The sequence below is a fragment of the Amblyomma maculatum genome, chromosome 1 (assembly GCF_055883805.1).
Source record: "Amblyomma maculatum isolate TAMU_Amacu chromosome 1, ASM5588380v1, whole genome shotgun sequence".
Taxonomy (NCBI): domain Eukaryota; kingdom Metazoa; phylum Arthropoda; class Arachnida; order Ixodida; family Ixodidae; genus Amblyomma; species Amblyomma maculatum.
Window position 1 is genome coordinate 246,869,587 of NC_139344.1, and position 144,179 is coordinate 247,013,765.

At 48.8% G+C, this 144,179-nt stretch overlaps 1 protein-coding gene across 4 annotated transcripts; it reads left to right on the plus strand.

Moving 5' to 3' along the window:
• The first annotated feature begins 33,608 nt into the window (after nucleotides 1–33,608).
• On the plus strand, nucleotides 33,609–99,413 carry Eip75B (Ecdysone-induced protein 75B). 4 transcript variants are annotated; one of them, XM_084590785.1, is made up of 6 exons: nucleotides 33,609–33,766; nucleotides 94,695–94,783; nucleotides 95,999–96,143; nucleotides 97,124–97,362; nucleotides 97,674–98,073; nucleotides 98,157–99,413. In XM_084590785.1, exons 1-6 carry the CDS (start codon nucleotides 33,709–33,711, stop codon nucleotides 99,062–99,064), a joined length of 1,839 nt encoding a protein of 612 aa, XP_084446911.1. In that variant the 5' UTR covers nucleotides 33,609–33,708; the 3' UTR covers nucleotides 99,065–99,413. The 4 variants fall into 4 exon arrangements, with proteins under 4 accessions (XP_084446911.1, XP_084446910.1, XP_084446912.1 ...); XM_084590784.1 differs by lacking the exon at nucleotides 33,609–33,766 and adding an exon at nucleotides 93,840–94,117; XM_084590786.1 differs by lacking the exons at nucleotides 33,609–33,766; nucleotides 94,695–94,783; nucleotides 95,999–96,143 and adding an exon at nucleotides 96,404–96,686.
• Nucleotides 99,414–144,179: the final 44,766 nt, after the last annotated feature.

A 144,179-nucleotide genomic window follows, 5' to 3' on the forward strand; every position in this document is an offset into this window, starting at 1 on the left:
GGTTGTACAGGTATCATCCTTTTTCCCATGCCCGTATATTAAAATGTTCCGTACTTGCCTCACTATCGAAACTCAGGGAGGACACGCTCCGGCCTGGGGGCACCACGCGATAGCATTAATGGATCCTGTCACTCAGCAGGTTGGGGTCCTTTTTTCGTACAATTACACAGACTTTATTTTTTTATTCACCACAATACGCACAAAGTCGCCTTTAATCAAGCCCATCAAACATGCCTCGGTGGCCGAGGACTAATGTGTATGACTCCAGACCCAAGGGCCCCATGTTGAATTCCCTATTCGCCCTAGTTTTAGTTTCGGTGCAATTATTTTACATTTCATGATCATGTTTGAATCATGATGCGACCTTATACTGAAAGTTTCCTAATAATTCCGAGTGACGTTATGACCTATACGTATAGACTTGTAGAGGAATGAATTGTGTAGTGACGTCATCAATTCTGTACTGTGTAATCGTTGGGGGGTGTCTAGATTAGCCGCCTGAGGTCATGTGGATGGGACGTCGCGACTCTCTCGACCAATGCGGATTTTCCTCACAGACCACAGCTGGATTTGCTCCGAATGTCCGCTCTAGCGCTATCGCGTTAAACGCTGCGTCCAAGGAAGCTGGCTTTGAAAGCCACATTGCGTAGTCCAAGGTTTTCTAGAGAGACGCAGATGTACAGCAAGTTTTTCTGAGGCACCTCAGGGACACCAGTCGAACTGTAAACGGCTTTAGTCAGCTGCACGCTTGCTGCCAGCAACCATATGAGCAGCGTTACTCTATACTGGCGTTTAGGAGGTCCGGGTGTAGGCTGCTGGTCTCATCGCCAAGGCAGTATCGAACTGTGCCGACGCAAAAGAGTTCTGGTGGCTTCCTTCGTAAATGCCGGAAAAAGATTACATGAAGCACTTCTAATTGTCCAATCTGTGCGAAAAATACCCTCCCCCCACCAGTGCCCCCCCAGAAAAAAAAGAAAATAAAGGATAATACAACTTACGCAATCAGCTCAGTAGGAACTGACAGTTTTTAAGCAGCCAAGCGATAAACATCCAGTCAACCAGAGCACTGCCACACTTTCTCATGATGTGGATGGACCTTTGGTCGCAGATAAACTGCCAGTTGTTAGTGCTCCAGTAGTATGCGTCTTGCCTGTTTCTTTGCTGCCTCTAGTTTTCCTATTTGGCGCCTGTTTCTACACAGCGTCTAACGAACCCTGCAAACAGCAATCGCTAATTGTATGAGACAGGATAGGGGCCTCCCTCGAAGTCGCGATGACAGAAAGCAGAGGAAGAAGGTTTGGTTGGTTTATTGGGTTTAACGTCTCAAAGCGACTCAGGTATAAAAAAAAGGGAATAAACAAGTTTACTACTAACATATAAGGGCCTCCAACGTGGGAGCCAACTCCGCTCGTGCTACTGGCCGTTCCTTACCACCAGCGGTGGGGCCAGTTAGCTGCTCTGCCCAGGAGGTTTTAGAGAGATTAGGAACAGCGAAAATAGAGAATGTGCGCACACTTTTAATCCAAGTGGAATTGGGATGGATGGTTCTCGCAGTCGGACACTGATGCATGGGCAACGATAGCGGGGTGCAGGAACAAGTAAAAGAGGGTAGTAGGGGAAATGTCGGTTTGAAACTGCCTAAAGAAATCTGCTTCTCGATGAGAAAGGAGTGAGAGGGGAAAGGAATAGTGCTGCCTTGCAAGTCGCACGTCCGCAAGATATGTGAAATTGGAGGGCGTGGAGATGGTGTAGTCTGAGTCATCCCGCAGACCCAATTGGAGTGTTCTCGGGCCAACGCATGAACGTGCTCTTTACCGGCGATGCTTTCATGGCCAGGGGCCCAAATAAATATGTAAGTATTTACAGCACTGCTGACGAGGGAAGGGTCAAGGATTGTTGCAGTGTGAGAATGTTGCAAAAGAGTTGCGTGTGGTTTCTTCGTGCTGTTACGCTATAGTAGCACTTCCGTTCTAGGGTTGTTTTCGGTCGTTAGAAATGGATTAATCATAAGTTCATAACGCAAAGTGGTTCCGAAATAGCTTTGCACTTCAAGTACATTAGCCCACACAAAATGCTGCTGAGAGCTAAAGTAGCTCCGCAATGAAGCGGCATAGAAGATCAGAGTATGCTGGGAACTCCCTCTGTGTGGAGTATCAGCAGCAGAATGAGGTCACTGCGCGCTAGCGACCTAGAGAGTACTCTTGGCCATCCCGGAAGTTTAACAAGTGACGTACAGATATACGACGGGTAGCCTCTTGGAATGAATTTATTGCATGAAGTTTTGAATGCAAGCTAAGCCATTCAATCTACAGATGTTTTGTTAAAAAAGAAGCATCTGACAAGATGCAAACAGTCTTAATTAAATGCTATCTGTATTTATTAAAATCCCAAGAAGCGCGAGCCTGAAGCTTTAACATGCTCTCGGTGTTCGTAATTTCCCGGCGCGTTCCTCAATTCTTTGTACATTCACGTGGCAGCTCACGACGTCATATTTCATTCACTATACTGAATCACTCAACTAGCAGCCTGTTCATTTCAGGATTTATGCCGGGATAGAGAAGGCGCAAGAAGGCAAGTAGCAGCGCATTTCGAGCTTGCTTCGTGTTGATCGTGCGTAGCGTCCACTGAGCTTGAGAGATCAGCAAACTGTTTCTAGAAATATCTTGCTGACGAACATAAGAAATTATTCTTATCCTATGTGTAACCGGATGTCCCTCTGGCAGTATATAACTTCGGAATAACCTCCTTCTCTAAAGTTTATTTACCATGTGATATGCAATGAAACGTAAATAAACACCTCTGCCCCTAAAATTACCGTCTGTGCTACATCATCCTGCCATATTGACCATGCTATGTGCTATCGTGACAACACACAACCCGACAATCAATCCGCACCTAACTATGTATAATCTTCGGGTGTAGGTAAAAACATCCCCGGAAGAAACGTCCCGGAAGATTCGGGCCCGGAAAAGAGGTCCCCAGAAGAAAAGGCCCCCAATGAAGCGGCTCCCAGGAGAAAAGATCCCCAAGGCGAAATTTCGTTCGGAGAATACAGCCTTCTAAAACTCATTTGGCAAAAAAACAAAGAAGTTTATTACATTCTGTGCTGACTTTGATAATAGATGTAGGTATTCTATAGGGGCTCAGTCCTCTGGATGCCTGATTAGCAAACATGGCAGTAATTGAATTACAGTAATGAAATTACTCTAATTTAATTACTTTTTGCGGTAATTTGTAATGTAATGAATTACGTTTTCGGTTCGGTAATGTAGTAATGTAATGAATTACTTTTTGGTAGTAATTTCGCAGCAAAAGTAATAATTCCTTTCGAAATTACTTTTACTAAAGTGCGCCACTAGTCCTTCAATAGACAACAAAGTAGTGCCGCGAAAGCAGGAACGACGTACGGCAAGCCGAAGCCAGCGTAACGGATCGGCAAAAGGAGACAGAATTGTGCAGAACTGTGCGTCTGAGACCTCGTGTGTAGCAGGGTCACTTAGTGCGGCTATCCCAAGACAACCATTCTCCAAGCAGCAGGATACAAGGCGTCAAGGGAATTCCGAAGGGGCAGATGGTGCAAGAAGGCTGGAGTTGAAAACTAGCTGGGAGCGCGGCGCAGTGGCACTCCCTGTTGCGTCGACTAGGGCACAGCGGTGCCTGGTTACACTCGTCACCACGGAGCGAGGGAGGATTGGGGTGGGGGGAGATAGGTGGAAGGCTCCATGGCGTAAGCCGCCGTGGCTTGAGCAGTGAGTACAAGGTGCCGACGTCGATTCTTGGGACTGCGGAAGCAATAAATAAGCTAGCTTTTTCGGGCCCTCGAAATGGCGGAGACAGGCCAGCAAGACGCTGCGTTTGCCGGTCATATAACGACCGTTCGACCCTGCTTCTGCTTTTTTTTTTTTTTTTTTTTTTTTTTTTTTTTTTTTTTTTTTTTTTTACAGTTGTCTTGTTCTGGTAATGGCAAGTGCTATAGGAAAGAGCGAAGGAATAGGTCCCTGGCACGGAATTTGGCGGGAAGACGAAAGAATGTGTGTGCTTCGCGTCTGGAGAACAAGTCGTTTTGTCCACTTGCTTTACTTAGTTTTTGCATGGATGGAAACTAGAAAGTAATTTAAAATTAATTGAATTACTCAGAAAAAGTAATTGTAATGTAATTTTATTACTTTTTGGGAGCAGTAATGAGTAATGTAATTTAATTACTTTTCTGCAATTTTCAGCAATGTAATTAGTAATGTAATTTAATTCCTTTTGAAAAGTAATTTTGCCATGTATGCTGATTAGTAGCCCTGAGTAAGCGCTGAGGAGAAAGCGCTACTGAAACACCCTCGCAGATCTTTCAGTGACGAGGGTTAACCGTTCCGGGAAATTAGGATGGCCATCCTGAAGCACCGTTCCCAGCGTCCGCCGCTGAAGCCGGTCAGCGCGCAAACATGACAAATACGAGGCCGCTGTCGAGCATACATCGGCACACATCATTTAATGAGCATACATCCTTTCAACTCGCCTTATGGAATTAGTCTATGTCTTTATAGCACCATGGGGAGAGTGCATGGAACGAGAAAACGCGTCGAGAAACAAAAAAAAAAAAATCAGATCAGGTTCAAGCTAAAACCATAAAAGGAGATGCAAGGTCAAATCAGCAAACAAGCGCGACATCGTTAGCGTCCTCTTGCTAATTCGTCGTGTAAGGGCGGCCGTTTTTGACATAGGCTAAACACCTTTTTCGAAGCAATTCCTCCCTGAGAAACCGAGCCCCAGGACAGGCGAAAAACTGGCGTTACAATACATTTGGCTTAACCCGTTTGGGGACATTTTTTTTTACTTCGCAAAAATGGACTTTTTTTTTTGGGGGGGGGGGGGGGGAACGTTTGTTCCGGGGATATTTTTTCCGGGGACATTTCTTCCGGGGACCTTTTTTTCTGGGGACGTTTTACCAGAACTTTGTAATCTGCAAACACATCCGGTGATTTTTCAAAGCTCATGTCGGACTTTATGGAAAACGGGGCCTTTAACTCTGCCGTGTTAAAACTAGCAACGTTTACATTGTGCTGCGTACTTCGGTGAAAAACTCAGAGAAAGCATTATTGCCTGTCGGCGCTTCACCCTTCATCCATTGCGAGCTCTCCCCGGCCACAAACAGTGCGTGTCAGCTTAGAGGGTATAAATACTTACAAGAAAAGCGTTGTAGAAGTCTTACACGCTATAACGTGAAGAAAAACATTCATGACCAGGTAAAAGGGCCAGAGATTCAGTCCTAATATGGCCCACTTCTTTGACAACATGATCTTCATGACATTTCCTGATCCGCCAAGGTCCCCGGTTACATCCGACGGCATATTCGCATTGATTAGTATTCTTGGCCTATAGGCTTCGGCGGCCTTACTCTCATCTCATAGCTCTGCACTACCCTTTAACCGTCCATTTCATCGATTGCCTTCGGAATAAATTTTAATGTGACTGATTGATTGGAAAGTTCTATGATTAAACGGGGTAACTTGGCAACGGGGCGAGTAAAGTTGGCAAGAGATTTGTTAGTTTATTTTATTCACCTGAGACGCGAACTATGTGTGTTTTGAAATTCCAAAGGCGACGCCCACGGCATTCGAGTATTTTATAGTTTGATTTCAGCAGAACACGTACTCTCTGTAATGTAATGCAAGTGCACGCTGGTAAACAATGGATAAGAATGTGACTTTTCCAGAACATGGCGACAGGTTGAGCGCAAACTTGACTTAACGCGACGCTGCTGTGAATCTTCATATACCATAGCTCCTTTTTCTAGGGCGTGCACCCCTGTGAATAGGAATCCCTGATTCGTTAATTTGGGCCTCTCAAATTTCGCACATAGTCATTAGCATGCAGTCCGAAGGTACCACATTATGTGAATGACCACCTCACATAAATAAAAGCCCCGCATGCTGATAAGTTATGTGACATAACGCTTTGTCATGACCTGCAACAAGTTGACAGAGAACCAATACGTGTGCAAGGTGATACTGCGTCTGTGCTTGATATATGTTCTTAAGTCGTTCCGTTCAAAATTTGTCCTTGTCAGTTGATCGCAGTATATAAGTCTACGTTTCATTTCCTGTGCGTGATACGAACAAAAAACCTGTCATTAAAACAATTCCATTCAAAGATATTTCAGCCAAAAACGACGAAGGTACGCTAGACTTCATTGAGTTTTGCCTTGACTTTTTTTTTTTTTTTTCATGGTTCTGACGCTGTTGAATTGTGGGGAACGTTTTAAGAAATGTGGTCCCACTGCATAGACAATTTTGTTCCTACGAAAATGAAGAAAACATGTAAAACAAATCCTTGGTAAATCGAAAAAATAGCGCATCCTACGAGGAAAATTATGTGGTTGAAACAAAGCGGAGCCAGTCGATCCATAATTCACTATCAATTTGAAGCTTACTGAACAAATCGAGAATGAAAAACGGTAATACTACTTTGAGTGGACACCACCAGACTTCCATGACTCATCCCCCAAACCCCTGCCAGAAAATTTTGGAACTATCTTGCAGAAACGATAAAGCCTATAATTATTCGAATTACTGCATGAGGGAGCAACCCTTGTTGATAAAGCTAACACTGCTGAACACTTTAATCGGCACTGCCATAGTGCATCGGGAAGGAACAGCAGTTTATGTTAGGTAGCGAAGCACTGCAAGTAGTAAGCGAATATTTCTACTTAGGACAGGTAGTAACCGCAGATCCGGACCATGAAAGGGAAATAACAAGGAGAATAAGACTGGGATGGAGCGCATTTCGCAAGCACTCGCAGATTAATACTAGCAGCGTACCGGTATCGCTCAAGACGAAAGTATACAATAGTTGCATCTCACTGGTACTCACATATGGGGCTGAAACGTGGAGGCTAACGAAGGGGGTTCTACTTAAGTTGAGAACAACGCAGAGGGCTATGGAACGAAAAATGGTAGGGGTAACGAAGCGTGCAGAGTGGGTCAGAGAATTAAAATAACTCGTTATTGTCATTCTAGTGGGAATCGAGAAGAAGAAATGGGCATGGGCAAGACATGTAGTGCTAAGAGAGGATAACCGATGGCCGCTTAGGGTAACAAACTAGGTTCCAACGGAAGACAGCGTAGCAGGGGGCGGCATAAAGTTAGGTGGGCGGATGAGGTTAAGAAGTTCGCATGGGGTCAAGTAGATGCAGCTAGCACAAAACCGGGTTAAGAGGAGGAATATGGGAGCTAGAGGCCTTCGCCCTGCAGTGGGTATAGTCAGGCTGATGATGATGATGATGATTATTATTATGTCCGGATTATCTTCATTGTTGTTAAATCTCAAAACTAAATCTTCTCCTGGTCCGGACAACACCACCAGCATCTTTTTGCGCGGTTATTCGGAAATTATTTCTGAATTCCCTGAAATAATACTTCGCACCTCGTTTTTCGCAGGAAGTGTACTTCCGATTGGAGGAGAGCTTGCTTTGTGCTGTGCCTAAAAAAGGGTTACTTGACACTTGTTGCTTGCTGTTGTCCAATTTCACTTACTTCTACATGTTGCAAATTAGCACAGCATATTGCGACAGCTTTCAGTCCTTAACCACTCAGGGCGGGCTGATGCCATAATTTTTTAGATTTTCAGAAAGCTTAAGCTGTATCCCATTCTAAATATGTTAAACTATAAAATATGTAAGTTTGAACTAATTGGGCTTCCTAAATTAGTAGTCACGTGGGTTTCGTCATATGTTAGCAGCCGCGTTTAGTTTGTTAGCATTGATGCTTATCATTGAAACTCATTATCAGTTACTTCAGTCGTTACACACGGAAGTATACTCGGTCGGTTCTATTATATATATATATATATATATATATATATATATATATATATATATATATATATATATATATATATATATATATATATATATATATATATATATATATATATATATATATATATATATATATATATATATATATATATATGTAAACGAGATAGCGTTGCTCTTATATATCTTAATCAGTTCAAATTAGTCTCTTTGCCGATGATTGCACATCTGTTCAAGTTCAACGAAATCAGCAGCCCTAGAGACCAAATTATCCTTAACTTTAACCTCCAGAAATTTAAAATATGGTTGAGTAATTCGGGTATGCCGCTTAATGCCGCAAAAGCGGTTTTTATGAAAATTAGCAACAAAAATCTTGTACATACATTTCCATACACTCTTCAATCGGATCCCGTTGTAAAGTAAAAGAATATAAATGCTCGGTGTTACGATAACTAATAATCTAAGTTAGACCAGTCATATTCCCAATACTTTCCGTAGAGCATAAACCATCCGCCCAATATTGGAGGTATATTGACAATAACGGCCATACATAGGACCATTATTTCCAACCCACTCCAATATTGGGCCGATAGGTTGTGCAAAATTTGGTCTTCTTCGCCGAAAAAAAAAAAAAAAAAAAAAAAAAAAAAAGTTCCTTTCAGGGTAAAGCAGGTAGTATACTACAACCTCATCAGACCTAAACAAGATTATGCTTGCACAGTCTTGATCCCTCATACCAGGCATAATACTGAGGCATTGTAGACTATCCAGCGGAAAGCCTTACACGCCCCATTTTTTCAAATTATCGCACATCTGACGCTCTTTCCGTTCCAATGAAAGAAAATTCCATCTCACGTACAGCTAAAAACACGAAGGGAAATCCAGAAACTAAAATTTCTTTTTTGGTGAAAAAATAAACTTTCCACGAATCCTGAACCTAACCTTACGTTCCTTCCAACTGATTCGACAAGATATCACGTCATTATACAGAATCTATAGCTGCATGCCAAGCGGTGCCCCGCCGCAGTGGTGATGCCTGACCATTGTGCCGAAGTACCCAGGTTCGATCCCGACCGCCGGCGACGGCGTTTCGATGGAGGTGATACGAAGAGGCTTCCGAGTGCTGCGCGATGCCAGGACACGTTAAAGATCCCCAGGTGGTCGAAATCACTCCGGAGCCCTCCACTACGGCCCCTCTTTCTCTCTTCCCGCTTTCACTACCACTTTCCTATCTTCCCTTACGGCGCAGTTCAGATGCCCGCAGGGACAAGTGTGACATATACTGGGCCTTCTCCTCCCTGTGAACTTATTATTATTGTTATTATCCTTATTATTATAGCAAGCGGAAACTAATGCGTTTAAGTATTTTCTTTACCCTCGCAATGATTGAAGAATGGAACACGTTCCTTATGATGTGATTGTGTTCACTGATTCTATAAAAAAATGTTGGCGCCTTACCCATAGTCGCGTTTCGTATTTGTGTATGTTGTCTTGTTACTGTTTAACATGTTTCGTTGTAATTTGCTTGTTACTTATGTTTCATACTGTTACTGCGATGAATTAATATCGCGCACTGTATTCTTCTCGCCCTTCCTACTAGGCCCCACCTTAAGGGCTTGCGTGTTTGTTAAATAAACAAAAATGATAATTAAGCAAGACGCATACGAATGTGCTTGTGTGGCCTCGCAAACAAAAAAAAAACAAATACACAAACACACACCCAATACAATACTAGCAGAAATTAATACATGTGAAAACCTCACTCTAAAACATTTCGCCGGTGAGCAGTCGCAAATGTGTCCGTCGATTTTTTTTTTCTTTTACCAGATTAGGGTCTATAGAAATATGATGTGGTTAAGAACTCAAATTGTTCAAAACAAAACAAAAACAAAAAAACCCGGAGTTGCCCTTTAGGTGAGTATCTTCATTTTGGATAATGTTTGCATGACTAGTGGTATATCCTGATCGGCCACAGGAGCACGTTTCCTTCATCTGCGAACCGGAAAGCGTCCTTCAATGGGCGCTTTGGATCCAAATGTTTGGTTTCGGCAAAAAGCTTTTCTACTTGCTCGGTCTGTCAGGGGTCTGGTCCAGAGAGCTCTTTGGAATACGTCATGTACGATATTCCATTTCTTACATTTGATGAAATTTTCCAGTTTTTAAGAGAAGTACAACCGAAAAGAATACGTGAAAGAAGAATTAAAACGTACACATTGATATTGCTATTAGTGCTTAGTCCTGAATTATATCTAAATTCATACGTACAGCGTTGTTGAAGGTAAAGCAGGTATCAGAAAATCAGTCGCCTTACCGGCAAGGATTGTCTCCTTCGAGAACAAGTCGGGATCTACCAGCGCCCGTGCACTAGCCAATCATGCCTTCCCGACAGCATCAACAGCGTGACAACGAAGGTGCCGGGCACGAAGCACTCGTATATGCAAACAACTAGCGATCTGTGTACGTGCCCTCTAGTCAGCTGATGCCAAAGATAGATTCCACAGTGCCACTCGGCTTTACTTACTAAGGCGCAGTGCGGCAAGCTTGTGCATTGCACGAGTTGACCGCACTTCAGCAGTTGACAGACCGCTCGAAGATCGAGGTTATGAACGTGCCTTAAATGATGTAAACTGAGTGGTGAGTGATTTCTGCGTATATAAGTATACCTAGATGGAACATATCATTCAGATACGGTGGTGGCAAAAAGAGTTGGATGCATAGCAGACTCGATTAAGACATGCATAAAATTTATTCTCCATTGTATAAATAAGATCGTATTGCTAGTACCAATATCAAAATTTTTATAAGGTCTACATCGATATTCAAGAACAAAGCACTAAAGCTTAGCTATTTACTATTGACAGAGATTTTACAAATATCATCATGTCTGCACTTCCCAATTGCATCTGCCACAATGCTTCAAGCAGTCCTGGCATTCAACATCTCTTCACCGTGCACGCTGTACCCAACAGGGAAAGAGACGCTGTCCGACCTGGGGAACGTAGCGAACAAGCCCCATGACTGGGGAACGCCAGGGAACATCGGCGTATTATGAGGGAACGAAACGGCCTGACCGGTGAGTACGAAAGCTTGTTCTAGAACACATCGCTGCATACGCAGTGTTTTGGCGTGCGGCATCCTTTCTGATGTGAAGTTAGAGCCAAATTATTCTGCAGACGTACGCGTGTAAGGTACTTCGCGCCTGTGCCCTCTTGTTCGATGTCCTTTCGCATTTAGGCCTAGGCAACTGGAGGCTTCGGCGTCGCTCGGCGACGGACGCACGTTGCCGCCGGAGCCGGTGGTTATATTGCCGCTCTTCTACCGGTTTCACCGAATTTCAGCCCTGAGTGTGCACGCTGGTTTCAGCACTGCTGGTGGCTATCGCTTCAGCAAGCTGTACATATTATTACTGCCAGGTCACGCACAAAGTAAGCGGTACACTCTATAACGATATATAGTGCTGACAGTGCTGCTCTGCACGCTGCCAGAGCACAGGCGAGTGCTCTTGCGAGATTTTCTCGCTGGGGATCCTTTAGCGCTTTTATGGATGAGGAAAACAGCCGCGCTTGCACTGAAGTTCCGGCACCGTTTGACATTCGCCAATTGACCTGTCATATCTCCCTCCACGGGACTTATGGCAGGTTTGGTTTGGTTTAGCGAAAGAGTTCATATGACTGGTCACAGTTTTGTGTTAAAATTCTGTCCGCAGCCTTGTTCACTGTCATCGTTGTCGTCACATTGTTTGCTATGAACAACACACTTCTTAAACTGCGTGAAGGAATATTTGAGAGTTACGTGTTTTCCAGTGTTTTCCAGAGTTACGTGTTTAAGCAAGCACTAACGTAGGAAAAAAAAAAAAAAAAAGCATCGGACTCTGATTTCTCACATACAGCTGCAGTATGTGAGAAATCAGAGTCCGATGCTTTTTTTTTTTTTTTCCTACGTTAGTGCTTGCTTATCTCTTTTTCCTTTTCTGCTTTAGTGGTACGCACTACTGCGCACTCTGGCACATCACATGGGATGAATAAACAGTAGAACTGAAACAGCCCAACAAAATTAACAACAGACGTTGCTTAAATTAATACCCAACAAAAGTAGACGATCGAACAGCCATCTCAGTTGGTAAGAGCACCGGACGCGAAATTCGAAGGTCGTACTAGTTCGGACCCACCAGCGGCGTGTTGTGTTTTCTTCTACTTTGCACCCAGTTAACTATATTTCACCCACGAAATGATTCATTCATATGAACAGTAGAAAAAAAGATCCTTATGCTTTAGTTGGCGTCGCAGGCTGTTGGCTTGTAATGGGAAGACAGCGTCACAGTTTGTTCCCACAGCAAATTTAGTACAGATTGCGTCTTGCACTTTTTGAAAGCATCGGCGGTAGTGTGCGTTTTCTTTACTAAATGGAGAATCAATTTAAAAACATCATTTTTCACTATAATGCACCGCCTTCAGTACTTCGCGCGCAAGCCTTTTTGTGCCGATCACTGCTTGACAAAGCCCAGGCATGGAGGCATGCATACGAGCCATGCGAGCCCACAATCCAAGCGACTTTCAATAGCGCTCAGCTGGCATCGCTAAGCTAGGACGCACTATCTATTTATTTATTTATTTTTAACTTCGTTTGCATTTTGCTGGGACACTCAATATATACGTCATAACATATAAACATCACATGTTCCATCATACAAAATCCGACATCGTCCAGCGTGTGGAAGGATGGGCACAGAAAATATAGGTCAGAAATATGAGAATTTAAGCCACATTTCTCAGGGAGGCTCCTATACCCGAAGTAAAGTGATTGAACTGAAAATAAAATTAGATTAATTCGGTGAGTTAATTCGATAAGGTGAAAATCGAACTTAAGACGTGAAGAAGTCAGCCCAAAAAGTCGGACGAAGAAGAGGAGAGAGGACGCAAGTTGAGTTTTCCCTTCAGGTGGCGATGTGAGGAAACACTTGTTGATGATGAAATCGGGGTTCTTGATTTATTGATGGTTAGGACTCGCAAACATTCACATTACTCGAGGGCAGGAAAGGAAGGTTAACTATTTGTTTGCAACATTAACTAAAACAAGAAAATACAAGCAAGGGGAAAACTATTTACAATATGACTGAGCCGTTTATTCGACGAAGTCAGCCTCTTCTTAACCCAAAGAGCTTACTTTTAAGCCCTCTGTCTCCGCCCTTGGTGGGGATGGTAATCAATAACAAATCAGACGACACTTCTAACCAGTGGCGTAGCCAGAAACTTTTTTCGAGGGGGGCTGACGTTGCTGCTCAGCCTCCTCCGTATCGAGATACCAATCACAAACCTGTCACCTCTCAACTGCGCCATAAATTCTGCTTGCCGGGATGCAAAGATTGCACGGAAGAATAGCATCGTCCGGGACTTGCGTTCCATCGAGTATCCTGCGCATGAATTGTTTCAGACGAAAATCATTCGTTTAACTTAGCAAATGCACAACTGAAAATTCATCATAGCCAGTTTTCCAGCCATATAATTAACATTAGCTGAAATACGTAGTCTTCCTGACGGACCCGCAGTTGGAATGGTTGCCTGCACTCTCTAGTGTGCATATAACTTTTATTATAATGCAGTATCTGCACTCTAACAAACTGAAGTGTTACGAACAGACGAAGACTCTCAGCAGACCACTTCGACATAAAAACACCGAGATTTAGTGCGAACAAGAGGCCCGAGAGGGAGAAGACAGCGCGGCGTCCGAAGATCGAGTTTGGCCTGTGGAGGCTGCGCATGTGACGTCACGCTCCCTCCTAGATATATATATATTTTTTAATTCTCCACGCATTCCATCTCTGCGTGCTTTGTCAGATTGTCTGATAGTATGACTTATCTCATTTGTATGATCCGATGAACGATTTCAGAAAACAAAATGCACCTTTCGCTTTTTTTTATTCATTTTTGAGCGTGAAAAAGACATACTAGAGACAAAGTCCAGATTGATTTCCGGCTCTGGTGGTTGTTTTGGTCTGCGGTGTATGACAGTACAAAAAAATTTCGTGCGGGGCTAAAGTCCCATAAGCCCTCCCCCTGGCTACGCCCCTGGTTCTCACCAATCGATGGTTAGAGAAAGGAAAATAAAGTTTCTGCAGCTAACCAACGACTGGGGAAAGGATATCAACTAATGAAATAGTTAGGAAAGGTTAGGTCCCTAGCAAAGATACAAGCAGCAGTGAAGTCACTGCATTCCGAACCTATGCCTTCCCCTACATATCCTCTTCCGCACACGTGCATACGGGACAAACGTATGCCACAGGAACAATTGCTTAAGGTATTTTCATGTAAAAAAAAAAAAAAAAAAAAAAAAAAAAAGCTGTCGTTGAGGGGTCAAGCCCTCAGTGAAAACTCCAGCTTAACCAGGCGCCTCTTCTGAGCACCCGAAGCTCAAACGACCCTTTGGCGCCGCATCGCGTACTGGTCAGCCCCTGTATACCTGACACGCACGTAGGGAAACTAGGGGACACAAAAAGCACCTACTGACAACAGAAGTGACGACTGCATGCATTCAAACACTGTGATTGCTGTACATAGCTGCGCGCTGGAAAGATATCTGTGGCGGGAAGGCAAGACAGAGACGGAACGAGCGCTCTGGAGGCGTTGCCTCGGGCAACAATATTTATTTATTTATTTATTTATTTATTTATTTATTTATTTATTTATTTATTTATTTATTTATTTATTTATTTATTTATTCAAGGGCGGTAAGCGCAACAGAAAGCAGTGGTGAAATTAATAGTTTATTTGCAGTACAAAACAAAGAATTAATTACAAGGCACTTTGAACGACGATCTTGAATTTAGTAGTGTCACAAATGAAGACTGTGGAGACGGGAAGGTGGTTCCATTCAGTGGCTGTTCTTGGTAAAAATGAGGAATGTGCAAGTTATGCGACAAGATGGCACTTCGTTTTTGAGTTGATGGTCGATGCGAGATGAGATGTAACTGGGTGCGGTGAAAAGATTATCTCTCAGGAAAGGATTGAAGCAGTACATTTTATGAAAAAAACAGAGACGAGAGTACTTGCGACGTAGCGAAAGGTCAGGCAGATCCAGTGTATGTTTTATGGACGTGACGCTAGAATGACGTGAATAATTAGAAAAAATGAGCAGCCACCGAGCCTCCGTCGTGCGTCAGCAGTTCCCTGCATACAGGTGCACACTGAGCAGCTGCCTCGCGTCGTATACACACTGTGCGGGAGACTGAATGGCGCATTAGAAAGTTCAGCGAACTTCACAGCGCTTAAGACGTTCATCAGAGTTACTACCAACTTTTTATTTATGTCGTCGTACAGAGCATATATGAAGGGAAAGGCGAGCACACGCGGAGAGAGCAACAAATCAAGCAACGGCAGTAAAACGAATATTAAAAGGCACATTCAGCAGACTATACGTGTACGATCAGACAACTTTCTGATAGCATAAAGCCTAGCCTTGTTATTTCTGCTCTTTGCCAGATTCGTGGTCTTCTCAAATCCAGTTGTATACACGTGCTGTCAAAGGTGTTTGCTTGTGTCCGTATTTTCTACATTTTTGCTGTGCTCCCCTAGCCGGTCAATAGTGCGGCGGCCAGTTTGGCCAACAAATGACGGCCCGCATGAGAGCGCTATGCAGTATACCGCTCCTGAGGCGTACATAATTCGCGCAGGCCACGTCTCTCGTTGCAGCCGGAACGACCAGTAATGCGAGGGCAAAGCTTTTAAAGCTTATTGGGCGCTGCAAATGTCAGGAGTCCCACATAGTCCCACAACTTTTTTTCAGGCTGTGGGAAGGCTGGCGCACGCAAGAAACCACCATCGGCTCAGTCGAAGAAGGGAGTCAGTTCTTTTTTGAGCGCCTTTCTGACTTTTTAGGAGGGTTTCAGCGACAGCTGATGTAATCGGTCCAGGGAAACCCTGTTGTTAAGAGCCGCAAAACTTGACCGTGCAAACTCTGAAAACATTCAGATTTCGAGACAGGCACGCTACGAAGAGGCCATGAGTGTTTAATTAGGTCAGTAGCAGTGATAGTGATGTCAGGTGGTAGTGGTGTTATGACTGCGGTACTCCTTTCCATCGGCCAAAATGGTGCGCTGAACCGACTTTAGCAGGAATTTTAAATGAGTGCCGCGGAATATTGCACAATGGGCTATCAATATACTTTCGCACTAACAGCAAGTAAGCAGTATAAGTGTCCTCCGTAAGGACGGTAACTTTTCCTGCATAATTGCGGTTGCAGATGGCTGGCTATCAAAGGCCCCTTTCTCCAGAAAATCCGACTCCGATGTTGGGAGCAGAACATCGCGGACATGGCTCTTAGAGAAGGTAGCTGACAGCTGCTACGGGCGGCATGCACTGATTGGCGGTAGGGTTGTGCGACGTCACGATGTCACGTGACATGATCGATTTGGGCGGGAGTTGCCAACTCGGGCACCGACGGGAGAGTGAGGGGAACCGAACCTTCCGGAACCCTTGCATTTAGGGTCGGGCATCATATATACCCCTAGGCCACGCAGTTTCGTACAGCTTGATATTAAGGCGAAAGCCTTCTAGGCTCATGGTGGACATTTCGCGTCTGCGAGATGTGTCGGCGATATATTCTGCGATATTCCGCAAGATGCGTCAGCGAGACGTCGCAATATATTCTGACGTCAGCATAATTCCCCCGGTAAGGACGTCGCAATAAATTCTGACAACGAAGCCAAAGAAAAGAAAGTAATGAAATTATAACGGGTATACAAACATGCAAGACAGAGAAAGAAGAGAAGACGTAGACAGAAGAGGAAGAAAAGAAGAAGGATGAAAGGATTTCGCCATTAAGGTCTTAAGCGAAGCTAAGTGCGATCCTGTAATTTTTACACATAATAGTATAATTTTTATAATAGGGCGACAGAGACCGTATTGGTTAGGGGCCCCGCCGCGGTGGTGCAGCGGTTAGAGCGCTCGTCTGCTGTGCCCAAGGATGCGGGATCGAATCCCGGCCGCGGTGGCCGCTTTTCGGTGGAAGCGAAAGGTCGAAATTTACGGAGCCCTCCGCTATGGCGTCTCTCGTGGCTTGAGTCTCTTTGAGGAGTTGAACTCCAGAAACCGAACAAAGCCTATCCGTTATGGGGATAGGGAATAGCGCGGCGCGAGTGCACATGCCAAGAACTAAAGGCGCACCCTTCGCCCTTTCAGTGCAGCATTAATTGCTAGTCAGTTCATTCGTCTCTTCTTCCCTTTCTTTTTCCGTTTTGGTTCTGCGCTGTTTTCCACTCCAGGTAAACAACCACGTATGTACGTACCTAGCCCGAAATATGTTATTGTACGAACAGCTGCTCAATTCGGCAATCCAGTTGTATGCGATTTTATCCAGTTAATACCGAAAATTCTGCATACTTATGCGCTGAAACACATTTGTAATTTTTCTGCCCTTGCTTCTCCGCTGAAAGTTAAAAGACAGCGGACGCAAGGAAGGTCTCCAATATTTATGATGAAGAAAAGATGGCACCACATAGTTACGCCAATGTAACGCAAAGTTTAGCCACAGCAAGTGACTACAACGATTTCGGCTGGCGGAAACTTCTTTTTCTCCGTCGCGTAAAATGGCACGCATCGTGCCATGCGCACGTTGCGGAACACGGGACAACTGCAACCGAACTTGTTGTCGTTCGTGCACTGTGGCGTCTTTACACTGAAGAGCATCGCAGTGTCTTTGGAGAGCTGTATCTCTACGGCATGATATCTGCGTTCCGCCTCAGGCATCTGTGCGGGAGGCAGACATCGCCCGCAGAGCAAGATCTCACGGTTCAACTGCAGTTATCGCCGTGAAATGTCGTCCAACAGACGCTGTTCAGAGATGGGCGGGATGTGACTCGCGGAAGCCCTCCAGCATACATGGCAAAATTACTTTTGAAAAAGAATTAAATTGCATTACTAATTACTTTGATAAAAACCGCAGAAAAGTAATTAAATTACATTACTCATTACTGCTCCCAAAAGTAATAAAATTACATTACAATTACTTCTACTGGGTAATTAAATTACTTTTAAATTACTTTTTAGCTTCCATCCATTAAAAACCTAAATAAAGCTAGTAAACAAAACAACAACTTCTTCTTCTTCTTCTTCTTCCTTGATATTTGGCACATACCCACGAAGGGGGATTGGCCAGGGTTCAGTGTGGACTGCCAAATGTCCTACACAAACTGAATTCGTGTAATAAAATAATTGACAACTAAACAAAAACAAAAGATTTAAGATCACAAAAGTTATTGAATGAAAAATAAGAAGCAAAAATTTGGAGTTTTGTAAATTTGGAATGCAATTAGCAAGGGAATCTGTCCGTAGCTGTGATGTAGTTATGTAAGTACTGACAAATTTGAGGCAACGCAAATCCTTTCGCACTCGCACCGAAGGAGAGTAGAAGCGGGACCGATAACGTAAATCCTAAGCGTGCAATTGGATTTTCTAAATGCACCCTCCTCTGATGTGAAAACCTTCGGCAAGCGAGAAGGAAGTGATCAATATTTTCAATTTCACCGCAAGCCTCACAGAGGTTTGTGGGGCTGATCCCGCATCTACATAAATAAAGATTTAAGCGAGGAATCCTGCATCTCAGGAGAGTCATCGTAACCTCACGCTGCCGTGATTTACATGCTCGAACTTTCCACGAGTATATGAGATGCTGGTATTCGGCTGTAGATAGCAAAGATTCATTGCATGTAGCGGCTAGGTATTGATATCGCTGGAAACGGGACATTCCAAAAATGATGATATTAGGGATGGTACATGGAACAGGTGCCTCAAGAGCTGATTTAGCCAGGAAATCTGCCGCTTCGTTGTGGAAAATACCGCTGTGTCCGGGGACCCAGATGAAGCGTATTTCTTTCACCCACCCCGGTATGAAATACTTTAGTGAGCGGCTCAACAGAGCATCCCATGCTGACTCCAGTGACAACAAAACAGAAAGAGAGTCTGATAGAAAATTATTTTTGAATGACTGCAGGGAACTTTTAGTAGCGCTAGCCCAATTGCCATAAACTCTGCTAGAAATATCGGTGTGTAATCCGGGACACGCACCGAAAAACTCCAGGAAAGAGACTCCGAAAAAATACCAATCGCAGCTTTGTGCGCAATCACAGACGCATCAGTGGCAATTACAGTGTGATCAGGGAACTTTTCAAGGTGTTCACATAGGAGACTGGATATTAGACTTGAGGGCAAGTGCTTCACATTAGATGGAAATATAGAATCATAATTTATATCCACAAAGGACGTTGAGCAACCAATAGGACATATAGAAGCAAGGTCCACACCAATGTTTGTTAAAATGCTCTGCGTATAAACAACCTGGGGCTTGCAGACCCTTGGCCACTGGTGAGTGAGAAAGAGTGCGGGGTTTGACACAAAAATAGGTATAGCCACACCGGGAGCAGTCTCAAATGATCGCAAGAATGATCTGACAGTTAGAAGGTGGAAACGGGAGTTAAGGTCCGGAATGCGGGCCTCCAAGTACAGAACAGTGGTAGAGACTGACTGTGGAAGGTCTAGGCAGAGGCGCAGCGCCCGTCTTTCTAATAGCAGCAAAGGATGCAGCTTATATTTTGGACACCCAGAAAAAAGAATGCAGCCAAATTCCAGAATCGGTCTCACATAGGATTTGTACAAAAGTAAAAGAATATCTCGACGCATACCAAATTTCCTGTTACTTATCCGTGTCAGTCTACCAAGGGCACGTTCACCTTCCCGAACATTAGACTTGATGTGAAGCCTCCAATCCATACTAGCATCATACGTAATGCCTAAATACCGCACAGATTCCACTTGAGGTATGACATCTGAGCGGTAGTTTAACGAAACATATAAGGGGGTTACGGTTTTAAAAACTGGCACACTACTTTTGGACACATTTAAAACCAATTTAATTTTGTCCAACCAGACCTCAAGTGCATTTAGGTAAGCCTGTAGTGAACGATATAGGTCATGAATATCTTTTGCCGAGGCGAAGAATGCTATGTCATCTGCATATACATATACAGTGACATCAGGATGAACCGGAATATCGCACATTAATATATTAAAAAGGAGTGGGGAGAGCACAGAGCCCTGAGGCACCCCTCTTGTCTGTGCATAGGTGTCTGAGGTTAATGTGCCATGAGTGCAAAAGAATTCTCGTCCTTTCAAAAATTCCCTGATCCACGCATAAATGTAGAACTGAGGACGTAATAATGACAACTTGTTTAGTAGAATGGAATGTTCAATGCTGTCATAGGCCTTAGCAATATCGAGCGTCACTAACGCTGATACCTCCTTGTTGTACATTGCAAGGCGAATCCTGCTTTCTAAATCTACATGTGCAGACCATATTGAGCATCCATTGCGGACACCAATCTGGGAAGAACTCAAAGCATTAACCTCTGAGATATGCTTTGAGAGGCGGCCATGCACAATTCTTTCTATTAATTTTACTAGATTCGAAGTCAAAGCTATCGGCCGAATGTTTTCAACATGAAATCCTTTACCAGGGTCTTTCAAGAGCAATATAATTTTCGCCACTTTCCAGATGTGCGGCAGCCATGCAGATTCTAATGATTCATTAACCAGATCCAGGAGATCCTGAGTGAAATCATTTGCTAAAATTTTGACCATACCTACCGTAACCCCGTCCCAACCTGGAGCCGAGTTTCTCATGGAAGAAATCACAGATAGTAGTTCTGACCTATCAACCTCAACATACTCTGAGCAGGAAATGGGAGCGTGCAAGGGAACTCTGCACTGCTCCTGGAAACGTAATGCTAGTCCTTACGCAATTTGTTCTAACTCATCCTTTGCCTCCTGTGGGGACAACAATACTGAACTTAATGACTGTGAAAGGTGCGAGTTTCTATTTCGTTCCATGAAACGATACAAAGCCTTCCTGTGCTTAGGGTTTGACAAATAAGTATTTAAATTTTCGTTGTACTCGTCCTTTGCCTGCGCTATGGCTCTTTTGAATGACGCAGAACAAAATTTATAGTTTATCCAGTTTAGTGGGCTCTGGTTATAAGAAAGGCTTTTCCATGCTGCTTTTCTACGGCGGAAGGCTTTCTCACACGCGTCATTCCACCATGGGGATGGTGACTTATTGTTTACTGTAGACCGCACAGTGAACTGGGAATCTACAGTAGCATTCGCAATTAAGTAAAATACTTTTTGTGCTTTGTCGGTCCTACATGAACAAAGGTTTGATTTGAGGGAGGAGCATAGCGAAGCTGCATATTTGGCGTTGTTTACTAGTTTACGGTCCAAAGTTCTATCTCGTGTTATGCTCATCATGATGGTAAATGTTATTGGAAAGTGGTCGCTAGACGTACCACTATCTACGGTGGACCATCCTCCTATACCTATCCCACCTGCTGCCAGGGATAAATCGATGACAGATTGCGAATTTCCGCGCATGAAGGTTATAGCCCGAGAATTGCAGCAGCGCACAGCATTTGCCGACATCCACGTCCATAACAGCTGTCCACATGCGTCGGAGTAGTTATCCCAAAGAGTATGATGTGAGTTAAAATCACCTGCAATAACTACCCTATTAGAATTTGTAAGTAATCTGTCAAAATTGTCTGTGCTACGTACACCTGTGGGGCAGTAGACGTTAGCGACTGTGACAGGGCCACAATGCGGCAATGTGATATCTACAGCCAAAATCTCACACTCAGGATTCATTATTGTTTTGCTTATTTTTGCCCGATGACATAATTTTGACGATATCAAAGTTAATAAACCACCGCCCCTACCGTTTACACGATCGGCGCGGAAAACATGATATTTCTTTAAGGTAAATGACTTTGCGGGGGAGAGCCAAGTTTCTTGCAAAAGCACTATGTCTGGCTTATGTGTTGAAAGGAGAAGGTATAAATCTGGAAGTGAAGATGCAATAGAGCGACAATTCCACTGCAGAACTTGTACACCTGCCATGATTATTTATCTAAAATTGAGGCCGCAACAGCCTCTTTTAACACATCGGTTTGCTGTAAAACTTTGGAAGGCCCTTTTTTAGTTTTGGTCTGGGAAATGGAGGACTTAGAGGGTGAGCTAGAAGCACGGCGCTTTTGAGTAGGGCATGCCATTTCAACATCATTAGAGCAAATACCTTTGCGAGAAATGCCTACAGGGACACTGTCGATTGGGTGCACTTGAGGCAGCACTAGAGGAGAATCTGCATTTAAACTTTCAGTACAGGTTTGAGGTGAAATAGATGCTGGAGTCAGCACAGGTTGAGGTGGGCAAAGTGACTGGCTACCAACAATACTAGACAATGCTTCAGTAAAGCTGGTAAGCATACGGTCAACCACGACAGAAAGGGCTTTTTCAACCGTTTTCACAATTGCGGTAGACAACGTGGTCTCAAAGTCTGGAGTAGAAGGGCGCACACAGTTGGCATAAGTGTGCCTTTTCCGATCAAGAAGGGCATAAGCATCTGCTCGAGAGCAACGATTCTCTTGAATTAATTCTAGTAACGCTTGCTCCTGAGATCGTTTCTCACAACTGGGGTCATCAGCCGAGTGCTCGTTCCTACACAGACAACAGCTAGGTCTTGCAGCGGTACAGCTATTAGAAGAGTGTCCTTCCCCACACAGCCTGCATCTTGTCGCAGACTTACACGCTCGTCCACTGTGTCCAAATCGCCAACAGTTGGTACATTGAAGGGGGCGAGGACGTAGCGGGTCAATGCGATAAATAATTGGCCAAATTTTTAACTCAGATGGACACATGAGACCGGCAAAGGTTGTTATAACTGACTCTGTAGCAACACGCACCCCGGCCACTATGCGAGAGCAGCGATACACTGAAAGAACACCAGCTCCTGCGTCCTGAAATTCCTCCAAAATTTCTTGAGCAGCAGATGCAGGATCCACTCCACGCACAATACCCTTAGTGCAAGCCAGCTGTTCAGGAATAAAGGCTTTGACAGGAATCGATGTAAAAGAACTGCAGCGTAGCAGATCTGACACACAATTAATGTTTTGCAGATTTGCAAACTATACCTCTTCTCCCGAAAGGTCGCACCTCAGTGATATCAAGGTAGTGATCCGTCAGACTTTTGAGTTGCTGCTGAATAGTTTTCGGATTTTTCATTTTCAGCATTCCATCGCCTATGGGTATGAGTGCGACAGGAATCACATCGACACCATTTTTTGCAAATGATTCCAGAGGCAAGCTTTCATTCGGCAGGCTGGCGAACCAATCTGCCGAGCCCCCTCCCGGGGAGGTGAAAGACATGCCTGTGCGCAAGGTAATGACACCTTTACATTACCAAATCCTATAAAGCTAGCCTGAACCCTGATCAAAACCACCTTGAACTTGGAAAGGCCTCACCACGAAGAAGCACCAGGCACCGAACACCTTGAGGACTCCCAGGACAGCTTTGCAGATCCGCATGCAGATCCGCATCCAGATCCAGGCGCGAAGCACACACGTGTTTTTTCGTCTTCCCGCCAACTTTCGTCCCAGAGAGCTATTTCTTCCCTCTTTCCTAGAGCGCATGCCGTTATAAAGACAGGACAACGGCAAAAAAAAAAAAAAAAATAAAAAAAATAATAATAATAAATAAATAAAATAAAATAATAATAATAATAATAATAAAAAATTAAAAAAATAAAAAGAAAAAGCAGAAATATGGTCGAACGATCGTGAAATGACCATCGAAACCAGCGTCTTGCTGGCCCGGAGCTGTCTCCGCCATCTGAAGGGCCCGAAGAAGTTAGGTTATTTATTGCTTCCGCAGTCCCAGGAATCGACGTCGTCACCTTGTGGACGTTTCCAACACCACCACCATTGCTCGGTAATGCTCAAGCCACGGTGGCTCACGCCACGGACCCTTCCGCCTATCTCCCCCAATCCTCTCTCGCCCCGTGGTGACGAGTGTAACCAAGCACAACTGTGCCCTAGCCGACGCAACAGGGAGTGCCACTGCGCCGCGCTGCCAACTAGTTTTCAGCTCCGGCCTTGCGCTATCTCTCCCTTCGGCATTCTCTTGACGCTTTGTATCCTGTTGCTTGGAGAATGGTTGCCATGGGATAGCCGCACTAAGTGACCCTGCTACACACGAGGTCTCAGACGCACTGTTCTACTCAATTCTGTCTCCTTTTGCCGATCCGTTACGCTGGCTTCGGGCTTGCCGCACGTCGTTGCTGCTTTCGCGGCACTCTACTTTGTTGTCTATTGAAGTAGTGGCGCACTTTAGTAAAAGTAATTTCGAAAGGAATTAATTACTTTTGCCGCAAAATTACTGCCAATAAGTAATTCATTACATTACTAAATTACCAAACCGAAAAAGTAATTCATTACATTACACATTACCGGGAAAAGTAATTAAATTACAGTAATTTCATTACTGTAATTCAATTACTGCCATGTCTGCCCTCCAGCTTGTACTCAACGGCCTGCAGGAACACTGCGTGGCAACAGGTTTCCCCAGTTGCCCTGCTTCCCTTCGCACGTGGGCGGACGCGAAGGGAAGCGTGTTCTATATTTTCCAAGTCAGCTGCCGTGGGCCGAGCAATGCAAGACGTTCGTGCACGCACAGCAGCGCCGGTAGAAACAATGCGCAGACGTCAAGCTATCGATCGCAGCAGTCGAGCACTGCAGTTTTTCAAGGGCGCGCTATATTGATCCACGCCGTAAGGTCAAGGTTGAACACGTGGCCAAACCGGTGGCGAGCCAGAAGAAACAGCAGCACACGGCAAGGAGTGGCGTTCCCAGAAACAACGCCGTGAATTTCTTCGCAACGCGGCTAGGCAAAAGAAAAAAATAAAAGCGCATTCTGGCGTACTGTGCGCGCCTAGCTGCAATCCGATTTGTTCGTGCCCCGAGGTTCGTGTCATTCGGCCGCAGTAGCTCTGCGAGGAGAACGATTTGGGCAACCCCTCAGGCTGGGATCAGGCAGCGCGGTTGGCCAGCCGGGCGGCACCGAGCTTTAATAGGGCCCAGTGCTCGTTGCGAAAGGGTGCATGGTCGCTGTTGCTAAGGGCACTCCCGTGAGGAAGACCGCATGCGCTAGAGTGGCGGACAGGGAGACGCTTAACTAACGCTCAAGCGTAGACCATATACAAAAGTGCCGCTGAGAAAAAAGAGCGGTTAACAATAAAGACAGACAAAAACAAAAAAATGGCCCCTTGTTTTGATAAATTTGACAATCCTTCAGAAAACATACGGACCATAACATGATAAGTTTTGATAGTCTGTATTTCGCGTTAATCTTATTTTTCAGTCTCAGCTATGCAAATTTCAGGTTCGCTATGTGCTATGTATTTGCCATACAGAACGCCGAGGGGAGTAGCTTACGACGAGGGAGAGAAAGGTTTCGCTTTAAACACTTCCTGACTGTAAACTTGCGTCGATAGACACAACTGTAGGGCAGTGCTGAGAGCAGTTATAGTGAAGAAAGGGGGCCAACGGCAAAAGAAATCCGAGGGCCGTTGGACAAAAGTGCGGTATCGCTCTTTAGAGGACTTATACAGCAGGCTTTCAGGTAGTGATATAAGCGGGCACGACCTGAAAATGAAGCCACTTCCGTGCGAAATGACATGGAAAAAGAAAGAAGGGGCTGGTTCCTTGCCTGTGGCGTCTACGGTCCCTACCACGCAATGGCGCAGGGGGTCTTCTGGTAAAGATGGCGCTGTGCCGAAGGACGTCGGTCGATTCGAGATGGGCCTCGCTTGTCGGCTGCAGACCCTGTGCACGCTTTACGATGCTCTGGCCCGGTTCTCGAAAGCGCGCTGGGCAGCTCGTTGGCAGCTACGTCAGTGGGTGGGCGCAGCCTGTCGCGATGGACGCCTCCACTGTCCACTGGGATACGAGCTCCGAGACGAGGGTAAGCCAGAAGCATCCGGCCGCTACGGATTCGCTCTCCGCGTCACGCCTAAGCGCGTCCATCGAGAAAAAAGATTAATACGCCGGCTCTGACAATATGAAGCGTTTAAAAAAAAGCACGAACTGCTCTATTCTTGTTCGGTCTTCTGCGCCAGTTGTATTAAAACGCGTATACGGCCTGAGCTCGGCATCTGTACACTATATCTACAAAGCAAGCGTTCATACAGGCTCGTTAAGTTCTATGTTTAGCGCACTGACAACAAAGAGCCAGGCACGCGTTTCAAACTCGCATGAGGAGCTTAGTATGAAAATTGGACTGATACACCACTCACCGAACAACAGCGAAAAACAAAGCGCGTAGGTTGTTATGCGATTATTCGAATCGACTTCTCCTCGTAATTGCATATCTTACATAACAATTCTGTCGACTGCCAGGCAGAGGTGGGTTTAAGGAGTTGGGAAGCGGAAATGGTGCTATTTTCTTCCCCCTAGGCGATGAAATTGTACGCCGGAAAACAACACTGAATATATCATACCTTTGGCCGACAATAAAGGTCCCAGAAATGCATGGGCCAAATGTAACCGCACTCCTCACCCGTCCTCTCCACTAGGGAACCCTAAATTCGTCCTTACATCCAAACAGTTATAAAGAGTCAGTGAATCCTCCTTTCTTGTTTCGTGTGTGATACATTTTCTAAGCGCTGCAACTTGTCCAAAGCGTAGAGTGCCAAACGCGTTCCTCCGCGTGTCTCCATTCATGGGCGATGTTTACACAAAGAGCGAAAGAAACAGACGCAGGCAAGAGCGCTTCTGCGAGGAGGGCGACGCAGAGAGAGCGGCGTGCGTCGACGGAACAGCCCCCACGGCGGCGATCCGAGTGCCCTTTCCCTCAGCCTGTCCGCGTATCACCGCAAGGCCAAGCGGAACGACGAGGCGGCAGCAGCGAGGAAGGCAAGCGGGCCTCCTCCCCGGCGGCCTTCAAGGTCACCCACTGCCTCGAGGAGGAAGAACGCTTTTCAGAAAGAAAGCTTTTTGCGGGAAGGAAACTGCCTCGCCCCGGCTCTCAAGCACTTTTCGCACGGGGAGACCCCTACCACCGTTAGGCAAGGGCTGCGGCGGTCTATGCAGCTAGTTGCGTGGCGCGTTGCACCTTCTTTGTCCCGCCCAGCTGAACCGGCACGGTGCACCCGGGAACGTGGCTTCAAAACATCCGTCAAGTCGCTCTGGCGATTCAATTTGCATTAAATGTTAAGGCATGCCTTAAATTTACTAAAGCCTTGATTCAAGATTAAAGAACGAGCATAGCGTAAGCAAGCAGCGAATGTCGGGTATTGAGGGCAGTCGTCCGGATCTGTGCGTTGCGTGCGGTCGCAGCGCTGCCCTCTCAAGATAACCTTGGGGCATGCATTTGTGTGTAGCAACTTTCGGGCACTACAAGTCCTGACTATCTTAAGTTCGATACAAATACGGCTGAACTTAATGTCTGCAGCGTTCCCAGGTTGGAAACCTCCGTTGGTTGCACGTATAACCGCTTGTACTGTCCGCGGAGGAAGAGTGAAACGATCGTTCTAGCACGGGTTGAAATCCAGAGTTCACCACACTTCTGCTCTGAGTGGAATGAAAAAACCAGCGAGGAGTCTGAGTAGAATCGGTGACGCTCAAGCAGTCCGATACCTGCAGTGCGGAGTGGATTCCAAGACCAGTTGCTCAAACTTAGACAGAAGTAGCCCGTAATGAACTGGGCCCGTATTCCGAGTTTGCGTCTGTACCGAAGTGTCACTATCTCACGTGACCTCGATTCATCTGACTGGTCGAAACGCCGGAACCGGGTGCTGTCACTACGGAACCGGAAGAGGTGGCAACATCATTTTTCGGCGTTTCCACATATCTGATGACTCGAAGTCACGTGAGATAGCAACACTTCGATGACGATGCAAACTCGGAATTTGGGCCCTGGAGCTGGATCGCTGAATAGAAAACTAGCTGACGTAGTAATGCACCTTGTTTTTTTTTCTGGCATACTGGCGCCTCGAAGGGTTAAGAATCGCCGTGAGAGGCACTTCTGCTTGCGAAGTCTTGGCTTACGACAGAGAGACTATGATAGGCAAAAAAGGGACAACGCGCAGTGAAAGGACTGACTCAAAACGGATTGTAATACGAGAAGACATACAAGCTGTTTAACGCGAGCACTAGGGTCACCACACTGCGTTCTGAATCTTTGAATCTTTACTGGCCCCAATCTGTATATACTGACACCCCATTTTTGCCATGCACCTTGCTTCCCCATAGGAACCAGGGGTAATACTCATGTAGCCGTTTGTACGTCTCAGTGACCGCTTGTTCATGCCTCAGGGCCCGTGATCTGAGCAACCATTAACTGTCCTTGCGTATAATGATCTGCGAACAGACTAATCGACATGCCAACTCAGCTTTCTTGCGAATATTATTGATGTCTCCGAAAACAGCGCAACACCCGCGGAGTTATGCGCTAAGTATTCAGGGTGGCGCAAAAGAAAGATTATATATCCCGCATTATCTGGAGCAGCACGGGCCTGGGACCAAGCCTGAATTTTCAATTTACTTTAAACCGTGCCTCACACGTACTCCCATTTTCTCCTTTGACATTGCCTTCACTGAGCGCACTGTCGAACCGTTTTTACACCTGCTTAAGACGAAGTTAAGGATTAATTACTTAGTTGTCGCTGCACACGCAAGCTGTCTCCACAACGTTCCTGTAGGTTGAGGTGGATCGCATCTGTTACGGTGGAACTAGCTCTGAAGCATGCTAGATTGATACCATATGTTATTGGTTATTCCTTGTGATGTGCTCATGGAACACCAATCGCATCGTCCTGTCCACGATGAAATATTAACTTGGCTGCACAAGGATGGAGCGTAACTTATCCCTTGGAATACAAGGCAAATCAGATGCTAAATTCAAACGGGGCCCTAACAGACGCTACAATAAGCCACGATCGGTATAGTGTGCCGGCCTTGTCAAGATTGGGAGCCGGCTGCCGTGTGATTTGATGCGATGCCTGATCGTACCAGCGCCGCTTGAGCATCACAGCCGTTGTCGCAGCTACATGCATGCTCAAGTGTAGCCACACAGACGGGGTTTGAGACAGGCGTCTCAAACCCAGCAGCACTTATAAGACATTTTCCTTTGCTTATCGCGTTGAACGCTTCTGTATGAACTCGCGGACGCGGCGAAGCACAATAAACTTCACTGCGTTTCTGGTTTTAAATATCGTGCTTAGGTTCATTTCCTTGCTGCGTTTCGCGAAGAAGACTGTTCAGGTCGCTTCTGCGAAATTTGCCTGGCTGCCTGTTCTAACCGTCGTCAAAGTATAGTCCTGTTACGTCAACTAGTTTCAATGAACATACGCGCGTGGAGCATTTCAGAGAGTTAATTTTTGAATGGCAAGCTACATTCCGATCTTCTTAAAATTCTGGTCGTTATTAAAAGAAACAGGGCACTCAATCGCCGTTTTAAAGACTGCACTGTGCCTGTCCGTCATGCGAATTGCCATTCCCCGAAAATTCCAGCAGCGGAAGTGCAGTGTGCGTCACTAAAAAATAAAACGCAACAAAAAGGAAGTGAATAAAGTCATATGTTTTGCTGAGTATGAAATGCAGTGCATAAAATAGTTTGCTGGATTAAAATTGCTTGCAGTAATCCGCTGATCATGCCAGTTGCGTCCGTCGCGCCATCTTTAGTACTATATTATCAAAACGAATAAAAGTGCATTTAAAGCCTGCAATTCCCACCCCTTATGTGGCGCAATGGGTTAATACTGCTTATTTCAGCACTAAAACATGTGTTCGAATCTTGTGAGTGCATTTTTTTTTTAATTCACAACATTCAAATAAATCCCTAACATCTTCACTAACGCGAAACCAGCGGTGAACACAGCCACGAGGTCGCGGTATGACAACGGTTACACTATGCAATTACATTCGCCGTAATCATTTTCTGCCTTCAGTGAGTGTATGTTGCCAATTTAGGTTGCGTTCAAAGACACCTATCGGCAACAATCGCCGTTTAACTCGCTGAGAGACAACCAGTGAGGAGAAAGAAGTTGCGGAACAGTGTACCGTTGAGAAAACGGAATTACGCCGCGCCGATGGTTAACTGATTAGGCGTACCAAAGATGAAGCGACGGACGCAACTGATGCATTAAGCTCTCTGCTGTAAGTAATTTTAATCCAGAAAACAATTTCAGTAATACTGCATTTTAGTTTGCGTACTGCGTGTACGCCCGAAAAAGAAAAATCATAAAGCTTTATTGACTTGCTTTTCGTTGTGCTTTATTTTTTAGTGACGTACCCGGCACTTCCGTTGCTGGAGTTTTCGGAGAATGGCAGTACGCGTCCGTCATCTCAACAATAATTCGCGGGCATCGGTAGCGGTTATATAAGTTTGGTATTGTTCGCATAGCCAGTATCTAGTCGTCCCCTCCCACTCGCTCTAGTGCAGATGTAATACGTTATTTAATCTACTTTGCTAAATTTACATCATGTGTTCATCTGACGATTATAACTAATAGGGGTCCGATCTACTCCTCACAGTGAACATGTAAGGTAAACTCGACATATGTGTCATTCGTGTCGTGCATGATAAGACGAAATACTCCCCGCTGTCAAAACATATAACCCCTTCCTAAAGGAGCACTAGGGAACGCTCTAACAAGTTTCGTTTCCTTTTCTTTTTGCACACCCACGAATAAATAGCTTTAGTCGCAGACAACACAGCCACAAATTAAGCCCTCGAGGAAAAAGAATGCTCGCACACTGTTTTCTTCTACCTCCTCACTCTGCGTTGACCAATCAAATTGTATAATCTGTGAAGACACTGAAAGTAATTTTTATTGGTATTTTCGGACACTACTGTTAGCTTTTACAGTTGCCAACGCGGAAAGGAATTTACAAAAGGATAAAAGGACGGACTATAAGTTACAGTTACTGAAGTTTAATATATAAATACACACACTGTACAAGGGTAAAATACTAAGCACGGTTTCGCACAAAGAACCGCTCGCACACACGCTCGGACACACACACTGCCCGCTTCGCCCGTTTTCCGCACTCCTCTCTCCGCACAAAGAGGGTGCTCGGCTCTTCGTCAAAGTTGACAGTCTCGCACTAGAAAGTTGAAATAAACACAGCCCCGAAAACACACAGAGAGAAGGGACGCGCACGCGCAAATGTCCTCTTCCAAGAAACGTCGGGGTGGGAGCCGTCCCGCGTCCGAGCCAAGGTCGCTTCCTCGGAATTGGCAACACTGCGTCGGGCCCCTCGCGCGCACGAACTCTCACACAAAGAAGGACCTCACCCCCCTTGGCCGTAAAATAAGAGGAATGGCCATTAGGAAAGTGAACACACAGAAAGAAACGGACGCCCGTTACACTTGCTTACACTACGTATAAATATTTTGATAAAACCACTACATATTTATGGTTCAGAGAGCGTGTCACCGAATCAAGCGGACTACGTTCACAGGATCACTCCGCTTATTAATCCGCCGAAGGTAGCGCGCCGCGCGACTGCGCATTACAGTTGAGAAAAAGAAAAATGCAGGAGCCGTCATGGTATTCGAACCTATTAAAGAAATCGGCCACACGAGACAATTTATAAGATTTCTCGGGGCGTGTAGATCTAATTCCCGCGATAAAACGTCGAGCTCAGATTTCTCTTTCAGTGAATCAGTATTTTGCGTGTTTCTGGGGTACCAGCTCTCCAGGCCTCTGTATTAGAGGGTCAGACGTAATTTAACTGGCCCGCAATACACGTGCGCCAAATTTTCCCGCATGGTAATTAATTTTTAGCTAATTCGCTTGCATTTTTTTTTTTTTGCGACCTCGGTCTTTCAAAAGAAATCATTTCTCTCTACTTAAGGGTGAAGAGACCCGTCGATTGGGTGTCAACAAAAGCAAATCGTAACGTCTGTCTCTGGAAGAACCTGTCTGACTAACCGGACAATGCATGCCTACAGGGGCTGCCGCCAGTTGCGCTGCACAATGATTCATCCCTGAGGCAGGATAAAATCAGTCAGAACGTTGTCGCGGTGTTATTGATCGAACCAACCCTTTTCTTCTGAGCTTCGGGAACAGGCGAGTGATCTGCTGGACGGGGTATAGCAAACCGAGCAGGAAGCGTTGTGCCAAGGTAATTTCTTTTGTCAGCAGCTCCGGAAAGCGCGCTTGTTTTGACGCCCCATGAAGCAGGAATAGTTGCAGTTTTTCTGCCCTAACACAAGACCCTCAGCGCTAATCAAATTATGATTATCATTGCGATGGCTTTTATGTGCACGCTGCACTGCTGGGGCCACTCATTAAAATTTTTTAATGCATTTGTATGTGCCAAACTTGAACCAAGCATATGAAGCAGTGTATAGTGGATGGCTCCTGATTGATTCCAGCATTGTGACCTGCTTCAACGTACACCAAAGTCCGGAGCTCATTTTTTTTAGCTTTTTTTGTAATTTCTCATTTAACTTGTGTATTTCTTGAGTTTTTCATCTACAAAATATGAGACCGCACGTTCGGAGTGCAAAGGGGGAGGGGGGGGGGGGGGGGGAGGTCTAATCCGCTTCTAGAAGCTCCCCCGTAGTTCAATGTGGTTCTTTTTTTTTTTTTGTCGGAAGTTATGTTGTTCACAACGCAGCGCAGCGCGTTTAATTGCCCGGACTATATGAGCATGCGTGTTGGCGAAACTTTGTGAATCAAGCAGATTTTTGAATGTAAGGCGAAGATATCGGATAAAATGCAGGAATAGTAGATATGAAGAGACGGTATCTACTGCATCAAGAAGGCGAAAATATTTTATTTAGACCACTTACTTACCGACACTAATTACCTAGAAGCAGAAGGCCGTGCCTGATATGATCTGTCTCACATTATTTTATATGCCTAAAATTCTGGTCCGGATGTTACTGTGTGCCCGCTGGTAAGCCAGCTTTCCAATGTACGCTACCTAGCTGCAGAAACCACCGTTCATTCTTGTATCTTATGTTCAGTAATGAATGATCTAAAGCAGCAGTGGCCAAGGTGCGGCTCCTCGCAGGTCCAACCAAGTGCGGCGCGCTACTCTCTGACAACGTGCCCAACAGCACTCCCAGTGTAATTAACCGAGGTGCTTCGCACTGCAACCACGTTATTTTAGCCCAATTGCAAGGTGTATGTTTCGCGAACGGGGTAGCAGAGTGCCGAGGCACAATAAGCAAGCGCTGCATAAGTGGCATTCACTGTGATCACCAGCTGCATTGAATGAAATAAGAATTTTAGCACCCCTTCGTTTTCCTGCGGCTCTCTTGATTAAAAAAGGCCATTTTTCCATTGGCTCTTTACATATGCCCGTCAGGCCACCCTCGATCTAAAGCCTGGGATAGATGGAATTTTCTTTGAACACTTTTATTTGGTTATTGAACACATAAATGTGATGCTAAGTGTTATACTTAGAGTAGCGATAGATACTTGGGCACAGGCAGAGTTCGGGCTCTGCACTCCACTTTCTCTGAATTAGTCGCTCACTTACGAGAATAACACCGCAAATCGTGCACATCGGGCTGCCGCTACGTCTCACTCGCACCCTGCGCAGCTCGTAGCCCACCTAGTGCGAAGGAGCGTGCAGCAGCCCGATCAGTCTCAACGCGCGCGCGCGGCGACTGCGCGCAGGGCGAGCGCGCACCCGAGCCCGGCGGCGGGCCCTCCTCCTCCTACAGCGCGCCGGGGCTCCTCCGGAACGCGGGCGCTTCCTCGAGCCCGGGAAACTATGTCAATGGGGCTGGCAGCGCCACCGCGGCCGACGTCAGCGGGTCAACGTCCTGGACTCCCCTCCTCGCGGCCAACCCCCTCTCCATCGCGCCGGCGCGCTGCCTGCGCGAATCTAGGTGGGCCGCTGCCGCCGAAGTTGGTCGAGGCGCCGCCGCAATCCAACTTCCGAGCGGCCGCGAGCAGCTGCCGACTTCCGCGACCGGATTCTTAGCGGCCGCGCTGGATCGCCTGCCTACCGTCCGCGCACATGTGCCGCCGAGACGGGCCCGGGGTCCAACGCGAGTGAGCTGCAGCCATGGTGCAGGGACTCTTACAAGCCAAGCCGGCCGAGCCGCCTCACGAAGGCGCGATTGGTGAGTACCCCTTCCGCCGACAGCGTAACCGCGCGCGCAACAACCGCGCGCTTCCGAGCGCCGGGAACCCGCGCTGGTGTGCGCGTCGTGCGCTTGTCGACTTTCAGCGCGCGCGTGTGTTGCTCGCTTGCGTTGTGCTGGTGGATCGATCTTGTCTTAGCGGCACGTGCAAGAAAAGCATGCTCTCCGAGGTGTTTGTGTCGCATTTCACGGTAGGGTGCTGTGGTTCCGCGGCGATGCCTGACGCATGTAAGCTGGCCAATGCATCTCGTAGAATGGAGGAGCTTGTGGTACTGTACGCCGTATATGCCAGAGTCGTTCGCATGAGTTGCACAGGTGTTCTGAGTTTATGAGAGCAGGTTGCGAGCCACACTGCTCACTTCTTTCAGTTTCGCTTTCGTAGGCATCGACTGGGAGCCTCGGCTTCATGGTAGCTTGCTTTCGTTACTCCCAACCAAGCAGCCAGAAATCTAAAGAGCGAGAAATAAGCCGGAACAAGCACTTTGCTTAGTTGACGGTCCTTTTACTTCCATGAATGGCTGCGGTCTTAAGCTGCAGATACAATGACTGTTATTAAACAGGTCTATCTTCCGCCTAGAGATGAAGCACTGGTTGTGTATGTACGTGAACGAGCGTGTGTTCGTGTCGTCTTGTCTTTCTCCATGCTTTATTTAGGCGCGCTCTTGCTGGGATGTATCCGCTTCTCTGCGTGCTTGAGCTGCATACGGATATAGTGACTTAGTCTTCTACGACCTCCTTTCCCTTTCATATGCCTTGCCGCGCTTATTGTATTTATTCTCTATCCTGGTAGTGCGAGTTCTAATTTTCTAATAATGTGCATTAGTTTTGTAACATAGCAAGTATGGAGCATAAAATGATATCTTGTTTGAATGGCACTCAGTCGTTAGCAGTTTTAAAACAGGTAAAATCGACAGTGGTAGTATTCGTTAACACTTATGAACAGGGATATAGCACGAAGGTTGATATTCAAAATGCTGGTATTTCTGCTCATGGTTTCTCATTCTCAGGGCCTTTCATATGTTAATTGAATAAAAGTTGTTGTCTACGTTTAATAAGACGCACAAATGCGATTGGGTAGAGTGAAGGCTACAGGTGTGCATAAAAACTACTTGAGGCCGTGCTAATCAGCAACAATGCAGTGAAATGAGGCCTCGTTATGAGGCTCATACAAAGGTGCCAACAGCCCCTGAAACTAAGGAAAGCATGTGTCACGTTGGCTAGATTTATTTATATCTTTTTATATTTATTTATTTGTTTGTTTATGAAATATCGAGACTTACAAAATTCGAATCATGAACATCGCAAAATTGCAAGGGAAGCGAGGCAATCACAGTATTTCGGATGAACGGGGTTTTTGCGAGACTTTCTCTTGTCGGCAGGTTTGCAGCATGTAACATTGCTGCCTTCCCAATTCCATGCATGAACTAGCGGATGTTGTAGTTATCCCGCCTCAGTGTGCGAGTGTTCTTTATCCAAAAAAATGAATCGGTGTGGATGAGCTCGCAGTTGCTTTATGCATTTTCCAAAGCACATGCATGCCCGCATGACATTTGTTGCACACAGCAAAGCAAACAATTATTCGAATTATGAATTGTGTTTCATTGAGGCACGTTGTCTGTTGTAGTTCGCCAAACTTTTCACTTGAGTGGGGGAGGAAAGGGTTTGGACGCTGTGCGAGAGCCGTGGGTCGCGCCTCGATCGCTTGGTCGCCCGGCACACACTGTGTGACGGCGGTTGCGCAATGCGGCCACACGCAGCGGTTCCACGCTCGGCGCGCGGAAGTTCCGCCTGGAAGCTCGCGGCTTCGCTTTCTCCAGGAAAAGAAAAGAAGAAAGGGGAAAAGAGCAGGCCCCGCGCCATCTTTGTGGTCCGGAGCAAGGAGGTGTCTCGCCTCCTCGCTCTGCGCCTAACACTTACGCAACGCGGGCGCTTGGCCTCTATTTTGGTAGGCCCCTCTTCTCCGCCCTCATGCGAGCGGAGTGGGCCGCCGCACGGATGCGTACCGCGTGGTGGTGATGCTTGTTTCTGGCTGTGCGCTCCTCTTTTTGTCGCTGCCCTCACGGGGCACCCTTGCGGGCTTTGATCTGCACTTCCGCGATGCATACGAAATGGGGGGGGGGGGGGGGGTGCAACTGACCGACCGGCCTCCTTTTTGGCGCAGTTCGCAGGTGGCTGCTGCGAGAAAGTGGAGGAAGGATTGATAGCTGCGGCTCCGCGCAGGTAGCTTTTTTTTTTTTTTTCTATAAGGGAAATGTAAGCACTGATCTCGAAAGCAAACTTTCGCGCTTTATCTATGATTTTTCCTTTAACTAGCACTCCTCTCGGGGTTCATGTCAGAAAAATAAAAGCTGTAAAACGCGCCTATTGACAAATGACTTTAGTAAATGAACAACAGTGTGAAACCGCATCTCTCGTCAGTGCTTCTCAAACTTTCTTAGATACCTCCATAGCAAGCAGTCACTGACAGCCTAAGTATGCGAAGCATTTGTTGCTGAAATCTTCGAACGTTCGTGTGGAATTTCGAGAACCCGTTAGACGCATTTGAATAGCCTTCGATCCACACACACGATTTTCAAGATAGTTTTGCTTTAACACGTTCTCCATAATTGCCCCTGCGTGACTCCATTCTGCCAAGAGCCGGATAGAAGCGCGCTTCCTTGCGTCTGTATTATAGGCATTAGCGCGTTCGGCGTGGCTTCATCACTAGCGCACAGCAGCGACGAAGTTTCGTTCTATTGGCGGGTCGATAGCTCACGTCCGTGCGATCGATGTGTAAGTAGTAGCAACTTATTCGCTTGTCATTGGGGGCAGGGAGGGCAGCGTTCCTGTTGCCTCGAGGGGGAGGCCAAAACAGCGAGCAAGAAGAAAAAGGACAAGGGGGAGGAAGTCCCGAAAAAAGCAGTGCCGCACAGCGGAGCAAAGAGTGCGGCCCAATCGATGCCCGTATCAACGGCGATGGAGAGGCGCGCTGCCGAGGGCGGCTGCCAGCGGGAGAGGAGGAACAACCTTAGCGCGCGGGAGGAGGGCTGCGCGGCGCGTGACTAGGTTGGCGGGTGAACGACCCGCGCGGCTCATTCTAGGTCACTGGTGACGACATCCCGAGGGAGAACCGCGCTTTTCTTCGCCGCCGCCGCGCGCTCCCCGAAACGAAAGTGAGACCCCCCGCCACCATCCGATCCTTGCGTCACCGCGGCTAGGCTTGGCGGAAGCGTAGGGCGTTGCGACTGCATTCGGGGGTCGTGCACTGGGCCCCGTCGGGTTAGCCAGCTGAACCGGCGGCTGCGTGCCTGAACCCCGAGCGGCTTCCTGTTCGGAGGCCGCCGAGCCGGGGCGGCTGAATGCTGCCAAATTGAGGAGCGTGCAGCTGAAATCCGACTCTGCAGCGAACTCGCGAAAGTTAAACGTTGTACTCAGCCGGCTACCCGCGTCTTTTTCGCGCTTTCTGCTCTTTTTTTTTTTTTTCGTTCAGTGTTTGATCTGGTGACCTGACTGCCGCAGTCAAGCATTGAAAAATTAACTCTGCGTTCGTGCGCCCAAGATACTTGGTTAGCAATTACACGTCCTTTAGGTTTAAAAGGTATGATTTAAACCAACAATTCCCAAACTTCTTTTCCCTAGGTTGCGAAAAGGGAAGGTGGGGGGAGGGGGGGGCATTTTTATATTGCTTTCAGTGGAAAACCGGCATTTCTCTTATTTTTTATTTCCCCCTTATTATCTGATACATAGCACGGACGCTTGAGTGCTGCTGTATTTGATAAGGCAGCGCAGAAGTTTTCTCATTTTCTTGGTACCTTCTCCTGAAGGTCGGTGGAATATTTTTCTTAATTAGGCCCTAACTTAAGATAGCGTCCCGCTCCGTGCTCTGTAAAACAACATTCTGCAACTGAACAAAGAATTCTTGTGCCACACGCACACACACACATTACGAAGTTCATGATAATACTCACTAGCGGATCCCTCTGATGCGCAGCAGACATGCCTCAATGTTCTCAAGTTCGCGCGTACATTCCATTGTGTGACACTACCATGCTCCCGTAGCAGTTCATGCCACTACTGTAATGTACACTCGCTGGCGTGCATGTAAACCTTTCAGAGAATGAAATTTGGTGTTTCTTGTGGTGTATGCGTCGAGTAAAGCTGTTTTAGGAATAGCCTGAACCAGAAACACGCACTTCAATGTTACTACAGCGTCCGAATACTTCGTCAAGTGAGAAATACAAGAGATAAAATAAACACTCAGCGGTCTTTCACAGGAGAGACGGGGGTTTACGGAGACAACATATAATTTTTCTTGGTTGGTAGTCTTGATGATGTTTTCCTTATCACGTATTGGGCGAGAGGAAAGATGCAAAGAGTGCTAAAATCACCAAGTTTCATTTCGCACTTGCGCCCGTGAACAGGCGTTCATGCAAAATGCCCGTTCACATATTGGCAGCGGCGGACCAATCACACGCAAGCCTCGCGAGCGTCGAGGGTGGAGACGAACGGGTGCACTGCTGCGGCAAAACTGTAAGCGAAAGCGGCTGGCACCTCCTCGCCTGCTTCCCCTGGGGCTCTATCTTTAGGGGGAGAGCCTGCTATGGCGGCGGGCGCGCGCGCCTCTTCGCTCTCGCGAACCTGAGTTTCTGGGTAGCGCGTAGAGGCCGGCGGGTTTGCTGCTTTATGTTGCTGCTTCCTCCTCTCCGCGCGGTTTTTTCGCCTTGAACGGTGCGTCACAGCTCCCAGCGTTTCTCCCGCCTCCTTTGTTTCTTTTTACGCCCTCGCGCTTTTCGTCGACGGTAAGGTTGCCGCTTTGCGCCGTCCGTATCTCTTGCACGCGAGCGCGCGCTCGCAGTGCAACCGAAAAGTGGGCGCCGATGATATCACAGCCTGTTGCTGTAGCGCAGAAGAGATATGCCTAAAAATCGAGTTATAGTTTTCGTTGTATAATCACAGAAAGCGCGCGTAGACGTTTCGTGGACATTTGTTGCTCTTTTCAAAAAGCTGAAAGGGGGACGCGAACGGATAAGCTGCCTTGCCTCCCCTATTTTGCTTCACAAGCGCCGCCATATCTGTCATGTTCAAATGACAATGACAGGTAGCGCAACCTAAGTGTGTGACCAGTGTTATGCTAGTATCCCTGCCAGCGTTCGTGCTAACGAATATAACTTGAAAACAGTAGCGCCAAGCAATATTCGCGAACCACGCCTTTCCGGATCGCATTTGGGACTCCTCCGCGCCCCAGCAGAAATGTCTGGCCTCCGACCTTCTTCTGCTGCGGGCGCATGTAGGCTGGACCGTCTGGGTTTGCAGGCCCAAACTGCGGAGACGGATCGCGTGCGTCGGTTGCGTTGTGCCCCACGGCGTGTACATGCGCGGCTGAACTTTACAGCGATCCCGTGCTTTCACAGTGAGTCGAGCTTTTTATGGCTTCATACTATTTCCAGTAAGAAAACGACCCCCGCCCCCTAGCGCCATCCTGTAACATGGGAAATATGGTGGCACAAAGCGCGACACTTCATTGGCAGCCCGTCATGTTGTTCGTGCTTCACATTTAGCTTCCCCTTTTCGCTGCTGGAGCTTTCCCGATCCGAGCTGGCGTTTTCCGCCAGCACGCTAAAGGCGGCGCTCTTCCCTGTCGGGTGGCGCCCGCGTCGACAAGCGCGCTGCAGCTGCAAAACCGCGGTTCGGCAAGCCTGGCTGGCTGCAGTGCCGAAGGAATGGTGCTTCGGCGAGACCTTGCCCCCGCCGTGGAACTGAGATGTGTGTTACGTCAGGCCTTGTCCCCAATGAAAAAGCGCGTGCGGCGGCGCTGCAGGTGAACGCTCGCCGTCACGGCCGTGTGCTAGAAAAAAGCCGCTCGTGGCGCCTGCTCGCCCGCGCAGCCATGGCCGCGCCGATATATCCCCTCTTACAGCCCCCCCCCCCCCCCCCCCCCCCTATCCACAGCTCGTTCGTTGGCAGACCGCGTCTCTCGCGCCTTTCCCCGGCGTCAGAAAGCTGGGGGTCGCGCCCGCGGGATTTGTCGGCACGTCGCTGCTGCCTGCGGTTGTGATCGCTATCTTCGCTCTGGAAGCCTCTGCTTGTGACATGTTACCTGTCGAAGCGATGGCGGGAATATAATTTGAAGAGTGCCGACGCGAGTATAACGAAATAGCAAAGTAGATCATAATAATACGGGACCTCGCTAATAGTCTGGCTACACTCTCGTTAGGCGTGACACTGCAGACTCACGATCGTTCCTCTTGAATCAGTGTTCGCATGTGCTGTTGGAGTATGGCTTTTCTGCAGTGATGTCAGCAGTACGCATATTTAATTTACTCCTTTCGGTTCCTTCTGGTACCCGAGTGACGGTACTTTTTTTGCGTACTCAGTAGGAGGAAAAGAAAAACGCTCCAAAGCTTTTGTCACCGCTTGTGTAGAAGCGACAGCGATCGCTGTTCTGGAACACCTATTCTTCTCATGCGTGTTCCTCTGGTACTCACATGATTGTTGGTAGCGCATTTTAACATGATTGACTGATATTAAGAGACCTTTAGCTAGGTGGAGGGGGATGTACCGCAACCCGCCATTATGCGTGCGCGAATGGTGAGCCTGTCAGCGACTCTACCCGGCATCTAGTGATGCTAGGTGAGCCATAGCTGACCTGCATCTATCGCCACGGTATGATGTGCGAAGGTGTATTGGCTGCTCGCGATCACGGTATATGACCGCAGTGTTCGAGATGCTAAAATCTCTACACGAAAATCCGCCGCGGCAGCAGTAATCTGTAATCCTCCTTTTCCCCGTCATGTCCGTGCTCAGCCGGCCGAACGCACTGCTCGATCAGCTCGCAACAGCCGAACGATACGACAGCCTGCTAAACCCTATAGTCTGAGCGAACAACGGCAAAGGCTGTCATTGCACTCCAGTCAACAGCTTGGCTGACGTCGAACCGCCCTGCAATACTCCCTTTTTCGCTCTTTAAATATCGAACCTTAAGAAAATAGGCGTAAAATGCGGAGTCATTGCATGCTATCATGTTTCTACTGCTCTCGCGGTAACTGCCTTGGCTTAAGTGCCTTCCCTTTGAACAGTAAAGAGCCATAGGTTGTAGCACTGAGTACGAGCTCAGGAGATACTCATTAGAAGGACTCCGGGCTGCCCACAGTGTGCCAGCGAAACAACGAATTCAACAAACTGGTAAGGAGGTCGCATAGTGCCAAAAATGCCAAGCCTCTCAGAGGAAGTCATTATTCGCATTGCCTTGAATTCACCACATCACGTAAAGCAACCTTGCGCCGTTCTTAATCACGGTTCAGCTTCGCGGCCGACTGAACGTCCGAGGATCTCGCGATATGTCGGTCAGCCAATTTCTGTCGCGCGCGGCTTCCGCAAGCAATGCCGTCCGGCGAAGCGATCGGCAAGCTGAGCGCAAGTAAAGGAGTAGAAAATGGCGTGGACATATACCACACACTTGCTGCACAATGAACAAAGTGACAGGCCCCGTGAGTGCGAGGTGCAATGCGTGAGAAGCGTGATGAAGCCCGCCGATAACCGATAGTTAGGGGCCCGCACGTTTCAACCTTGGCCCGCTACCGTCTGTTAGGTTTCTTTTGTCTCGCCTGTTTCCTTTTCTTTCACGTTTTTACGTTTGGTGAGTCACGAGTAATGAAATGCATTCAAGAACGCTGACTCAAAGAAAGTCCACAATATCTGTTGGAAGTTCAGCGTTGGTCCGCTGACTTCTTTTTTTTTTTTTTAAGCAATGTACCAACACACCCATAATCAAAATTAATCGCAGCAAACTATAATACATGCGAAAAAAAAAAATGCAGGACTGGTCATATACACTTGAACCGTTCAACGTTTGTCATGAGCCGCAAGAAATCATCCCCAAGGCGCGTCACTTGTGTCCCTCACCAGTGCATCGCTCCAAAGGCGCTTGCTGATGGAGCGATACACCGCTCCATACGCTTCACAGCAATTCTGGGATCGCTGCCCAAACTAAGGACATTATGTATGTGCTCGAAAGGCTGTTGGCTCTGGGCTGAATTAGCCTTCTGACAAAAAGAAAGGAAGAATGCAAGGACTGAAATTGCTTGCGTTGAACGAACTGCTCGCTCCTGAAAACCTCATGGTTTGCAGTTCATTCTGGCGTGGATGGATATTAAGCAGAAATAGCGGGGTCTTACAGTTTTCTCTGTTGCAGAACTAATACACTGAAGCATTAGACAGGTCGGAAAATGCATCTTGACAGGGGAGTGGGTCACTGATAAGCTACACGAAGGAAACACCGTGCTCCATGATGCGTAAGTACTTGTATAATTTTGATTACAGCCTTAAGTGCGCACGTGGGCTTCTGCGGTAGGGATACGATATCAAAGCCAGTGTGCGAGGCATGCCTCATGATATTACCCCGTCTTTGGTATATGTTTATGGTAGTCCTCTTTCTTGCGCGTCTGTATTTTCCTTGTCGGCTTATATGGTTCACCATTGTTTTAGGATTACTTTTTTATTTTTTCCACTTTCATTTTTTGTTTGGTAAAGGCGAAGGAAAGTCACCCTCGAAGCCGTTCCTACTTCCTAGGACTCTGGAAGGCTCTGTCAACGGCTGATTTATGAGCGTCTTTTGGAAGGGACGCTCCTACGAGTATTTTCTAGTGTCGTAATTGATTTGACCGTGTCATAAATATGTCGGTCATTGAGGTTTCCTTGCTCGTGTAGAGGGGGGGGGGGGGGGGGGGCTTGTTCGGATCCAGTTTGCAGTCGATCAATCTACGTCGCTCAGATAACTTTTCATCGCCATTCAAAGGTCGACAACGACCACTCGCGGAAGGATATTGCCGGCCAATAGGCCTGTGTTATGCAAAGGCCACAGGCGCGCATACGAACGAGCTATTGTTGTTGCGCCAGAACCCCGGTACGTGTCCAACTTCGCAGCAACTGAAACTGGTTGCGCATTGGGGCTGCGAAGTACTCGCCAGAATTGAAATCTATACAACAGTTATATGTTAGTCAAGACATGCCATTCCGATAAATTTACATGCCGTAGCTCTACAGCGCATTCCGAAAATCAAGACAGCTGCGGTGCAGGTCTAGCTGCCGCTCGTGTAATCTACTGGCGTGAGCGTCACTGTGATAATTGCGTACTGACTCGCTAAAACTGCGCTGCGTTGTTAAGCCAGCACCAGAAGCGCAAAGGCAGAAAGCTTAGGGCAACTAATCAGCTCACACTGCCCCCGGCTTTCAAAGTGTTGCACATTACTTTTGAGGCAACATAATGTCCTGTACAGAGCGAAACTGGTACGTAAGGTTTACTATACAAGGCTGAGACTTCTTCGCTGTTAGTTCTACACAGAGGTGAAGTTTGCAATTAATTTCACCTGTTTCTTTCCCCGTTTCTTTTCTCGGTTTACTCTCTCCAGAGTATGTGTTCCATCCACGCCGCTCAGCATTGGTTCTTACTCCGGTTTTCAGCGACATGAAAACCACAGTCACACATTCGCTCTGCCGTTCGCACAGGGTGTGCAGTGTGCTCGCATTAGAAATCATTAATATATTAAAAACTTACACGCTGAAGCCAGATACGGTACAGTTGCGTCCGTCTTTGTCATGCTAAGGAGCTTGATACCTTGTGGTTGCGGGAACTTCCGCATGAATTACATTGCGATGATGATTCTCGCTGAAACTTTTAACGAATGAATGAATGAACGCATCAAGTTCGTATTGGCCCAGCCTTTCTTCATGGGAGAGTTCCTCTCTGAAATTGGTACGCGCCCGCCTGCACAGAAGTAGGCGGAGCGGCGCACTCAGCATCGGTGTGCGCCGGCCTCGTGGGCAGCGCCGGCGAGCACTACAGCCGCGTCGTCCATCACCACAGACAATCGAGCGGTGGCGGTAGCGGCGGCGGCCGAGGAAGGGCGCTCGCGCGCGCTGAGCGGCAGCGGCGGCCTTCCACTTTCGCTCGGCCCGGAATATCCTTGGCGGAGGAAAGTGGGACTGGAGCGGAGGCGAGAGGGGGACAGCCGAAAGTCGGCGAAGGGCACCCGTCGCCCCGGCAACGCGCGCGGAGTCAACGAACCCGTCCTCGTTGGGAGCCGCGCGGCCGCAACTGGGACAGCCGAGCCGAGGACGCGCGGGCCCCTCGCGCCGCCGGAATCGAAAGCGAGAAATGGGTTGAGATTAAGTTTCGCATTTCCGGATGCAGCAGCCTGCCGGCTTTCTAGGGCCGAGCGCCGATGCCGCGGTCGCGTGCTCTTTCTCGGCCGTACTTCGCGTGTTTTGTGTGCTTTCGTTTCTATTTCCTCACTGATCTCGCTGGCGACGGCGGTGCATGAGGTAGCTGGTCGCCGACGTAACAGCAGAAAAGGGGTTCACGGCAGAGTCCAGATGCAGGATCAGAGCCCTAGGGTTAATGGCTCCATGGCAACCTTGTAATGAAATCTGCTTTGTGTTTCAGCGTGGCCTGAGCACTGGAATCACGCCGAGAGTTTCATGTTGCCACTTGCCCACTTTGTACTACGATGCGAAGCAAGGTTCTCGTCCATTCCTTTTCCTTCGTTTGTTAGTTTGAATCACGTTAATTTGTTTACTTCTCTACCTGGATTTGCCTCACATTGCGCTGTGACTATACTATCGATCGGCTTCTTACGATCATCCGAGAAAGTCCGCAGGCCTTGAGTTCATACCTTCAGAAAGGAAGGGCAATGTTATTCCTCTAAGCAAGTGCCCCAAACTTCTAAGCAGCAATTATTGCATTTGGAGTCTCATATTTTTTTTTATGTGATACTATACTTATATCTCATAAAATTCATTAAATCTGCCGTCACATTTTTAAATCATAATAAAGAACGCGGAATACAGTAGTTGAATTTTGGCCTGATTGATTAAAATTATTTTTTTTTTGGGGGGGGGGGGGGGGGGCAAGAGTAGGGCACATTCTACATACGAATACGATACATCTAGTTTACACCGCCAGATGACAGTTTTCGTCCAGCCACAGATATTCGTGGGTGTATTTTCTCTCATTTTAGTGGGCTAGGCTGCCTCTCAAAGATATCTTGGGTTGCAACGCAGTTGACGGGCTTTCATCATTATAGCAGGCAGTGCTTGCAACGCTGACAGTAGATTCAAAGGTTCTTCAATGAGCAAAATGAGCAACGTTAAATAATCCAATATTCTAATCAGTCGTTAATGACCAAGATGCACGTTAACAACACGTGATGAAGGTCTCGGTGCTGACAGAAACAACATACATACTGTCACCACTGTTCGTTCACACTTGGCCACCGGAGCTGCGTTCAGTTTAAAGCGCTTTCGTCTCGAAGTCGTGGAACAACGTGCGAAAAGCACCTGTGTGGGGTGTTCTTTCTCCTTACGAAACCACCATCGTTAAGTTTAATATAGCCTGTGTGCATGCTCATTATGTACGGCCCGGTATATTGATATTACTTCGTTTTTCATCTCATATCAAATTTGCATGTCTGTGTCACGTGCTCCCAGGACGCCAAAGTGAAAAGTTCATGGTCGTAAGCGTGAAATATCTTTATTTATTGAATTCAGTCTCGCATCGAATATTAGTCCTGAGCATTAAAGTGCATGCTGGGACGAAAACAGAAGAGCACACAATCCGGACGTTCGTTCCGTTTTCTACGTCAACTCATTTGCAAGACTCTGTTCAAGTTTTCCACATCAAAAGTACTTAACAAAACAGCAACGTCATTAAACGAGTAGTACGTTTGATAAAAATCGGAAATGAGTTTTTGTTCGGGACAGGCAAATGCGTTCTTTAAGGTTGGTTCGGTAAGGTTACGAGTGGCGTGAACCTGCAGAAGCATGACGTTGCAACCGCCGGCAGTTTATTTCTTCCTGAGAGCCGACCGCCTGCTGCTTCCACCGAAGCAGCCGTGCGTGATCGGTTGTAGGAAGGAGCCCTTCTTTTTTTCGGCTGTGACATAATTGCGGATTTGGCGCCCTCCTCGCGCGTCCGCTGCCGGTGGTGGCCCTCTCCACTTTCAGACCGGGTGACCCAGATCTGCCGGGGGCGACGACCCCGCGCTTCGACGGTGCGCCGCTAGGCGCACTGGCGCTGCGCGCGCCGAAAGTCAGCGACGCCGCTCGCCGCTGGCGCCATCTTTGGAGCAGTGCTGTTTCAACAGCACTAGAGAGCGGATTCTCTGCGGCGGCCCTTCGCCTTTTCTGTTGCACGGAGCTCGGAATGTACACTGAGATGTGCACGGCGCTACGCTAACGCATTAGTGAACAGTAGAATGGTTACCGTTTTCTTATTCATCTGTTGAGATTTTGCCGTAAACTTTTTCACATAAAAGTAAAATAAACTGCAAAATGTGTGCTTCCGGGATACTTGTGGCGCGTCACTCCATGTTTCTCAAGTTTCACACTAGCGAAGCAGTCTGCATGATGTATGCGAAATGTGTCTAATGTATAAAGCGTTACGTTAGATGCGGAGAAAGGAGGGGGGAGTTGGCTGTATATCCGTATTGACTACAAGCAGCGCACTGCACCGAACCTCTCAGCAGGCTGTCTTTTCTGTTAAATGCCCAGATGGCGAGAAATAACTGCCTGAAAAGAACGAATGAGATGGAATAATGGATCGCATTGAAGTATATTGGGGCAACGCGATGGCTCTGACAGCCTGTCAAAATATAACCAACTTGTAATATTTCCGAGTGTCATGTTCAGAGTGACTAAAAACTGTCTCAACATGGCAACGTGTGCCAGCTGCATCAAGAAATATCATCAGATGAATTTACATTATATTAAAAGGAATGAACCACTACTTAATATATTAGGTGCAGCATTGCAGTGACTGTCTCCATGTAGCGCACCTGAGATACGCGGAGGCGTGCTAGTGTAAGTTATTTGCAAGCAGGTGAAATTAAAACCAGAAGTGAGGGCGGGCAAAAATTTTTGCAAAGAGGCAGGAAATCAAGCGCAGATAGGAGAAAGATCTGGAAAGAATACCTGAAGCAAAAGTGCAGAGCCCCTTTAAGCACCACTATTTGCTTCGCTTTCCTATTCTGGTTCGAGAGTTGTATTGAGCGTGGGAATTTAAACAGCTGTATTCCGTGCATCTACTAGACAGATTTGATAACCATTAATGCACACAAGCACAGAACGAATATCCTGAAATGCCATGGATTACAATTTTTAGATAATTTGTGTCAGGAAAGAAAGCAGAATGAGACTTAAAAAACTCTGTTCACGGCTTTTTTAGCGATTCCATGAATACCACTCCTGGCACGCACGCTGCATTCCCCGCGCTCTGCACTCTTATGCTGCAACGCAAAGGGAAACCGAGGGAGAGGAAGAAAAGTGGGATTCGGAACTGCACGCCGGAAAGAAAGAGGAAAGCTAAAATCGCTTGCGTAATGGTTGCTCTAAAGCGCGCCACCTTCTTGACCCCGTTGCGCGAGCACGGCGCATGCGCGTGGCGGCGCGGTCAACGACCCAGCCGCCGGGAGCATTGGCGTCGCGACGGGACGTGGCGCCATCTGGCGAAGATGCGCGCCAACTATTGCTGTTCGGTCGCCTTGCTGCCGCAGCTAAACAACGCAAGCGATTCCAGAAACATCGATTTTAGGCACATTTCCCTGTGCGTTCGAGCCTTTAGATGGAGCTTTACTCTTCGTTTTCGTTCCATCTCAGGCGGCAGTGTAAACAAGACTTGCCTTCCTTTTTTATAACTGCGCACTATTTTCGGTCACATTTCAAAGCACATACCAAGTGGTCCGCGTGAACGAGCAGCACTTACCCCGCACACGCTGACGTCGGGCGTCGAGTTGCGCGCATTTCTTTCTTTTTCTTTTTGTTCCTCACTAATGTGCTGCTCTTTTTTTCAAAAATACCGCAGAATTAGAAAGCTGACACCTGGCAAAAAAGAAAAACTAGTTATGTGCGCACAACAGTGAAAGGCTCTAAATTACTTTTCGTTTATGGCGTTTCTGAAAAATACTGTTGTGCTCATCAAAGGCTGGTCTTGCTTCCCTCGGTATTTAAGGCATAAAAAGAACATTCTGGTACAAATGACTGTGAGGCAATATACCTACTTCAAAAGCTGTAGGCGTAGCTTTCCGAGCTCCAAGCGCCTCATTAAGACGCGAATAAGATCACAATTTCACCAAGTGTCTTTGGGGATCGACCTTGACTGCTGTTTGTCTCGCTATCGCAAATATCTGCGAAGCGCAGCGCTTATGACGCAGGTGTTTTCTTGTGATTTCTCGCGGGCAGAAGCGCTAACTCCGAGGTCGAATTCCAGGCATTCCGCGTCAAAGCACTGCATGACGAATTACTTGGCTATGCAAGGCTGTGACGTTGCCCAGGTACATGCAGCCGCGCACTAAATGGAATGGCGTAACCTCGAAGTTCACTTGTGGACTTTTGTATGTACGTGGCATAGCAGCGTAACGCAGTCGCTCTCCTCTCCAGTGGCGAAATATTCGTTTGGTGAAGCAGGTAAACGATCGAGAGCGGTGAGATGCGCAATAAGAAACAAGCTGCGAAATGGTAGCAAAGACAACCTGTTTATTACAAACCATTTCAGAGATAGGATCCGCGCGAGTGGGTGGAGGGCTAATTAAAGACTTTTATATAACCAGGCTTGTCATCTTTGTTCCATACAATTCCACAGCACCTCAAGTTCCCCCTTTCTCTTGCAACCAATGCTATGAGACGTCAAACCAGTAGCTTGCCAATATTTGACGATTCATAATTTCACAGAATTCTGGCTGCATTGAGCATTCTGGACGCTTTTGCATGCAGTCATCATAAGAACGGATATTCTAACCAGAAATGGTTTACCCGTTTCAACTAAGACCGCTTAAACTCCCAATGCAGATCATCTTAAGAGGGCATGAAGTCACGCAACCGCGTACACGCAAACAATCTTCGTTGCTTGCAACACCGCTCAGGGACGCTGGGCTGCACCTGCGTGTTGTGGTGTGGTGTGGCGAAGGTCGCACCGCGGGAGCTCTCGGACCGACCCGTAGAGTAGCGCTGCCCTGGTGGCAGCGCCGCGCACTAGAGCGCGCGGCGTAGAGCTGAACTTGACCCGGTTACGTCTCCATGGTGACGGCGGTCAATAAACGCGCGTGCAGCGGCGGCGGCGGCGCCGGGAAAGCCAAGCGCGCCCTCCTCCTCGCCCTCCGAGGGACGTGTCGTCATCCGAGCGGCCGCCGGATGGGGCTTCGCTTTGTTTTGTCCCTCTCCCCTCCCCGGTGACCGGCGTTTCCTTTGATGCTCTCCTTGCTTGTTTGTCTGCATCGAGGGTCGTATTTTTAGAAGCGGCACGCGTTCATTGTGGCTGTTCGAGCGTCCCGCGTGTCTCCGTGCTTGCGATGCGAACGTGAAGCTGGAGACAGCGCTGTTTGCCATGACGGAAACGCGTTCGGCCTTCTTTACGGGTTCGTCACGTGAGATGCTGCGAAGTACACGATATACGCAGTCTGACCGGACGTCTGCAGCGAGTGGCACTGGGTCCTGATCATTGTTTCCCGGTGATAGGCACGCAGGGGCATCGTTCGATAACGCATCACGTGCGATTAAGAATGTACGGTGGAGTTTCGATTCCACAAGGTCTCGAAATTGTCGATGACGACGCGTCGGGCGCACTGTTGGGCAGCCTATTTTAAAATATTTTTTTTTTTTTTTCAAGTAGCAAGCCATTTCCGTGTGACTATGCTGACGTTTCTCCGCCCGTTAGGAACTCACACGAATTCATTGCAGGTTATGGTGGAAATTATTTCAGCTTGTCTTCATTGTTGACTGACCAACACGCATATGAAGAAACGCTGTGCCTGCTGCGTGAAAACATTGCCATCAAACATCGTCTTCGGCGTTCTCACAAAAGGTACAAAATGCTGCGTTCTCCTTTTAACCCGAGGCAATCAAAAAACAGCTAAACAATGCAGCTACAAAGCCGATTAATCTAACATGGATCAGTTTCACTTCGAGAGTGCACAGGCGTGCAGACAAGTTAATTGGCACGCTAGCTGCACTCACACGTTGGCCTATGAAAACTGCTAGGTACGGTGGGTAGATGGCATCGCTGTGATGCAGTTTCTTTCATGGCAGGCTGTTACAACAGCACAGCATGTTAGTTTGTCCGCGTCATCAACGGGCGCCGAAGAAATGGGCACATGATTGATGCTATGATGTTAACAACAGCCTTGAAAAAGCGGGGGGGGGGGGGGGGGAATGAACGATGAAAGATCTCTTGACTCGCCCACATTAATGAACTGGACATTGGAAGGTGAACTTCCTCTTCGAGTTCACTTAATTCGGAACCAAATGAAGTACTGGGAAAAGGGAATTTGTCTGCCTACAGCATGCGCTGCTGATGTGGGCCAGAGGGAGCCGCTTTTCTGTATTATTGTTTCCGTGATGCTATCTGTTGATGTTTGGTTTCTGTGTTCGTGCGTGCGGCATACACGCATGGACCAAAAGCTGGCGAACTGTTCATTGTGCAGTTCCCCCTATCAATTTGTAATATGAAATAACAAAAAAACACTCGCTAATTCGAGATCGCCCACCAGGTGTTCTTGTTCTCTCCTTCTCGTCCCCTTTATGTCTTGCTAGATTTTTCTTTGCCGTCGGAATTGTTTTTCGATCGATGCTAAACGACACCTTGCCGAGTCGAGCAATGGAACAAATGCCGCTCGGAGACCAAAGCCCGATTTAGTGTCCAGCCGATTGCGGTCGCGTACGCAAGTGAGAAAGCGTAGCCGCGCTCTGCTCGAACTCGTGCTGGCGGCGTCTCCGGTGCGTTGAAGTCCATCGGGCGTTATTTAAAGCGGGCGATTGCTGCGAACGTGACTAATGTGCGCCGCCAGCGAAGGGGTGGCTGCTGTCAATGCACGCGCCTTCCTGTGACGTGTCCGCGAGGCCGAGCGCGCATTTCCCGCGCTGGCTCACTGATCCACTGGCGCGGAGGGAAAATGGAGTCGCGCGATACCGCGAAAACAACCGGCGTTGCCCGAGCAAACCGGAGCGCGCTCCCTCTCGAGCTTTCGGACTATCTATGAAACAAATACTTTGGAGGGGGGGGGGGGGGGGGGGGCCTACGATCTCAAATGCACTGTGTTCACGGTGTAGTTGCTTCCCGAGGTAGTGTCCCCCTCCCCAAGCTTCCGCGGACGCTATACACTGCTTAGTCCGCAGGACGGTAGACCTAGTCCTCAAGCAATCATGCGTCAACACGCTGCATCTTCTTCTCCAGCTGTCTTTCTCCCTAGCTTAACTCTTTCGTTATGTTTCCCATTTAAGGTGCACTGACAGGCATGCTCTTAATTCCCTTGATGCCAAGCAGCTCCGGCGTTTATATTCTTGTAAAGAGAAAACAAGCCAGAAATCACAGCAACCCATTGAAAACGTCAGGAAAATTTTCATGAGGGTCGTTTTGTAGACTATTTAGACGTGTCTGGCGTGGCCTTCAGACTTGGATGATACTTGTGCTAAAAAACATTTTAAGCAAGCAAGACATGACTGAAGCCAGTGGGACATACGCTGGTGAACGTCTCATATACACAACGGTGACAACGGCTTCAAGATAAGCGATGCAGTAATGCATGGGCCTTTCTTTCTTTCTTGTTACATAAGAATGCGCTTGCTTTACTTTGTTTGATCTTACGTTACGGTATACACGGCGCCGTGAAAATTGGAGGACTCGGTAGTTTACAGAATCAAGTTACATCAGGGATGGCAAGAAACAAGCGAGCCGTCGCGAACCACGCATACTTGAGTGCTCGTAACTCCCGCTGTGCGTCGAAAAACTGCAAAGGGTTTCGCTTCTGCGTTCTGGCGAACCGCAGGGGTTCTGAATAGCAACCTCCGCTTTTCAGTCTCGAGGGTGAGGGTAGACAGCAGTGGCTTGGTTGCGCTCTGCTCGGCGCGGAGGCAGATACCGCGGACAAACCGGTGCGGGCAATTGTGCTCTCTTATCAACATGCCTCGCAGTTCAATGACCCTGTGTAGTGGAGGAACTGAATGGTTCCGTTATAGGCCTGTCGCTGAGGCTCTTAGATATCAGCGGCACTGAAGGTTACTTGTTTGTGCTCGGACTAATATGTGCACTGGTGAAAGGCCTTGCGTTTTAGCACCAGTTCCTGCCTTTTCGCTTTCTTAAATGTACGCATATATACAGCTCGTTCGGGTAGTTTCAAGCATTTTGCGTGGCTTACCAATGTTAGTGCGACTGCTTCCCTTATCAGACTCCATTTGATGAATAAGGTCTGCGATTGAGATTATTTATTGCCCCTTTTTATCGATCTTCCGAGATGTTTAAACATTGACTATATGGAGGCAGAAACTGCAGGTGCTACTCGAGATATTTTGTGATGCTGAACGGCAACTGATTAAAATGGAAAGTATGCACAGACCCGTTTAAGCTGAGACAGCTTACCACACTTAGTTCTGCGCAATATTCGGTCGTAGGGTAGGAAAGTTAAAGCCTCGCAAAGAATGAGAAATCAGCCAACCAGCGTAGCTGTGTTCATTAGGCCGTCCAATATTCAGCCGTAGGGCAGAAAAGTTAAAACCTCGGAAAGAATGAGAAATCAGCCAACCAGCGTAGCTGTGTTCATTAGGCCGTCTTTGTCAGCGCTAGCTTATTCATCCACAGTCCTGACATATTTTTCTTTCTCATCTCAATTCGCTAAACGAAAGGGAAATAGTTTTCCCATCTTGAAAAGCCGGACATGACCTGCGAATTTTGAATGTCCGGTCCTGATGACGTGTACTGCAGTTATCTCAGCGTGTTATATGGTGTGGTTAGTCCTTCTTGAAATGTCCCATTCGTTTGCGTTTAGCAGTGAAGAGGGCCTTAACGATGCCACCGCGTTGTATAGTTGAACGCCGGTTTGCGGCTTTCAATCAGGCGCGAAAGTGAAGTAAAGCAAAAGATGTGGATGCCTCCAGCTGGGATTTTGGCTTCAAGGGAGTACCACGCTGATGCAATCCGCACACGCGCGGGTCAAAGCTTGGTCATCACAGGTCAGTGACAGAGAACGGAGAGCTATATGCTGTGGCATAAGAATTTCAGAGCAGTGCAACCTTTACGAAGTGACAGAACTGGTCTCGTTACAGCAACGTGGACGCCCTGGATAAGTGTCAGCCTGCCAACTAGCACTAACTGATTTGTCCATTATTTATGCGGATGTTCTTTTTTGGCTCACCATATTTCTTTTTTTGCTTTTGTATAGTGTTTTTGAGACCCGCAGATCAGTGAGTGATTGACGTGCCAGCGCATTCCTGAAAATAGTGGAGCATCGGGCTTTGTTTGTTGCTTCGCAAACGATGCCTGCAGCCAGGACCTTGTGTTCGCTTTCGTTTTTCGATTACGCGCACGTCACAATCGAACGCGACTCGTTCGTTGTTTTTTTTTTTTTTTTTCTTTTTCGCTTCGTACAGAATGACAAAATCTAGACAAGCGTATGCATACCGCGCTTGGAAAAATAGACGACCGCGCGTGACACAGCAACCGAGTGACCGTTTGTCGTGGGATGGCATCAGGCACACTTGTCAGCGCTCTGTGATCGCCTTACTAGTGCCCCTCGGTCACGGCGGGGACTTTTCCGCGAGACGGTCCCAACGGAAATGCCGCTCGCCGGTGGCCTTAACCATGGCGGCAGATTGGAAATGCATGGAAGCGCGTTCCTGGGAAAAGGTTAAGCGCGCACCCAGCTGGGCTACGTGGATGCCGGCGCGACCTCAGTGGCGCGGCCCCGAAAAGTAGTTCACCTTTATCGGCTGAATGGCTTCCCCGCCGCGGCGGCTCTCAGGACCTCGGCGCGCGCGCGGGCGAACGCCCTTGCCTGCCTTCGCACGCGGCAAGGCTACGCGTGCATATTCATCCCCTTCTTCCAAGGAGGGGGAAGGAAGGGCCGAGTAGAGAGCCAAGAGTGCCCTGCCGCCGCTGCTGTGATTATGCAGGAAGATGGCAATAATCGCCCCCCGTCGGCCCCGCTAGCGGCGTGCCATTGTGAAAGCAAGCGCGCGACTATGCTCCGCTCTGGCACCCCCTCCGCTTCTCTTCTCCTTCATCGCGCCGCTACATTTTCACACTTGCGGGCGACTGCGCTTTCGACCTTTGCTGAGCGTGAAAATGTCACATGATTCACGACCGCGCGCGCGACTACGCATCGAAACGGAATTTCCAGGCGGTCAGACTCTCTCTCTCACCCCGCGTCTGTTGTCTCGTGAGAAATGTTATATAGCTCTGCTCATCGGCGCGTGGCATACATGCAGTGCGTTATTTGCAGCCCACAGCAGCGGCCGTGAACGGAATGACCGCTCGCGGTCGCCTTTAAACAGCGACATTATATCCCAAGTCGCACGAGCTCGCACATGTCCGCGCGAGCTCTTTATAATGCCGGCGCGCCTTTAAGCGTGTGCGTAGAGGTCTGTTTTGGTGGCATATATTTAAGCCATGCCTGTAACTGATGAGGACTACATGCTTCATTCTTCCCTCTTTCGGGCGCCGCCAAGGCGATGACGCACGCCCACAAGGCGAACGATTTACGTCATTGGCCAACTTTTTTTCTTACCGCGCATAAGGAACACGAGTCGCTGGGAAAGCATTGTCGAGCCAGAAGGGAGCGCTCGCAAAGTGTGCGTTATCCCCCGCGGCGTGTATCTCGCCTACAGCAGCGGGGGTATCGCCAAGCGTGTCACAACACATCGGCTCAGCGTTTTGGCGTGCGCAAACACCTTTATGAGAAGGCATCCATCTTGCTGCGCTGTTTGTGCATTTTTTCCCCCTCCGCATTCGATTTAATGTGAGCGATATTGGCCACATTACATGTTGGTGGCGTGCCGCTGTGAAGTGACGTCATTAATGGTATAAACGATTGAACGAGTTTTGCAACGCGGTGCTACACTGTCCTGCACCGCCCTTCGCTTCGCCATATGACCATTGTCTTCACTTTCTGTACCATTATACACGGGAGCAGGGAGGTGTTTGCTGCCATTGTTATCGCGCTCGAGCCGGCCTCTGCGAAAGAAAAAGAGGAAAGCTCGCGATGCCGGAGGGAGGGCGCGTAAACAAGCCCAATTTATTTTTGCGCCTGTTATTTTACTCTGGGTCACGGGGAGTCACTGACAGCAGCGGCCACTATCAGGGGAAACGCGGGTTATCGTGGCTCGCCGCTATACCCTGCGCTTTCTTTCTTCGTCTGAGTGAACCTCGGTCTCAGCCATTTTTTTTTTTTTTTGTTCTTGTTGTTTCGTCTTTGCTGGCGCTCGCCCCTTTTTTTTCTTTTTTTTTTTTCTTTTCTCCGTGCCCCACGTAACATCCGAGCCCCTTTGCGAACCCACGTAGCGCGAATCGGGCGAGTGTACCCCGCTTACACTGCAGCAGTGGGCGATGGAGTTGCCTTCAGCGAAAAGTCGGCCCTTCTCCGTAGAGACTGTTTTAAAAAGAAATGGAGCAAATTAGCTCCGTCGGTCATGTCGCACACCTGCGCAATCATAAATTCGGAACTTAGGCGACGCTTGTAAAAATCCATGGCCTAACTGGAGCAAGGCTTCGGGAACATCACCAGTGTCTTCACTCATGCAAATTAGAATCAGGGAAAGAAGAGTTAGCCTTTGCCTACAACTGGAAAAGAGAAATGGCGTTTCGTTTTAAACACGCCGTGCATCGTCCGGAACGGTTCACCCGGATGTATACGGTTAAAACGCCCAGAAATTAAGCTGGAACCAGCATCTGTCGCGTTTATTCTCTGCGTACATCACATCACTGCTGTCTTTCTCAAAGCGGAGATCAAACACTTCCGTCCTCCGAACATGAACGTTGTTGTGCCACCAGAGATAGCTTCTTTGGCAGTAGGCTAACTGTGGCGGGATTAGTGCTGAATCAGTGTCACATTGACCTTAAAGCGGGGAGTGGTCGATGATTCCAACTCTGCCAGTTCGTTCTTTATTTTCTTGCATGGCAATGGACCGCTTTTGCGTGGAAACATCCGCGGAAATAGGCGTGATCAGCGAAAATCCGGTTGACTCTGCCAATGAACACTTCTCCGCTTGAACTAGATCCAAAAAACTAAACAGACAGGAAGCTGGAATCATGAACAATATTCGTATTCCGGATCGTGATGCAGCTGTGAAGCCCGTTAGCATCCGCGCATTCACTTTCCTTTCAGAAGCGAGCGAAAACGCTTTTAGTTTGGAAAGGGTCGTGAGGGGCTCGCTCCCTCGCTGGGATGGTGGCTGCGGCCGCGTTGCGATGCGCGTGGGGGAGTGGGGCCTCCACTTATCGCGCATCCTACGCGGGGCCGATGCACCCTGACGCAGGGGCAATCTGTCAGCAGAACGTCGTCCTTTCCCCGTCTGTCCCCGAAGCTGTTTTCGCGTTTTTTTTTTCCACCCCCCCCCCCCCCCCTCCCTTCTTGCATCCTTTGCTGCACATGCCATGGTAAACCGGGACTGTGTTTTCCGAGCTGTGCTTCGGCAAAGCCACCTAGACTTTCGGGCGCCCCTTCGTCTCTTGGCTCTAGAGGGTGGGGGGCCGCTTCGTCGATCGTCCGGCCCGTGAATCCCGAAGTAGTGACGCGATAAGGGCCATCAATGGGCCTTCGATGCTTACTTCCCTCGTGCAACCAGTTTACAAGTAGTGGCCCACTTAACGACGGGACCCGGCTGCCCATGTCGATGGCACGCGGTTGTGTTTTCCCTCTTATGAGGCAGACAACCACTCAAACGTTCGATTCTACTTAGACGCGGGATTTCGTCACCAATAAGAGGTGACTATTTGGCTTTCTGTATTTAGTTTTACAGGACACAAGTAAAAGGGGCGGGGGGGGGGGGGGGGGGGGGATCTCAATCCTTACATGTTCCAATAATCCATGCATGCCATACTTAGAGGCTGCTGATTAATTTTTCAGGGTGGCCTCGAGCCACGAATGCGCGAAAAGGGCATAACCAGGCTAAGCCGTCTAATTAAGAACTCAAAATCTAGTATAAACAGTCTGGGTCGGGCGTCAGCATAATGCTCCTACAGATTGCTTTGTTTCGCAACGTTCAAGGAAACCAAGCCTCTGTGATTTCTTTTTTAACATTATCGTCTTAATACGCACGTCAGATGTGACGCCATCGAGCGTCTTAACCACAAAATGTTCCCAACGATTCCGAGAACCAGAGCACGAAACTGTATCATCTATGATGCTTTGTAAGTGAAATTTATTACATAGCATGCACTCTGCTAAAGGCCGCGTAACATATAAATAAAATATAACACACACCCAGCCGAGTTGTTGCCGCTTTTCAGATGGCCGGCGCGCACAAAGGTCACACCTCAGCATAAGGTCGACGTGAAGCATATTGCCGTGCCGCTGGCATAGTTTTCTTCTTGTTTTCGCCCTTTCGCACTCACTTTAAACAAGAATAACTGCGCGTAGCCTTTAAGCTTATTGCAAATAATAGCTCTTCGTATGCCACTAGACAGAGCCGGTAAGATCGGCCTGTTGCAGTGCTGTATAAGCCATCCACCTGTGTCCTGGCGTCACTTCCCACAGTTGCTAATCATTTCCTTACCTAGGCATATTTTTCACGGCATTTGGAGAGACAATAGTCCTTGGGCGCTAACTATCGTTTAGTTTCGCGCTCCTGTCAGGTCTTCTATCTTCGTGCGCATCTTGGTGGCAAAACTGGCAAGGTGCGCCCGCGTGGCAGACATGCACACTGCTGATTTTTTTAAAAAACGGAAACGAAACCAGCAGCAAAACAATATACGGAAAGGTGACGCCAGCGACGCCGGTTTGCAATGCGCGTCCAGGCGCTTCGCGTGGTTCCATCCAGGCGGTATCTTCAGGCGGCAACTGTTTGTCAGAATTCTAAAAGCCACAGTTCGCAGAAGGAAAGACCGAGGAAAACAGAGAGGAGGGAGGGAGCAAGGATTTTGCTTCTTCTATTCCCTTTGGGCAAGGCTAGGAGTGCCCCTGCTAATCTGTTATTTTTCTGACTGATATTCTTTGCACCGACGGTCCTTTTCCACAGCGCTCGGAGAAACGGGCAGGAAACAGCACCGTTGTACGGCATAGCAGCTCGCCCACCTTCTAGTCCTTTCTGTTCTTTCCCTGGCTTAGCCATATCTCTTTATCGCACATTCGCCTTCGTTTGCTTTCAAGGACAAGGTTGTCAGTTCTCTCTTTCTCCGGACTGATACGTGCGCGCCCCGCTGTTTTTCTTTGACTGGGACAGCCTGCTGTCGACCCTGCAGCAACGGTGTTTTTCAGGGTCTGCTCAGGTGCTCAGACAGTTGCGCGCTTTGGCCGCAAGAAGCTTTTCTTTCTCTCTTTTTATTATTTTTACCTACAGGCGGGCGTCCACTGTCTTCACACTAGCATTCCGCGTCGTTCAGGAAGGATCCTCTTCTGGACTTCTGAGCTATTATAGGAGGCATCGCGAAATCTCGTTGCAAAGCACGCTGCTCACAATAGACGAGAGCCAGTTGTAGTTCATCGTTAGTTGCTGCATCCTAGAACACAATGCTGTAAGATACAAAAGCGAAGACTTCATTCATTACTGTTTCGTACGGGCCAGACAGAGATTCTTGATTTGTTCGGTAGATTACGCCCTTGCACGTACTGCTCGCTTGCCCCTGCACCTACTGCTCGCTTGCCCCTCGGACAGACGAGCATCTCTGTGCGCGCGAAAGGACGTTTCGGCGAAGAAACAAATGAAACTCGTCCTCCGTAGCGAGCTTGCGTGGTGATTTTCGAGGTGAACGACTATCGGCATGCGCTGAGCACCACGACTGCGAGGAGCGCTTGACTCACACTGGCTGGTGTACGCGCGGGCTGGGGGTGCGTCTTCGCCGGCAACCGAAGCGGCACTAACGAGAATGGGCGCCGACCGGGGGCCCCGTTGGGCCGCCGGCCTTGGCAGATGGGGTCGACGGCTTCGGCGGTTGCCTCGGCGACCAGCCTCCCTCCGTGCAAGCCGCAGTGACCGCCGGGAGATGTGTGCGCGACTCCACGAAGACGCGAGAGGGAGGGGGCAGGAATGGCGGCGACCACCCACCGGTTTCCGCGGCACTGTTTCGAAAGCGGCCGCTCGGCCAAAAGAGTTCCACACACGAGAGCGGTCACTGGATTCGCGGAGGTGGCCCCTCGCTGGCAACAGCTCCACAGAGGCAGGAGACAACCGACATCGGGCCACGCGCCCATTTTGCACACTGTTCGGTGGCTCATTGAGTAGAAGCCGTTTGTTTTCGTCGAGTTGTGTCATGGCTTACGCGGTCGCTTTGAAAGTCTTTCCTGGAAGTTGGACGGAGCGTGAGAGGGCACATTTTACTAATGGGCTGGGCTGGAGGTGATGGCACGTTAAAGTTTGTTTTTCTTTTTTCTTTGGTAATATACCATACAATAGCACTTAGCGTATGCGTGCGTGTCCGGAGGAGGACGGAAGTGGAAAACGCACTCTTCAAGAAAGGAGGTCTAGATAGCGCGGTGTTAGAGCAAAACCACATGCTTGCTCGAAATTCATCGTAGGAGTGCCTCCCATTTCTTATTCAGGAGCATTCGCCAAGAGATGTATTCAAATAACTTGGGGTAACTCCACAGTTACTGTTCGCACATGTGCTCTGTGAACTCGGTATTTTCTTTTAAACACGACGGTTTTATTCTAGAACAACACTAAGCTGTCGCGTACTTTAGTTCGAGTTTACACTGCCCCATTCGCATCGATACTGTCGCGGTTATGTATCACATTTTATCTTGGGAAAAGAAAAGTCAGGAGGTCTTTAACCCTCCTGTGTTCTTCTGGGCGCTGCTTTTCTTGGCGCAATGTAAAAGAACGATCATGAGTTACTTGGCTGTTTTGAATACACGGCTAAAAAGGGCGAAGGGTCGCGTAAGTATGCGCTCAGCGGAAACTGCGGTTCGGTGAACTGTTTTCTTCCACTTGACGTGTTCCTTTCTTTGTCACTCCAGGCTCCGTTCTGACGAGTTGCTCTTCTTTTTTCCCCTCCTTTTACATTCCGCTTCTCGTTTCCTTCACTCTATTGCTGCAACCTTCGAGGTGCACATTTCTCTCTACAACACGCGTTCGTTAATTCCTTACTAAGGGTGCAGCAATATTTTTCAGAAAGTGAAGTCTCTCGCTGGCGTGGATTAGAATGACTGTTGCATAACTTGTATGGTGCAGCTATATTGTTGTTGTTAACTTTTTATTACTAGTAAACAAAAATCACAGATGTGTGGCATACGGCACGTAATGTTCAAAAGCTACGTACGCAATGAGGGACACCTCAGTTCAAGGCGCCTGGTTAATTTCGACCACCCGAGATCCTTTAATGTGCACTGACATCGCAAGACACACGGAGCAGCAGTCAATCGAACGTCCTACCACTTATAGCCACAGCAATGGGGTGGGGTGCAAAAGAGGCTAGAAAAAAAAAAAAGTGAATGAATTCCACTTGAAGATTTCAATAAACGCCAAAGAATTAAATCTTAAATGCTCAGGCACCGTGCTGAGGATACCTTCTAGCGGTGTGGAAAACCCGTACAGTATACGTCTACACCGGAGCGCTTGACTCTAGCGCTTTCCCGAAGAATGTGTTTCAATCATATGAGCATCTGTATTAATAACCCATGTGTCAAAATTGCTTTCGTTTTGCGGCACGGCAAGGCGTGCCAGAAATATCGTTTTTCATTACGAAACTCCCAGAAAAACTAAATTCTCTCTGTAGAGCTACGAATCGAACGTTCATGCAGCAACTTGAGCGAACGGGCTGCTCCGTCATTCTGCATACCTTCACTTCGTTTTTATTTTTTTTATTTTCGCTACGAGGAGAACTGAATGGAGAAAATACATGTCAGTCCCCTTGGCGAGGAATGAAGCCTGAGTGTAGTGGTGCATAGGCCACGTATTTTCATTGTGGGGGAGGGTTACTCTGTTTCATTCCAAAATCATTACAATTGTCACCTGCTGGTCGAGGCTATAGCGAAGAATGGAAGCATTGATTAATTTTTTTGTTTTTGTTTTCGCCCACATGTAGCTGGAAGAGCCACGCACGTCACTGCCACTTGTTGTTTGTTTCCTAACGCTCAGGAAACAGTGTTCGCTCCTTGGCGAGATAGAGTGGGCGTTTTGAGCGCCCGCTGATAATGAAGTTTCGCTGCGGAATAGTCAATATGCTCATTTTCAGGCCGTGTTAAGTCTTGCTATACCGCAGCCTCTACGCGCTCAAATTCGTGCATGCATAAACATATTTTTTCCTTTTTTTTTTCAATTCTATATTCAAGGAGTTCTGTTCACAGCTTTGCAAAGTCTCCTGAAGGTCTGTTTTCTTTTTTTTTTTTTATTCCTGCTGGTTGTGTTGTCACTGGGGCGGATTGATAGAAGTGGTTGTTTGCTCTATTTTCTAATTTTCGCTTAGCATGCTCAATCGTTCTTAGCATTTCATTTTTTTTTTTTTTTGTATTTTTGACGGTCGCCCACTTTCGTTTTTGTCGTGGTTTTTTGTGTGTGTGTGTTTTTCTGCAATCTATGTCTTACCTCGGGACTGGAACCCGCTGTTTCCCGGCAGCCATCAGAAAAAAGCCGCGTGCGTTCTTCGTTGAAACAGACGCGCACACATCTGTGGGTCGCGTGAAATGGCAGGGAGCAGGGTGTCACTGCTCCACGCAGCTGCGACGGAATTCGATGCAAGGAAGAAATATCAAACTATTGCACTAACGCGTAGCTGTCTACGGGTGCTTCTGACTAGTGGCTTTCATTGTTTGTTTGTATTTTCTCATCCAGCCTAGCCCTGTTTTGTCTATCCGAACACCTTCATTATAGGACTGCCGGATTATGGAAAAAAAAAAAAAAAAACGCGCCGCGTGACTGGTATGTGTTAATAATTTAGTGACGCACGAAAGGGCTTCCGTGGTGCCTTTCAAATGCTACGCTGTAAATAAGAGTCACACAATAGCGGTGGTGACAACATCGGCGACGATCTTTTTGGGTGACATTCGCAACCCTGATCCGCGCTGACATTTAATGCACAATATATTTCCGCTGCTAAAAGTGGTGAACACCGAGGGGAAAAAAAAAAAACAATAAAACTGGGACAAGGAAGACAACAGATACATTCTCACTGCTTGTTTCGACTGCAAGCCGTGTGCTAAAATTGCACCTTGTGTGCCGTGTTTATTGAGCAAAGAGATAGGAGCTGATGCGGCCCCGCCGCGGTGGCTCAGTTGTTAGGAGGCTCGGCTGCTGAGCCGGAGGACGCGGTATAATATTCCGGCCGCTTTTGATGGAGGCAAAAAGCCAGGTGCCGGTTTACAGTGCGATTTAAATGGATGTTAAGTGGGCTAAATTTCCGGAGCCCTCCACTTCCCGCATAGCCCGAGTCGTTAAACCTCTCTAAACCATCAAACCGAGTTCATAAATGCGGATCACACTGACTATAATAATATATCAGTACGCAGAGAGGAACGGTTTGTTTATTTTTCAAAGTAAAATTGTAGGCTTGGTTTGCTTTCAACGACTGAGGTAGGTGAAGCGACAGTCGAAATAGTCATCGCCAGCTGGTCCTCCGCGAATGGCAGTTTCCCCGTGTGTGGACAGAAAATGGAAACACGCCAATTAATTACCCGACCGACCCGAGAGGGCTGAGTGGTTCGTAGTTTGCCGACCTTTCGCGAGCGCTAGGCCATGAGGCCCGGGGCTTAGTGCGTCCGGGAGCGGCACGAAATCCCGAGCCAAGCGAAAGTGGGGGCCACCTCGGCGCGCGCACTCCCTTGGTGCGGGGCCCCTTTTCCAGTGACGAGGTCCTTCTCCTCGGGCGGTCTTTGCCCCGCGCAGCCCCCGTGCACGACTTCGGCTCTCTCGCACCGGGTCGTTGGCACGCATTCCGACGCACGATGCACTACGCGTCCGCTGGCGGCCGCGACTACTCCCCGCGATTGCGCCTCCGCTGTCCGGCGCTCTCGGGGGGGCCTGTCGCTGGTTCTCGGTTTTCACGTGTCACCGGTCCGCAGCGCGTCTTGGGCAGAGCGCATGTCTTGGCGAGGTTTTCTCGCCCGCTATTCAAGGGCTCAACGGCGACGAAGGGAGGCTACGATAGCGAGTAGAACGAGGCTGGCTCACCTTCGCGAGTGGCCCAAGAACGTGTCTGCCTCACTGGGCTAGCTGGCAATATGCACTTTTCTGCTGGGGTCAGACGCCGTTCGCGCGACCCCTGGTGCGAGAAGAAAGGGCTACCAAGGCCGAGCGGGAGCCTTGGCGGTTGAGTCGGAAGCGAGTGCCGTTTCAAGGGCAGCGGCCGCGCGGTCTGCTCATTATGCATAGGCGGCAGCAGGAAGCCCCGCTTCCCTCTCGCCCCGTAATTGTGCACGCGCCGCGAGCGGCCGAAGAAAGTGATTTCCGCGTTCGCTCAGCGCCGGCCGTCGACCCAGCGCAGAACCAGGGCAGGTGTTGGCGGGGTCACACAATGTCGACCTCGCCGCAGACATCTGTGGTCCCTCCCTGGTCGGTCCGTGGCTTACGGTTCAACGGCCGGTAACGCGCCGCCGCCCAGGGGGGAGACACGCATCACTTTGCGCTACGCGGACAGCGCCGGCAGAGGTAATCAGACGCGGGTATGATTCCTGCTGTAAGGAAAATCTCACGTTTGTGTATCGTGTCGCGTAAGCCATCGGTCATAGAAATATCCGAGACGAAAAAAGAAAGAAAAACAGTGCGACAAGCGTAGACTTTCGCAACTCTACAAATACACGATTACATAATCGGACCGCAGCCGCAAGTGGGGTGTTTATATTGTTTATATTATTATTTAATATGATGAACATTTCTAGCTGACGATCTGTTGTACTCCTCACATTTCGTTCATGCAGATAACAATCATTCTACAGTGTTTAAAAATAACTGATGTTCAAAATTTTTCCACCCTGTCCATGTGTTTCATTACCGTGTTTGCTGCTGATAATTTTATCCACCTCATTCCTGCAGTCAAATGGTGGTGGTCAGGAAGGAATCGTAGCTGTAGATTTATAATCGAAATTATTTCTCCGAATCCTTGCCTCTCGCGGTGTGATCACATTTGCAATTACTACGAGACAATAAATACATTTATAAGAGCGACGTCGTGCAGCTTGCGCATGGCTGTAAGATACGGTACCTTGGCAGAAATTAACACCTTTCTGTTAATCGGCCGATTGCAACGCTTGACTTTAAATTCTGCAAACTTTTCAATCGGGAAGTTTCCACACCGCCGTCCAAGAGCCAAAAGTCACGGGCGCATTTCATTACCTGCGAGTGGATGGTGATGAGATGCGCAATCGTATGCCAACGCATGGCCGTTATGAGGTGAAACGGAAGTGTCATCAACGGCCAGGAACTGCGGCCGTCCGTTGAATAATTTCGGGCGGGGCTCCTTTCTTTACCTCAGTCGCATACAGCTAGTCGATCATTGAAGGACTCGGGAGGCTGAATGGGGAGGAGGGTGTTGCGTCTGCAGCGACGCGTGCTGTGACAACGGTGCCGTGATGGTGAACGTCAGTTGAGCCAGGCTCAGGTGACGCAACCGGGAAGGAGGCCTTTGAGCGCGCGCCCTGGCGCCGCGAATGGCGCCGCCGCCTCGCGAGTGACGGCCATGTTTGGGGGGGCCCGGTGTCATTGACTCGACCAGTGGAGCAACGGCCTCCTCCGCTGGAATGGGTCAGCGGTGGAGGCAAAAGAAGAAAGTCCTGTCGGGCCCTCCCTCGGGCGTCGGCGCCTCCTCGCCCTCGGCTCGCCGTTCGCTGCCCTCACGCTGCTGCTTTTTCTTCCTCGCCAAGGGCAGCGGCCGCGCGCTGCCGGCCAGCTTCCACCAGGAAGCAGCAAGAGCCGCACTTCCTTTCACTTTCCGCTTCCTGCGCAGAAAGGAAGGAAGGAAGCGCCGGCTTCCGCGCGTGCGGTGCTTTGTTGCGGCGGCGCGCCCAAGGGCGATGCTCCCCGCTGCATTCGTAGTGGGTGCCTCCATTGTTGCGCGCCACGCAGGCGCCCTTGAAATAGTGCTCCACACCCATGCGCCTGTCTGGCGCGCTCTTGCGCCACCGCGACATTGTAATTACCGTAATCGAACTTCCGTTTCTATTTTCCATGTTGTGGCAGCTTTCCTGCGAGTATGCTGCGCACATGAGAACAATAATAATGCCTTTATTTGCCATCATGATAATGAGGGCGGCCCCCTGAATTATATGATGTGCAAATTGAGTTCTATCCTTTGCCAGCACGCTCAGTGTTAAACACTGGAAATGCGTATTTGAAAGGCATATTTGGACGCGTGGCAAACCGCTCTTATGCAGCTCCGCGTTCTCTCGAAGGGTTATATCTGGGCAAGTTAGCGCTCTTTTTCCCGCAGACGTGCACTCGTCGTGTGAACTGCACCAGCTGTGCGCATTCCTGCGCGGCCGTTCTCGCGTAGGGTGCGCCCGCAGTATTTGCGAGACCAGACGGCGATTGTTTTGCGATGCGCAGCGCTATAAATCACGCGCACTGGCATTCTGCGGCGCACGCCGTCACCCGATGCCTGTCGGGTTTGCCTCCCGCTGGCCGCCAGCCATTCATCCGCAGGTGGACAGATTGGAAGCGCTTCTTGGCGAGCCTGGGCGGCGCGAGCCCCATCCGGCGCCGGCGGCGAGGTTATTGTTGCGGGTGGAACGCGAGGGCGGCCGCCGCTGCTCTGGCGCAGGGGGCCGATGCCCTCCGCGGCGCAGTTCGTCGGCCCCGTCGCTGCGCCACCCGGCCGCCGCCGCCGCACGTGCGTCGCGGCGGATGATGCTCGCGCACTGCGGCACACTGATTGTTGTGGGCCCGGAGGACGTAGCTTGTTCGGGACTACTACTGTACTCGGGGCCAAAGGAGGAGTGACTGCTGGCGTGTTTTACGCCTGCCGTCGGCTCTCTGCGTAAGCTGTACAAGGAATACATAGGTCTTTATGTTAGATTTCTGAAAATACGGAAATGCCGATTATCTCAGTAACCCCCCCCCCCCCCTTGAAATGATGGCACTTGTGAACATCATGATGCAGCACAAAAATAAGCTTTCGGTTTGTACTAGAGTGTGGAGAGCTGCTCGCGGCCGAGCGAGTCGAAATCGTGGAACATGCGCCTGTCATCATCATCATCAGCCTGATTATACTCACTGCAGGGCGAAGGCCTCTCCCACATCTCTCCACTTGACCCGGTTCTGTGCTAGCTGCATCCACTTGACCCCTGCGAACTTCTTAATCTCATCCGCCCACCTAACTTTCTGCCGCCCCTTGCTACGCTACATGCGCCTGTACGTGGAATCAACCGACGAGCATTTGCTGCTTTTCCCCTAACCCTGGTGAGATATGCTATGGTAGGCTGCTGAGGGGGGGAGGTATCCCTGGTTGGGAAAATCTCACCTCCCCAACAAGAACAACAACAAAAAAGGACGCCGGAAACAGACTTTACCATGTCACGCGACTCCAGTCGGTGGAACAATTTGCACGTTGATGCTTCGTCGTAATTGGGACGATAACATTGTAAGCTATCCGGCATCGTCGCACTGCAAATATATGAGGACAGAATTTTTTTTTTCTTTTACCGCTTGAAACTCTCTCTGTCCGCGTTTTCCTTCTGTCTCTCCCCTCAAGCTTTTTTTGCCCTTTATTTTGACGCTGGCATGTGCAGAGTACATGTGACAACGAAGGTGGGAGCGGAAATGATTAGCGTTCACACATGCGTGAAACATATAAAACTGACTGCTTTCTTTATATTGCATAGCGCAGCATACCATGGCGTTTTCTTTGCCGTTTTTACAGCTTCGTCAGTTTTCGGCACGAACAAAAATATCCGCCGCAACATTTTCTCTGTGCACAGACTAAATTTAATAGCAGGTTCCTTTTTTCTTCATTCAACAAATGAATAATGCGAAGTATTTAGGCTCCCTTTCATTCAGAGAGACAAAATGGGGCGGAGTAGTCTAGACTGCAAGGAACTCTCAGTGGTCTATAATTAATAACGGAATCAGACGTAAGCAGAAACGTTATAAAAAAAAAAAAAACCTGATCGCTGATCTCAGCCTCTAACGTGTTTTCTTTTCTATACATAAGGCTTGTGGTACAGAGTTGCGGAAATTTTCACTTTTTTCCGCATGTATATATAAGAGTTGCTGAAATCTTCGTCGCAACAACGGGGTGAACTGTGTCAATTCAAACGCTTGCGATGAAAACACGCATTCATTTGCAGTCCTTGACGGAAGTTCGCTGCGTCTAGTCATTTTATGAATGGCACCGCACAGCACTACATCCAAACCGTTGTTTCTGCGCTTATATTGAACCGCCTTAGTTTTTTGCAGTGATCGCTGTTTGTGATTTATGTTTGCGTTTCCCAACAATGCAGGAGCGCGAATTCGTATTCTGTAACTATTTATGGCAGCTAAACGATGATAACTCGCCGTCGGGGAGAAGCGCTGAGAAAAAACTACGGCAGTGAAGGTAATTTTATTAGTTGCCACACCCTGACATCACGCTGAACTCGTTTACGCGGGAGTCGACAGAGCAACGGTTGGTTCCGGCGCCAGCTATAGTGACAGCACGATTATTGCGCGCGGAGAGAGTATTTAGGACGGCGCGGTTGTCTCGCAGAGAGCTGCCGCGCGGGGACATTGTTTTGGCCTGCTGCGACAGCGGAAGGCGCGCTTGGTCCCCGCGTCGGCCATGTGGACGGCCGCGGCCGTTGACCTCGGGGAGCGCGGCCCAGCGGATCGATAGGGCTGAAACCCCAAACGCCGCCGCGCTCGGAGCGCGGCTGTAATTGGCGCCGCTGCACTTCCCGCAAGATGTATGCGGAGAGGGAAAGAAAAGGAATCGATCGGCGTCGGTGGGTGAACGAACGACCCGTCCAACAGACGCGCCATAGCGAACAGGTTTCCTCTGCGGATATCCCTGTGGATGCGAGGCTTGCTCGGTCAGGGAGTCCGCTCTGTTTACGTCGCAGCATTGTTTACAGTCTGAGAACGAAGTGGGCGGTACAGTTGGAATAGCTTTAACAACAAACGCATAACCTTATGTGGTTGGTTTATATCCCGTAACTAATGTGTCTAAAAAAAAAAAAAGCGTCTAAAGCATAGGCGCAGCTCAACGCTGAGCTGTCCCTAAATCGAAGGGTCTACAGTCGTGTGGCAGATTTAGGGCTTGCAATGGCGCAGATCAATGGATAAGAGCAGACATGTTTCCTGCGTTGTTGCGGGAGGGTTCCGATGTTCGAAATCTCCAGCTGAGCCTTTCTTGAAAAATGGCTCTACGGAGCAGAAGGCATTCCGTCTTTCGGCGCATCCCGTCTGGCCCGACGCCATTGCGGTGGCCTTCGCCAGCGCGTCAACATGGAGGATGAGCAAAATAGCTAGCCGCGTCATCAGTAGGAGCAAACAAACCCATTTCGACAGCAGCACCCGCGAAGTGCAGCGCGTCGGCAAGGTATCAGGGTCGCCAGCAGGCACACGTGCGCCAGCGCAGAGCTGGCCGCTCCGTAAGACTCTGTGACGTCACGGGGGACGCATAGCTGCCCACGGGGCGGCGCGACGCGCTCGCCCATTGCCCCAGTGACGGTCGCCGGAGTATCGACCTCGGGCGGCAGTCGCGCGCCCTCGCGCGTGCGAGAGCCTCCTCCTCTCTGCATCCGCGCCCGTCGCGTCAAGGCCATGCCCGAGTGTGTTGTTGCCTCCTGCTGCTGACAACATGGCGCTGCTGTGTCACCGCTGCTGCCGTGAGCTGCCTCACGTGATTGATCCGATGCAAAACACGGTGGCCAGGGCAGTAGCTTTCCGGGGTAGCTGTCTGGTGCACGGGTGGGACTGGCGCAGGTTTCCCGAGCACGGAGTTTGTTTGCTTTCGATGGCTTGCAAATACCTCGTGCTTTCTGAGATGTCACAAAGGGAAGACAGCGGGCACGTGAAGTTTTAAAACAGACAAGGGACAGCCGAGCCTCCTTTTACACTACGAGGATACACATGCTAGAAATTATACGTCGTGAAGGGTTGAATTCTTTGCTTACAGGGGTTTGCTAGTTATCGCATACATGCTTCTTCAAGATTAAAACAAAAGGCAAAAAAGGTGGCACGATGCTTATGCTATTCGCACTAGTTGCAGGGACGTCTTGACCTTTCAAAACATGCACAGCGCGAAGACTCATACACCCTTTCGTCATCAAAACAATAAACAAAAGAGAATTTTTTTTTTTTTTTTTTTTTTTTGTCTCTCGATAGCCTTAAGTGACGCCAGAAGAGAGTGGAGGAAATCGGCGCCTGAGAGGTGAGTGCGAAGAAGAAAAAAAAACGAAACAGGGTGAACGGCGCATACGCCGCACCATTACACAACGTTCTCCGGAGAAGAGTCTCAAGGTCAAGCTAGGGAGAACAGCGCTGCGCCGTCGTGGCGAAGTCAAACGCCACCTAGGGATGCCAGGTCCTTAGCGCTCCCTAGCTAGTTTCCGACCGCTCGCGTCCGGCGCGCCGCCATGACGTAGTGGGTGCAACAACCGCCCGTGACCTTGATTGGCTCAGGGCACTGCGGCAGCGAGGGCATCAGCGCACCCGTCCCCCTCGGTTACTCGCAAGCCGACAAAACACAATCGGAGGAGCCAACCGCATTCCAGCCATAGAAGTGACTCTCCTCGTTGGTAATCCTCGGCGGCGTCTTGCGATGGACAAGCGCTCTTCGTATTGAGGGTGGGGAAACAAAGAACTAGTTGAAATCACGCATGTTGTGGCTTCGTTCGTTGTTGCGTAAGCCGAGTTCATGGACCGTTAGTTTTATTCTTTTTCTGCCGTTGCAGACGTGATTAGTAGTTCAAGTAGCATGTCCCTGAAGTTCAGCGTGGTACTGAAGAATAATGTTAAAAACAGCCACAACCCTTTTGAGGTCTTTCCAGCTTCGAATATAAGAGGTAATAATGAGTCATTTGACTCTGAAACACATTTGTGACCTCGCTGACGTAGCCATTACCGCTTAGGTGGTTTTTTTTTTCTTTTTTTTTTTTTTTTTTTACAAAACGCTAGAACCCCGCCTAGATGCGACCTGCAAAACTGAGGGGCGCACAAGTGCGCAAGCTACTGCTAACACACTTGCGTGGTTGTGGCAACACCAGTTACTGAGTGCAAATGCGCATAGAGGTAAGGAACAACGTATGCGCGCATTGCAACAGCACCTCGAAACGGAGGCAACAAGGGGGGGCCGCTCGAGAAACAGACGGGGGCAGCGGAGACGGCATATTCCTGGAAAAAGCTCTCTCGAGGGGGGAGGTGGGGGGGGGGGGGGCGCCGGTAGCGAAGTACCGACACACACGTGCTAGTGTACGTGTGGTCCGCGCCGCTGTTTGTCGGCTGCCGTCCGGTCCCTAGGCGCTTCCTGCGCCGAGGCGTGAGCGCCGCCGGCCGCGCGCCGTCGGGAACTCTGGCCACATGACCCATTTCTTGGCAGCGGCGCGAGCACTTTCTCCGGCGGCGTCCCAGGAGCATCGTCCGCTGGGACGGGTCGCTCACCCCGGCGCTGCATTCCTCGTCCGGCCGCTCGGAAGGGGGCGCTTATGCAACGTGCCGCTGCGCTCGCCCAAGCGCGCCCGCCTGCGCCCTCGCTGTTATTTATATAAACACTGTGACGCAACCGTGAGCCGGAAAGGGAGAAAAAATATAAAGCGGGGACAGTGCACCCGACTGCGTCGGCGGTTGCTGCCGTATTTCCTGCGACCGGGACGGCGTGTATTGTTTTCTGGAAAGGTTGCGACCATCTTGCTTTCTGTGTCGACGCAGAGCGGGCGCCGGGTGTCTTCACAAGCGGGATAAGACCGGAAAGCGCGCAAGCAATCTAGGCCCCGGCTGAAAACGTTTTGACAGCTGAAACGTGCCCTTTCGTATATAATGGACGTGTCATCCGCTTAGCCTTTAGCGATATCAATCACTTTCGTGTCTTCCTCTGTCACGGCAGTCCACTTGCCACAGTAACGTATGTATTAACCCCTGAAAGCATACACACGGCATCACCGCTTCTTTACTCATACTCATAGTGCTCATGACTCGACGCGTAATGCTGGTTTGGGCCAAAGTATCATTGCGAAACAAAGGCAAAATGGCTTACTTAAATACAGGCCAAAGGCGCTGGATAACGTAATTATTTTTGTAATATATTGCTGTTTTCCAGATTTTTCTGGAAAAAGTGAAGAATGAATAAATTCGAGCGTCATATGGTCGGCGGGATTGTCATAAGGAAAAAAAAAAGCAATTTGTTCTTTCCAAGGAATCGTGTGACATCGCGCCATATTGTAGTGCAGGATGAGCTGCAAGAATGTAAACCGGAGCAGGTGGCGATAAGCCAATTAGATATGCTGGCAGGCTCTAGCTGTGTACTACGTGCACCACGAAATGGCCGCAAAAAGTGTGACCGGAGTCAGCGTTATTCTCGGTAATGCCTGGAAGAAAAGTTCATCAAGCGGTCTATCACCTGACCCGTAAATGCACCGCCCTCTCGTCCACTGTGCACTTGTTCCGTGTACGGGTGAGGGGCCTCGGCCGGGCGATCGCATTAGACGAAGTAAACGAGATGCCTTGCTGTGCGACCACCTGTGCATGGGCTTCGCTCTCCCTGAGCGCGGTCGACGCCCCCCCTCCCCCCCTTCCACCCCGGCAGTTCTCCCGGATCGATCCCCGCGAAGGCAGCCGCGAGAGCGGCGATGTCGACAGCCACACAAAGCGGCCGCGGAATGCGCCCTCGTATTCAGGCGACACACGTAGTCTCCCGCGCTAGCTACGCGTACAGGCCTGGGCTTCGCGCTTTCGGCACGCCGTGAAGTTGCCCGCGAGAACGACGGGAAGTCGTCGGAGATGGCGTAATGCAGCTTTCTGGGGGTACGATGGTTCCTTGGAAATCAATTGGAGAGAAGACGAAACAATACGGGCTCGACTTAGGGGCAGAGTTGGTGAAGAATGAATAAATTTTGCAGTTAATATTTTTTTTTTTCGACAAAATGTAACTTATTCTTCCACTGCGATTCAGCGGTTGTTAAATGCTGTGGACTTAATATGAACGCACAGTTTCTGACACCACTGATCGTTTCGATAATTTCGATAAAAAAACTCAGTCTTAGTCACATTTGCTTGCCGACCTTTATGAATCACATCCGTTCGAAAAACAGCCTCGGGTCACAAGGTAGCAACAATGTTTCGCGCAAATTTATAATTCGAGTCACTCTCGCTTTATGAGCAATGTCTAACGGCTTGCTTCCCAGCGTAGACGAACTTCGTGAGAGAGGGCAGTTTGTTATGACAGGAACTTTGTTTCAAGCGGATGAATTGCAAAGATCCGAGTGCTGAGAAGAAGGCCTGTTATCGCACTCCTAACAGAGTGACTCTCCTCGAGCAATGACCAAGAAGCTGAAACATTCCGAGGGTCGAATGTCAATCCGCAGAACTTGGGTGTCGGCAAGGTCCCTCATGTTCCTGGTAGTCCTCCCAACAACTGCATAGCGATTCGGAGATATACCTGCGCATAGAAGCCTTAGGGGCGCAGTGTGCGTTCTGGCCATAGCTTTTTATTGGTGTTGATCATTTATTTATTCCATGTAACTTGGCTAACATGGAGCTCGGCAATGTTATGAGATTGTATTGAAAGTTAGACAAAAACAATACGCGGGGAAAACGGCGCTGAACTTTGCGGTGAGGTGCAGTCGCAACTGTCCCATCACGACAGCGTTCCAGAGAAGAACGTCAGTCCTTGGCGTGAGGCACGACGCTGTGAAGGCACATGGCTAATTTCGACTGCCTAGGATTCCTTAACGTGCGTCGATATACAGCCGCCGTGTCCAACGCCGAACCCGTGACCTCGAGCTCAGCAGCCTAGCGCCGCGTGCACTGAGTCCTTGTTTTATTATTTGTAGCGATAGGACATTACTGTACACGGATCAATCACCACGTCACATTCGCCTACGACTGCTGACTAATTTATAATCGAATTTCGATCTTTTCTTCTTTTCTCACCTGTTTCGGTTTCAACATCTGAGTGATGGCTGTGACGTCACAGTCAAGTCTTGGTCACGCGAGGGATAAAAATACAGCGATATAATCATTGCTGTGTCATTTGATTTCATTACAGTGACAAAGCCAGCCTGCCTCGAGGACAAAAACAACTACAAGTGAATAATTTGAGCGATTATATCGCTGCTTTTCATGCCACGCATCAAGACATGATTGTGACGTCACAGCCATCTCTCGGCTGTCGAAACCGAAACTGGTGCAAAAAGATAATTCAATTATAAATTATTTAGCGGTCGTATGCGAAAAGTGCGTGCGGATCGATATACAGGAATGACTTACGCATCATTAAAAAGAAGAAAAATGCCACCAAAATTTGATGTCTGTAGTCCTTTAAGCAATGCTAGTAATTTAAGGACATTATGTTCCATGGTGACGTAACTTTCTGTGTATGATAGAGAAGACATGCTCAGAGCGTTACTGAAATATAAAACTCTGTTCCCTGCACGTGCGTCGCTATATATATATTGCACTGCATAATTATGTGTTCTTTTACACTTCCCTTTGCTTATCATTAAAAAACGGCATCGATATGTGTTTTCCTCGTAATTTCTCCGGACTCGCTAGTTTGCTCCGAATATTAAACGTTTAAGATACCATACGTAGTTGCGTAGTGTTCGCCGCCCTTAGCCAAAAGATGGCGTTAGTTGCTGAATGTCCAGGAAAGCTCGGCATGTAACGATGTGGGCAAATACAGAGGGTGAAAGGCGTACGATAAAAGAATGAAGGACCTATTAAAGAGTGGAATTCCGCTCTTTCTTTTTTTTCTCTCTCTCTCTGTGCAACTTGCGGCGAAACAATAACTGCGGGTAATAAATGCCTGTCCACTATTGCTCCTTGGTTATTTTCCTCTCGTTTGGTCGTTAAACTCTGCAGCTCTTCTAAAAACAGGTCGCATGTTTGTAGTCCTCGAGTGAAGGCCAACGGCGTGTGCGCTCTTACGGCAGCGATCACGCGGCCTGAACTGCGCGTTCGTCGCTACACAGCCTGCAGCGTTGCATCACGGAAAGTTTGGCGCGTGCTGATGCGTATGTTTTGTGCGTGTCTGCGGCGGCAAGGAACGCGACATTGCAAGTGACCCGGGCCGGAACATATAAGCCTCGTATATAGGTGGTGCTTGGTTCGAATCCCGATTTTCTGCTGGTTGCAAACATCCGCTGCGCTGTGTTTCCCTATGAGATGTCTTGGAAAAGGGTAGCGTGGTCTGTACCAGACCAGGGGCCACAGCGGATGTGGTACCACCTCATCGCGCAGGCCGCCAGGTGTCCCGTTCGAGTCCGGCGAGCGGTCCGTTACCGCGTATCCTCGAAAACAGTGTGTGGGAGAGGCAGATGTTTTCCACCGCCGCGTCCCTGACTGCTTACGTGTCGGCCACGGGAGCGGTCATTTACCGACCTGTCGCCGCCGCCGCCTCTGCTGCTACTACTGCGCAAACGGCATGTGCGCTCGCTGCTTTCTGCCCCGACGGGCGCAGACAGTGGGAGATTGGGTTTCGAAAGTGTGTCTCGGCGCGGGGCTCTTGTAAACAAGGCTTGCGTGGAGGCCTTGAGGCCCGCCAAGGCCAGAACGCACGGGGAAAGGGCCGAGCTTTTCCTTTCAGAGCTCCCTCCGCTTTCCGGCTGTCGCTCCGCGAGGCTGCTGCTGGCCGTGCGCAAAGGGGTTCTCACCGTACGCCAAGTTATTTAATGCACCCGATTCTATCTTAGCTCCACCCGCGACGGCCGTGTGCTATGGGTCAAGGCCACTTGTGCCCATCCCTCCGCCACCTGGCTGACGCCGCGGGTCCCTCGTTGTCCATCATCTCAGTGCCCCGAGGCACAGTCATACCTGTTCATTCGAGCGTCGGCTGGCGTCCGCCGATACGGGAGGGCCTGTGTGCAGAGTAAATGTGGGGGAAAATGGACATTTCAACAATATAATGCGTTTATTTCTCATATAACCAATGTACAGTGCAATGGGGGTGGGTATGAGGAAAAAAGCTGCCGAGGGCAGATTCACTTGCCCTGAAACCCGTTTATGGCAGCGGCAGGGCGGGAATCACAGGGCTTAGGAAAACAAGCAAGTTACATGAACTGCAAAAACGGCAGCTAATTATAGTAACAGATACAGCATCCAGACTAATTTCGGGCTATACTAACATGGAATTTGCATAGTAGTAATGCAGCACAACTGTATATTGACCGACCTCTCGAATAATTAAATAACAGAAACATAAAAGTTATTAGCAAAATTTTTTGTATATATCAGATAATGCGAAACGGGAAATATCAATATTCTTAGTACAGTATACAATGGGACAGTCAATATGCAGCCAATCATTTGCTTACCATAATTCGTGCGGTAAGGCTTTACATACCGATATTCCGGAGATCGTGTTTGGTATGTAATACATTTTGCTTTAGACTGGCTATTGAATGAATATATGCAGATCATTCGATTTACCATCCTTATTAAATGCATGTGATAATAAATTCTGATGATAAATTCTGCACGTCGTGTATTGCAAGGTCTTGAAATAAACCGAGGTGTACTTAGAGAATGAAACGGCATATCACATACGGCGCAAAGTTTTCCTGAATTATGAATAAGCTGATTTAAGTTAGTGACTGATGTATCCCAGGCGAGCCAGCAGTATTTCATGTTACTAGTAAAATCAGAGTTGTTTACAAGCAACTTTACATTTCGCGGATACTTAGTAGTGAAGATTAGTCTAACTACATGTGATCATGGACTGGCAAGTGAAAGCGTGTGGCTAAGGATGATCCATTCTTGTCATTCACTGAGACAAGATCCGTTTAATTTGGGCTTCTGTTGCCAAGTAAATGCAAACGCAGCGCAGATCGAAGACAAAGTGGACTCAGGTGAGCCGTTTCGGCAGAACTGTGACGCCTTCTCATGGAAGGCCGGAGCGATACAAAGCACACACCGTTGCAACTGATTAGGAGCCAGCCGAAAAACATGAACGCGAGCAAAAAAAAAAATGCCCAAGCTGATTCAGTTCGAAGCAGCATGCCTAAGGATTAGAGGAAAGGTTGCTGCTTTGTAGGGCGTCATTGTCAGCTATTTTGACTGCTACAGAGTGCCGCATAAATCTGTTTTCTTCCAACGAATTCCATTACTCTTTAAGGTTCTTTCAAAGGGTGCACGCTGGTCAGGTTGTCCTTTAGCGGCCTGTAACATTTGTAACAACCGGGTGCGAAGCCGCGGCATTCTATTTGAGACGTGTCATTTAGAACCGCGGCAGGTTAAGCAATGCATTCGCTTGTGTTTCTTTGCAAGCGCCGGCTCACACGCTTGTTTCCCATTTTGAGGCCCTTTGCATACATAATGTCTGCATTCGCTCCCGCTACCGCTGTAACAAGCTGTTGTTTTCCCGCGAAAGTGATGTAGCGCCGGACAGGCGAACTACCTGGCAAGTTCTGCGTAAACGCCCCTCATAAACGAGCACTACTTTTGGAGATCTGATTAGGTCTTCACATGCCTGCCTGTTGATGACTTCGCCTTCACGGGTTGCGACTTCTGATTGACGGAGGGAGTCAACAAGCAATAAATTGGCATTTAAATGGCTTTATTTTAGCGGACGCATGGCTCGTGACTAAAAGGTTTGAAGGATTTCGAACTGGAGCTCGCCGCTTCCGGTGGCAGAGCAACTGAGGTGGACATCTGTCGCTGACTACAAGCGCAATCGTACGTCGCCGGGCTCAGGCACACCTCGAGCTGCAACCGCAGGGGCCGTGATACGGGCCAGAACAGTTAGGTCGACAGGCATGACCACGCGGTTTGTCCGTTGCTGACCTCCTCGATCAAGCTTCCGCATCGAGTGTCGCGGGCGGATGTTTGGCAGTCGTAAGGCGACGCAGCCCTTGCTCTCCGGCGCGAGCTCGGAACGCGCGGGGTGCCAGCCAGCTGCCAGCTCAGCAATGTACTCGGCCACAATGACCGACAGTTGGGCCGATGCTGAGGAAAGCGAGCGTTCGGGCGATTTTCACCCCGGCATCTCTGTTGTGTTGACTCAGGGCGTTGCGTGCCATGACAGCGGAAGTGGCTGCTGTCCCTTTCGCTTCCTCCTCGTCTGTCTGCGGGGCCCTTTGTGCCCTTCGGTAGCCAGAAGCGCGCACTGACCATATGCCGAAAACAAACCGCACGTGCCGGGCCAGCCACGCGCCGCTCTCCCCCTGACCACGTAGACAAGCCAATCACACACATAAGAAATGGCCCCCACCACTTTGAACCCAAACAACAGCTGCCGTCGGCGCGTGGCAGCCAACAAAAGGCACTCCTCCGATCATCGAGACGGGCGGCGAAAGCGGCCGTAACGGCATTCCTGGGGTCCCCGCCAGCTGCCGTCCGCCGGCTCCGTTAGGACCGAGGCGGAAATAATCAGCACCAAGCGCGGTTTTGTGCTGCAGCACCCGGGTCTTTGAACGCGGTGGGGAAGAACCCGGGGACTTCCGCACGCGCGGTGCACGCGCCGGGGTCCGGTGAAAGTTGCCTGCGCCCCCGCGAGACCAGCTGGCGGTCGGGGCAGCGCGCTTCCGGGTTGATCACTATCGGGGGGAGGGACCGCGTGTTGTGGAAGCCGCCAAGAATCTGGCGGAAGGTCGCGTAGACCGGAAGAAGACCTCGAAAGTGAAAACCTTGGCCCCGGCCAACGACCCCGCATGCAAACAATGCACTGCCGACAGCCCAGACGACGCGTGCTGCTGCCGGGCCGATGAGGCGGGTGGGGGGAAGCGGGAAACCAGTGGGAAGGTCCCGCCCCATTTGTTCTTGGTGCCCGCTGGGTCAGCAGACGCCCGCTCGTGCATGAGACATTTCGAGCGGGTCCTTCCGGGTGCGCCATCACAGTGACGTAGCGCTGACGTCACCCTCCACTCACTAACGGCTGTCATGTCAGGACACACAAGGTTACCGTGGGCTGGAAACCGTCGGCTGCATAACGCGTATGATGCTAGGAGTAAAGTAACGTTACGTATACAGGCGCAGGAGGGCATTGATATTGTGATCGCTGCTGCCCTGTAGACGGTGCAATGCAGAGTCGTCATGTACTGTCGAGCAGCGCTGAAGAATCGGTTGCCTGCTTTGGTGCAGAAAAGCAGGCGGTATGAGCGAACAACGCCCGTCCGGGCGGCTCGAGTGAGCGCGGCTGCTCGCAGCTAGGCGACACTTGTTTGTCGAGCGCGTGTCTCGTGTTTCCAATGGAAGGCCGACAGCTCGCCTCGGCGCGTGGAGGCTCGCGGCGGCGGAGACAGCGGCACTGCGCATCAGAACAGGCTCTGCAAGCCAACATCGGTTTTCCTAGCCTCAGTTTCCGCCATTGTCCATCTCCGCTGTCACTCTCAAGGGCCTTCGCCAGGCGGCTTCTTCGCTGATCCCCGGCAATCGTCTCTCGTCATTTTGTTTTCCTTTCGGGTTGCCTTTCTTAGCGGCGTGCGCCCTCGCCATTCTAATGGCGTTCGAATATTTTAAAGAAAGAAATGAAGCGGGCCCAGTTTTTAAAACTGAGAGTGGCAGAATCTTCCCCTCGAGGTAGGACGCGATAGTTTAGTGGAACCCGTCTGCGGCTCTGCTTGCGGTTCCTCTTTTCGTGTATGTGCTCCTTGCTACTCACTTAGTCACTGATCCCTTAATTTGTGTCTCTATTATCTCACAGATATTCATTGACGTGTAGTTGTTATCTGCTGAGTTATGTGAAAGACCGCCTGACATATTTGCCCATAAAGCGCCGCTTTAACAAATTCTTACGGGCGTGGCGTAGTAGTGTGTGTCGCTCATCGTACGATGGTCCTGGAAGGCACGATTTCTGTCTCGCTAACCCACACCAAAAGGATAAGCCCGAGTAGGGAGAGTTTGAGGAACCAATTACGTCGCGAGTTTCGTGCGCAACCCTTGTTCACAACAAGGCATATTATTAGCAAGATGCCTGTCACTGTATGAGTTAACTGATAATAGTTCGAGCATGCAACAGAAGATAGCAAGTTAATTCCCTCTAAGGCGTTCATTCGTCGCAATACGCTTGCCTTAATTGCCTTCAATCCCCGCGAAACATACTAAAAAACAGGTTTACGAGAATTCACAGAACGGCTGTTTTCATTCGGCTCATTATATTCGTTTGAGGCGCCGAAAGACAAACTCACTATAAAGGCAATGCTAAGCTGGTTTCAGGTTTAAATGTTAGAAACGCCAAGAAAAAAAAATCCAACTCAATCGTTCCTTTCTTTTTATTTATTACTCCGACTAAATCGGGGTTTTTGTTTGCTCCTAGAGCAAATTAAACAAAGATAAAACACATAGATATATTTGGTTCTCTCAGAAATGGTGTGCAACAATAAATTCCAGCAGTGTAGTCAGTCTAAGATCAAGTATTGACGTTATTCTGATATTTCTATTTCCCGCATGTCGTAGACATCTAATTCATTGCCTGGTGATGCACAAACATCACCAACGCAGATGTTCACGGTTTATAAGTCGGATTGACATTTTGTGTCGCTGACGTTTAAATTGATGCTTGAAATGTCAGATTTGCTGGTGCTATATAGCAATGCCTCCCTGTGGCAACTCTCGGTGTAGGGTTAAGGGTTTAAATAAATGAAATAAACAATATGACTGAGTTAAAGTAACTAGAGCTGGTTGAGATTTAAGCTAGTTCGATTGTCTGTATGACTGTGGCCTCAAGAGGAATCCATAACCGCCTAGACAATCAACCTGGCAGGAAACCCCGACTAGATCCTGTCATTACGACATGTTCTAAATGTTCTACAGACCGCCAGAATATGTTTTGTTGTGAACAGAACTCAAAACGTTAGCTGTTACCTCTGACGTTGGTCTGTGATAGGTTATGAAGTATTTGTTGCACGTGACTAGATGGTGCTCCGTTGACTTGACAACACAAAGAGACATTTAGCTTTAGCTTAGCGGAGGCGTACCGGACGCACGAGCATTGGCAGAAAGAAAGGAGGGGGGGGGGGGGGGGGGGGCAAGGTGTGCCCTGTGTATGCGCAGGAGGCACACGGTAAGCTGGTATACGTCTACGCTTGGCCCTCTCTGATATACTAAATATTTCCATTTACTCAAGGGAGAGGGGAGAGTGTTTCGTTTCTAACCTTCCCTCCGAAGTGGTTGTTGCCATGCGGAACATGAGCGAGCCGATGGCCATAAATAAAGCGCTTTGTACGCCAGCTCGTGCACGCGGACCCGCGCGCGCATGCATTGCATTAAGTTCCAAATGGCAAGTGTGCTGCAACAACAGCGCATTTCTATCATTCGGCATGGTGCGGTCGTTGGCACTTGGGACGCAGCGCCTAAATGTCGGTATACCGAGAATTCGCAGAAGCGGGTGACCTTTCCCGTTGTCTTCGGTGGGCTCCTTGTCATGGCCGTGGTGCGCGAGAGCAAGCTAAACGGGTCCCTTAACAGTGTGCGTCATTGCCGAATCCAGCGCGACGCAGCTTAACGACACCTTCGAGTTAATGTATTCTATCACAGAAGAACGTCAACGTTGTGACGTTCAACGAACTGTTTTTGACTGCTACTTTCTTTTTTTTTTTCTTCTTCCATATTTGTACCCATTGCACTTTGTCGCGCGAGCAAGCACAAGTGACATTATTAAAGGAAACGTCGAGGGAGTGTTTAATCTCGCATTAATTCGGATCACCATGCAGATGCCGGCGCCACGTTCCGGGAACGCTTTCACTGGGATTCGATTTGTTTGACATGTCGCTCGAACGTATGACGGCAGCCATCACAACCTGCATGCGAAAATAAATTACTCTTTGCTCGTATTGTGGTGCCGCTTGTTCTGCCTTTGTCTCCGGGAACAAAAGCAGCGAAGGCGTCAGGAAATCTATATTATGCCAAAAACGTTTGCTCACACGAAAGTTTGGACTAAGTCACCAGGCTTCAATGAGGGCGAGAAATAAAATTCCAAACTGTGGCCTTTATAGAGCTTAGCAGACATTTTCGGCGTCATCTCCGCTATAGGTACACTTAGTAGTATATTCGCTATTCTAGAGTAGAGCGCTGCTTGGATTCAACATCGGCATAATAAAAATCTGGGACTTTGTTTTATTCAGTTATCTGGACGGCCAAGGGAGACCTCCACATGGAGAACGGGAAAATACTTGTCACGGCGATCTACCGGGTAATGTAAATTGGGAGACGACGATCTCTGCTAGTGGCCTCTAACACTTTATCGTTTTATTTGTAGGCTGTCTACTGTGCTGTTCCTTATTCGATACATATATAGAAAAACGTCTGCATTCTACTGGACCGACAGTGTTTTATCTCATTTAATAGGCCCTCGGATATTCCGCTGCCGATCTATTCTGCCTCTTACATCTCCTATTAATCCCATTTCGTTCCTCTAGCCAGAATGCTGTAATTCTGCGTTCGTTCTTTATAACTGCTGATTTACATCCCAAAATTTCTTTTACGCGACAGGGTGCGGTATTGGAGAAAACCGGGTGTCGCCGGCGAATGCGTTGTTCGTGACGCAATAATCCGAGTAGCCTTTGGCAAGTCAGAACAATTCAGAGAGAGGTCTAAACCAAGAGAAAATTAGAGAGGAAATTTTTGTAACACAGAGAAAAAAAAAATGAATAGAGCCTGTTTTGTGCTCTTTTTTTTTTTTTATTGTTGCGCTAAAACGTATTCCTCATTGATAACATAAACAAACTAACTCTTAAGTAAACACTGCAGACAAACAAGAAATTGTGGTGAACTAGGCCTGCTATAGGGGTTGCCCTTTGATTGTGAGACGAAAGCGCTACGTTGTGGTCTTTGAATGCATGCCTTGAAGACATACATTGACACTAACTGTAGTGTAGAGTATGCTCAATAGGAATTAGTAATTGCGTATTAACCGGCGTTGCCATTGAAAGCAAGAGCCGTTGTGAACAAAAAAAAAAAAAAAAGAAGAAAGGAATGTATAGACCAAAACCTAGCCGTTGTCTGTGTCAGTCTGACGATAAGCATGCAGGTGGTAGCGAATGACAAGCAGGGAAGTCGACGACGAGTTCCGTTGACGTTGTGGTGTAGCTTAATTTTTTTTTTATCGCTTACTGGGCTATTAACAGCTTTTTTTTACTCTACACATATTTATTGGAGTGTCCAGGACGAAACGGCTATTTCATATTTCATTTCATAGTTGTTTCAATATACGGTGCATTTTTTGTTAAAGGAGGAGACATCAAGGTAACAATAAATGTCGTGGTAGCTACTATTGCCAAAATAGTAAAAGAAAAATCGTTTCCTGCCTTCGAATCTGTGCGGCTGACGCACCTGTAAGTTTTAGTCAGTCATACAACGCAAGGAGTTCAAACTTCTCGGCCTGCTCCATTCACCTCCAAGTGTTCACTACAAAACTGACTGCTTGAGGATTGCAAACATTGCATACTTTCCTGTGAAATATCTCTGCAAGGAAGCTGCTTCTCCTGAGACGGGAAAGAAGGCATGTCTAACGCACTCAAGCCCTGCCCGTATTCCTCATCTGATATAAGATCTATCAATCACCGTCCCGAGTCAGCGACGTGTGGCGAAGCGGGCGCCGCTGCAACAGCAGCAGCCGAGCGGGTTCCGGCGGCCGCGAAGACGGGGGCGCCGCCGCCGGCCGAGGTCGTCGAGCGGCGGTCAGCGCGCACGAGGCATTGACCCCGGCGAACTGGGTCAGGCCTGGCGGCGTCGCCTCGGAAGGGGCCCCCTTCCGCCGGGTCAACCACCGGCCGGACGACGCTCCCTGCGCGGCACGCACTTTCGCTCCTCACTCGGCAGTCCAATGGCCCCCTCCCGGCAACCAGTCCTCGCTATGAGAAACCCATTCCGCCGCACGCCACCTCTGCCGCCAGGAAGCCGGTGCGGGGAATGCTGCACTCCTCCGTTTGTTCGCTCGTCCGCACCACACCCGATCGTGGCGACCGACTCAGTCAACCTAACTGAACATTAACCGTTGTGAATTATGGATCACACTTTACGGTCCAGTTTCTCTTTTATGTATGATGACTCGAAAGACGTCCTGTATTTTGAGTACTAACATCCGGCTTGCAAAGCATAGCCAGTCGCCGCATTTATTCTGCGTTCCTGACAAAAATCAAACGTAGTCAATTTCACCCAGTGTGGTTCCAACCACGCCTTCCTTCGTGCACCGCTCTTCCCACTGCCTAAGCTCACAGTGTGCATCTTGGAATCGCTGCTCTCCCACGGAGTAGCTTTACGGTTGTCACGTAATAGCATTACACATTTTGAGCCCCTCCTAAGCATTGGCGCCAGAAAAACCACTGATTACGTCACGTGACGTCATGGTTGGGCGAAAGTTTGAGGAAGCGGAAAGGGGTCAGTGAGGCCAAACCGGTTGGCTGCCGGTCGATGCTCCGGTCGATTCGTAATCCAGCTCAGTTGCGCAACCGCGCCACGGGGCTGCTGGCGGTTGCCGCGAAAGTGCTGTCTCTTCGGGTAACGTCGCGACAGCGTCGCACTGAAGGCGCGCGCACTCAAATGGCCGCTGTGAAGTTTGGAACTTCAGGCAGAGTCTTGCTTCAACGGTGAAATGTTTTTGGTCACGTTGGTGTACTTTTGTTTCGGAGCGCGGCTGCCGTGGGCGGACAGCCCGCGTTACGTAAAACGCACCCCCTTCAGGAGGTTACTCGGTTCTCTCCGAGCAGCTTTCGTGGCTTGCTGAACCTGGCGAAATCGACAGTGTTCCTCGCGGGGCTAGTGCCTCATGCTCGGGGCGGTGCCAAGCCGCGGTTGACCGGTACCCGATTTGGGTCAGAGGCTTACGCCGTGCCAACGAGCCGGTTCCAAAAGAGAGGCACTTTCCTCGGTCACGCTTCTGGCCATCGCTCCGCAGGTCACTGCCCGTCGTTTTCGGGGGGGGGGGGGGGGGGGGGGGGGCACATGGCTGCCGCGTTCCGGGAAGCACTTCCGATCCGAACCCTTTGGTCTCCCCTTTCACTTCCTGCCTGTCGCGCACGTGCTGGCAGGCAGACAGCGGGCTTGCGAACAGACCGTTCTCCGGTTGCGCGGCAGCAGGCCAGAAAGCTGTCTTCTCCCCAGGAAAAAGTTACTTACCGAGAGACGCGCCTGTCTGGGCCGACGAACAGATTTCTGGCAGCATCTCCTGCCGCGTGTGTGCCATGCGACGGCACGCGCAAACCGACCTTCCCTCGCCCGAAGTTTTCCTTCCTCCCGTGCAGAACTGCGACAGACAGGCTTTCCTTTGAGGGTTAAAGGGGAACGAGAGCAGCGCAGCACTCACCGGAGGTGCCTCAGCTTCCGCGCCCGGAAGTTTGATGACCGTTGGGGAAGCAACCAATCCTTTCATGCATTGTATAAAGAACTGGCGCTTTTTTTTTTTTTTGCCCATTTCTTGTGCCGGCTTTACGTGCCTGCGGGCTCGGTAGAGTGGCCCCGCAGCCTACGTGAAAGGCTGTGGCGATATGAACGTGGAATATCAGTTTCGTGGCCACGAGACGCAAAGCCGGGGACGTCCGAGGCTTTTAAGTGAGCCTTTGCGTGCCACGTTAAAGCACGGCAGGTAGCGTTGAAGGCCAAGTTGGTAACCTTGCGGGATCCTGTTTTTCAGAGTCCGTTTGTGTGCCGTCCGGTCGTCCTTGCACTCTGTGGAATTCGCATACCTTTGTCTGCGTTAGTCAGAGAGATATTTTAATGCCTCTCCTGGCAAAGGGACAGAGCTGGCAAGCCAGTGCTAGGATCGATCGGCCTGGTTGATACTAATATAGTCGCACGCCGTGCAACTGATATAAGCGCTTGTTTGTTTTCCATCTATGCTTTAAGTAGCAGCTTCCCAGTTTGTCATGCGTAGAGGCATTCCTTTCGGAATTCGGCAAACGCATGAAACGTCTCAGTAGAACTCAAATGTATCCATCGCTTCCAATGTCTCCTATCGGCTACAAAGGACAGCGCAGCAGCTAAGCCACACCCGTCTATCCTTTGTTCGTCTCGTGTCTCTAAAGCAGTGACGCATTGTGCGTGGCAGCATCTTAGGCGTGGATGGAAGCCACCTTTGTCAGGCAGAAGACTGTCAACATACATACAAAAGCAGTGCGTTCTTAGAGGCTACCGTTAAAAAAACAAAGAGAAAAAAAAAACATCAGCGTGCGCCTCTGCCGGCCATTGGCGGCGGCGGGGCCGCTGGCATACTGCCAGCCGGCCAAGACTGTCGTCTTGGGGGCCAAGGTCGGCGTTCGTTCACCCCGCCGCCTCCTTGACTTTCTCCGAGGGAAGGCAAACAAGCGTGGGGACCGCAGGCACGCTAGACCCCCGAGCACACAGAGAAACGGTAAGGGGGGGGGGGGGGGGGGCACTGCCTGGAAGGCATCGCTACTGCCGCGTCCTGGGTGCGCCGCCAGCGAAGAAAAGCGCCCCCTTTTTTTCCCCAGAAAAGGAACGCTTTCGCCTTCGCCGCCTCATTTCTCTCTTCTTTTTTCTTTGAAGTCCTGCGCCTGGCGGGAGGGAAACTTGGAGAAAAAGAGGATTTCGGTTTCCCCAGAAGCCCAGTTCGATGCCCTGGAAACCTTGCAGAAAGGCAGCGTCTTCTCTTTTTGTTTCTTTCTGCCTTTCCCTCTCGCTGTTTTCGAGGCCGCCGCTGCGCCCAGGATGGGGCCGAGAGCCACTGGCCTCGTGAGAAACAACCTGCCTGCTCGAAGGCCGTGCCTCTTCGAGGGGTCGAGCTGGTGGTTCGCGCCCAGGCGCACACACAGGGTCACTGCACGGGGTGCGCTGTCCGGCCCGTCTGAGGGTTTCCGGTAACGAGGCAGCCAGGGCCTCCCAACGGTGCTTGGTCTTCTGTTTCCCTCTTTTGCTACTTCTGGGAGCAGCAGATTTGCACTTACTGCGGATAGAGCTCGTGGTTCCTACCGTTCACCTCTCCGTGCTATTCTTAGTATGAGGGCTTCTGCGTGTAGTTAATTTATGAATCGTTTTGGTTTGGTCTGAAAGACAACAGAGAAACAAGGAGTAACAAAAAGAAATACCGGTGAAAAGAGTACGAAATTGCATGACAAAAGCGGGTTGACCACAGCTATGTAAATATTCCTGCGAATACATGACGGCTGCCGAGAAAGCAGATTGTGTCCGGAAATCTCTACTTGAATTTGTTTTCCAGCATGATTAGACAAAACGCATCATAGCCGTAGCACAGACTCGCAACGTAAATATTGAGCTGGAATAGCGAGCCCAGAGAGTTCTCACGACGGATAGGGAAATATGGAGCAGTTTTACGCCGTGGCTCAGTGTCATTCCGGCGAATTGTCTGGCTATTTTTTTGCGTGGTATGGGCAGACAAGTGTGTACTGACGAACTCTTGTTCACAAGGCTCTCTCGTTCCTTTCTCTTGCGAGCCAGCGTTCCTCATTTAATCTGTGACAGTGCTTATGGCATGTGTGACCTCATGGCTGGAACGACTTGCCACGGCGAGCATAAAGAACGATTTGTGATCACCACTTTTCAGCGGCTTTTTCCTGGCGCTCGCTAAGCTACGCAACGGAGAAAGTCTAGGCGAATTCGCTCTCCGTTTCTGTCGCGCTTCCTTCCGTACAGCGTAGCCCACTCGCTACAGGCGAACCCTTGTGAAAACCCAGTGCGCAACGCTAAAGCTGACCGTTGGGAAAAGGATCCGAACCCGCTGGCGACGGTAATTTTGACACGCGCCATGTTCGCGCCCGGGAGGCAAAAATATGGCAAAAACGGGAGGAGGCGGGCGTCGGCGCTGCTTCGCGCGCCGTCAGGGCGTCGAAAATAGCCGCCGGGTCGTGGCCTTTTTAGCGCTGTCATAGCCTCGTTCGGAGAAATCCCGGTGACGGAACGAATGGCCGGCCCGCGACGGGGCGCTATTTCGGAAAGGCTCGGTTCGATGACACCGGGCACGCAAGGTCATGGAGGCGGCTCGCCTGACGCGGGGCGTGTGTGTGTGTACGAGCGCGCGCCCTCGCGCCGGACGCCGGCGATGCGAAAGTGCGCGCCGCCGCCGTGTCGCGGTTGCGTTTTCCCCGCCAGCCCTTGACGCCCTTCCGTTCTTCCTGCTTCCTTGTGAGTGGAAACACGCTGCTGCTGGCCCGGGAGACGCGGTTTCCTCCGGCCCAGAAGGGACGCCCGGAAAGAAAGATGGCTCGCGAAACGTGTCACCGCGGTGGTGACGCTGCGCACCGGAAAGGAGGCTAGCGACACGCACTTTGCTGCGAGCGCTAGGCATCGCCATAACGACAAAGCGAAGGAAAAAAAAAATATAAATAAATAAAATTAAAAAAAAAAAAACAAGGCCCCACAATGCAAGCACACCTCGTGCCTCAGTGATAACAGCTGTGCTGTCTCTCCTCGTCTCTTTTTGTTTGGACAAACTCGACACCCTCAGTTTCAAATTCCGCTTGGGTTCTTTCTTTTTGCAGTTGCACCGATCCCACTCGTTACGCCTGGCCTGATGGGGGGCCCGTGCGGATAACAACAGGCGTCGTGCAGGCGCCTGGTTGGCCTTTGTACTTGCGTCAGTAGCGAGTGCAGTGGAATAGTAAAGAAACCCCCTTATTGCACAACAAGGGCGCCACTTCGACTGCTCCTTTTTTTACTCCTTGTTTTGATGTCGAGGAATGCATTCGTCATCGCTGCCCTTTAGGAAAGGAGCGCTCTTTGAAATTAACGATTGTAACCAGCTGTAATTTTCCGATGCGTCGTTCCCGTCGAAAGCACTGCATAAAGCATGTTCAAATAAAGGCGTATTTGTCATTTCATTTGTTCTTCCGAGCTTGCTTGCGGTCGCGTTCATGCTGATGCCAAACCTTCCTGCTCTTAATGAACAGCAGATAGCGATAACTTTTTTTTTTTAAATTGAATTCATAATGAAATGGTGACAGATGCCATTTATTCCCGTTGCTGGGGGCAGCGCAGGTGTAAAGTGATGGTATTTGCCGAAGAGGTTTTCTGATACCCCTCGATGGAGGATGGGACGCCGAGGGGGGTATACCGTGCGCCTTCTGGATTCGAGAAATAGACGGCATGAGGCCGCGACAACAGCTGTGCGAAGCAATGGATACGAACTTTGTTCCCTCTGAGGACGCCAATTGCTTGTCAAAGAAAGCCTGAGTTGCCACAATAATCGGGATCATTATACATGGGTTCAGTACGGTCTTTCCTGCACACGCGATATTTACCTGGAAATATCCCTGCCAGAATATTTCGGGATAAATCGAATACATAGAGATGTAGATATGCGACCAGAGAGCCATACAAAACGGCGAACACCTTCAGAGTACCCAGATAAGTGCGTTCTGCTTGCAGTGATGCTCGTTACGTGGCGAAATTTCTGGACCGTCTCCAGCTTTGCGAATTTCTTCGCAGAACCACATCTCGGAGCGCTGCACGTCCTCGAGCTTTGCGACGCCGTGCTATGATGTTTTCACGCTCGCGAAGAAGCGTTTTGGCGCGGCGACTTTCGGAAGAACGCGGCGAAAGTTACTCGGCGTCGGCCATTTGTCGCGCAACAGCAGCAGGGCAGGAGAAGCGAGCGCGTTGTGTCGGTCCGCTTCCGGAGACCGTTGCCCCCGCGCGGACCAAACAGGCCGATCGACCGGCCGAGCCCACCGCGGGAGCATTGCCCGCTGCCAAAACACGCCGCTGCCCTCCCCCGCGCCGCGAGGGGGCCTTCCAAGAGCAAGGTTAAGGACCGCGCGCCGCCCCGGGTTCCGTTGAACCCGGGGCCCGCGCTCCTCGGCGCGCGCAACTTTCACGGCCGCGGTCAGCGACCCGAGCCGCTTATCGATCGAGCCGCGCTCAATTGGGAACCTCTCTCGGGCCTCGCTCGCGGTCCGCCTAATTGGAGCAGCAGCCGTGGACGGAAGCGGCCGCGCTCTTCCTGCAGACGCTGTCCGGTCGCGGCTGCTTCCGCGCTGTTGCCGCCACGGAACTCAAAGCCGTTTTCTACGCGGTTATGCCGATGATTCGTAACCGAGAAGTCGGTCGCATGCGTTTTTCGCTTAGCGACAGTTGCATAAGGCTTTCTGCGTGTGAGATGTACGCGCAAAGTTTACAAGCAAAAATGAGTGCGAAGGTTCTTTCTCGAGGCATGTTGCGTAACAGTCCTTCCAAAAAGATTTCCCAAGTATGCGTGCTTTCCCTTTCCGACGCTGGCTGCTCCGCTTTAAAGGCGAGGCTTTTGGGGACGTGACCGGGGGGGCCGTTGTACCTTACGTCCGTGAGCCTCGCATGTGAGTGCCCTTGAAGTGCCTCGCGGTGATGGCTCGTTTTTAGAGCGCTGTTTTCTCGGCCGCATGCAACGCCCACACCTCGAGTGCTCGGGAAGCAGTTGTCGTCGATCCTTGCGATAGCTGTCGTTATTCTCGTCCGCAAACAACCAGGGACAACAGCTACAAGAGCAATGCACTAATCAACTGGTCGCTCAGTCAATAGGGTCGATAGGGCGAAGAGATGCGGCGGCGCAGTCATCGACCGTGCCGGTTGCTTCAATCCTCTCATGAATGGCCCGAGCGGAGGTCCAGTGACAGCGACTGAGAAGGCCCTCGTAAAGCCACGCCGCTCGGTATGAGAGACGTCCCAGTATGACGTCGTGTGAAGGAAAAGTGAGAATGAAAGCATCAAAACACGAACGTGGAATGTGTCCATGCCATAAACAACCCTTCTGATGATTAACATAGGCTGCCCTTGAGTGTATTCCATTTTCCGGGAATAATGACGGTAACCTCATTAAACAAGGAATTTCTGGCAGAAGAAATCCACTTTGCTCTGCAGCTCGCCTCTAATATGAATATGGCGGTTATACCCCCTTGATTCCTTTTCGGTGTGTTTTAGTTTCAAGTATGAGGTATGAGTATCGCATAAGATTTCTTCTTTCGATTGGAGATGTTTGCTTGTAGAAATGTCTCCCATAGATGACGGGAACAGCTTATGGACAATCGCGATAATGCTATCGTCATTTCAAGATGATCACTGCATTCTGACCAAAAGTCGTTCAATGAGCCATCAACGAAGTGTGTACGAATACGGCATCCTTCCAGCACTATGGAGGCGGCAAAGACTCGTGGCTAGGAAGACCGCTTGGCCGACCATTGACCCCGCGATCCTCACTCGTGAGCGAGTGTTTAGCTTCTTTATTTGTTGTTGTTTTCGCGTGTGCTTTCTAATTCTCGGTGTTCTTGTGCGTAGAGAAACCCTTCTGAGTGAAAGTCGGTGACTCTGTAGCAGCCAGTCGGCCTCAGGTCTAAATAAGGAGGGCAGGCGCCTATCTCGCTTGAGTGCCGATAGCACGGCGACAGGCGCGTTGAGGTCACTGAACCACTCGACGCGCGTCCAAACAACGGCAGCTACTCCGGAGAGCTATGGCCGGCGGCAGAGAACGGTAGAAACAATTTGCGCAAAAGGCAAACGGAAGAAGCGCCGTAGTCCTCCGCTAGGTGCCGATGCAGGTTGGGGCACGCAGATGTCTGGGCGGGTACCGCGGGAGGAAGTCCGATCGGCGCTGGGCTCGGACCCCGCTCCGGGAAGTCATCGACCAACGCGCCCAGGAAGAAGTCTACATCCTGGAAGAAGGGGGGTTTGAGGCGCACCCACTCGGCGCTCGCGGACAAAAGCGGCCCTGCCTGTCCGCTTTGGGCACAGAACCGTGTACACTTTTATTTTCTGCCTCGGGGGCGCACAGGGGAGCGCAAGAGGTGATGTCACAAATATTCCGTGCCAAGGGAATAAATACGACAGCGTTCATTACGTGATGCATACCAGTGTTACTGCGACGTGTTGTCCACCTCTTTTATTTAAGACCAAGCTTCTTGCAACGTTTCCTTTTATGATATAGTGGGAAGTCTGTAAACACGTTTTACCATAGAGCTTACGTACTGCGGTAATCTCAGATCTCAAACATGTGCGAGAGCATGGATCGGGGAGCTCAAATTTCTAGCTGTTATTAAAAACAACTCATACCAATCTCCGTGTGGTTCGAGCGTTCCTTCTCTACCAAGACAATGTTTTCCGCCAAGCATCGAGTCGAGACTCTCCATTTTCCTCCGCTACGACGCGCATACCAACGAGCGATGGAAAGCGAGCCCTGGGTCGGAACCACGTGGCGAGGGGACTCAAAGTGCGCCGGCGCGCACTTTCTCCTGCCGGCGGGATCGAGTTCCTCGACCTGCGATTATCTTCGGCCCCTGACAAAAGGCACTCGGAGGGGCGGGAGAGGGCCGGTCAACGGCCGGAAGCGCGAGCGTTGTCCCAGTGACGGGTTCACTTTCCTCAGGACGACGAACCGAGCTGCTCGGTCACCGCGCAGGGCGCCCGCTTCCGCAAGGTCGTCGGCACGTGCTCCGCCGCCCTCCCTCCGCAGATTCGGGGACAGACCGCGGGTCCCAGGCCCTATCGCTGGCGGCTACAGATAGTGTACCGACTTCGCTGGTTAGTTTGGGCCTAGGACTGGTCAGCCGCATTCGCCGGCTATTTGCCCCGCATAGGCAGAGTTGAGTGTCCTTTGAACAGCTCCGATAACCCCGCTACAAGATGGCCTTCATCGCCGAGACTCGGGGGCGGCGCCAAATAATAATAATAATAATAATAATGGTTTATTTGCGCCAAATGAATACATGGCGCGGGAGACCCGCAGTAAAAGCTGTCACAAGCGACAGCTTGACAAAGCCGGAGGCCCCCCTATACACTGTGCTCTTCATTACAGAGTGGATTAAATAAGTTTAGCTGTAAAGGAGGCACTAACTTTCCCTGGATTAAAACAGCGGGGGAAAAGAGGGAACGTGAAGAATGAGAAGTATTAAAGGTTATATTAAGGCCTACCCAAAGTTAAAGGCTTCCGCCAACTTGACTTGGAACGCCAAAATAGCGTATTTTGTCGATGTCAATGGAGCTGCCATTTCGCACATACTATTATACCTTTATTTCAACATCTAGGATGTTAGGGGTGCACCAAAACGTTTATGATTGCTTGACATGACATCTCTTCTCCCGTCGGAAATATTTCTGAGTCGCCTGTCAAAGGTGAGCACATACTTATGCTCGGAAAGCCAGCCAGAATAAAGAAAGTCAGTGCTTTCTTATTTAGAAAACGAAAATGCTAGAATACCGCTGCTATGGTAAAGGAATGATTGTCTCGCATCACCTTTATTTCCCAAGGCTAGAGTCCGGAGGAGTATCTGTATGATAGTGTAATGAAGTGACGTATACTAGCGGAGCGTAAAAAACGGGAACCCCGTGTCCAAGGTGCACCGCTGCTAGTATAAACACGCTATGGTCCGCCTTACATCAGTTGCTGCTGCTAGCCTCGCGATGCCTAGGTGCACGGTGACTTTCGTTACACAAGGAGTTTCAGACTACTCTCATTTAGCAGCTTGAGAAACAGGAGTGCGTCAGAAGTGCACGGGCAGACTGTCCAAGGAAAGCGCCAGGGTTTCCCAGTCAGCCAGGGCCGCATTCCGCTCGCACCTGGGGGCGCGCGCACAACACCGGGCTCTCTGACCGAGTTTCAAGGCTTTCCAGAGGAGCGAGGCAGGCGAGCGGCGTCCAAGGTCAGCCGATGGTAGTGCATCGACCTGCGGCCTTGAACGGGCCCTCCCCGAGGGTCAGCCCCGCTGGAGGGGAACTAGGCCATAGCCCGAGTTCTGGGAAGCCGGAGGGGTGTGGCGACCCGCGTACAAAGCTCCGCAGAGGCGGCACACAAAGGACCCGCAAAAATGCGGCCGCTTTCCGCGAAAAACGCGTCTTTGTCTGACCCCCTCCTGGACACCGGCGGCAAGTCTGCACTTTCGGCGCTCTCCGCGTGCTTGCGCAACCTATGGAGCACGTATTTTCCTGCAGGGTACCGGAGATTGCGCGCTCTTCCTCCGGAAAACAAAACAACCCGTCGGAGGCACTCAGGTGGCAAAAAAGGCGAGGGAAAATAATGCTCCCAAGAAAGGAACAAGTGTCACGAAGCCGCCGGGCTATCAGCTGTGTTAGTACCCGATAAGAGGCCTCTGCTGCGGTTAACTCCCGGTGAATGAACACATGAGCACGCAATCGCACTTCCAGCCTCAGGAAAACAAACAGGCCTCGATGGCTGGTTTTGGAAAAAAAGATGGGCGGGGAACATATAATAAATATCTGGCAGCTACACTTACTTGGGTGACTTAAATCTCCTAGCACTCGTGGTTCGCGCTGAAAACAAATAAAAATGCTCCAAGGCGGAGTCGAAAACTAATGATGTGCGTATAAGTTTTAAACCAAAATATTGCCGAATCGCATTTATGCTACAGCTCAATTTTTTTTTTTTCAACTAAACAGAAAGTGAAGTGCAGGACGGGAACATTTCAATACGCCAGCTCAACGAGTGAGAAAACTGAGCGCCGAAGCGCTGAATAATAAAGGGTTTGCAGCGGCAGCGATGAGTTGCACGCAGCGCGGTCAAATGTCGCGCGCGGCACGCGGCTGAACCGCCGCCTAAAGCGCGGCGACGATTCCGCCGGAGCGCCGCCACAGAAACAGGTGCGTCGCGAAACGCGCCCTAGGCCTAAGACGCGTCACGCAGGGTTCAACCGCGCCGCGCTCACCAAGAAAGGGCAGCTCGGAAAGCCAATGCTTCTTCCTGCTATGCGCCGCGAATCGAGGAAAAACACGGAGCTCCGGGTGCCTGACCTGAGGCGCCGCGTCAACCGGAGAAAACGAAGGGAGGGAGAGTGGAGAGGATAACAACCTCGCAAAGAAACAGACAAAGAAAAAAACGCGCCTCCAAGGGAACCCAGGGCTCAGGCCCCTGGGCGGAGACAAGTCCGTCCACGGCAATGGCTGCCATGTCAGTGACCGAGCCGCTTTTGTGGCAGCGGGAAGTTTGCACCCTTGAAAAAAGTATTTCACGTGGAGCGTTGACACCAAATATTGATCCATAAAACGCGAGGTTAGCGACACACTGGCGTAGTGGCTGGGTCATCGAACTCCTAAGGGGGCGGGCGCAGTTCCGCCGGGCCAATCAGCTTCCGGCGCGGCGCGCTCCTATTGGCCCTCGCCGGCGCTCACGTCAATCAACATGGCGAGGGAAGGAGCGGAGCCTCGCGCACAAAACTAGTAGCGGTGAACTTGAGCTGTACGATTTGGCCTGCTTTCTCCGCGCCGACAAGTCGGGCTGCGTCGTCGGCTGCGCCGAAACCGGTTTGCCGCCCGTCTACTTTCACTGTCACTCGGAGGAGCGGAAGGAAGCGGCAGTTCTCCGGCGGAGCGCTCTCGTGAACGGATGTGCTAGACCGCCGCTCGTCATGATTCTCACCGAGAAGGATCTCCAGCTCCTGGCCACGTTGCCCTTCCAGCAGCAGCAGCTTGAGCGAAAAGACGCTGATCTCAAAATAGGTGTGTGTTCTTCGGGGCTCGTCGTCATCGTCTTTGGCGCACAGGATTACGAACCGACGGCTGTGTGTGGCTCAGCGTGATGTCCCTGCGTGCTGCCCGTAAACCGTAAGGTTTTGTTGCGTCGTCGCGCGAACCGAACCATCGTTGAGGCAGTCGGCTGCCGCAGCGGCTTGACCAGCCGCAGGCAGACGGGCTTCAGCGAGGGTTTCGTCGTGGCCCGAAGTCGTCGGCGAAGCCGCGGCTTCGCCGTGCGGCTCCGAGCGGCGTGCGCCTAGGGACATTTGTTCCCCGCGAGTCGTTGACCCGAATACCCGCGGGTTTCCATGGCGACGAGACGAAAAAATGTTTATCGGAGGAGTTCACTGACCCAGTGTGCAGGCTCGGGAGAGAGAGAAAGCGCGCGCCCCGCGAGTTCGTTGACCGAGTGAGCTAGCGCGCGCGCGCCATCTTGGTTGCTCTTGGCAACGCCGGCGTGGGGAATGGGGAGCAACCGGCTGGGGAGCGTCCACAAAACGTCTTTCTGCGAGCTCGGCTCTGAACCTCTGTCCGTCTTTTTTTTCTTTTCTCCCATGATCAGAATTCGACGGGACCACCGTGTTGTGCCGAGTATGTGGGGACAAGGCAAGTGGCTTCCACTACGGCGTGCACTCCTGCGAAGGATGCAAGGTGAGCGCTTTGTTCTAGCCGTGACACTCGTTTCAATAACATTGCGGAAGGGAGTTGTTTTTTGTGACTGGCAGCAGTAAGCGGCGCACGACCTCAACATGTGCGCCCTTACTCGCGGAACAAAAGAACGCCTTCCGTGTTAAATGTCGATGCTGCAAGCGCGAAGCAGATGTTTCCACGTCGCTGCGAGGTGCAAACATCTGATTCGCTTTAAAGGCGTAAGCATACGTTCACGCAGTGCAAGTTTTCATGCCGTTTATGTCGCGATGAATAACTATTGTGGTATGGCCAAACGGACGAGTTCAGCTTAATTCGCATTCTTGTCATTAAATGACATGCATGATGGTATTTCTAATTATATGTATATATATAAAAGTTAGATTTGGAATGGTGTCAAAACTTTCTCACTCTCCGTGCGCTACCTAAGATTTGACACATTAGTGTCACCTAAATTTTCTGTGGTCCCGCCGCCCCCATGACGATGGGAGTGAACAAAGCGACACGGAAAGCTTTTTTCACTTCTCAGCCTTTCATGTCCCTATTGTTAACTAGTTTTGCGTGCCCGCAGAACTTGTCCCCTGCTCCAGTTCCCCAAAACCGCCACTCGTCACCCTCGCCGTTCCCATGGCGACGGGCAGGTGTGTCCTTGACGCGTTCATTCAACTCTAAGAGGTGAACGCTCCCTCGAGACCCAAAATCACATATTCTAGCTTCGCCATTGGACGTCCGCGGCGCTCTTCTATTGGCTGCCGTCAGCGGAGATGGAAAGTTATTGGCCCTCTCTTCGCGAGGCCGGGTTGAACGCCCTCCAGGTCATCGAACCGAACGACCCCCCCCCCCCCTCGAGGGTCACGGTCAAACCAAACCTCCTCTCCTTAGACCTTCGGAAAAACAAAACGGAGCTATTGGGACGCGGAAAGCTTTGCTCGTCCGGTCACTTCCTGTGTGTGGCCCTTGTTTTGGTGCTTGGCACATGCCCCGGAAAGCGGTGCCGCACTTGGCCTCTGCGAACACGGCTACTCCGGAGCTTTTGTGCCGCTTTCGCGCTGCAGTTGTCGCTGCTAGGACACAGGATGTGAGGCCGCGCGCCTCGCGAATGCATTTTCGCTGGTCTGTGCATGTTGCGTACCGCGTGAAACAATTTAAACAGTATTATTGTTTTCATTCCATTTCATATGTCCGATCTAAAAATATCCCTCTATTTCCCACCTACAGGGCTTTTTCCGGAGGAGCATCCAACAAAAGATCCAGTACCGGCCTTGCACAAAGAATCAACAATGCTCAATCCTGCGTATCAACAGGAACAGATGCCAGTACTGCAGGCTCAAGAAATGCATCGCAGTCGGCATGTCTCGTGATGGTAAGTGTTCTTTGTTTACACCAGCCAACGATTGTTATCTATGCTTAACTTTGGCCTTGTGACCCATTTCGGTGACTTCGCTGTCGTCTGGTGTGTTTATTGAAAGTGCCGGTAACGTCTTCTGCGGTTGCGGCAGTTTCATCCGCGACGCCTTGGCGTGTGTCGCTAAATTCGTTTCCGCCCGCGCGCGCTCTCGTCTCGAGTGTTTACGCACGACTCCGATAGATGGCGACGCTGTTGGCGGCGTCGGAAGCTGGCGGCTTCCTGCGGTAGATGGCGCGCCTTCAAGGTCGGCTTAGAAGTAGGTCGCCGCGCGGGCGTTATTAAACAAGTTCAAGGGCAGGAGGTTGAGAGGGAAAGCGGAAAAGGAGTGACGTTATTTCACCGGCGCTTGGCGCTCTTCCTTGTGGCGGCAGCATCGATGGGTAGCGCCGATACGCAGTAGGCACACGAGCTCGGACCGCGGGCCTGGTGCAACCATGATGATGGCTCCGGATCTTAGGCCGGCCAACGCAGGTTACCTGTACTATGTCGACGGCAAACGTAAGCCTATGTTCGTGGAGTATTCCATCTGTTGATCGCGGAGCGCGGAGACTGCGCCGCACGGCGTCGCGTTCGCTCGAGTCCCGCGTTTGCCGCCGGAGAGCAGTGCGGACGCTGTTCGGCGTGCTCTGCGCGTGCCTGCCCTCGGAAGTGTCGGCGCGCGCGTTCGCCGGAGTCGTCGACGGGACAGTTGCCGGTGGCGCACGTTTCTCGCGTGTCGCGGTAGGATGGCGATGCGAGGTACGTGCGCCGTTCGTTCGGTCCGGCGCTTCGGTGTTTTGACGATCGTGTCCGTGTGGTCATATATTGTGTGATGAGGTCTTCGGTGTCTGTAGGAAGACTATGATGCAGGCTGTTAATTGCCGAAAAGAACACGTCGCTGTGATGGTCGGTAGTATGATTGATCTTGGCTTGTTCTCTTCTTTTTTCGCTTGCAGCCGTGAGGTTTGGTCGTGTGCCGAAGCGTGAAAAGGCGAAGATCCTGGCTGCTATGCAGAAGGTGAACGCCAGTTCGCAAGAAAAGGCGTTGGCTGTGGAATTAGAAGACGAAATGCGGCTCTTCGATACTGTGGTGCGCGCCCACGAGGAGACCTGCGACTTCACTAGCGACAAGGTGTCCCCTCTTCTGGAGCGCGCCCGTGCCCACCCTGTCTACACTCTCTGCCCTCCACAGCTGGTAAGAAAGATTCGCTGTTGCTTGCCATTCATTCACTCGCGTAATGTGAACGCGCAAGCCTACGCTGCCGTCTGGCCAGTGCAGGTATCTCGCGAGTTCATAGTACGTTGGTGACCCGGTTCTGTAATAGTGCGTCAGCATGAGGCGTGAATTTTTCGTGATTGCTCTATTGGAAGTTGTACTGACGCCTGTTGACACACGCTTCAACAAGCGTGCGTCAACTGGCGACACCTTTCTTGTTTTGTTTTCAATGTCGACTAGAGAGCGCTGGAATTGGGGTGAGAAAGTACATTGATTTCCCCTAAACGCAGGCCTGCCCTCTGAACCCCACCACGCAACCAGCCGAAGGGAGTGGAGCCCCGCGGCTCATGGAGGATTTTTCTGAACGTTTCTCCCCTGCGATTCGTGGTGTGGTGGAGTTCGCCAAACGTATTCCTGGCTTCAGTCTCCTGGCTCAGGACGACCAAGTGACGCTGCTCAAGGCTGGCGTGTTTGAAGTACTCTTGGTGCGGTTGGCCTGCATGTTTGACAGTCGTAGCAGCTCCATGGTGTGCCTCAATGGTCAGGTGCTACTCCGCGAATCCCTGCATTCAGCCAGCAACGCTCGGTTCCTGCTCGACTCGATGTTCGACTTCGCCGACCGGCTCAACGCCTTGGGCTTGTCGGACGCCGAGCTGGGCCTCTTCTGCTCCGTCGTGGTCATTGCCCCTGGTGAGTATCGCTGCTGGCGCTTCCGTTATGGCCACTCCTTTGTTGTAGGGCATAAGTGACCTGTCCCTCGCTACTTTTTGCAGATCGGCCTGGACTGCGAAACACAGACCTGGTGCAAAAGATGCAGCGGCGCCTGAGCGAGGTGCTGCAGAAGGCCGTGGCGGCGGGCCACCCGGACCGCCCCCAGCTGTGCTCCGAACTGCTCAAGAAGGTGCCTGACCTGCGCACGCTAAACACGCTGCACTCAGAGAAGCTGTTGGCCTACAAGATGGAGCCAGCGACACCCCCGTACCTAGAGCAGTGGGGTGCCACCGAGGACTGGAGCCCTGCAAGCCCGCACTCGGTGGCCTCGTCGACTAACTCGCTGGACGGCGCCAAGAGCCCTGTCCGCTCGGGTTCCTTCTCGAGCAGCACCGACTACTCGCCGGACAGCCCGGCCAAACCCTTTGCCAAGGTGCGCCGGCTCGACTCGCCCACAGACTCGGGCATCGACAGCGGCAAGGAGCCCGGTTGCTGCACACCCAGCGCTTCGGTGTGCTCCAGCCCGCGCTCGCTGGACGACAAGGTGGCCGACGAGCCGGACCGCGCCGACGAGGACATGCCTGTGCTGAAGCGCGCGCTGCAGGCGCCGCCGCTCGTCAGTCCGCACCAGCTCATGGAGGAGGCGTACCGGCATCACAAGAAGCTGCGCGCCGTGCGCAAGGAAGCCGCCTCGAGCTCGGCCGACCTGGCCTCCAGCCACAGCACGCTCGTGGGCCGGCTGCAGCAGGCGCCGCGCTTCCTCAACGAGCAGCAGATCAAGCGCACCGACCTCATCCACAACATCATCATGCGCAACGAGGGCCCGCAGAATTTCTTCCAGGGCTGGGGCTCGCCGCCGCGCTGCCCGTACAGCCCGCAGCCAAGCCCGCCGCTAGTCCCTCAGGACGGGCCCCAGCCGCTCAACCTGTCCAAGAAGCCCCCCACGCCGCCGCTCAAGACGGAGACGTAGGCACCCCATCCCCCCACCAGTGTACATAGCGCGCACGGACGCATAAGTTATCACGCGAAGACTGTACAGAAGGGTAATATAAGTTATGGTGGACATCCACGATGGCGCTGCTGCGGGAGCCAGTATTATGTGCAATCATTTGTTGTGTCTCGGTGTGCTTTCATTATTTATGGAGCCCGTCTTTAGCAAGGTGTTGTAAATTATCAAACGTGTGTATGTGCGCGTGCATGTGTGTGTGCATGTCCGGTGATGCTGTCTCTAGAGTGTTCCCGTTTCATCATTCTGTACAAAGGCTCCTTTCAAGCCATTTCTTCAAGAATAAAAAAAAAAAAGGAACGGTACAACCTGACGCTGTTGCAGTGTCTCTTCTTCGTCTAAGGAGCCTTGGTAGAACGCGTAAAGCTGCGGGTGGCAGTTGGCCTCTGACCTCGGCCCACTGAAACCCCAGCTGCTCCTGCTCTGCTTCGGGCGGTCGCAGAACCGACGCGGGTCGCCGTGCTGCCTCGCTTTGGGCACCCACGTCGCCTTCGGCCGCCTCACGGCACTGTTGGTTTTCTCTTGCGGTCTCTAATGTACGCGTCTCGCCAACCAGTGACAAGGAAGGAGGGGCAAAGTGAGCAGCAGCGTTTGTTTTTGGCGGCAGTAATGGGAGAATGAAGTTTGTTGTGGTCTAGAGAATATGTAGCATGAAAAGAAACTTTGACAAACGGCAGGTTGCAGCCTGTTTTGTACGTCAGCATTTCTTTTCATATACAACGTTGCCTTGTGATGAAATTATCACTACAGCAAATGCATGCGTATCTCTACAACAAATTTGAGACAGTGCTTTCAAGTTACAGTTCCCCTGCGCCCATGACCGGCAGTCTTAACTATACAATGTTTTGAAGCGACCCGTTCTTTCAAGAGTGCCTTTGCATATTGCAAACACAGGCTTTTTTTTCTTGACGGTAACCGCTTGCTAAATTGGTTTGCGATCTCTTAAGATGTACATGCGCCGGCTAGCAAGACTGCCGCTACATGCCCTGAGGCCTGGGTCGCGTATTAGAAACAGCATACAAATAGTTCAGAAAGGCACGCGACGACATATCTGTTGCAAGACACTAACTGGTTGGATAGTTGTTTGGTTGCAAATAGTACCTTGAAAAAAACTGCAGGCGTTAGCTTCGCGCCAGATGTTTAGACCAATGTAATCTTTGTCAGCGTCCCCACTGCACACGAATAATTGATCCTGATTTGGTGTCTCTGCCTTCTTGTGGGCAAACAATAGAGCGGCTTATCTCTGACGCTATGCGAGTGTTTTTACCGAGGAGGTCACCGCAGCAGATTGGATTTTAGCGAACGACTCGCGGCCAGGGCGCAGCAGTCAAAAAGTAGACGCGGTGACGGATGTATAAACAGTTGAGAAATCTAAAACATCCTACTGCGCCAGCAGTGCAACGGCGGCTGTTGCAACTTCCAGGTAAGTATAGGGCCAGAGTTGGGGACCGCGTTGTAATACACGATGGTCAGGGTGTAACAGTTTGATCGCGACAGCAGTAGCAGGTGATAGTGGTGAATGCTTATTACAGTCGCGGCCAAAACAACGGACCTTCTTGCGTTTGTGCACGAGCAGATCACGCGGCGGTTTCCAGGGGCACCTACTTTTCGTTACGAAGTCGATGTACGGACTCCTATCAGTATTGCTATAGCCACTACTTTACAGCAGGATGGTTAAATGTGCTGCGGTCACTTAAGCTCTCACAGCAAAATGCCACAAGGGGCTCAAAGAAGGTGGGGGGGTGGCACTCTGCTTTAATTTTAATAGAGGGGGAATGCGAAACATTCATGCATGCTTCTCAATTCAAGGGCGCCGAAAGTGGTCTGTAGCTCGCCCGGTGACTATACAGGATCCTCGTAGGCCAGCCTTAACAATTTCGGGCGTAAAGATATGTCTGTTTTTTGGCACTTGTCCAGATCTTGGCTCGAAAAATACAAATCGTGATACGGACCGCTTCTTATATCATTAGGCTTCAGATCATTCCTTTCAGAGAAGTTTTTCATAAGAAAAGGACGTTAGGTCCCAATTTTCGAAGATTAAAGACAAGCGCTGGGGTCTTCCTGTCTACCTAACGACATTCTGCCAAAACTGTCCACAAATCCGCCCTGCTACCACTGAAGCTGCAATCTTGCTATGGAGCCGTAATCTGGCAGGGCGTTAAGACAGACTGAAGTGAAAAGAATGTGAGCGATATAGGTTGAGTGCCTGGACACTTGTGTTACATTTCGTTTGCACAGCCCACTGGTAGCTGTCATTTTCGAATGACCCATTACGAGTGCTCTGCCAGAGTGACCGATGAGCGCCCTCCACCACGTATATGTAACAGTTCAGGGGCGTTTCGGCCTTCGTCGGGCTTGGCCTGACTGCAAGACAGCGTGCAGTGCTCGCGTTAGAAGCCCAGTCACAGTCGCTTATGGGCGAAGGCCTTCAGGGACAGGCAATCCAAGCGGCAAGCCGCTGCCAAATGGGCAGTCTCTTTTCCATGATGCAACGCGCCCTCTTCAAAGGTCCCCGCGATGGGAAACAGGAAGTATAAAAAACAGGGACGGTTCGCTATAACCGAAGGACGCGCTGGCCGCCTGATTCTGGTTTGAGAGCTCCGAGAAGGCGAGCGTGCCTATTACGGCCTTTTGCTGCCCCTGATCCGCAGCCTGGTCAATAGGGTTAGTCGAGTGAGCGCTGAATTGCTGACACTATGCGGCGAGGACATTTAAGCGCACTCTGAGCCTAGGAAACAAGCAACGAGATATTCGTCTCAGTCCATGCGGTGAAGGCTCTGTCATGTGCAATTGTCACATGTTTTGCCATTGCGCAGCGTTCCCGGTATGTGTTTCAAGTGCGGCATAACTTCGTCCATGCTCAAGTTTTGTTTCAAGTGCGGGCCGCGAAATTAAACGGGTCTCAAGGCAAGCAACACGTGCGCAGCCTAACTACAACTATAGTCGACCGTGAAGCAGTCCGCATCGAAGGAGAACGCTGAGCTGTAGGAAATTTCCCCGTGGGCTGAGAGGAGGTGGTAGGGCGAAGGAGAACATGACAGAGGCGTTGTTAACCCTAACGCTCACCCCTCTCAGGGTCGCATGATTCAGGAATTAAATGGTTCCTGCGTTTTGTGAAAACGAGAACGGCATAGCTGCTCCTGTGTCATAAAAGGGTTGACGTGTAAGGTAAATGGGATTTGAGCGGCTTTCTTAAACGCAATGCTTCTTGTTATCCGCGCCTGTAGGAATCTATACTGGGTTGTCTGAAGCGGTGGCTCAGTGCTTATGTGTTCAGATGGTGAGTGCGAAGACGTGGGCTCCACCCTGAGTCGCATCTAGGTTTAAGCCAACCACGTCCTATGCCGCAAACAAAACCCTAATCGTGACCCAAAAATCTCTATATTTCCCCCCTCCTCCCTCTCTCCCCCCCTTTTTTTTTTCTGCGGTAGCAGTCTGAACCGTCACAAGTTTCATAATGAGTTCATAAATTTCGCCATTTAAAATTCTATGAAACTTCTCAAATGCTTCCTTTTCGCCAAACATTAGTCCCCGGAACCACGAAAAAAGGGAAAATTCTCTGAAATAAATGGAACTTATTTTAGGGAAGTTGAAACGGCCAGTATATACACTGCTAAGAATTTCAGTGCGCGTGGAACGTCTCCGAGTGGTATGAACTTCATGGCAAAACTATTACATCTAATGGGTTGCTCAAAGGCAGAACGCGACATTGGTGAAAAGTAACAGAAAGGAACTAAGTTATTTCAAGCCACTAATTAATGCGGGCTTATAGTCTTCTCTGTGACGGGAGGGGATGGGGCATCCGCCCGTGTTCAAATCAACTCCAGTATTGTTCCGACTCCAGGCAGAACATAAATGCTTTGGATGTTCTGGGTGCCTCCAAAAAGGGCTCGGAAAGCATGAAAGCGCGCTTTTCAACAGCCGAAAAAAATTTGAAGGGATGAACTGATTATTTGAAAACATCACTGTGCCAATTCAGGGTCCCATTATTTTTTTTGACAAATTATTAGCAATTGTTTTGAGAGCCTGCATTATAAATTTGTAGCAAATGCACGTGCAGCACCATGTGGCTTTTGATAACATAGTAGAACGGGGGGGGGGGGGGGGGGGTGATAAGGGGGGACGCTCATGCTTCGCCTTTAAAGGCCGAGTCGCACTACTGAAAAAGTTCGCAAACTCTCTCTGTCAAAAGCGTGCTATCTAAATTTTGTCGCCCTGCCACGCCTCGCCAACACGACATAAACTCTTTGAAGACACGCCTCTTTCGTCCGGCAACTCGAAAACTTCTGCGAAAACGGTTGGGAAACTTCTTGTCACACCGCAAAAACAAATCCGATGGCGCTTCCCTGCTTGCAGCTCGCATCCTCTCTTCCGAGCGCGATTTCGGCACGTGCACAGCCACGGAGCTCGCAAGAACAATTAAGGTACTTCCGAGCTACGTTCCTTAGCTGTTGTTGACCATTATAAAGAATGCGAAACGCGAGAGTTGAGCGCTCTTTTCGTCCGTGTTTTCAGATGTGCTATCGTGAGAAACATTAAGAGACCCCTGCGAGCGCGTGAAGTGATCATGCGGATGCATGCAGGCGCCACCGGACGAAGTTCTCCTGGAATCGAGACCGACGCAGTCTACCGTGCCGTTTGACGAACAACTTTAGCGCAGCGCGCTGAGACGCCTCATGGGCCGGGTGTGCAGTCCAAACTGAATGTCGCCCATGCAGACTCTGTGCGGTATATGCAGTTTTGCACACTGTGCTCTGCTAGCGGAATAAAGAGGCTTCGCTTTCGCGGTGGCAATTCTAGTATTGTTTAGTAACACCCGAGAACCTCACTGATGATAATAAGGAAGAAGGTGCATTCACAAAGCTCGACATTATTGCTGAGCTGCCCCCGTCCAGGCACTGTTCCCGCCCTGCCATACGACGTGACGACACCGTCACTGTTGTTTCTGTCACAACGCCACGTTTGTGGAAGTCACAGAAAGTCACGCCATGACCTAAGGTTAACAGGCGAAAGTCATATGTGCACAGGCCCACGGACTTAAAGAAAAAAAAAAAGGTTTGGGTTTGTTTGTGGGGTTTTACGTCTCAATGCGACTCAGGCTATGAGACGCCGTAGTGGAGGACTCCGGAAATTTAGACCGCCTGGGGTTCTTTAACGTGCACTGACATCGCACAGCACACGGGCGCCTCGCTTTTCGCCTCTATCGATAAGCGGCCGGGATTCGATTCCGCATCGCTGGGCACAAGAGTCAAGTGCTCTAATCACTGTACCAAAAAAAAAAAAAAAAAAGGGAGAAAAGGGTTGCATATTTCACCAAAAAGAAGAAACTGGAGACGACGAGCTTATTTCTCCCGATGTAGTCTAGAATCCATTAGGTCATCCAGAGAATGACAAGCTCTCATCTCAAGCATATTCTCCGTTGAAAGCTCTCTCCATTTCGAGAAACGCCATTTTGTTCGTTTGTCCGACAAATAATCAATTAGTTCGTTTACTTTTTCTGGTCAGTAAGAAGGAACGGATCTCCATCTCCGAGAGCGTAATAATGGCGGAAGCTATTCGATCAGCCCTGTCAGCCATTGGCGGCCGAGAAAAATCGCTCAAGCATTGAAGCCGGTGTGCTCAGCAATGCCGCCAAAGGGATGGCGTCATTTCGAGGATAGGCTGCCACGAGTGCTCGTTACCCTTCGGTATTCTTCGCTTTCTTCCAACGTTCGCTCCATTTTCTCCTCTGCCCTCAGTATTTACGCACACTTGCGACATCGATCGCTGTTGCCGAGCGCTCACCATCGCCGCTCTGCATTAGATAGCTCCTTGCGCAATTGACAATTTCGTCATTACTGCGAGGGCGTATCACGGGATCAGCCCTCATATATATATTTTCCCCGCTCATCAAAGGCGTTCGCGTACTACTATACTGAAAGAACATCACACCAGTGTGACCACTTGCCGTAGAAATGCCAAATCGCGTGCTCCTCTAGTTAAATCTCGAAGCAACGCCGCTCTTCGAAGGGACTATGACAGTCGAGAAAAGAGTTCGTGTCTCAACACTGACTCATTGACTTTGCGGGCGCTAAGGAACGTTTTGCGCGTGCATGAAAATCGGCTTGGGCGCAGCAATGTCCACGGCCAAACGCCACGCTTCGACGGCGCCATGTCTATTGGTCCGCACCAACAGGCGCTATGTCTCCGCTCTCGCTAGCCCATTTGAGGCGATGGGGCCCCACGGGCTTGCGACTCTGCCGAGGAAGCGCCGCCGTCGGCTGGCGCTGACAGGCTTCGTGGCGGACGGCGCTAATAGGGATCGCCCCGTCGCCTTTCCACTTACTGGTCGACCCTCTACGACGCAGCTTCTCCGCTCCGAACGGCTCGTTCAGCTCTTCGCGGATGGCTGTGAACCGCTGGAACAACACGCACTGCCCGTGGCCTCAAAAGAGGAGGCGGTGGAGGTCGAATTCGTTCTTGTCCTCGCCTCCCCTTTAATTCTGAACGCCGCTATACAAGAAAAGCTCTTCAAAGGAACGTCGGTCCCAGTTTTCCTGACAGAAAGAAAGCGTCTGAAGAGGAAAATAAAGTCTGCTGAATTATTCCTCTGCTTAATCCTGCTCCAGAGAAAGTGCTCGAAAAAAAAAAATAATAATAAGCTTTGCTTAGTCGAGAGCGGGGATGCTTATTTTCCGGTCAGATTTTTTCCAAGGGCAAGTGAGTCGACGAAAAGCGACGATTACATTGCCTGAGGCTTCTTGAACTTCGGCGTCCGGTTGCTTATTGTCACCTTCAAGGCGTTCGGAATGTCAACTCATTTAAAGGAATGATTTATTTTAGTCTTGTCTTCGTTGTAAAGAAGTTTGCCAAAGATGGTTGGTTGCTTCCTGTCTAGGTTTTAACGTCCCAAAGGGACTCCGGCTATGAGAGACGCCGTAGTGGAGGACTGCGGAAATTTCGACCACCTGGGGTTCTTTAACGTGCACTAACATCGCACAGCACACGGGCGCCTTTTTGCTTTTCGCCTGCATCGAAAAACAGCCTCCGAGGCTGGGATTCAATCCCGCATCCTTAGGCACACTGTAGTCGAGCGCCATAACCACTGCACCACCACGGCGGGGCCAAGTTTGCCGAAGAGTCGAGTGTTAAGCTGCACAGCGAGGAACGAGAGCCCGTCTCCTCATTGAGCCAAGGCGCTTGTTAATCAAACCCAGTGCCTTGCATTTATCACTGCGTCGGTAGCCGTGAAAGGGCGGAAAACGAACGACCGCTACCGTTGTGCTACTACATTATCTAAAAAAGCAAATTCCCTAGCTAAGGTGAAGGTTGACAGACAGCGTACCCAGACACGCGGCCTTAGCTTTTGCCACTCTTTCCTCGTACTTCTGTTTGCCTCTCTTGTATGCGGATACGCCGCCGGTTCACCGCAAGGAATTTGCTTTTTTTTAGATGATGTAGTAGCACAACGGTAGATGTTTGTCTTTCCGCCCTTTCACTGCTTTGGGTCTTTTGCGCGCGCATCTCCGCGCTGCGAGTCTTCTTTTATCGATAATGGTAACTGGTAATGACTCCGCGCTGGTAAGCACTGTCAGCCTCCGACAAGTTTTATTTATTTTTGTCTTTCTCGGCTGAAGTGGACAAACAAGATACGTGGATCAGCGTTAATGACGCTGTTTTCAAACAAACCCAAGCTCCACAGGAAGGGCAAGAATGTGCGCGGACCAGCGTTAACATGAAATGTAATCACAGTTCCGCGGCGGGAAATGCTGCCTGTGCGCCTCGACGGAAATGGACATGCTACGCGACGAAATGGGTTAATGTCGCCCCAAAAACGGACGTTCCGCAGGAAACAGACACATTAGTGTCTATATAATGGCAAAGATAGTGCCACGCTCACCACAAATTATCGGCCTTCGGCATTTTTTCTCTGTGACAGGTCGAGCCCTGCACTTTGATGTACTTTTCCGCCCCAGGGCTATGTCACTGACCTACGAGGCAACACGCGTCTCTGTGTACACTATAAAGTGATGACCTTCGAGCCCAAACACTTCTGTTGTTGACAAGCTGCAACAACCTGTCTGCTATCATACACATGAAGCGAAGGATAATGTAAAGGTGACCGCACGGGGGAAGAGGACCTTCGAGAACAACGAAGGGATTGTGTGTGCGGTTAACCGGAGTTATCAAGGACTTTTCAACGAGACATCTCGGTGACACATTATTCAGTATTTTGTGGACAAAAATGAAGGTAACACAAGTGTGAACAGAAAAAGCAGTCCTATCATACCTCCATCATATTCCTTCTTTTTTTTTTTTTCTGTCGCCACATAGGAGGTGCGACGGAGACTTGTGAGAAATATTCCGTCGGTCGATTTCAGGGCAGGGCAAAGCGAAGTCATTTTCACCGCATATTTTATACCCGAAACACGTTTCAGGTCGTCACTCAAGAGCATAACGATAACTCTTCGTCCTGACAAGGCGCAATATTTGATGCCTGGCACTTGAAACAATTACGAACTTGGCATTTCATTCGTATACCATACCGAGAAAGCATCAGCATCTCTTCGGGATGTAGAGAAGCCAAATGAAAGAAATCTTCCTTAAATTTTCATTTTCTCCGATTCCTTCCCTCTAACAAAAGTGCTTTGGCTCGAAGGTCATTACTTTTCTTATCAGAGCACGATGTGAGGTGCACGGGGTGTTTAAAACGCTAACACATAGAACGGATTGGCTGCTGCGTGCAGACAGGATTTGAGTAACTGACCAACAGTGCACGGTATTTCTAGCATCTTTATCGGAAACCTTAAATCAGAAATAGCTTTTACAACGTTCGCCATCCATGAATGTGACAGGCATAAGTTTTACGGCTCTTTCAATAGATGGCACACTAAAAAAGTTGTCAGCCGCCCAAAGGTTCGCAGTTTGCCGGACAGTGGGACGTGCACATTTCAACTCCGGAAGCTGTGTGCTTAGTCTTCGTCTTCAGTTTTTTTTTTTTCTTTTTTTTTTTTTTTTTTTTTCTTTTTTGAGCGGATCCCCGCGTCACCAATTCCCCGGCCGTCCGACCGTTCTTAAACTATCGGGGCAAACGCTGCTCGCAGAAGGCTGTCCATCCGCAAAGTAAAAACGACAGCACGGACACTGGACGCGTATTGTTCGCGGGCAGTTTATGGCCCTTTTTGGAGAGGTCTGCTCTAGGCCATTTGGAAAGTGTAGCGCACGGAAGGCTACCGGCGTATACCGCCTGCTAGGAACACGTGCGAGCCGCCGCGCTTGGGACGCTGAATTTTTTCTTTTTTTTTTTTTTCTCATCCGCCTACGGGCAGCTGAGCTCAGACGTCGTGCGTATCTCTACTGTTAGCACGGCTCTTGGATGTGGTATTTGAGTATGTTATCGTTGCTTTATTGTTGTTTGGGATATGGTTCTATCTGCCACCTCTTTAAGAAGAGCTGAAACGAATTCGTGGAATGCACACTGCACTCGCGAGCACCAGCGTGCCATTGATCATTTCAAAGTTAAAGAAAACTCTCCGATTGGCTCTATTAAGCGCATTTCCGATTGGTTACTTAACTGGTCCCCACAATGCTAGGCAAACTGTTTTAAGGAAGTTTTTCTGGCGCTAAAAGGGGAGGCGTGGAGAGTCGGAGGAAATAATTCGGACCGGGTTAAGCTTTACCCTGCCTGCGCTATCCGATGAATGAAGTGCCTCTCCGCGTAGCGCGAATTAAGTCGGTCAGGCAGGACAGGGTCTCGTTACGGGCGAGCTCTGTTCTGACGTTCCCAATCGTTCTTGATAGCGACCATCATGGCCGAAGTGTAAAAGGACGTAAATAGTGTAAATAAATTATGCTGTACATTTGAGCCGAGAAGTATGTCCAGCCGTGTCATCCTTCTGCAACGTGTCGCCGACAAACGAATCCCATCTCCACCGATGACTCGATATTTCGAAACTGCAATAACAACACCAAGAGAAGAAGTCTACTTTGCTGCATAGCGATTATTTTGCTCTGGCATATTCTAAAGCCCACGAGGGCGGAACGTGCGTGCGTTTTCGCAACGTAGTAAGGCCATATACGTAGTTCGCTAGCTGTCTCTCTCATAGCAACTGTCAGGTTGATAGTTTTTGTCCTGGCACACTTGCTCGACAAACGACGACGCCCCCGAGGTCTAAGATTCATTTAGTTGTCTAACATGCATTGATAATGTGTGCACAAATGTATTCAGCTTTCCCTAGTCAGACACAATCAAACCTCTCTCCTCGAGCTATAGAGTTATTGCCGTTCCTGTTAGCAGAGGAACATTGGGTTGAACAGTGTGCTGTGCCTGGTTATCATTTCCAAGTAGTTAGAACTGTAAATACGCCATCAAACGATTCTGAGACACTTGAAGTGAAGGGTGGGTTTAAAAGGCGGCATTTAAGATGGCCTTTGCCTAACGCCTTTCCTATAAAGAAATGTGTTAGGCAAGGAGACATGATCCCCCCAGTACTATTCGCAGCCTGCTTACAGGAGGTATTCAGAGACTTGGAATTGGAGCAGTTAGGGATAAGGGTCGATGAAGAATACCTCAGCAATCTGCGATTTCATGATGACATTGCCTTGCTAAGTAACTCAGGGGATGAACTGCAAAGAATGATTGATGACCTAGACAGAAAAAGTAGAAAGGTAGGCTTGAAAATCAATATGCAGAAGACTAAGGTAATGTTCAACAGCCTCGGGAAAGAACAGCAGTTTACATTAGGTAGCGAAGTACTAGAAGTAGTAGGTGATTATGTCTACTTAGGACAGGTAGTAACCGCAGATCCGGACCATGAAAGGGAAATAACAAGGAGAATAAGATTGGGATAGAGCGTATTTGGCAAGCACTCGCATATTATGACTAGCAGCTTACCGGTATCGCTCAAGAGAAAAGTATATAATAGTTTCATTTTACCTGTACTCACCTATGAGGCTGAAACGTGGAGGCTCACGAAGAGGATTCTACTTAAGTTTAGGACAACGCAGAGGGCTATGGAACTAAAAATGGTAGGGGTAACGTTAAGAGATAGGAAGCGTGCAGAGTGGGTCAGAGAAATAACTCAAGTTACTGACATTCTGGTGGAGATCTAGGAGAAGAAATGGGCATGGGCAGGACATGTAGTACGAAGAGAGGATAACCGATGATCGCTTAGGGTAACAAACTGGATTCCAAGGGAAGGAAAGCGGAGAAAGGGGCGGCAGAAAGTTAGGTGGGCGGATGAAGTTAAGAAATTCGCAGGGGTCAAGGGGATGCAGCTAGCACAGGACCGGGTTAATTGGAGGAATATGGGAGAGGCCTTCGCCCTGCAGGGAGTATAGTCAGGCTGTTGCTGCGGCTGCTGCTGATGATATAAGATGGCTGTTCCTTCAAGCTAAAAATCCTTTCCGGAAAAAAACCCCCTTGACCCTTATGTTTTACGCTGCCGGGTGCCTCACCCCGGCATCTTGTGCAGCGCGTCGCGCGCGCGATCAATCTGCGAGAGGACGCTACGTGCGGGCGGCTCCGTAAGTACAGCCTATTATTTTATGCTGTCGCTCACGCGCAGTCTTTTTACGCCTATAGCGTTTGGACACTTACGTGCGAGTGAAGAGAACTTGTTTACCTTTCGTATATTGTAAATAATGTGCAAAACTCCCCCTGTGCTTTCTTGCTACCGCTCTCCTCTGTATTTATCTTCTCTATCCTCTCTCCCTGTCCATTCTCCGTACCGCCGGCCGCAACTCAAGTGCTTCAGGTATTAAATAACAATTGCCGCTGCCGGCAATATTTATCTCGTTCTTTTTTCTTTTTAATTGTATTTAATAAACCACCAGACACGCCAGTTATTCTGATGGTGCTGTGAACGCAAAGGTAAGCATATGCCGCTAACGATAGCAGTGTTAAAAAAAAAAAAAAAAAGAATTGCGGGAGAAATAACGACTATAAGTGGTTGAAAGCTTCATTATGAGATCGAAACGTGTGCAAGCGGAATCCTAATCGTAGATACAGGTCATGTATTATGGTTGTAATACACTGAGCAAGATGAATGTGAGCTAGGTGAGCGTTAAAGCAGTGCTTTCAACAAATTGGTATTTTTGTTTTAAGTAGTTGAGAGTTCACATGGCCAAAGGGCCAGATATGCCACTCGGCCTGCAGCCTGCCGCACATGCAGTGCCTTCGGCTGCTGACACGCAGCTGGGGCTGGGGTCAATATGTGCGAAGAAAAGACGGCGAGACTGTCCGGGACGAAGTTGTCAGTGGCGAAAATCAAGTTCAAGATTCTAGGAGTCTGACACACCTTTCAACTGTGAGGCAACTGTGGGAAACTATAAGATATATTTTCATGACCACGTTGACAGGAAGGGTCTAAGCTTCCGAAGCAAAGCAAAAAAAAAAAAAAAAAGAAAAAAGAAAAGCTCGTTTAATATTTTTTCCCGCACTCGCATCGATTCGTTAAAAGTGCTGTATAGAAACTATCGAAACCAGTGAGTGGTTTGTGAAAATAACTGTGAAGCAGCTGTGGACATCTGTAAGGTACTTTTTGTGAACACATTGATAGTAAGAGCATAAATTCCCGATGTGTAGCAAATGTTTCCTTTTGAAGTTTGTCCTGCTCCAAAAACGAGTAATCAGGACTGCCAGGCTTCCAGCAGACTATGTGGCGCCGCCGTTTCTCGGGATAAATGTTGCTTCCAACCCCCCCTCCCCTCCTCCGCCCCAACACCTCCCCACTCCCGCCCATTTTTCTTCCCTGCGTTAGCGACTTGAGGAGGAAAGCAACCTCGGCGAATGGGAGAGAGGGAAGCGGCGTGCTGTTCTATTGTACGCCTGGCCGAGATGCGCGGCCGACCCGCGGACGCCGGTGGCGGTCGGTTTCAAGCCGCGTTCCGGGAACCGGGGGCCACCGTGCTTGCGGCCTTGAGGGCCTGCAGCTGCAGCTCTGGAGCCTGCTGCTGGACAGTGACAAGTGACTGCGCGCGCGGAGTGGCTTGGGAGGAGGACGCCAACGTTTTTCGGTCACGAGCGTGCTGGTTTTGAGCGGGGCAGTGCGCGAGACTCTCAAAATGAGGCAGGTTGCTGTCCTGCTCTCCAACGTTTTTTGTTCCACTTTACTACGTAAGTAACTGTATAATGTCCTTTCCTGTGCTGTTCTCCTCAACGTCTCTGCTCTCTTCGTTTCTGCTTCAACTCCGATGCCATGCTACCGGTGAATCACGATAACGCATAAATTTAGCGGTATTCCAAAATTCCTTCAGTTATCATCATCAGTTAGCCCCCCCCTCACACACACACATATTCGGGCTTCGTTTCGGGCTTCATCGGTTGCTTCAGTGATCGTTGGCTTTCTTCATATTTTCGTTTAGTCATTGGCGCAACCGTCATTGACTTCACTGACTGTAACTGCAAAAGCACTGGCCTAGTAGTGAGTTCGGTGAACTCACTGCTCTCGACATGCTACACGTGTACAGTCAGCTTTCCTGTGCGCGAAAATTTCTGTACAGTGTCGGCGCGTGATCTCACTTTGGGGCAATAGTTCGGAGCAGTGCTGGCGTCGCCTAGCCAGAGTTGATGTGCATGCGCCGTCTGAGACAAACCGGCCGCCAGTATATTATTTCACCCGCTTAATCGCCGACTCACGCGCGGATATGAACGAGACCGTGTCTCATTTTTGAGGCAGGTTAGAGCGCAAAGCGAGCATTTGCGTGGGCTTAGAAAATAATATAGGATCCCTCAGTTCATCATGTCATGAACTGCGTCTGTCGTCACGACGTGACACTCAATGCGGCGAAATGGACTCGCTGGATGTGACTAAATTTGCCTCTCTTGCACTATGTTTATTCCCCGGAACCAAGCGCGCACTGCTCAGTAGGGGATCAAAAAAAAAAAAAAAAAAAAAAAAATAAGATGTCACTTGGCAAATGTGAGGCAATGAAAAATACAGGTCTGTGAGTGCGGTGCAACGCAACAAAACGCAAGCAAATCACAAAAAAAATAAAAATAAAATAAAGCGATTATGTAGTTGCGTGCCTTGTTTCCCTTCAATCTACTTTTCTTTTCCACGAGGCTGGCCGATTCTACGTATATGTTTTTCTTCAAAACTCGAAACTATAACAGTATATCACTCGTTCATTTGCAGAGGGCGTGCTTTATTCGCCAGTACACCCGCTCTGAAAGTGAACCGACATGGCGTGATGCGTATCCGCGAGCGCCCCCGGCTGGATTGTTGGAGTGACAGTGGCGCCACCTCAAGGTCGATCTTGCAGCAGTTAATTTCTGTACTATGAATTTCGAAATCTGGGCCCCTTTTCTACCTGCCACCTTTATTCTAGAGGTTTTAGCCTATTTACAGGCGTTTCTAGCGTAAAAATCGTGCGAGCTAGCCTGCAGAAGAACTGCACGCATTACAAGCCCGCGTGTTGTTGACCTTACATGGAATGAAATGTTGTGGAGCATATCCATTGTTACGCGGTGCATTTAGCGCGATAGATTTGGTCAGCCTTGCGGGCTCTGCCTTGGCTGTGCTGCCTGTCACAACGTCGCCGAGCTGCTCGTCGATTGCAGTCACCTTGATGCCCGTACCTGAGCCTCGTCGCCGGCGCTCCGTGCGCGCTTTGTGCCGCCGTCACATCGCCTCGCCGAAGGATGAGTCGGCCGGCGGCGGGAAACTGGATCCCGCGCCGAATGGTGAGGTGTGTGCGCGCGGGAACGGCGCGTCAGTCCTCGCATCGGAAGTGTGGCAGACGTGTTTACGCAAGCTGAGAAAACCAAAACGCGGCCGACGGACGGGATGGCGAGCCTGGCTTCGATAAGCGGGCATACCATGCAGACCCGCGTCCCGTACTCAGGCCAACGCTCCGGAGAAGAGGAGAAAAAACGAAAGCATATGAGGGGCCTGCGCACATAGCGCAAACAGGCCAGTGTCAAGCCCGCGTAAAGAGATAAACGCCATGCCTGGCCTGCAACGTTAAGGCCATCCACGCGAAGCGTGAACCTGGCGCTGAGCTCGTCTTGTGTTCTGTACTATTAATACTCACTGGGGTGAGATAAAGAACGGAATCACAGGCACGCACGCAGAGGGAGGCAGGGATAAAATGATTCAAGTGACAGTTCCTCTCCTCATGGGGTTGAAGGCTCCCATCATCCATATTGGTAGGATCAACCTGCAAGACGTGATTAGGAGGAGTTGCTGTGTGGCGCCTTGCAACAGACAACCAATACTACTAAGACTCTTAGCGAATGAAAAGGTTTGGTTTGGTTTGTGGGGTTTAACATCCCAAAGCAACTCAGGCTATGACAGACGCCGTAGGGGAGGGCTCCGAAAATTTCGACCACCTGGGGTTCTGTAACGTGCACTGACATCGCACAGCACACGGACGCCTTGCTTTTCACCTCCATCGAAAAGCTACCGCCGAGGTCGAGATTCGATCCCGCAACCTTGGGAACAGTAGTCGAGCGCCGTAACCACTGCGCCACCCCGGCGGGGGGGTTGAAAGTAATGCTTGTATACGATGAGTTGGCAAACGCCTCAGCACAAATGTATCAATTGTAATTGGATAATTTTAATCGGTTTTGGACGCAATTTTTGCGCAATTTTACGCCAGCATAACACAGATAAAGAAACACATAGAACTCGAACCGCTACAGATAAGTCGCCAGAAGCAAAGGCTCAAACTTCTGCACTCAATATACACCGACACAACCGGCATTGATAAAGAAAAGTACCTCAAAACAGCCCACTATATTTCTAACAGGACAGACCACAGTTTTAAAATACGAGAAATGGCGTGTAAAACTAACTACAAAAAGTACTCTTTTTTTCCACGCACTATTTCTGAATGGAACAAGTTGCCAGCTGATGTGAGTGTAGACCGAGATGTATTTTTACGGCTAATCAATGATTTGTGATTTTACTGTTCCTTCAAACAATTATTGTTGACCGAATGCGCTGTTGTTCCTCTTGTATTTTTTTTTTAATTCATTACTTCTTTGTCTATCCCCCCCCCCCCCCCCCCGCTTTTTTTTGTTCTTTCTCTCGTGTGATTTTTTGTTGTTGTTGTATATCTGCTCGTCACTTTAATGTTGTACCCACTCTCCTGCTATAATGCTTCGGCGCTGCAGGGTGTACTGAAAATAAAAATAAATAAATGTAATGAGTATATAAATTTATGAGGAGCTACGTGGTCCGCATGTGTAATATAGAGGTGGGAATCGAGACGAAAAGGACAGGTTACAACCTGCCAAGCGACACTGCATGAGACGGTAGCACCATTAAGGTGATGGTGTTTTTTGGAACAATACAATAATGACAACGCGTGTGCTCTAACAAAGTGTTCCTGACTCTGCCCCCCCCCCCCCCAAAAAAAAAAAAAAAATGTTATGTGAAAAATTAGGATATGATTGTGTATAAGATCAGACATGAAGACAACGACTAGAACGCACGTTCACTGCGTTTTTACCCTGCTGAAACAATTTACTCTCCAGTACCTTCAAAAAAAAAAAAAAAAAAAGAAACTACGCACAATTAGAGACTACTCAGTATCTGTTTGTAAAAATCGCATGTTTAGCTACGTGCTTTGACTACCTGAAAAGATTGGGTTTCTGCATGCACTATCACGTTCACAAATGTTAAGAGACACGTACGTCTTCTCGAAAAAAAAAATAAAAAAAAAAGAAACTTCATTGCAGCTCCGGCAGGAGCAGGAAACGTGCTATATACAGCCATAGTCCAGCCATGTTCCAACGTCAGCGCGAATTCCTTTCATAGCCGAATCCCTTTCATTCATGGCAGTGGTATCCAGCTAAGAAAAGCTTCACCTTCTGACTTGATTCGAAATATTGTCGCCGAATATTGAGCCGCTGTGTTTCGCAGTGCCTCATACAATCCGGCCACCGCCGCAGCCCAGCTGCGGGTGCGTCGACCGGTAGTGTTCATTTGAAACATCACTCCTCTCCCAGTCTCTAGGTGCGCAGAAGTCGTTGAAACTGAAACTAACGTGCAGTTTCCTATCCTTGGCAGTGCCTCACAACCTAGTTGACGTAGTCACGCTGATAAATGTCAGGCGACTGGGTTAAATGACTTCACATCAATATCTTTTCCCTGCATACTGGCGTCGAGTAAAGTTTAGAATACGACAACCCAATCCCTTGTGTACCGCAGCAGCCTGACTGGTCTGTGCTTATGTCTATAGTCGGATACAACTCAAGTCTGTAAGTAACCGCCACAAAGAATTCCTCCGTGAAAGAAAGTAGTTCGCTGTTAAACCGTTTATGATCACCTATAAATAAAAGGCTAAGCATCAGACCAGACAACCAGCTAAAGGATTTCAATGCCTCCAGATTGTTTGGTATAGTCAAATTTCAAAATCTGTCTTTGTCCTCTATTTAGCGGACTAATACACACGCCGCGTACCATATGGGCCATGTTAGCAACAGTTTTTTTTTCTCCTAAATTGTATCCTAGTATAGTTATATCACTTTGTCAACATAAAGCGCATCTGTCTCTGCTTCTATCTTCTGTTCTCTTGTGCTCAATTGGAACTTTTCTTTGGACATTGTATAAAGAGGAATGCGATTTTATCCAATTATCTGACTCTTTTTGTGTACGTGTGATCCTGTATGTTTTTTTCTTTTTTTTTTTTTGCCTCAGGCACTGCCACAGAAGCCATTGATGTCATTGGCTTGTCTGAACATGAGTGCTGTTTTTATTAACAGCAGTACAAACATTATTATTGCGTGAACAGAGACGGAGAAAACCTTGCGCGGAACGGATTCGCGCGATGCCTCGCGCTGGCCAGTTAGCGTTCAGTGCAGCGGATGGAGTGTGCATGCACTCCTAATTTCCAGGCTTTATGCTTCAGCGATTCGGTTTTATCTGGCTGCGAACAAATATCCCCCCCCCCCCCCCTTTATTTTTTCAGGAGCCCTCGTCCGGCATACTTTTATCCACAACAATGTAGCCCCACTTGAATATAATTGTTTATATACCCATATCTAAACCAATTAAAGCGGGTTCATATTTGAATTTGAATACTTCAAATGAAGGGTTGCCAGTTTGATTTCTTATTTTCATACATGTACGAAAACAAATCGAATAAATTGCGCCTTTATTTGGACTGTTTTCAGACGTGCCGATCTTTTATTTATTCCCAAACGCCCTTTTATCCATGGCAAATGATTTTATCCCTCACTTGAGAGAACATGTTGAGAAACATTTGAGTACTATCTGCCACAAAAAGTCACTAGACTATACGTGTTCTCGGGAAAAAAAAAAAAGAAGAAATTTCTGCACTGCCCCGCGACCCATGTAACGGGTTGCCGGTAATTTCCGGCGGTTGGGTAGCGCGCGTGAATGCTTCAACATAGATTTTTTGCTGCACATCATTATTCTGTCAACGTTCGAATCCGATAACGGATCTTGCGGGTCAGAGAACATAAGTACAGAAAACTTGCAGCATTCACCGTCCACGAAACTTCGGCACTTCAGTGCAGGAAGTGTAAAGCTTAAAGCGCCGGCGCTTTACCATGGAGAACAGCGAAATGCCACATCTGCTGTCGGGCGCAGCACTGCTTAGCGCTGCTAACGAACCTGGCTTCTAGACTCGGCAGTAGCCGCAGGTGTTGGCTAGTGCACCTGCCTTATACAAACGCATTTACAGCTTCACGAGAATTCCAGCCAGAATAACCACTGATACTAGGAGCTTTCGGGGAAGATGCAGACCCTTTTTCCACTCATTATTCGAACCAGAAAAGGTGTCAAAGGCAGAAAACTCGCTCACCTTATGGCGGTGACAGTGTTGCATGCAGAACCTGTGCAGAGATTAATGGCATAATACAGATAAAACACGTTCGAATTATAAATATTTGAGAAAGGCCATTAGAAACAACTACAACGCTTGATATTAACTGCGATTCGTTAAAATCATGACCGCGAATTTCGGACAAGCTCTGGGGAAGAGTTTTTGGGCGTAATTTTTTCACATATTATATAACTGCACCGCAACAATCAGTGCATCCGAAGAACCGCCCTCGGCAGGCTTGTAATTTTTTTGCTATTTATTATTTTTTAAATGCACCCCATTGGTTTTCAATGGCAGACTCAGTTACTCACTGCAAGTGCATGAAAAACTTTAAAAGCGAATTTTCTCCACGCATCAGAAGCCTCTACAATTCCCTAGCATCTACTTGTGCTTATAGGAGTGTCTTACAATATCCCACAGTCGCCTCACAACGGAAAGGTGTCCCCAGAAGGCTGGACTTGTGAACTAGATCTCATCTGAGAAAACTTTCCTTCAAGCGGACATTTTCTCGTTTGCTTGTTTGAAGTGATATTTCACTTCGAATATTTAGAAATCAGTGGGACGAATGTTTCTTTTTTTGGAAGGAGTAATAGATAATTTCCATAGCTCACTAAAACTTTCTTTCGAGCGCGCAGTCGTACAGTATACCAATAGCAAATGAGGGGCTCCTTCGCGTTTCTGAAATGCACGCTCGAGTGCAATGCATTCTGATGATAGTCTTTACCGACAGATGAACGCCGCTCCTTGCATTTGAATGAAAACATCTCTACTGCGACGGCGTGTCGGTCGGCATCTGTAAAACGCGCTAAATCCCAAAGAATGCCACTGTGAATGAAAGCGAGAGCAAAACAGTCGCACATATGTACCACAAAGCATGCCAAATAAAGCAGCTGCTTGCACAAGATCACTGTGACTCCCCGAAGAGTGAAGACATCGGCAACTGTAGCTTAAAATAAAACAGTAACCATGTGCTCTCTGTTGTCACACGGCTGTAGCATGGTATACCAGTACCCAAAGGTGCACATGCATATACGTTTATTTAGATACGGTGGTTTCAAGTTTCAAGTTTATTTCACACATACAAGAAATTGAATACAGCAAAAGTTGTACAGAAGGAGGTCCCGTAGTTTTTCTCCACATTCCCACGCTTTCAGCATAACTCCCTCCTTTCACTGCAGCCATTTTCCATGGCAACCGCCTTCTGGTTGCCTCTTTCAATGGTAGCTATCCTGAAACAGGTAAAGCCGTTAGAAAAGGAAACCTTTCTTCTAAGCGTGTACGTATGGCAATTTTTTGTTTTGCGAACCAAATCGATGTACGAGTAAGGCAGCTGAAATATTAAGGGAATGAAAAACTAACAGTGAATTAACCGAAACTGATAGGGATCGAATATTTGTACTAATGCCCATTACCTGTGTTAATGCTCGCACAAAACGCAAAAAAAAAAAAAAAAAACAACAACAAAAAACTAACATTCAAGCGTCAGCGGCAGTGCTGTGGTATGGTGTTATAAAACATATTGAGCTAAAGTCATAACTGTTAAAAGACCGCGGCACTAAGCGGTCGCAACACAAAGTCAAAACAGTATACCTGTATGACCGCCAAAGGGGCCAATAGTCACTGGTGACTATTGCTTCTTTCATACGTATAACTCAAGAACCCCCATTTCCTTACTCTTGTCTGGTCCATGAGCGTACAGTTAATATATAGGCCAACATTGTCTTTAGAAACGAAGAGCGCGCTCACGGACGCCACAGCAGACTGCGGATGAGAAGTGTAGCTTAGCACCTATAGGAATGCATGGAAGCGAGCGTTTTTAAATGAGTTTTCTGATTTCACAGGGCGGCTATGATGCCGTGCCTTGGTGCAGAACAACGATAAACATCCTAGAACAGGCTGAAAAAGTATGAAATGACATTTCAAATAGAAAGTATTTTTAAAACATCACGAAACGTTTGGGGGTACGAGTCGAGAGCACGATTCGTGGAAATATACACGAAGAAAAGCTTACCCCATATCTTTGCCGTTTTGTAGAGCCCGAATAGAGGTTGCCTACAGTTAAAAGTTCGCGAGCGTTTCGAAAAAGTGAGCGACAAAGTGTGCTATATACGTCACTCGGAAGGCAAAACAGTTTTAAAACGCTGCTATATATATATATGTTGTTATGACGCCATCTGGCAGGCTCGCTATCAACTCGTTATTTCTCCGATACGGAAAAGCTTCCCCTAGTACACTGCCGCATGCACTAAAGTTGTTTATTAATACCGGTCATTCCCGCTATGCAGCCTAGACAAAACTACGTTTAATAGGCACTTCTCAAACATCATGGCAAGGGAACGAAAGAGGACGGCCCACTACAGCAGGCACCGGTGTTCACGAACGCGACTTCAGTGAGCAGACGGGGGTTTTGGTCGTGTGCAGCTAGACGCGGCTCGTTTATCGTGTTCAGCGAAGACTGTCTTCTGCTTAAATGTCCGTATAGTTTGAGCGGTTCTATTTAAGATGGAATGGAGCCTGCGTAGCAGCATGTCGAACTACAGGAGAAGCTGTCGCGATTGCGTGAAACACCCAGCGGAGCTCACCTGTTCAGTTGTATGCCGAGGTTTACAATACACATTTCTAGGGACATTTTAAAAATGAATTCACTTGCTTCAATATGGCCGAGCATACTTTATCACACTTTTTTTCAAAGTATTAGCGAACATTTAACCATCGGCCGCATTTATTGTTGCTCTCGGAAACCGAAAACATATTTTGGTAATTATTTATTATTTATTTTCGGGGGGCGCGCTCCCGATCGACTGGCATCCCTATATGTTTCCCGGAATTTTAAGATTATTCCTCCCTGCCTTACATCCCTTCCTTCCGCCCTCCTTTTCTCCTCCTCTTAGTAAGATTGCTCCGCCTCTGTAATGAAATTTCATACTTTGACAATATGTTTTTGATATTCATTGTTACTCTGCAACGAGTGACGATATCAGGCGCACTGTGAACTGAGAAAACTGGTTTGAAATCTTTTCGTTGCATGTATTTCAATAGGCTACGCCTTCTTTTCACTCCCACTCAGTTGAGCCTGATGTTGTTCTATACACATCGGAAATGTATCTTTTGTTATCGATGACGAAAGAGAACAAATCAAAGCCGCACTTCGACACGATGCGGGTGCTCGCCGCTATTAGCCATTGCCTCCAAAACCAGATCACCAAAGCAGGGCTTGCTCAACTTACCTGAGCTCACTCACATCGTACAGGCATGCACTCTGAACAGCATTAGAGGTCATGTATGAACATTGTAAACTCGTTACAGGGATGAATCGCATCGCAGCGCTGAGTACGTCATCTGCCGCACATTGATCGCGGCACTGTGATATGCCCTGTTTTTGAACATTCGTCGATGAAAAATACGCCGGGCGCTTTTCGAACCTCAGGCCAATGACGAGAAATGTTTAGAATACATAGTTCGGCTCACTTAGAATAATTCTGAAGATTAACTATTTGATTCGTTCTAAAAGCGAATAGCAGAATGTTCGATTTTCTATTCGAGAATTTCCAACAACCATTGACACCGCTTTTTCTTCTTTTCGTGCAGCTGCAAACAGGCGGCCTTATTCGGGCTTTTACCTGCTGTAATCGCGATTGTTCGTGCGCTGACCAAGCTCATCGGAGGCACAGCGACAACACAGTAGGTGTTAATTAGCTTTCGCGAGCTGGGAAAACCCATGATTTGGCGTGGCTCCATTTATCTTGATTTGGCCCAGCCGCAGCCTAGCATTCCGGGCGTAAGGTCGGGTTAAGTCGCTATTTTTGCCTTTTTACGTGTACCTTACGTCATCGCGAAGCCCGAGACTTTTATTCGGCGCGAAATGTCATACCTATATTAATTATATTGGAATAGTCGTGTTCTCTAAACTTTTTGCGACTTACGCAGTTTTCGGAAAGTTGCTGCCCAAGCTTCAATCATAAAGTAAAATTACGAGCAAGCGCCCCATCCCCTTCACCCGTCGAAGTTACCTGCACAGGAGGCGGTTAAAACGGCCTCGAAATTCAAAATGGCGGCGACAAAACTTCCCCGCTAGAAAAAAATATATATAGAGAGAGCGCAGTGCGCATGCACTGTAAATTGCGTTTATGTCAAATAGGACTTCAGGATGTGCGCCACGATGTCGGCGCACCGCTGCGGTTAGCGTGTCTCGATACCTAAGCACTTCGGAGGAGGAGGAGGAAGATGAGGAGGAAAGGCAGGGAGGTTAACCAGCAAAAGCAACCGGTTTGCTACCCTGCACTGGTGGAAGGGGATGAGTGGATATAAAAGTTGTGAGAGAGGGATAGTTGAAGTTAGTACAGTCACATAACAGACACGCCACATCACATCACGTCACTAGCTGCCGTGTTCTCGCACGCTTCCGCCGTCAACGATGCGATGCAAGTTGATCGGCGCGCTGCCGCCGGCGTTCTCTCGTCGAGCCATTGTAATGTGTTAGCGATTGTCTTACTTCATTTCGCCTCCAACTTCCACCTACACAGCGGTCATCTGCTCCATGGCTCGCACGCGTCGGTTGTCTCGCTCGGGATGATCACCCGGGCCAGTCGGCGTTCTTCTGTTTGTGATGTTTTTGAGGGTTGAGATGGTAGAGTATTATTGGACTGGAAGGGACTGGCGAGTGTTGCCTGGGTTGCGATGCGGACAGGGAGCAGGTAGTATACAGCGCGGCATAGAGCGAGGGGGGGGGGGGGGGGGGGGTGGAGCTTGCTTGAAAGTTTACAGATGGACCTTAAATTGCCGATGCATTTTTTAAGCACCCCGTTGTATGGAAGCCTGTGATAGCGAATGGCATGACTGCGTTGTTTAGCATGAAGCTTACATCAAGCTACAAATTGGCTTTCGGCTCTAAGAGAAAACCCTTCAGGACATGATACGGGTGACAGTGATACGGATGATGGCTGCATGGTGGCGTCTGCGTCTGAAGCGCATCAAAGACACCCCAAAACAGGGTAAATATACTCTTCTGCGATCACTTCTGAAAATATTGCGTGTGCTTCGCCCATTAAATGTCAGTAAGGATGGTATCTGAAGAATTAATGCTTCCCAACTTTAACGCTCAGTTAACAGAGACAGTTGTATTAAAACTTTTGGCACAGATTGTGTACCATTCCATCCGTTACTGTACGGGCCAAAATACCGGTTTTACCCCCCTGGCTGCTCAAAACGGTACGGCACGCGTACACGTCAGTAGTATGTACCATGCGTAGCGCCTAGCGTTTTCGATCCGCTCGAAATCAAAATAAAACCTCATGAATAAAAAAAAAAAAAAAGCGTGTTATCGTCACCTCCTTCCTGCTCCATGCTTGAAATTGGATCTTTTTTGCTATTGTATAAATTTAGCGCTGTGAGTTTGTGTGTTAAGGTTTTATTTTTGTACATCTTGTTTTTGGATTTTCTATGCATATAAGTCACTTTGCCATGTGCGTCACTGTGTTTGCACTTCGGTCTTTTTGGTATATTTTGTCATTTATTGTTCGCTGTCTGCCATGCGCTGCCACTCAAGTCCTTTGAGGCTTTGATAGGCCTGATTATTACCGTACATAAATTGACACGAATAAAAGTGCTATGTATAGACAGAAATCTCTCGTGAACACCTCAGACTAATAAAATACTCCGCAAGAAAACCGCCGCAGAATCTCAAGTTTTCAGATTCATAGTGGCAACACGATGGGGCGGCAACTTTCGCCCCATGGCTGTGCTACATAATGTCTATGTTAAAGGAGTATTGCTATACTGCTTACCAGTCCTTAGCAGATTATCTCCATGCATAGTATAGGAGGTCGCGGTAAGCTGCGCGGAACAACTTGGCAGGATCTGTCTTGGCCGCCCAAAGGGATCATCTACATTGGAAGCAGTATATCGAAAGCAGGATGCCTCCCGCTAGATATTATCACCTTTAAAAAAAAAAAAAAAAAAAAAAAAAACAACTATGCGAACTGGTATCCTACATCTGCTTCAAACAAAGGAGCCCTTCTTTATCCGGGTTTCCATGACCCTGAGCTGCTTTAGCTCCATGCCACGTAGTGCAACTCCTTTACACCCCAAATATTCTCAGTCGCAGGCATTAAGACATTACTGGCTCCGACCTTTCCTTACTGACCCGCTCGCCTTTCAAGACCAGGAATGTTATACCAGGGAATAATTCGAAGAGTCGCAGGCTGCGCTCCTGGGAGCTGCTGTGACCTTCTTAGGCGAGCAATACTGGGCGCGAACTCCACCACTGGAGGGAACGACGGTATAGCGTCGTCCTAAAAGAGGAGAAAGTGCGATCATGTGACACCGCGCTTACTGCTGCTCTTACTATACTGTGCTTACTACTGTGCTGCGAACCCGTGGCAGTTGGGCAATTTTTACGGATTCCATATCAGCTTTACAATCCCTATCTAAACCTGTTAATGAAGACCAATCACCAGAGAGTTCCTTTTGATATTGGCTATCTACATCACTTGGCTATTGCCGCAGGCAACTCGCATAAAACACGCCAGTGGATACTAGCTCCCTGTAGCGGACAAAGGAGCCCGCACACCAGTCTTTAGTATCGTAACTGCGTAACTACAAGCGTATTTTCTTCACAAAAGCCGATGCACCTTAGATGAATTGAATATATGCTTACGAGGAAAAGAACCGGCTTTGAAGCTTGCCGACGCATCATTACCCCTTCCTTCATTCCACTGACCCACAACTCAGAACACGACTACCAAGCCGTCTTCGCCATCTGGAAACTGTTTATCGTCGACTTTGTCTCAAAGCGATGTTCACAAATAGCCTTCCGGTCCGTTTAGGAGAAGTGAACAGTCCCTGCTGCGACAACTACGGCGCAGTCGAAACGGTATAGCACTCTCAGCGTATGCCGGAAAACGTTCGCATTACAAACGTCTAATGGTGGGGATCACCTAAGTGCCCCTAACAGTGGATTGTGCATTACAGGCCCTCAGCCTGCCATAGGCAGGACAGACCCACCGTGGGCGTTTTATCATCGTATCTAGATGATATTGGACGAACTTTAAAGCCTCCACGTTCCTTATCACTACGCAATATTTTGCAATATACATTGTCAGCTCATTTGTGCACATAACCTCTAATTATTTTCGAACATACCACTTTAAAGCAGCTCATTCTGCAATCAATGACTTATAATTTTTTCTATTTCATCTTATCCTTTTTTTTTTTTTTTCATTTTCACACCTCTCTCCTCCGATTTTTCTCCCCTCAGTTCCCTTCTCCGCTTCAGAGTAGCTAGTCAGCAGATTTGAAATGCCGGCTAATTATCTGCTTTTTTTTTTTTTTTTTTGCTAACACAGCAGTGAAATGACGCATTGAAATAACTACAAAGGAAGCAAATGCAACAAAGCGAACTGAGTACAAAAATGAGCTTTACGCCCTCAATTTCAAACATATTTCTACAGCGCCGGCGGCTCTGTGGTTGCGGCGTTCTGTAACTTCGCATGGCGAGCTCTAATCCGACTTCGGTGGAGGCGAAAAATGCGATTGTGGAGCGTTGCGTACAACGCCGTGCCTCTAGCCGCGCTTCTTCGGCATTGAGGTGTAAAAATCCACTAATAATTGTTGGCAACTGCGGAAGCTTTGAAATCTTGGCCCGCGCAGTATCGCAATGGCGTTATCGATAAAGAGGAATGTGGTTCCTATGACGGCCACTGGGCGCACTGTGCTAAAGCCTGGGCAAAGAACAAAATTAGGGGTGAGGGGTGAGGGGGGGTCATCGTCACGAGCCTTGTTTACAGTAAACGGGGCCCTATCCGTCCGTGCTAGTCGAGCGGTTATCTGCTTCCATCCTTACATTTGCCCGCCCTTGCCGCGTTGCGTTAGGGGCTGAAAAGAGAGTTCGAAAGGAAATGACAGCAGCACTACGCAGTACAGCCCATTTGCGCAGTGTTTGCAGGCAGATAAGCTGGAATCGGCATCCGCTCGTTTGCACCGAAAACCGCTCAGGCAGCCGAGCGAACGGCCGACAGCTCCGGTATGCGTGCGCCGGTGAAGACCGCTTGCCTGGACGCCGTGAGCGCAGCAGTCGTGGCGCGCTCCGAAAGGACAAGGTCGCTGGTGAGAGTGGCGGCGCAGTTATTCCCCGCTCTCTGCTGCGCGGAAAGGAAGGCAATCGGACACCGCGTCACGGCCGGTCGGTGTACCGGGAACGCGATCGTGCACTTACGAACGGACTGTTGAGTCGCTACGCCCTCGTGTAATCCACGTACGGATGAATTGGGCAACATATGCCGAGAAAACCGCCAACGGCAGGGATACCTGACCGCGTTTACGCGTCACATCTTGGAAAGCCTGAAGCGTATCCTTCCATGCGTAGGACGGAACTCAGTAAATATTCGAGAGATTTAGCCTAGCGCAGACGTACTAGCGTATGCTGGTTGCCGGTGCAGACGGGTGGTTGCTGCGATTGATGCGCATACGCAGTGGCAGGTGCGCGCTGTCGATGTCATACTCTCTATTGCGGAACAACGCACGCGACACTTAAGGTAGTAGTACCCCGCCGGGGTGGCGCAGTGGTTACGGCGCTCGACTACTGTTCCCAAGGACGCGGAATCGAATCCCGGCCTCGGCGGCCGCTTTTCGATGGAGGCGAAAAGCAAGGCGCCCGTGTGCTGTGCGATGTCAGTGCACGTTGAAGAACCCCAGGTGGTCGAAATTTCCGGAGTCTTCCACAACGGCGTTTCTCATAGCCTGAGTTGCTTTGGGTCGTTAAACCCCACAAACCAAACCAAACCAAACTTAAGGTAGTACGCTTTCGCTGTGCTAAAACTATAATTATGACCAATACAACAAAATTGCAAGTTGCGAACAACTTGAAGCATTATTTTTTAAGATCGTGCAGCGCAAGCGAGTTCTTTATTAGCTTACGAATTCATGGCTATTGGACAATATTCAGCCTGAGGTACGTGTTTTTTTTTTTTTTTTGAGCAATCAAAGACGCCCTCGATGTGCCGTCTTCACTACAGCATGCGAGCGGCGACGTACTAGTTGGCGTTAGCCATTTGGGAGCCGATGCTAAAACCTGCTAGCCTGTGAGAAGCATTCGTTACTGCATGGCCGGATTAAGCAAAATGGGGAGCCCTGGACTAAAGCGTCTCTGCTATGGCTTGCTTCTGCCTCGACATGACCTCGCTTAAAGCGGGACACAGCATCTGCGGTGCAAGAGTTTTCTTTTGTTGCGAAACGTTCACGTGAAAAGCTCACGGTGAGCCAGGCGAGCTCACCGAATAATTGACCACAAAACCAACCCTTTCTTTAAGTTCAGAGCTAGAGCACTTTTGGAGAAGCAAACAAGCTGCTTGCCGAAAACTTGCTTTCCTATCAAAGAGTCATTATAGCCACAAGTTGTAGCACCGAAAGAAACTTGACCGCTACCGTCGGGTTCATTATCCAAGAGCGCCGCAAATGCCTCAGTTCAATGCATAACTTGTTGTTTTTTCACAATAAGTTAATTCTGCCTACGTGCTGTGCCTCTACATAAAATTTGCCATTTCAAACACTCAATATTCCAAGATCTTGGATAAAACTTATCCTGAAATTATTATTTATTTTCTTTTTCATAGCTTCAACTGCAATTATAGCATGCCGGTCCGGGCCGGGTCCGGGCATTAAATCTGAGCGCCGGGCTGGGCCGGGCTCAGTCCCTTTCAGAGTCGGGCTGGGCCGGCGCGGCTCTGTAGCGTCGGACCCGGGCCGGCCTCGGGCTCAAAATTTCGGCCCGTGCACACCTCTAGGCTGAACGGCATGGCCTAGTTGGCAAGAGCTGACAACTCGGGTAGCTCTAGTGAGATGGGAATCGAACAGGGGACAACGGCACCCGCACGGCACCGACTCGCCCATGCGCTGACTACTGGTGTCGGTTCACTTCCTGCGATGCGCGCGGTCCACGAGCAGACCGCCGTCTTTTAGGCGGCAACTGGCGCCGAAATGAAACAAGACAATTGCCAATATATTTAAATGGCGAGCCGAGAGAAAACGCCGGGCACACCGGCGTCTCGGCGTAGACTTCTAAACGCGATCAGCCCGATCAGAGATGGATAAAATTTTAAAGCCATGGCACTGCGGTCTTTTCTTTCTGGCGGTAAAATTTTGTCGTCTCCACCTTGAATATCGGTTCCGCTCCGGGATAGCAGCCCGTACCTCCTGAAGGGGATGGGGTGATAAGAAGGCAACAGTCGCCGAGGGCAGGCAAAGCGTAGGTTTTAATTTTATATTCGCTATTTACTTGAATTAGTGCTGTAATCATCTTAGGGAGAAAGATAATTAAGTGGCTGCAGTACAAGTGAATAACAAAAGTAAAATTAAAACTATCAAAACTATAAAACTATCAAATCAGCAAATGGAAAACAAAACAAGCTTTTATTCGACGATTCGAATAGGGTCCTGTCTGATTAAAGAAAAAAAAAGAAAAAATGACCTCCAAAGTATCGCGAGTGGTTTTCCTTTTGTGAAACTCCTATGAAAAAGTATGCAAAGAACCACTCGCTAAACATTGGAGGTATTTTTTTTTATTACAAAAGCTGGACAAGATTGGGTCAGTGAAACTGCTCTTGCTCTCTAAATGGAGAGCTGAAATTTCGCACCTCATCTCTTCACTTGCTGCGTGCTTGTTTCCAGGGTCCCCTGTAACTGCGAACAGATATATGGTGTGATCTCTCCTTCGATAAATCAGTTGTGAGTAGCGTCTGTGTTTCGTCCTGTGTGTTCCTTTCTTTTGTCTGGTGTGCGTTTTGTTTTGCGCTATGAGGGGAAAATTACGAGTGAAATACGACACACTCAAATTGAGAGATTAAAGCGATTATGCGAGTAAAAAAAGTGTCTGTACGCGAACGATTATCTCCAAGGGGAGCTGCAGACAAGGCGCCTAAATGTTCCCCAACGCTCTCATTTCTTTTTTTTTTTTTTTTTTTTTTTTTTGTGAGCATGATGCTTTTGACAACTCGACATCGCCGGCGCCAGCAGCTGTACTTGTTGCCCTTTTAGAGCCAGCCGATATGTCAGCTTGCCAGTGGTTGTCGCTGACTGTTTTTGTGGAGCACCGAAGCTACTGCAGATTTAGTCGAGTGCGACGTGCGATAAGAATGGCTTTGTTCGCATTTCATTCACAAGACAGCGAAACACCTTCCCCATATAAGGGCACTCTTTCTAGATTTCTGTCATTGGCTCCGACTCGGATATGACCTCTGTAACATAAAACAGTAAATTTATCAGTCTCTATAAGGCACATTTTCTTGCATCTAGATAATTCGTTATCATTAACGTATTTTTTCCACTCTCAAAAACAAAGCCAAACAAAAAGAAAGGTTGTACGTGCGCGAAACGACTTCCAGCAGTAGATGAGTGTCATCGTTAAAGTTTTATGAGAATTGCTCACGGTGAACAGCAGGATGCCAAATGAGCACATTAATGATTGGATATGAGAGAGGTAGTCTCCGCCAGTGAACAGAGAAGATGTTAAGACGCTAAACACCGTTGCAGTTAACAAGCCTCGCTTCTCAAGCATGCCCTGCTTCTATGACTCAGGAATATTTTTCGAAAGATCGCATAGCAACAATTTCAACGGATCAAGCACATGACAAGGGAACACTGCCATAAATGTCGACAGCGTCTGAAATATGGCGAGCGCTCCAAGAGTTTTATTGTATGCTTGGTCTTTTGCACAAAGCCTTTCAATGAGAGATGCAATTTCGCCGAGATTGCCGTGCTCCGCTCGGACGAGATGCAGGAATACATTTATTGTTTAAATCCCATGTGCTTCCACTACTGCTGAACGAAATATGTGCTAACACATCAACAGAGAAAAGAAATCGGTACACTGCTGAACACCACCTGAAACGCTGGGAAAAAAAAAAAAAAAAAAAAAAAAAAAAAGCTCGCATGGACAGTAAGTACATGAGGTTTAACCAAAACCTTCTTGCCAAAGGGAAGTGGGCTATGAGCGACGCCGAAGTGCAGGGCTCCACAAATTTCGTCCTCCTGGGGTTCTCAGGCAGGCGCCAAATACACGCCGTCCAGTTCCTTGGCGGATCTGCTTGATAAGCGATACGTGATCAGATGCAGTCAAGGAGATATATGGGCAAAGCCACGAATTCGCGGTACCAGCAGACTCGCCGCCGCACTCAATAAGTCACGTATCACGTCAACCAACACAAGCAACCACATTCAGTCCTGTGTGGCTGTCACTCGGCGTATAAAAGATATACAGGGCCCGACAACCCTGGCTGATATTAATGCGATAGTGTTGAAGGCTCCGTTCACCATAAAATCCGGCCTCGACATTGTGAGCTAAAAATCCCGAGCAGGGCGCTGGCAGGTGACATGGCCGAGCAATGACGTCACGTCTGGCAGAGGCTGCCAATTCGGGCCTCTCCTTCCACATGGGAGGGTGATGTCAGAATCACTCTGTCAGGACACTTGAATTCACGTTACCACTATAGGCCACGCATGCGCAGTCCTACGGATTGGTTGAACCGAGGCTTTATATTTGGGCTGGTTGCCTACACTATCGCTTCATACTCTTAAAGACAGAGCTTAAGTGTCCCCCATATTTCTTCATGTGTGTGCGTGCGTGCGAGCGCGCGCTTGTCTGTGTGTGCGTGCGTGCGTGTGTGTGTGTGTGTGCGTGCGTGTGTGCGTGTGTGCATGTGTGTGTGTGTGTGTGTGTGTGTGTGTGTGTGTGTGTGTGTGTGTGTGTGTGTGTGTGTGTGTGTGTGTGTGTGTGTGTGTGTGTGTGTGTGTGCGTGCGTGTGTGTGTGTGTGTGTGTGTGCGTGCGTGCGTGCGTGTGTGTGCGTGCGTGCGTGCGTGTGTGTGTGTGTGTGTGTGTGTGTGTGTGTGTGTGTGTGTGTGTGTGTGTGTGTGTGTGTGTGTGTGTGTGTGTGTGTGTGTGTGTGTGTGTGTGTGTGTGTGTGTGTGTGTGTGTGTGTGTGTGTGTGTGTGTGTGTGTGTGTGTGTGTGTGTGTGTGTGTGTGTGTGTGTGTGTGTGTGTGTGTGTGTGTGTGTGTGTGTGTGTGTGTGTGTGTGTGTGTGTGTGTGTGTGTGTGTGTGTGTGTGTGTGTTAGGTACTGCTCGGCGAGGTCCACGTGGGTTATAATAATTATCATTTCTTTTTTTCGTATGTTTTTACGAGAAAAGCCACTCCTGGTGTTCTCTGGAGTCGATTACGCGACCGCGATATGCGCGCTGCCCTCAGCGACCTAAGCTGTTCGCTGATGACATCGTGTTTCCCGCACTATGGCCAAGCCAGATGCAGGTCCTCATCAATTAGTGAGTGACGCAGATATGTCGGCTGCTTACTCACAGCATGCATAAGCGTGGCGTTTGACGCTAACCGCTGAGGACATTGCATTCTATAGTGACGCACACAGAAAATTAGAATATCCTACCAGCAGGGTTGGCGCCGGCTAGTATCGCGCTTTTGTATTAATATTTTTTTGCTCTGCTTCGTCGAGATTTCGTATGCATTTCACTTTGCGGTAAACGGATGACGGAAGACTAGAAAAAGAGTAGGCTATGACGCTCCTTCCAAGCACGAGAATGTGCATGCGTCCCATCATGACGCACTTTGAGCAGTGGGGAGGGATGAAGGGGGAATGACAAACGGGAACGTTTGGAAATAGCATTCTCCAGGCAAGTAACAAGCTGTGATGTTCAGTCAAAATGTCAAGGGCGCGGAATCAAAGTACGCCGTGAAACGAATATGTTGCGATAAAATGTCACGAAGCCAAGCAAGAAGGAACAGCGTGACACATGTGTCAACGCAGAGCTCGAAAACCCCAGCATTTTACTTTTTTTTTTTTCGAGCAGCGGGTCACGCGTTTTACATTTTCTTTGACATTCGAGACACCATTGTCCCTTCGGCGTTCGCACACATGTAAGGTGCCTTTATTGGAAAGAAAGGAACAACGGGCATGGTCTCGAAAAGGACAACACAAACGGCGCCTATTGCCAAACGCGTTCGTTAGTTCTAAAGGCCACAAGAGACACATCTGGAGCGTGGCACACATATTTATGCCGGGCTACACTGCGAACGCAGAAACAATACAAATCCAGGGCATCTAAAGTGACAATCAAAAGTCGACGGGAGAGGAATTCTTGTTTAGGGTAATTTCAAAAAGAATGATATTGATTGTCTCATGATCGCTTTGGGTCTGCGGCATAAATAGCGCTTGAAGAACAGTATCGTTGCATTCGGCTCCTCTGCATTCCGCGCATACTTTCTTTCCGCCGTCTTGATTCGTTTCCCGCGTGCACCTGAAGATTTAGCTCTTTTCTATTTTTTTTTTTTTTTTTTTTTACTGGTTACAGGATTTTTCAAAGGGCACAGGAGACGCCAGCGACGATTCATCACTTGACGTGCATCCAAACTTACGCCAAGATCTGGCACATAACTTGACAAGCGTCACAAAAGCATGCCCAAGTCGCAGGAAATCGAAGCCTTCCAAGTTCATAAAACTTCACCGAGTGTAGTTAGAGTATAAAGGCGCACTTAAAAAGTTCCTGTGTTCATTTATGCGCTGTGCGTGAACTATTTAGTAAACTACACATCCTACACGAACACACGACTCACAAGGAGAATACAGACGGGGCGATATAAAAATACCATCAGCAGTTCTAACTGGCGCTGGCCTCTTCAAAGGATGCCCTTAATGCGTGCCGCATGCTCATGTAAATAAGTGCCGGCTATACTTCAAGACCAAAGGTATTCAGCAAAATCAGCAGTATACTTACATAGTGGCGTGTTAAACTATATCTGGCAATGAGTGACACATGATCGACAGTGTAAGAGGAAGAGCTTGAAGGCGTCCGCTGATTCTTCCCAAGATCACAACTTCGCTTTCGAATTTTAGTTAAGGCCAAAAACACATTAATGGGGCGCACTTCGATGTACTACTCCTTCAACAGAGACTGGCCTCGGCCTATATGTTTAACGGGCTCGGAGTTGAGGTACAATAGCAGCAAAGTTGATAGCTTTAAAAGTAAACATGAAAGTTAATGGAGCAAACTAGATACAAGAAAACACACTTACGAAATATTAGCTGCAATCAAAATTGAGGCCCTGAACACACACACACACACACAAAAAAAAACGAAAACTTTATCAAGTAGTGTTAGTAGCCGTTACAATTAATTAGGCGAAATGAATGACCTGAATTTTTCAGTTAGCCTGAATTAACCTAAATTCTTGCGCGATATAACTGAAGAGAACCGGGAATCTGGACACGTGCTTTAGGTAGAACGCAACTTGCACCTTTGTGTGGTGCAAGTCGCTATCGGCGTTGCTTCATATAGCTTTGATGTGCAGCGTACGGCATGGCATGGGGCCGTACTGCACCGCCAGAAACATCAAAAGTGTCCTGCACTGATCCACAGAAATGTGCCGCGATGCCTTTACGTAGCTGCTGTGTAGCCAGTAGGTCGTTTGCCAATGGACCAGTATTGTTGATAGGCAATATCTTACAACGCTCTAATTCATGAGAATTCGTTGCTAGCTTAGTTGCTAATTACCGTTAGGTATATTAATGCGATCGCGTTAAAGGTGCCATTCTCCATAAAACCTGGCTTTGCCGCCGTTATGAGCGAGTAATCACGGGCATGGCATATGACATGACGGGCACTGACTGGTCGTCGAAGGTTGTGACGTCACGGGTAAGCATGACCGGCAGGCGCTGCCAACGCAGGCTTCACCTTCAGATGGGAGGGTGTGATCGGAATCCAGCCTTCCAAGACCCTTGAGTCCCGAGTTAAATACGCTGTCCAAGGCCAGGGAGGCACCTAAGTATGGCTTGGTTAAAGCGGGAATTTATACATCTCGCATGATGCGGTATCTTGCGCTGTATGCTGATGAGTATGTGTGAGATAACAAATTAAAAGATAATGTTCAAGGGAGTAGCAATACGGATGTACGCGAACTAGGATAGGAGCCGGCGAAAGGGAACCATTGAAGCTGTCGCTCCATACCCTTAAAGGTGAAGCTGAAATGGACCAGCCAATCTTCCTTTTCTTTTCTTTTTTCTTTTTTACCGCAACTAAAACGACTGCACACGAACAACACAACGCCACAACGCAGGTGGTCACTTGCAGTAAATTCTTGATTTAAAGGTCAGACACATCTAAGCGTGTGTGCGCTTCCATAATATATTGTTAAACAATAAGGAAAGCAGAGAGACGAGAGGGAAAAAGAGAAGAGCTTGGTTTGTTCCGAGAGCAACTACAGACGCTTTGAAAACGCCGCATAGTTTGCATGTCGACATAGTTTTTTTCCCAACCTCAAGGAGAAAAAAAAAAAAAAAACGACTTTTCCTTGAAGATTTAAAGACTGCAAAATGCTGCGGAAACTAGAAAAACAGGTGGCTCCAATTTAAAAAGGAACATATTGTCCGCATTTAGCCAGTGATTATTCCATAAGTCCACTTTTTATCTGTTGACTGAGTATAATATCTTGTGGACGGTTAACGATCCATGAGACATTTTCAACTTTAGTGAAGGAATAGCAATAAAATTCATTCTTCAGTGCAAACTGACTTACCAAATCGGACTTACCGGAACATATTAAAAGAACTTCGTGGCCCTCCTCAGAGAAGGGTAATAAATTTTCATAGATGCTGACCATCTCTGACTTTATAGTTACAGTCGGATGCTAATCAAGGATGCAGCGGTTAATGCTCCTCAAAGGACGCTTTCCTGCAAATGACGTCGGTCGGTTCAAGTGACGTCACTCTTAACGCTTCTACTACCGGGACATCGCAGGGAGCTGGCAGGAGGAAGAGGTTTCACCGCTACGTTGTGTGAAGCTGAAGGGCCACCTTTTCGTAGCATTTGCCGCAACGTTCTTGAGTTGCGTCCGAATTTAATAAAGGTAGGCATATCAGTAGCAAGTAAGCTATAAATAATGACCTAAACTAATATGCACATATACATATATGAATGGCTCTCACCACTCAAAAACCTACACTACCGGATAATCTAGCAGAAGTCAGAGACACTTGCTGAGCTTACAAGAAACATTCTCAGGATGTGCCAGACAGTGATTGAGTTATCCGGTATATAAGATTTGTTCCATGATCTACAAATAAATGTTCGCAAAACTGCGTGAGCAACAACTTATATGTCCTTCGGATATTTGTAGCGCGGGTATACTTTCAAAACGGCAAAAAATTTGCATGAATAGGACAGAAGCAGACGACAGACAAAGCATTAACCACAGCTTCCCCTCTCTGTGGGCTAAAAAAAAACAAAAAATAAAGCTATGGCTGACCTCAAACAAGCCAGCTCGAACAACAACAACATCTGCCAACACACGAAGTAGAGAGACTAACTCCATGATAATATGGGAATTGAGCTTTCAAAGCTCCTAAGACGATAAAATTGAGCAAGCAGCCTTAAGCGAATTTCACAAAGCCGCGCAAACATCGAACACTCTGAACAAGAAAGGGTCAGAAAAGGTGAACCACAAGGAAAAAGTACTCAGAACATTTTTTTCTTTGCATTAATAAATCATATATTTTACCTCCCTCCTCCACCTTGGTGCTGCATTTCGAGCAAATCTATTCTTCACAAACTTGTGATAGCGCAAACGGTAAATACAACTGCCTTCCTCAAACTGCAAGCCCCTTTTTATCAAACAGCATATTATTTCACAATACAGTCAGTGTCGTGTACGTTCGAATTTGCTGCCGTTAAATAATATAGCGAATGCAGACATATTCTCTGCCCACACCCATCTCTTCACGCTGTATAGCGAAAGTATACATGCTCCAATGCGGACTATCGCTTGGCCGAGCCTGGACCCAGACTGTTGGACCTGGGGCCAAGAGCATCAGACGCTACTTGGCTTCCTCCTGGAATCTGATCGCCACCAACGACTTTATTTTTCTTCACGTCGGTAAGTATGATTTTGCAATAGCAAACGAATAAACGAAGGTTTTGTAATTAAAATAATAAGCTAGCAACGAGAAGTAACAGGCAGTGAAAAGTTGTAATTTATTAGTTACTCTCTATCAAGACCATCGTGAACAATCAATAAAAAGACCATTGTATTCATTGCGATGCCCCACAATAATCCCCACGTTAATATTCTACGGCACTCCGCTGCACTGCAAAGAGAAATTTCGTAATTCGTAAAAAGTTCCCTGTAGAAACAAACAAACAAACAAAAAACCGCCAGGGTACGAAGCTGGAGTTAATAAAATTCTACGCCTTCCCTCGAAAACCGGTTCCGCTTCCACCGTGAAAACGCGAGGTGCACACAATAGCTCGGCGAGCAATATGACAGAGGGAGCCCTCATTGCAAATATGGTTGGTCACTAAATCGAAGGCTAAGTGCCCGAGGTAATTCGCATGTGGTTGATGTCCGTGCGCAGGCATTATCGCAATGGTCGACGATACGACTGTAAATAAGTCGACCGCAAACAAGAGGCTCTGCCGCGAGAAGGGGTCGCGGAATTCGCTCTTTGATTCGATAACGCCAGCATCAGCGTTCATGACGCGAACTTTGAAAATGACGCTACAGGAATGATCTTTCAAGACCATGAAACTTCTGCGCGACGCTACGGGACAGCGTATGCCGCCCGGGGTGGTCGCGCCGCTCTATCACGCCGATCAGGGCTCGCTTAATGAAAGTTTATTTGCATATCTAGAAATGAAACTGGAACACAAATCATGAACTTCATGACTAACCACACGAACAAGGTCTTCTATCGGCAGAGAGATCGGCACCGCATGGCCTCGGAGATCATGTGAATCTTGCTGTACCGCCGGTGCTGTCCCCTACTGGCGACAGCACCGGCTGGCACCTGAAACGCCGAATAAAGGCGCAAAAGCGAGCGCCTGTTGCTGAGCGCGTCGGGTTGCTCGAAACGATGCGCCGGTGACGCAGCCGCCGAGACAATGCTGTGGCTTCGAAGCGGCCCCAAGTGAGCGCCCCACGGCTTCCGCTCGGGCCTGGCTTGGGAACGACGTGTCAGCGCAGGCGTCTACGAGGTGTCAAGTCGACCGGTGCGGGCCGCGTGCAGCTCGCTGTGTACACGTACGCGGTGCACGCGGCACGGAAAACATCTCGGCGACACGGACGCTGGGCTGGCTGACTGTTGCCACACGCTGGTCAACAAATGAAGCCCGGCGTGAGTGTGTTACAAGCCGCGTGACGGCGTCTAGTACACATCGCAGGCACACGGTAGACAACTGTTGCCACGTTGCAAGGGCAAACGCTGGCCGTTATAAAACGAAACCTGTTCTGGTCCTTCAGTATTCACTTAAAACGCTTCGACAGGTTTTATTTGTTTATTTTATTTACTCAGGTTACCCCTAAAGGCCCTCCAAAGGAGGGTATTACATGGGGGGGGGGGGGGGATACAATTGCAACAATTACAATAAGAAACATTAAATATAACATTAAAAGAGGAAAGAAAAACAACAGAAAGTATTCTATACATTTTCGTCACTCCGAAGTAGCTCTTGGAATTTTTATATGTTAGTTTCTGTAGCGATGCGCGATGGCAAGTTATTCCATTTAATGATAGTGCGAGGAGGTATGAATGAATTGGCATAAGATGATAAATGACACTTTGCGCGTTTAACTTTGAAGGCATGATCAAGTCGTGGAAATATGACATCAGGTGACCGAAACAAATCACTGCGCAGTAGTGGATGGTGATAAAGCTTGTGGAAAAGTGTTACCCGAGCGTTTTTACGACGACATGATGTGTTCCAGTTCAGTACGTTGTTTTAATGCTCTGACGATAGTGAAAGGTGAGAAGTCTGAAAAAATAAAACGCACAGCACGGTTCTGCAAGGATTCGATGTTGGTGATAACATAGGCTTGACCAAGGTCCCAAATAGCCGCGGCATATTCAATTTTAGGGTTGGTACACTGTTTTCGATTTCGACGAACCCCTACATGAACCAAAAGTCACTACCTTCTGGAAAAGGAGAGAATAAAATAGGGGAGTCTAGCTCCGCCATTAAAGGCGTGACGCGGTACCCGTATGCGTCTCCCTCGGCGGTTCCTCATTCGTGTATATGCTATTTGGTATACTCGCTTAATCATTGCTACCTTAATTATTGCCTCGACAGATACTGTTTACCATACAGTCGTACGCTATATTCACCCCCCCCCCCCCCTGTCAACCAGAAGGAACCACGAAAATAAGATTCGCGAAATTAAGTGCAAAACCAATTACATGAAAGTCTATTTTTTTCTCTTTTTTTTTTTCGAAAACGATCACTGAATGGAATCCGTTTCCAGCGCCGCTTTTGCTTCTTTACGGAGCGAGATCTAGTTCTGATGTACTTGTTTTTGTAATTCTGTTCACAAGATCTGTTTGCACTTTTTGTTTTGTATAACCTGATGCTATTTGCGAAGCCCCCTGTAATGCCTTGGCGCTACAGAGTACGTTGCAAATAGATAAATAAATAAATAAATAAATAAATAAATAAATAAATAGCACATTATGTGGGAGGCCACCTGACATAGGTATACCCAGCTTTAGCCTAGGCAAACGTATGCGCCTACGTGATGGAAGTAACGCGCCTGTCTCGCCATCAAGGGCCTCGGTGCGTTCCATCTCGCCCTAAAAATCTGAAAGGAAAAGCTGAAGTTGACAGCCCCTGTCTTGTCAAGTATGATCTCGTCACCCCACACAACCCGCCGACCGATTTAACGCTAACCTAACTAATCCTGCCTTATATATAGCCACCTCGTGATTTTTCGCTCACGACGCCAACAATGGCAATGCCGACAAACGCCGTAGCCGACGCTTGATTTTCTGCAGAAAGGGGCTATTAACGGTGACACGTTAAAATCAAGACACCTGCCATCCGTCGGTAACGTTGAAAAACAAAACAAAAACAAAATGACATGGGCAGTACACGAGGTTTAACCAAAGCCTTCTTAAAGTCCCAAAGCGAAGTGGGCTATGAGAGACGCCGTAGAGGAGGGCTTCAAAACTTTCGTCCTCCTGTGGTTCTTTAACGTGCACTGACATCGCACAGCACACGGGCACCTTGCGCCTAACGCTCTACTGAAACCTACGCCCTCGGGCGGGCGCCCTTACCTCAGAGCCACCACGGCAGCGCACACTGAAAACTGAGTCCACACGTGTACTCTAAACAAATCGGACCAGAAAAAAAAAAATATAAGATCACTTAATGTCAAACTTGGAACGTCTCTATGCTGTTTACGATTTTGTTTGAAGATATTTTGTCGCAATATTTATTCTCCACGCAGGTATACTTTTTAATAACTCATGTATACAATCGACAACCGACCTAGATATATATACGACCGCCTATCAGCTCATAGACCGGTCACGTTGCATGCGGACGTTGTCTTGGTGGACGCTGTCGCTAGTTGAGAGTCGCATGAACAGATCACTTTTATTATTTTTGTAAGTCATTCGAGCGACAGGAGATTTTGACGCTGACAAGAGTGCCGGCTGCTCATCATGGAATTGCGTAAATGATAACTTCCACGAAGAGATGGGCGTGACCGTTGTCACAAGAAGATATCTTCTTGTGAAGACAGCAAAAGCATCGCGGTCGGCGCGAGTGTTCGTTTTGTGCAAATGCAACACTAAAACAAATTTCATTATTTCGTTCATTTTGGGCACGCAGAAAACAAGTCAGGGAGAAACCACGCGGGATGGCAAGCAGAGGACACGCTGCCGGAAACACAAGATATATGCAGAGAAATGAGCTATACTAGAATACAAATAAAAAAAAAATAACAGCAGTTGCTAACTTTGGGCAGAGGTACGCAGCTTGCGTATTACTTCGCTGAACAGTAAATAGAATCAGTGTTTAATATTTGACAATATCAAACAAGCCGGAGGCACTGAAATTTATTGCACTTTTAATTTGACCTAATGGTTAGCTTTTTTATTTTGGCAACCAAAAAAGCGAGAGACTATTTTCGGTCGCAGAGCAATTAATTGTGTGTGTCGGTTACTGGAGACTTGAGTTGTATCCGGCTGTAGTAATGACTCATTATCATCCACCCAAGGGTATCCAAACGGCTACAACTGAAAGCTATGCAGCTTCGACAGAATTTTCATAGTTGAAAAATTCCTCCTAGTCCGGGGATCTAGCCCGGGACCCCACCCGCTCGGCAGAGTCGCTCTGCCAACTGGAGCAGGGTGGCTACCAGATGATGAGGAAATGCCGAATTGACCAGCAACCCTGCGTGGAAACGGGGTTGGTCAATTGTGTTTAGGGCCCCGCCGGGGTGCTGCGGTGGTGCGGTGGTTAGGGCACTCAACTACTGCGCCCAAAGATGCGGGATTGAATCCCGGCCGCGGCGGCCGCTTTTCGATGGAGGCGAAAAGCAAGGCGTCTGTGTGCTGTGCAATGTCTGGGCACGATAAAAAACGGGGTGGTCGAAATTTCGGAGCCTTCCACTACGGCGCCTCTCATAGCCTGGGTCACTTTGGGACTCTAAATCCGATAAACTAAACTGAGTTTAGGGAATTAGGGAATTTAGGATCCACCCCAGGTTGTCGAAATTTCCGGAGCCTTCCACTACGGCGTCTTTCATAGCCTGGGCCACTTTGGGACGCTAAATCCTATAAACTAAACTAACCTAAACTAAACTAAACTAAACTAAACTAAACTAAACTAAACTAAACTAAACTAAACTAAACTAAACTAAACTGTGTTTAGGGAATTACCCAAGGTGCAACAAAATTTGAAATAAGAGCATTAGCATCATTACCAACCACCTCAGCGCGGCTATTTGCTAATCGTTCTGCTAGCTCAGTAGGTTTTATCCAGACAAGGATGAAATTTTCTACTACGAAGCTTCTGAGAAAACAGTGCAGTTTTTTTTTCTTTTTGTAGCGTATGACTGCGCTTGGGGGGATTCTAATATGAGTAATTACTTTTGGTTTCATATCTTGCTTCCCCATGCAAGATTCCCTTAAACACATTTGGCCAAGAAATGCAAATCATGAACGTTTCTCCCCCCAATTTAAAGACATAAATGTCATGTCATATTTCTTGAAATAGAAGAGTTACCAACTGCGCCGTATAAAGGGCAGATACAGTCCTCTGCAACAACCCTAGACGTCAAGAAACATGATTCTATTAAAGCGATTTTATTTCATCGGTTATTGCTATGCAGAACACCCACCCTTATTGCCCTATTCGCATCTTCCCTCCTCCAGCCCATCCCCCCTAACTTCACGGCTGCGGATGACGTAAACATTGAGCACTGTTATTCAAGTTAGAATTCGGGTAAATATAGGGTGTTTTTAGGAAATGCTTCCAATTTTGTCTCCATTTATTCAATTATGTTCAAGCTTGTTGGTTATCAAAACGGTTTATTATGACCTCCGGTTTCGCTGCGGGAGAAAAATATTTTATTCAGAATTTTTATCTTCATGACCGAGTACGTAAGCGAAAGGTTGCCTCGGGTAAATATCTGCCAACAGTTTTTTTTTTTATTTTATTGCAATTACCATGTTTCGCGCTTTGCCCTGCGTACGCAACATTTTCGTTTCGCATTCTCAACTTTGGCACGCTCGTACAGGAAATAATTGCTCGCTTCATCAAAGCTGCCCCTGAGTGCGAAACGGTGCTAGGCATGGGTGGAGTTGATACGCGATGGCACGAGACAATTCTGTGCTAACCAAGTTTTAGGTGAGCATCAGTCCTCTGAGCTTGCTTCTATAGTGCGTTCAGCGCGAACACGTGGTGAAGTATTATATCGTCGGGGATGAAAGACCTTTAAGTAAGCTTGTAATACCCTGATTGTTTTAAATGGATAACATGGGCGTAGCTGGAATAGAAGGAGGCAAAATTCTGGTTTTGCCTGAAAACGAAGAGCCGTACATTTAGTCCACCGTACATCTTGAACTGAATTTCTCTTTTCACGTGCCTTACACGAGGGGATGGGGAAAAAATTAGGCCTTTAGGCATCTTGACTACACCGACGAGAGCACGGCAGCACGCAAAATCATGTCAAATCGTAGATAGAACTGACCATACTTTACACCTGTTAATATGTCGCCACCAAAGCCAGTAAGTATGTAGTGAGTGGGTGTGTTAAATGCACCTGGTTTAAACTGAGCCCGTTCGCTTGCCCTGAACAACCGGCAGAGGCAGATCCTGCGGTCTTCAGTCAGTTCAGTTGTAGGAACGCGTGTTAACGTTTACTCTCCCACACAGGATTTATAAAAGCTCAGAAACCTGTGGTTTGTCGTGGAATCCCCGCTTTCTCTGTGAAATATCGTTCATTCCTTCATTTATCTTTACGAGGTATGTACAGCTGCAACGCAGCTTCGAATCAGTTCCAGTTCATAGCTTAATCACCGTGCTAGCTCCATGTAAACCTGAACACCTGGTTTAACGTAGATTTTTTGTGGAAAGTTCCGACCATTTGAAGTCATGAGCTGCGTCTGTTAAGAAAATGTGGTCTACTCAAAGGCCTGCGCTGCACACTTGCCAAGGTAAAGGGTAAGAGGCATGAACTGCGGATACATAGTGGGAAAAATATATGGCGTAATTTGTTGACTCGCATATAATGTCTGCGACCGAGCATTATATAGAAACTGCGTGGCAGATGGAAAAATGGGTCTTAAGAAAAATAAGGCAAATTACGGGGTTGAAGCGATGCACTAACTGAGCGAGTTACTGCGATGAGCTTCCTGTTCGGGAGGCTTCGGAAAAGCAAAAAAAAAAAAAAAAGAAAAGAAAAAGGACTGCCGCTTGAATGGCGCCGACGATGACGTGATGAAAAAATAACAGACAAGATCAGCTGCGTAAAAGTAGCAGCGGAAAAAAAAAAAAGGTTAGGTGCTGACTGCACAGGGAGTCAAGAACACTTCGCGCTGCCTGTATTTGCAGACACGATTTGATAATGAGTGCAGCAGCTGCGAGCTTCCATGTACGCGTTAAAAGCGCGGCGTCCCCACGCTCGATTTCTTTTCTTTTTTTACAAACGGGATGAGAATGAAGGTGTCAAATAATTAAATTGCGTTTTCCTGCTCCTCTACCGTCATTCCCGGTGTCACGCGTCTTCTTTACTTGGATTTATCTTTGCATCTAGTTTGTTCGTTTTGAGTCGAAGAGCGCGAAAGGATGAAAGACGGGAAGGAACACAAAGACGACGGCTTGCCTGTGTATGCCTTCCTCTGTTTTCCGTACGTTAATGCTGTTTCACTCGAAATAGATTTGAAAATGTGGCACAGACAAGCGGTTGAGTCCCAGGACTTTGAAATGGCCGAAACAAAAAAGTATATCGTTTCTAGAGTGCTCCTTGAATCACGTTTGATTATCGGCAGTGATTAGACGATAGTATCCTCCGTAGGCTCGTTAAAAAAAGCTTCCAGTGGCCAGCCGTATCAAACAACACATCAAAGGTGCTGATCGCTGATTAACCATAATAGCAAGCAACGTTGTAATAGTGCCTGGTTACCCATCGCTCATGATAATAATGGTTAAAGTAAATTTGCGATAGCTTTGTCAAGGTATGCAACAAAAAAGGAGGCAGTCAGCCCCGAAGGGCACATACTGGAAGAGAGTGTACACACTGCTTCACACCTGCGCATATAGACACGCTTATACGTAGTCTTTGTCAAAAGATTATAACCCATGGGGATTGCTTCTGAACCAGATCACGTGTCTCGTAATGCATTCCCAGTGTTAAAGATCACCCGAAAATAAGAGAGATATGCGTCCTTACCGTCTCCACTGAGTAGGACATCCATGAACGCCAAAGGAGCCTCACTACACGGCTTAGGAGCAAACCCCATGGGCTCTAAACTTTTGAAAAGGTTCTATATTTAGCGTTCTTAAGCGACACCAGCAATGAGGAAGGCCGTAGTGAAAGGTTTCGTGTTAGTTTCAGTCACCTGAGCTTCTTGAACGTGCGCTGACATCACCCAGTACGCGGCCGCCTTGCATGTTGCCTTCATCGAAACCCGGCCGCGCGACCTCGAGCTCAGCAGCCAAGCGTCCTAGCCACTGAAGCACCACCGCGGAGCCACATGTATAAACATGTGATCCACCCCTGCCACTCTAAATTTAAAATTCTCTGCTTTAATGAAGCAAATTATAATAAATAAGGGTACACTTTCAATTTACCTTTTGGGATAATTGAGATAAGAGAGCGATCAAATTGAAAATCTTCGAAGCTTTGATAGTGCGCACTAAATTCAAGGACAATTATTGGAAATACGCTCATTCTAGAGGAATTCAAAGAAGAAAGGTCGTATATTTTGAGTGACAGCACGCACGGTTTAGCTCGCCCTTTGCTTGGCAACA

Coding starts and splice junctions, on each gene's coding strand:
- Eip75B (XM_084590784.1), top strand. CDS start 94,027: ATGATTCTCACCGAGAAGGATCTCCAGCTCCTGGCCACGTTGCCCTTC. Junction 94,118..94,694: donor AGACGCTGATCTCAAAATAG/GTGTGTGTTCTT, acceptor TCCCATGATCAG/AATTCGACGGGACCACCGTG. Junction 96,144..97,123: donor AGTCGGCATGTCTCGTGATG/GTAAGTGTTCTT, acceptor TTTCGCTTGCAG/CCGTGAGGTTTGGTCGTGTG.